The following is a 137909-nucleotide window of genomic DNA, read 5'->3' as shown; positions in this document are numbered from 1 at the left end:
CCCACAGCCCCTCAGCACAGCACGTTCCCTTCCTTTAACCAGCAACTCCAACTCGTCGTGTTCGTACCCTGCCACACTCCCTCTTTGTCACTGGAGAAATGACAAATATATTAAAAAGCAAGGGGCTGCTCTTGGGGAGTGCCTAGCTCTGGCTTCAAACCATCCACCTTGCTGATCAAAACTCAGCCTGTCTGTGTCTCTTCTCCCAAGGGAGCAGTGGATTACAGCGATCAGGAGTTGCTACCAGCAGCAGCCTGCCAGAGGGAGGCCAGGAGGGCTGCTTCAGACACAGCAGGAACACTTCCTTGCTTTGCTAAGGGCATTTTGTCGTGCTTTCAGCCAGGAAAGAGCTGTCTGGTTTGAATTTTGCAGAACCAGAAGCCACTTCCTGACTGGTTGATGGGTGGAGATGCACACAGAGGTAAATATCAGGACTGCCAAAGGAGCCAGGCTCCAGAGCTCATCTCACGCACGAGCCCCATGGAGATTTCACTCCAGATCGGCTGGACTCCCTGCCTGGAGGTGAATGCACCCTGAAAGCCACACAGGACACAACAGGAAAACTGTCTGTCCCCTCTCTGATTGCACCCTGGGTGCAGGTCCCATCCCTGTTTGCCTGAGCTTTACCCTTTGGGCACCCACAACGCAGCAAAAACAAACTCCTGGTGCTGAGACTCAGAAATGTAACAGCAAAACACTGCCAAGGTGAGGAGTTCAGGCCTCCTCAGCATCAACCCAGAGACATCTTTGCTTCAGACATAAGAAAGATCAATTTTCCCAGCAGGAATTTCCAGTTCCCAGCTGAGTGCACAGCCCTGGTGCTATAATTAAACATCTGCTGCTTTCTCCATCGTATTTGCCTGGTTCTAGTCCCCCTCACTACCTGCTGCTGTTTGCAAGGATCAGCCCTACCTGATCTGATTTCCAAGGTAACAATACAGTCCTTATCCCCACTCTGGCCTCTGAAGGCTCATTCAATTGTTTTCTAGGTCTACAACTATCAACCTTGCTTTGTACATTGATGGATGATCAGAAAAATAAAAGAAATGAAAAAAATCCACTGTTAAACACCTAGAACTTCCTGCTTTTTCTTAATTAAAGCTGAGGAGAAGTGGCTTGTTCCCACTCTGATGCTTCAGCTAAAGGAAGTAAATCTGTGAGTGGGGAGGGCAGGGCTTTTCCCAGTCTGGAAGGGATTTTTTCCAAAGATGTGGCACTGGCATCTCCCAGCCTGGAACAGGGAAAAGGAGGATAGAATGAGGCTGAGCTTGGCCTAAGGCTCAGCTCAGGGCCTCACTTAGAGAGCAAGAGTCTGCTGGATTCCAGCAAAAACACAGTTCAGGTGCTCACACACTTCTGGGAATGCCCAGGAAGATGAAGGCCAGCAGCTGGAAAGTCTAAGCCTAGAGAAGCAAAGCCAGGCTGGAAAAGCCCCCAGCCCATGCTGCAGACCCTGGAACAGCTCCTCCCTGGCTGCTGCACAGCTTGGGAGAAGCCACCAGGGACCAGAGTGAGGAGGAGGCAGAAGAAGAAGGCATCCATCAGCCCTACCCACAAGGTGTGAGTCACAGTGCACCTCCTGTAGCACAGCAAGGGAAAATACCCAGCTCAGCAGCTGCTGGAGAGCAGAGCCCAGCTCTGCCAGCTGATGCCCAGCAGAGACAGATCTGACTGCTGGAGCAGGCACAGGTATCAAGAGCTTGGGTTCATTCAAGCTCTTGCAGCATCCAGCCGAGTGTATCCAGCCAAAATGCATTTCAGAGGCTTGCTCGCTATCCCAACAGACTTTTGGGTCATTCTTCCAGCCAAGATGGTTTAGAAGGGGGGAAAAAATAGAATAAAACAAGCTAAGTGCTAGCATGATGAGCAGGTGTTACAGGGGCCTGGGGGCCTCTGATCCCATCGTAGTTGGGCCGTAAAGACCGAGCTCCACATCCAGCCTGGGTCATTCAGAGCAGCCTCACAGCAACACAGCCCCCCACCCCTACAGCAAGCCCCTGTCCCATGGCAGGATTGCTGCTGTGGTCACCAGCTCCATGCTGGAGAGGCAGCACAGGGAGGTGCTGGCAGCTGCGAAGGCACAAGGGGCCCAGGGGCTGCAGGAATCCCTCCCTGCAGCAGCTCAGGCACAGCGTGTGTCAGCCGGCAGCAAAGCGTGAGCACAGGCTTAAGCAATTAACAAAGCTTCTTTCTAGGATTTTAGCTCCTCATGGGTCTAAGCCTGTAAGGTGCTCGCTGGGTGCACGCTGAGCACACTCAGCTGCCACCATGGGCCACCAGGAATGGTGCCTGGTGTGTCCAGGCAGCTCCGAGGATGTGGCTGTCTGCACACAGACCACACTGCCATGGAACAGCTGAGGCTCCAAACACGGCTTCTCCAAGGTCTGGAAAAAACAGAGCAGGAATGAAAGTAGAGATAAGAGCCAAGGGCTTTCGCTGACCACCGGGAGCTTCCCTTCGCACTGCTGACAGGTCCTAGACTCACAAAGCACTGCAAGCGCTCAGCCCCCCCGGCTGCTCACAGTGTGAGTGGTGCACACTCTGTAACAGCCATTCCCTGTGTTTTGACTGATCTTCCCACCTGAGGAACTCAGAACACTTTGCAGAGACTGCTGCACTCCCACGGAGCAGCTGAAGCACAGCTGCAGGCGGCTGTTTTCTCAAAGCACGCAGCTTCTCCTCTGCACCCCCGTACGCAACTCCACCGAGTATTACTCAGTACAGATTTTGGCCTGGAGTATTTCCCTTGGCAGGTCTCCCCAGCCAAATTTACCGTGCAAGACATAGCACCAAAGAAAATACCCTCTTTACTTCCTCTGGTGTAGTAAGTACAGTGTATGTACTGCCAGGTTCATACCTCAGCATTGAATATCCTCAAATTCCCCTCCCTTTACCCCTGGAATCCTCCTTAGGTTGTGGGCGTTGAGGAAAACTAACTACAATTCGAACAGCAACTTGCTGCCTGTATTTGTCACTGGAAATTCAGTTAATTCCATTCAACAGGATAAGCCACACTCAGGAGAGGTGGGTGGGAGAAAAGCTAGCTTAACACTCTGCTTTTTAAAATCTGCAGATACCAGCTACACTACAACTGGCTATGCTTTGAATGAATGCTACAGAAAAAGCCTACCAAATGCTTTACGAAATTACACATTACACCCAAAAGCGTGGGCATACATCATCCCACTCCTTCTACTGCTTCTGGCCACAAATACACTCATTTCTGAAAAACTGGAAGGAGGTGGAGAACAGGCAGTTGACTGTAATACACCCTGTGAATGTGGACATCATCTGAAGGCACTGGGAGCATACACTGGACCGACTGGAGCAGGGCTACACTGGTGCTGCAAATGACGGGTTTTTCCCTGGGAATGGATGCAGCTTTGAGGGACTTTGAAGAAAAATAATGGAAGAGGGAGAAAACATGTCAGGGGAACAATTCGGCTAAGATAAGCTACAGATGATAAACAACATTACAGTCCTATTTTCTCCATCCCTCCAACCTGCCCCCTGAGCCACCTGGGATCCACAGCTCTCTGCAACAGGTCATGTCCCCAAACTCCCGGGGAGGAGCTGTCATCCCTCGGACCCCACACGGCCAGAGGTGCCCCGGGGAGCCGTGGCCGAGCAAGATGCTGTGCACACACATCACCCCAAGCTTCGCCAGCGCTGCCCTGGGCATCGCATCGCCCCGCCCGGCCCCGGCGTGCCCATAATGGTGCGGCTGTCCCCGGCGCTGCTGAGCCCTCACCTTTTTCAGGAAGGCCATCCTCGGGCGGTAGCGCTGGCCCTGGTCGAGCCGTGTGACGGTCATGGTGGCGGTGCACGGCGGAGCGGAGCGCGGCGGCGAAGCGGGCCCGGCCGGCCACAGGGGGCTGCGGACACCGACACCCGCCGGGGGCGGCGCCACCGCCGCGCGCCGCAGCCAATCAGCAGCCGCCGCCCCGAGCTCATTTGCATGAAGGCACGGGGCGGGCGCCTGGGGGCGCTGGTGGGAGCGCGCGGAGGGGATGGGAGGGGATGGGATGGGATGGGATGGGACGGGACGGGACGGGACGGGAAGGGATGGGATGGGATCCATGGGATGGGATGGGATGGGATGGGATCCATGGGATGGGATGGGATCCATGGGATGGGATGGGATGGGATGGGATCCATGGGATGGGATGGGATCCATGGGATGGGATGGGATGGGATGGGATGGGATGGGATGGGATGGGATGGGATGGGATGGGATGGGATGGGATGGGATGGGATGGGATGGGATGGGATGGGAGGGGATGGGATGGGAGGGGATGGGATGGGATGGGATGGGAGGGGATGGGATGGGATGGGATCCATGGGATGGGATGGGAGGGGATGGGATGGGATGGGATGGGATCCATGGGATGGGATGGGATCCATGGGATGGGATGGGATGGGATGGGATGGGATGGGATGGGATGGGATGGGATGGGATCCATGGGATGGGATGGGATGGAATGGAATGGAATGGAATGGAATGGAATGGAATGGAATGGAATGGAATGGAATGGAATGGAATGGAATGGAATGGAATGGAACGGGAGGGCCAGGGTTTTGGGCCGGGGTTTGGAGCAGGCACAGAAACCGATGGAGGCTGATTGTCCATGAAGGGTGATGCGGTGGCCGGGGCAACACTTCAGGGGGTGATCTGTGGTCACAGCATCCTGCTCGGCCACGGCTCTGCAGGGCATGCAGGGTCCAAGGAGTGGCAGCCCCATCCCCTAGAGTTTCGGGTCATGACCCCCTATTGCAGATCCCTGTAGATCCCAGCTCCAGGCTGGCTCCAGGGCTCAGGCTAGGGCGGCAGCATGTGCTGAAGTGGTGGAGAAAATAAGGGCATAAGACCATTCTGGAATTTGTGAAGTCATGTAAAGCAAGCTAAGGCCAATGTGCTGTGACTGAGGGCTGAGCAGTGCTTTGGCCATCTGCCCCTTGAATGCCACCAGCCTTGGACAGCTCAGCTGCAGATGCAAGAGTCAGGTGGGCAGTTTGGGGAGTTGGTGGCTTTTTCACACCGGGAAATTGTGATGAAGAGTGACCAGAAAAAGACCATGTGGTTAAAGTGCTTTGTCACAGTGGAACTGCCTCATGCCACGGGGCAGGGGGGGACAGTACCTGACTGGCAGCACTGGAAGCCAAGAGCTGCAGCAAGATTTTGCCTGGTTCCTCAGAAAGTGGCAGAGTTTCCTCTGCTGCCCCCAGCTCAGCTGCCAGCGCAGCTGGGCAGGGGGAGAGGCTGAGTCCTCACTCACACAGAATCTGACTGTGCCAGGGCTCGGATGATGCATCCACAGGAATTCTTGCCAGCCAGAAGGCACTGCCCTTTGTGTGAGTACCTTCCTACACACACAGGAGTGTGTGCTCACACCTGTGTGTGCCTGGGGTGTCACCTGTACACATTCTGAGCAGGCACTCACACCACTCTCTCCATGAGCTGGTCCCACCCAACACCGTTGGCATTCTCCCTGTGTGCCCAGGACACATGGGAACAGGTTGTGCAGCACATTTATACCCCCAGCCATGTGTACATCACACACTTCACATGTTGCCAACGTCCCGTGGGGAGCACCCACGCTCCCCATGCCTGTGCAGCTGTTTCTCAAGGCAGTGCCTTCCCCACCAGCGTGTTTGTGACTGCTCTGGATTTAGGATCTGTGGTTCTCACACTTGGAGGGGAGCAGGCTGGCTCTGAGCTGGGAGCAGAGCTTTCTCCATGAACAGAAATGCCCTGAAGGCACAGGCTGCTTTCCCAACTGCTTCGCTGCCCTCGTAGAAGTGTTTTATCTTTAGCTCTGCTCTTTCATAGCACCCAGAGAAGCCAGTGCTTTGGAAGGCCTTTCCCCTGTGTCTGCTCAGCCATTCCCATGTGGAATTCCCCTCTAAGTCACAGCAGCTGCTGGATCAGGCACTCTGCTCCACGCAGACGATGAGCAACCTGTCATTCCACACTGGTATCCAAGTTATCCTGCCTCATGCTTCAAGGCATCAGCTGACAGCCAAAAGGAGCGGGAGGAGAGTTCCTCACGTTTGCAGTATCTCATAATTCAGGGTCTGAGTTGCTGTTCGGTTCTGCCAAACCAAGCCCAGATCCTGGTGCCCCTCTGAAATGCCAGGGGTGACAAACTGCAGTAGCACAGATGGTCCTGGAGGCAAAAGGCGTGAGAAAGGGAGATCAGAGGGGAGTTAGGAAGCAACAGGAAAGACAGCAAAGGCTTGCAGGCATTTTGATGATGCTAGTGAATAAAAGTGCTTCCATCTCTGAGAGAGAAAGATAGTGGCAGGAGTACATGCAATGAATTCTTTAGGACATAATATCACAGTAAGGAGCACATAAAAATATGTAGCTCATTTTCTTGGTTTGGTAGGCAATAATCTACCATGGTGTCTCTGAATGCAGTTTAAAACCAAACAACTTGGTCTGTTTCACGAGGGGTGGTGAAAGGACTCAGAAATACTCCAGGTGTGGTGCTAACGCTGGCCTAAGTAAAGGATCAACTACCAACACTTTCCTGTGCCCCAAATACTTAAAGGAATAAAAATGGTCATTTCATCCCAAAATACTGACTTTAACAGTTCCACTGAGGAATATAGGTGCCTGATTCACAACAAATATTTTAAATCTGGGTCTTCAAGTGAGTTCAAAAGTAAAATGGTCTTGCAGGAGATCCAGGAGAAATAACTCTGAGAAGCTCATGCTGGGGTATGAGCTCTTCAGCCTCGCTGAGCTCCAAAGATTCTGGTAATTTTTAATCCTTCCGATCCCCCAAACACCCCCTCACAGGTCAGGTGTGGGTTATTTTTCTATTTCTAGTCTTCTCTGACAAGCTATGATGAAGCTTATGGATATTCCGCTATTATAAAGGTACTTTATGTATTTTCCACAAGATGTCCAAGGTAAATTCAGCTTTGTTAACATCTGTGAGTGACCCACAGCACCAAACACACAGTCAGAGATGAGCTGAGATTTCACCTGTACCCAGGTGAACCATCCCAGCAGTTAATGCTCTTGGGCAGATCTGCCACACGAAGCATGAGGCATTTAAATCAGATTATAGAGGCTTGTCTAGGGCAGACACTCCTGGGCCTCTAATCACGAAACCCACACTTGTGGAAAGCAAAGAATTCTGCAGTCCTGTGCACAGCCTGGCTGGCTGATGTGTGAATTTGTCAGTCAAGGAAACAAGGGACTTGAGCAGCAGGAAGAGTGGTGGAGAGTGCTGGAAGCAGCCGTGCAGGCTCCCTCCAGATTTCTGATTCCTCACATTCATCCTGGCCTTTCTGCCCCCCAGATAATGGAGAAAGACATTCTCTGGGGAGTCCCCTTTACCTCCTGTTTTGTATGGTAAATGCAGTGGTATTTATGTAGCTGCAAGTTTCCATGGGTGCTGTACTCCATGCAGGGGGGTAGATGATGCTAGAGTGGAAATACACTCGTGGTCACATCACAGGGCAATGGTGAGCGTCCATGGGCTCTCCAGAGCCCACAGATCCCTGCCAGCCTCTCACACAATGTGTCCAGGCTGGGGAAAGGTCTGCTGAAAGCTGGATTTTATCCCTCTGGTCTCCTTGTGAAGCCCCACAAGTTGTGATTGTTCTCAACAGACCCACTCTCAATTCTCCAGAGTTTCTCTTGTGGAAAGCAATGCTAAGGGAATCCCCCCCTTTTCTTTAAAAGGTCACATTTCCTACGTGGTTGCCCCTTCTTCAGACATCAGAAAGTTGACTCATCCAGCACAAAAGGCATGTGGTGAGTAAGCCACCTTTCTATGTAAGGAAGCTGGGGATGGCCCTGAGGGGAAGGAAGGAGTAACGTAAGTGAAGCAAGTGGCAAGTAGAGGCTCGGTTTCAGCACACAGTTCCTTCCAAGAAGATTTCAAAGCAGTTGCAGTTTACCCATAAATAAATAAGCAAATAAACAAACAAATAAATAATTGTGCAAACTGTGGCATAGAGAGAGGTGTGACTTAAGCTCAGGTCTGCCAGCAAGGCAATGGTTAAAGGAATATCTGCAGAGCCCATTGTCCTGCCTGGTGGGGCACAAGCACTCAAAATGAGAAGCTTCCTTAGCAGCCTCATGGGAAGAGCTGGAGCACAAGTGGGCAGCATTTGTTTCCCGTCATTTCTAGGCTTTCCAGGAAAGCTAAGGAAAGAAGTGGCAAAGAGGAAGGAAGAAAAACAAGCAGAGAAAGACCTTATGCACCCTGCCTTAGAGATGAAGCCTGGCTGCTGGGGTGGGAGGATGCAGCTGGCTTCACACCTGACCTGGATGATGCTGAGCCCTCTCCAGGGAGCTTCGTCATGCGGGGCAGGAGCAGCCCCTCCTGCAGTGCAGCACACAGAGAGCCAGGCTGCTGGGACAGGACATGGGGAATGGAGTACCCGGGGGCTTTGGAGAGCTCCCCACGTGAAGGGGACAGGAATGGGGACATCAAGGACTCCCCAACACTTAACTGACTCGATTGTGGAAACTCAGCAGTCCTCTGCAGCTAGGGGGGTGAGATGAGAGTTGATGTCTTAAATGTCTTAAAACTTGGTTTTAAAACTTAGAGTAGAGCTCAGGAATGACTGGCTTCCACATCTGTACCAAGAGCACCAGGACATGCTCCTTGTTTTAATTTTATACCACATCCTGTTCTCCTACAATAAATGCTTTTTTTTTTTTTTCTTTTTTGGTAAGGCCCTGTGAAATAATTCCCATGCAGTTTATCTCCATGTAGGACCAACCCAAGGTGAGAACACTGATACCCATTTCAGATTTTGAAGGTACTTCCAGCTGGGGTCAGGTGACATTTCCTTGTTCTAAACTCACCTCACAGTTTCCACATTTATTTCTTCCTTTTTCTAAGTTATGATTAATGTTGGGAAAGAAAGCAGAAAAAGATTTAGAGGAAAAGTCAGCAGACATCAAAGACTAGGAGATGTAGGGAGAGACAAATGTTTAATGCAATCTTTGCACTATGATGGTGTAACTGATGGTAGTTAACGATAATTTATTAAACAAATGACTAAAAGAACAGCTGTGCTTAGGGCTGGGTTGAATGAAGTGTGGGATTTTCAGTCCTTGGGATTTTCAGTCCTTGCAGATCCCTCAGCCTATGAGTCATTCTACCCCTCACATGAAGGGCTGCCATTGAAAATAATGTCTTTGCTTCTTTTAACTCAGTACCAGATGAAGAGTCCCACTCTCTTTTGCTCCTTGTACAGCCTTGTGAGAGGTCGGGCCCAGGGTGTTTGCTCAGTTTGCAGCCCTGCAGCACCGGGAAGCTCTTCTCAGCCAGGCAGAGAGGAAGGACGTGCCAATTTTTCAAAGTGTTTTAACAAAATGACTCTCTTTCTGCACTGAGAACAAAACCTGCTTAGCTGGCAAGCGCCATCCTGCCCCCCTGACCGAGGGCTGACCTCCCCGGGCCGCTTGCCCGGCAGCTTCCCTGCAGCCATGGGGTCGGCTGAGCCTGGGGCCTGTTTCCGGGGAATTCCAGAATCCCAGATTTGTTAAGGTTGGAAGGGACCTCCTGAGATCATCAGTCCAACCCCCCTGCCTAAGCAGGGTCATCCAGAGTAGGTGACACAGGAACAGGTCCAGGTGTGTTTGGAATGTCTCCAGAGAGGGAGGCTCCATAATCTCACTGGGCAGATGTTCCAGGGCTCTGCCCCTCCATGGAAAGTTCTTCCTCACACTGAGGTGGAACTTCTAGTGTTTTAGTTTATGGCCTTTGCTCCTCATCCTGTCACAGGGTACCACTGAAGAGTCTGGGACCATGCTCTTGGCACTAATCTTGGAGGTATTAAATGCAGTAATGAGATCTCTGTCTTCTCTACTAAACATACCCATGAGAAGCTGGGGACAGGGACAAGGACAGGGACAGGGACAGGAGTGGCTATGTCAATTCCTGTGTCCAGTTCTGAGCCCCTCAGTTCAGGAAGAATATTGAAGGGTTGGAGCATGTCTGGAGAAGGGAATGGAGCTGGGAAGGGGCTGGAGCACCAGGAGCCGCTGAGGAAACTCCGGGGGCTCAGCCTGGAGAAAAGAAGGTTCAGAGGGACCTTCTCACTCTATAACCCCTGACAGGAGGGTGCAGCCAGGTGGGGGTCAGGCTCTGCTCCCAGGGAACAAGGGACAGGACAAGAGGGAACAACCTCAAGCTGCTCCAGGGGAGGTTGGGGTTGGATATTATGGAAAAATTCTTCATAGAACGGGTAATTAGACATTAGATTGGACTGCCCAGAGATGTGGTGGAGACACAATTGAAGTGCTTAATGAAAGACTGGATGTGGCAATTGGTGCCATGGTCTGGTTGACAAGGAGGGGATCAGTCACAGATTGGGCTGGATGGTCTCAGAGATCTTTTCCAACCTAATTGATTCTGTGTTTCTATGATTTAGTCCCTTCTGCCATGCCTATAGTGAGAGGACCAGTGGATATGGCCTCAAGATGACACATGGGAGATTCAGATTAGATAAAAATCACTGTTAGGGTGGTCTGGCCTTGGCAGGGGCTGCCCAGGACGGTGGTGGAGTCACCATCCCTGAAGGTGTTTGAGAAACATCCAGACCTGGCGCTGATGTGGTTTTGTGGTTACAGGGGCAGCGCTGGGTGGATGGTTGGACTTGATCTTAAAGGTCTCTTCCAAACCTTAATGACTCCATAATGCCCATGAAGTCATTGTCCACCTTATTTTCCATTACAAAGCATGTTAAAATTATGATCATGTGCATCTATAAACCTTTAACTCCATTACACAGCAGCACCCTGTGCCTGAATGTTTTCACTGTGTTTCCTCGTGAGCGGCCTGGCACCTGCCAGCTTGGATCTCCTCCAGGAACGGTGCTGAAAAATCGCAATTTCAAGCTCAAATTCAAAGCGAGTCGGGGGATTTCTTGAGGAAAAGGGAGTTTTATAAGAGAATCGTCAGTCTGGTTAAAAGAAGCTCTGCGTGCCAGGACTCAAGGAGCGTTCGGAGAAGGCTCCGAGCATCCGCTGGGACAGCTGAGGTGCGCTGTGCAGGGCTGTGGCGGCTCCCGAGGCTCCCGCCGCTCCCGCCATTTCCTGTGAGGGGCCGGCAGAGGGCGGAGCCCGCGCTGTGGGCGGGGCACGCGCTCGTCACGCGCCGGGCGGGAGCGTGCGAGGCTGGGCGTGGCGGGGCGCGCAGGCGCGGTGCGGGGCGCGCGCGGCGCGGGCGGCGGGCGGGCGCTCCCCTCGCTGGCAGCGCTCGCTAAGATGGCGGATTTCCTGCCGTCCCGCTCCGCGCTGTCCGGTTGCTTCCCCGGCTGCCTCCTCACCAGCGGCGAGGCCGAGCAGCAGCGCAAGTCCAAGGAGATCGACAAGTGCCTCAACCGCGAGAAGACCTACGTGAAGCGCCTCGTCAAGATCCTGCTGCTGGGCGCGGGCGAGAGCGGCAAGTCCACCTTCCTCAAGCAGATGCGGATCATCCACGGGCAGGACTGGGACCGCGCGGCCCGCGAGGAGTTCCGCGCCACCATCTACAGCAACGTGATCAAGGGTGGGTGAGGGCGGCGGGGACGGGCCGCCCTGCGAGCGCCGGGCCCGGCCGGGGCGGGGAGAGGCGGCTCGGGCGGGTCCCGCGGGCCGGGGGAGCCGCGGGGCCGCCGCCGCCTCCTCCTCCCGCGCTGTCCCGGCGCCTCGTCCTTCCCCCGGGGCCGGCGCGCAGCCCCTCCGGGCCCGCGGGGTTGTCACCGCGCCGCCCGGGCGCGGCCCGCGGGGCGGCTCCGGCGCCCGGCCCCGGGAGCAGCGGTTTGAGCCCGGGAGGTGCCGGGCTTTGCCTCTTGGTGCTGCGCTGGAGCGAGGCCAGAGAAGGGCAGCAGAGCTGGGGAAGGGGCACAAGGGGCGGCTGAGGGAGCTGGGGGGGCTCAGCCTGAAGAACAGGACGCTCAGGGGTGATCTTATCACTTTCTATTAGCACTGAAGAAACGTAGCCAGGTGGGGGTCAGGCTCTGCTCCCAGGGAACCAGCGGTAGGATGAGGGCATAGTCTTAAGCTGTATCAGAGGAGTTATATGTTTGACATTAGGAAGAATTCCTTCACTTCCGACACGGGAATGGGTTGCCCAGGGAGGTGGTGGAGTCACTGTCGCTGGAGATGTTTAAGACTGGACGTGGCACTTGATGGCAAGTCTGGTTGACAGGGTGGTGTTCGGTCATAGGTTGGACTGAATGATCTCAGAGGTCTTTTCCAATCTAATTGATTCCGTGATTCTGTGATTTCCTGGTAATGCGAGTGCAGTAATGAGCGGTAATGGATGGGGGGAAGATGCACCTGGAAGTGCATGAGGAGGAGCCCAGCCCTGTGCTCTCAGCATTTCGCTGCAATGGAAGAATCGCTGCTGTTGTGTTGGAAACTGGGCTGACACATCAACTAACAGCAACCCGCAGGCAGAGCCTCTCTTCATAGATGCTTTGCCAAAACCTCCACACATGGTTTAGGGGAGTAGTGGACGCTTGATTTCACTGCTGTCATCCTGACTTCATTGGTCATCCTCATTTTCTCTCTTATCTAAATCACTTGTTGGATTTGCAGTTTGGACTCTAATAGTTGGACAAACTCTTAATGAAGTTTCTCAAATAGCAAAGTGTTGCCAGACTCAGATCCTGAAAATCCAGCAAATCTCAAAAGAGAATTGTTTTACAAGCCTGCTTATGAATCAAGCCTGGAAAAACTATTGATAGCAGTAGAAGGCAGTAGAAATCATGAGCATGTATGTCAACCAGGTTAAAGTTTATTAATAAAGCTACGGTGTACTCTGTGAAAATATACACGTAGGTGCTGCACATCTGGCTGGGAGGCTCTTTTCCTGCAGTCACAAATTTGACAGATACCTGCCTTTGACAGAGAGAAAAGCCATGGAAAGGGAGCAAACCTTAACAAAATACTTTTGCACTGAACGAGCATGTTACTGTACAGTCATTTGTTGCCACATCTTAATTTCCTTATATCTCTTCCCACGGCTTTACAGTTTCTTATTCTTTCTGGAATTTTCTATTTTCTCATCAGTAAATTTAGTACTGGAAATAATTTCCCTGCATTTACCTTGTCAATATGAGCACAGTGAGTTTATATCCTTCAGAAGGACTTTCTGAAGTCCTTGATTTTAAGAAGTTTAAAATACTCTTTTTTTTTTGCTAGATAATATTTACCAAAACAACCACAGAAGTGCAGGGAAGCCTTTAGGTGATACAATTCCTTCTGCACTTAAGCTATAGAAACATATTTTTAGCAAGTGCAATGATTTTAGGACATATCTCAGTGTCTCTGAAAATATTAAAGACAATGATGGAAATACTCTCAGTGATAGAGATTCTTTGTATAATTTGATATAACTGGATACCAAGTTCTAACACAAACTAGAGAACCTTAAAGCAAGACATCAGGTGATTTAACATATTTTGAAATAAACTTTTAAGCATACTTTGTCTTGTACACATGCCCAGTGAAAGAGTTTGGTAGCACAATTTGGATAAAATTAGTAATTAAAAATAACACTTTTTCAAAAGTGAAACTCACACTGTGCATATAATTTTGTTAATCGTGGTCATGTACTTGAGATGGGGTTTGATATTACCTGTAAATGTAGTGGTTTGAACCAGTTTTTTGGAGGCTTCCTGATTCCCTACGAGTGGATGTTCCTATTGAGCTTTGTGCAGAGTAGGTGCATTGTTTGCCTCTGTGCAGATCTTTGGGCTGGTGAAACAGTAGATGCTGAGAAACTGCTCACAGTGCTCTGCCTTGTCATTGCAGGTGTGCGAGTCCTCGTGGATGCCAGAGAGAAACTCCATATCCCTTGGGGAGATCCTGCCAACCAGAGCAACGGGGACAAGGTGATGGCTTTCGACACCCGCGCGGTCACCGTGGTGCAGGGCATGGTGGAGACCGGTGTTTTTTTGGACTACCTGCCGGCCATCCGAGCCCTGTGGGCAGACAGTGGCATCCAGCACGCGTACGACAGGCGCAGGGAGTTCCAGCTGGTAAGATTTGGCCTTCAGTGTCTTGAACTGCCCACGTGTGATTTTGTTCCTGTGTGAAACACCAACCGAGCCGCTTCCTTAAGCGTTTTTGAGTGGTTGACTGTTATTCTGTGGTGTTGCACACAGCTGCATTTAGCTACTTCCCCCCCTTTTTTTAATAATAAAAGAGATTCTGACGTAATGGTCCTCATTTCATATGTGGGAAAGCTGAGGGCTTTTAAGTCTTTTAACAAAGCTGGTACCTGCACAGTATTTTTACCATATGATTATTACCACCCTTTTATTAACTGGTGCATCAACTCAAAAGACTGAGCCAAACAAAAAAAAAAATTATTTACAATAAAGACAGGCTTAATAGTAATGTGATTTTTAAAGAAAAGATACGCATGGGTTAATGAGAAGAATTTAAAAACCACTCCCTTCTCTATTCCAGTTTGAGCAATCTAGCAAACATTCCCTCTGTATACTTCCTGTTTAATTTTGAATGTCTGTGTTAATACTCGTGTAATGAGATTTTTGTTACATTGAAGTTCTGAGCTGAAGATGGAATACACAATTTAATAGTGGAGTAGAGATGGAGTATACAGTTCAGTAGTGGGGTTGGAAAGGAAAAAGAAACCTCTTGATTCTTGAGCTGCAGCTCAAACTGTCTGTGACAGCTGAACTCCCTTTGCTCTATTCCCATGCAAAGACTGCAAAAATAAATGAAAAATTTGAGTTGAATTTGATTGTTGGTTCATAGACTTGTGTGTGCCATTAGCATAAGGTTTTGTGGGGGTATGGGTTGAGAACCTTAAAATAGATTGAATCTGTTCTTGTAGGTCTCTCAAACATAAGTGGCTTCGTGTTTTTATGTCTTAAAAATAACCTTTGTGTTAGTGTGAATCCAAACAATAGCTCATGATGTCTCCTGTTGAGCTATTATGAATGGTTGTGTAATCATGGCCTGACTTAAAGAGGTTGTGTAAATATTCTATAAATATATATTGCCCTGATCATGGAATGTCTTCTGGAGATTGCAGAATGGGCAGGTGCTGCAGTGGCCTATCACCTGGCCAGCCCTGGGCTGAGCTCTGTAAATAAGTTCCTAAGGAGACCTGTTGCTCCTTGAGTTTCACCTTCAAGTGATCATAAAAGAATAATTTCTCTTCTGTAGTCAAGATTCTGGTGCAGATGTGACTTCTAGTGGTGTAATTGCTGTGCTAGAGGGATCTGCTTTAAAATCTGTTCAATAAAACAGTTTTGTCTTCAATTAAATATGTTTAGTGACTTGAGGCTGTGTAGCAAAGGGAAGGGAGCAATTACTTGATGTTCTGTCATCTTGAGGCTCTGGGAAGTGGGTTCCTTCCATAACTGAAACATGTGCAGAGTTTCACTTTGAGTGGGTTGTGAAGAATTTGTTCTTCTGAGCCTTTCAGAAAAAAAGCTGTTGCTTTTTTCTGTAAATCCCTAAATCTGTGTAATTATCTGCAGAAATATATCTTTATCATGTTGTGCTTTAGGGCAGAACTCAAGAATATTTTTTTAGGTGCTCTTAATAGTCGGGTACCGTCCTAATAATTTCTGAAAGCAAGGTAACTGCTTTATTTATACTTATATTACTTTATTTCTTAAATCCTTTCAAGATCTCAGCTGGACATATTTATGCCAAGTTATAAACATGAAGAAGAAAAAAGGCAGCTGAATGATGTCATTATGTTGAGTGCAGGCAGTGTGATCTGTGCTGGCCAAGCATGAAGTCTCAGTTTTACTCCAGTAAACTTCAGCTTAAGTTCTGCCAGAGCTCCATGTGGGCAGCAGAACAGAGGGAAGCTCCTGGAGCAGTGTGGATTTTTGCTGTACCTGCTCCAGGCTTTGCAGGAGGGTGTTCAGAGTTCAGGTCTGTGCTGCGACAAGAAAGGAGGACACAAATGGTTAAGGAGGGAGTGACAGGCGTGTCCCAGTCAGGAGGTAGAGCAGGGGGAAGTTGGGAGAGACACAGACAGTTCAGGCGTGTCAAGTACTGACTCTTGAAGTGAAAGCTCCAGACTAAAAATTTTTAACACTGTAGAATGGGGAAAAAGAGGAAAATACTGTTCTGCTTCCAGTTTAGCTGCTTGTGGCAAAAAAAATATGAGAGATAGCAGCAATCACTAGATGAGTTGGAGAGAGGGAAAAGTGGCACAAAATAGGGTAAAGCGTTGGGACTGACATGGTAGAGGAGCATTATTGGACTGTTATCTGCTCTAACTTCTTTTCAAACTCTTGAGTTTAACTTTTCACTGGACTGAAAAACATGGCTCACACTAAGACAGCACAGGCAGAAACACTGGGGAAGTATTGGCCATGGGAATGGGACACTTTGGGACAGAGGTAGAGGTGAGCAAATGGAAAATGGAGCAGTGATGGGTAAGGAGTGAAAAATATCAGAATTTACATATAAATTCTGGGGGAAAGGCAGCAAGAATGTGTAGTGTAGGAAGTATAGAGGAAAAGAGTTTAAGATTGAAATTTCTGCAAGAATATGCTTAAAACTTCAATATAAATGCATAACATACATTGTGAGGTCTTGTTAAGCTGCTCTTGCTTGTTTGTTTTTCTCCAGTATCTTTTACTGATGAGAGTATCTTTTACTGTTGGGAGCCTAAGGAAACAATGTGTTCTTTTTATAGCAGCAAAAAAAAAAAACCCAAAAAAAAAAAACCAAAAAAACTTGGTTGTATTTTAATAGAATTCAGAATCAGCATTTCCATGTCTAGTTCACTGGAGTGTCCTTCCTCATTTTGTTAACTCAAGTGGTCATGGGATAGCCAATATGATTTATTTTCCTTGGTATAAAAATAGGGGCCTTCTGGCCACTAGCTGGAGCATTTATGAAAATTCATTAGGTCATGCTTGTGTAGTGCTTTAAAACTGGAAAGAGCTAATTAGAGCTCAGTGCAATATGTGCCACTTCAGTGCTTCCCAGGTGGTTAATGTTATAATCCCTCACATTTTATTACAAACCAAACTCATTCAGGTGATTGTTCTGCTAGCTCAGGCAACTGCAGGCTGGCCTGGCTCTGTAGCTGAGGCGTTTCCTGTAACTTACACTGGAGATTCTGGTCATCCTCAGGCTTCCTCTCCCTCAGCCACCAGGCTTGTTCCTCCTCTGGCCTCTCAGGTGGCTGACACGGATGAGTTACAGATTTAGTCTGAATCAGCCCAACACCTTCTGACACCTCATTAACATTTCACATTTCCCTTCACTGCTTGGTTTCTGGTAAAAATCTCCTGAAATGACTTGGATAAACACAGCCATTCTGTTAGTTCTCCAGCATGCAGACTGACTTATCTGGGCATTTCCTAGCTTTTCTCTTTGTGCTGGTGAGCTGTGCAGAGTGTGGCTGTGAGGGTTTGCTGTTCTCCTGGAGCTTTGCTCCGAGGCACTGGCAGCTGAGCAGCATTTGGTGCTGTGGAACACTGAGCAGGGCCCTTGTGAGTAAGAGCAGCCTTGGACTCCCCTCTTGTGTCAGTCATTTCTTGAACTTGCTGTGAGAGCTGTTGAGAGAAGCATTTTGAAGTATTCTCCAGGAGTCTCCTTGTTCTCTGAGAATGGAAGAGTGTGATGAGAGCCGAGTTGCTCAGATGCGTGATAAGCTTTGAATGTGTTCAGGGTTTGTTCTTGTTAAAGGTAACTTTTGGGTGGGTTTTGATCTTTGCTACCAGCAGTTGTTGGTTTTCAGACAGATAGTTTTTGCCCTACTTGCAAGTTATGCTGAATGTTGTTGGGTATTTTTAAGCCAGAAAACTGCAGAGGAAGAGATGACACTTTATTTTTGTCCATATTTGCGTAGAACTGCAGACACAGATGATACAGTAGGGATTATAGGATATGCACTCACCTCTGGATCACAACTTTTTTCTGTGACATGTCTGCAAGTGCTAGATCAGATTATAGAAGACAGGAAAAGGCGTGTTCTGCTTTAAGTTACAGTGATAGCTTTGTAGTAGCTTCCATGCAGCATTTTTCTGTTGCAGACGAGTATTTCTGGCAAGTACTGTTCCGTTTACTGGGAGATTGTATTGTAGTTTGTCTTATTCTGCTTGGGCTGTTCAGGATTTGGTCTGAATATTGGTGGAGCTGTTGTACACACAAGAACATTAATTAAGCTCTACTAAAAGGATGAGTCCTCAAATGGACACTGCTGAACATTAGGAAAGTTTATTCTTCTTTCAGGTGCACAGGCAACATCTTGAAATGTGTCTCATTATAGAGCACTGTCCTGCTGAGCTCAGTTGTGTGTGCAGCCAGGCTAAATTGCCACGGTCTTGCCCTTTTGGAGGGAGGATTCCCACCTTATGGGACAGCTGAGAGATCAGTGCACAAAGTCCCTCTGGAGTGTAGAGCCTGGAAAAAGAGTGTCTTACCTGTCATTCATTAAAGTGTCTCCATTGTGTTTGGGACAATGACTCTCAGAAACTTTTCAGCAGCTTCTACTGTGTGTTGATTTTCCTCCCAGTGTTCATCTCTTTAACCTCCCCACACCCCTACTTTGGGAAGTAGGCATGGATTTCTCTTTGGATGTCCTCTTGGGTCTGGGATTGGGTGTTCAGTTGTCCCACTCTGCTTGAAGGGTGCAGGAGTTGCTCCTATTGGGACATTACTACTGTTGGGAGAAGGTTTCAGAGACTGACAGGATAATCTTCATTACAGATGTGAGATCCAGTCACCCAACATTTCTCTAAACATTGACTATTTGGGCGTTTAATGACATAATTGAGAGTCGGTTTATTGAAATACAGTGTTGTAATTACACTAACTATTGCTTAAATTTCTGTGTGGAAACCCAGAAAGCTGCTGCTTTATATATGTTGAAGTATGAACAGTTTTTTTCCCCTTTCAATCAATCAATACTCTGCCAAACATCAGATCACAGGATGACTCCTTAAAACCCTTGGAAAGGGCAGCTTGCCATCTCTTGGTCTTAAGGTGAAAAGGATTTATCAAAGATTGTTGCTGTAACTGTGGAAAGAAAAGTGCTTTACAAATTTATACTTTAAAATGAGCCATTCAAATCTTCAAAAGAGACTTGGATTTCTTAAAGATTTGCTGTTTTTCCAGCCCCAATGACAAGATAATGCTGGTTTTGAGTTGGTATTAATAAGGCTTCTTATAGGGATTAACTGTAGAGTCCAGCAGTGGAGGGTTGAGTGTCCTTCCTCCAGGTTTGTGGCCAAAAACCCTTCAGTATGTGCCAGTACTTTGGTAGTGGGGATTCACGGTAATATTTCACTCAAGCTGAATGATCTTCAGGTGAATTATACTAACTTAACACAAATTGCCATTTTTTATTATTTTCCAAGTTGGGATTAGGATTTCTGTTTCAGCCTCTGAGAGCTGAAATGCTGTTTTTGGGTCTGCCCTTCTTCCCTTTCCACTGCTCTTCCTTTTCCGCCTGCTGACTTTCCTTGTTAGCAACAAAATATTGAAGTGTTTGGAGAGTGGCCTGGTCTTTATTGCCAGCTGGTGCTGGTCTGGTTTTACTGGAGAACATCTTTGCTGTATTTTTTTTTCAGAATGTTGCTATATTCATTTTTTTTATTTCTTTTTTTTTTATTATTTTTTGTTGCTATTAAGCACAAATGTGGTTCAGGAATTGAGAGGTCTTTCAGCAGGAGCTGTCTTGATGTAGATGTGTTGTGCCAAAGCAGGATGAGCTGTCTTCCAGCCAGGAATGATTTTGGAGTCCTGTGTGCTACGCTTGGCTTGTAAAAGCCTGTACTTTCTGCATGGTTTCAGTGCAATTTCTGAGGATGGAATTCTTAATTCAAACTCAATCCAGATATTGAGTGAACTGGTCTCGTGGGAGGGGTCCCTGCCCATGGCAGTGGGTTGGAACAAGGGGATCTTGAAGGTCCCTTCCAATACAAACCATTCTGGGAATATGTGATCTGTTTATGGGGAACCACCGCTTTTAAAAGGCAGAATTGCACAATGCAGTGTGGGAGCAGAGGGATGTGTTCTTATACATATTTTATCTCCTAACAAACTGTGTTGTGTTGATAGTCATGTGCCTTAGTTTCCTAAACATTTTGTTGCAGAAGACTAGAAGGTGACCTACTTCTTGCAAAAAATGGGAATTCTATAATCAAGCTGTGGTTAAGTAAATATAAAATACAAGTGCCCTTCTGAATATGAATATTCACATCTTGAGTGTGTGAACCTCTTCTCAGCAGGTTGATTTAAATCTCTGCAAATGTGTTAGAGGAGCTTTTGCTGCTTCTGCTGTGCAGTGTAACACGAGCCCTTGGTACAGACATTCATTCCGAGCTCATTTCTGTGCTCTCCACTCACCTGCAAGGTGTTACATGTTGGTACCTGCAGAGCTGTCTCCTTACAGCCTTTGGAATTCGAACAGCAGTGCCTGCACCATTCTGTGTCCGTTTAGAAATGGCTTCCTGAACACAAACCCTGCAGTCTCAGGGCTCGTAGCTGTCAGCAAATCTCCATCATTCTGGCAAAACATGTGGTACGAATGCAGTGTCATCTTCATGTCTGTGTTTTGCACCTGAGGCAAAGAGAGAAGCAGCTTTTTCATGTGTAAATATGGGATCCTTCAGGAGTACAGTGCCGTGCCAGAGGCACTGTTGAGTTGTGCTGCTATTCCCTAATTTGAGTTTACTGTAACAAGGCTTTGGCCTTAGAGGCTGGTGGAGTCTGCTCCTACCAAGCACATGTTATACCTAGGTTGTACTGGCTGACTGTTTTGGCTCTTTATCATCCCAGACTTCATTAATGGTGAATGCTTTGATATTTCTGGGTTCAGGCCATGCCTCTTACACAGAACTAGCAAAGGGGTAGGAAACTTCAGCTTGTAGTAACTAAGGAAGTTGCTTAAGAAAATGTGAGAAAACCCAAGTGCAGCTGACCTCACTATGTAAGAAAAGCAATAGAATAACTGTACTTGTGGGAAAAGCAAGATAATCTTTGTGCCAGCATTGTGTCTGCTGGCACTTTTCTTTGCTAAGCATCTGAATTATCAAATTCAGTGGAGAAGTTTAGAGGGTGCAGAACCTGCCCTTTTACAGAATAACAAGCTGTATACTCACAGTGCTGATGGAGGCAGCCTGATACCAAGTGGAATCTTGTATTACTCTGAGAATATGAAACTTTCATTTATATTTTAAAAGTGAATAAATGAGTCATAGAACAAGATATTAGTTAACTTGGCAGCCTCAAACTGTAAATAAAATGTATTTCATTCAAATAAAAATCTGAATAATCCCGGAGACTAACACTCATATTTTATCCCAGAGTTGCCTGATGGGTTGAATTTGAATAGTGATAAAGAAAATGTTTAAGAGTACATCAGCAGCTAAAGACGTCCTAAAATACTTCTAGTATCTTCTCTAATTGCATGTCTGCATTAACAAGAAACATCAGGTAATAGAGCTGGAAGAGTTGAGGAATTCTAAATACAGAAAACACTCTGAATTGTCATTACAATAACTGATAACAACTTATTCAGAAAAGAAAATTTTTGAATAGTAATAGGGAGTGAGCTGCCTTTTTCAGCACTCAGTTCACTGTACCATGTTGCACACCTCTCTATCATAGTCATTCCTGCTTTAAATTCCTTTTCCTTCAGAGTCTCCTCAGTTAATAAATGAGAGATGCTCCTCTTCAGAGACTTAACCAAGAAACTGAAAAGACCCCAAATTCTTTTTGTGGCTCAAGAGTAAAGGAATGTGTAATGAGTTTCTGTTTCTTTTTCCCTTTTTAAAGATGCTGGGGAAATTATTTTAAACAAAATGCTGGGATCTCTGCTGCCAGCCTGGGAGCACTTCTCTGTTTGGGCACAGGATGATATTTTATCACCCGCTGGTGACCAGATCAAGAGGATGCAGAATTTCCAGGGGTGGAAACAGTGTACTGGTACCATCTGTATTTCAAAATAGCTACACAAAATTGTGGGGGGGAAAAAAGTAATAAATAATTACTAAAATTTTACACGTGGGTGATATTGGGACCTTAATTGGTTTCAGTAGCAAAGTTACACAGCTGCTCTAGTAACTAATTCATATTTCTTTCTAGTTTTAATTAATTGATAGTATGCAATCTACAAGTGACATGAAATGTTTTCAGCCTCTTGCTGCTGTTTAGGGAGTCTTGTGTACTTTACTGTTACTTTGAGCTCTTTCAGACACAACTTTTAGTAATTTTTAAAAACACCAATGTTCAGCTAATGATACAGTTAGATCTTTCACTAGACCCAGTAAATTATCACAGGATCTTGTCAGATGGCTTGGAACAAGAGCTGGTTTATGAGTGCATCACTGGCTGCAAACAGAAATACCAGAACTTAATTGAAATGGATTCTTCTAATTGGGACAGAGGAAGGAACTAAAAAGCATTTGGTCATCTGGATTTCTCATGAGGCTGAAATAGGAACCAAATGTACTTTAAAACTGAATCCTAGAGAAATGCATTGGGATCCAGTTCAGAGCTCTGGTTTTGAAATGCTGTGATTTAGTGTAGAGTTTATGCAATAATGGACTTTTCAAGCATCTTCAAGTTCAGTATGGCCAGTTTTAGTGCTGATACATTTCCACATGCCAAATATTTGTCATGTTTTTGGGAGCCTTTGCTGGTCTTGTACAACTTGGAAGCAAGTAAAGCTCTAAATGATGGATGGTAGATTTGCAGACTCACCAGTGCTCCAGCGTTAGATTAAATGCAGTTGGAGTTGCAAACACATGAAGTCATGGAGCCAGTGGGTCAGTGCTCTGAAAGAGCAAATGTTTACAGTCTGGTTCCAGTCTGTTTTGTGTGCAAAACATCTGAGGTTTATAGAGATGCTGCCCAGAGTGTAAATAGTAACTGGGAGGTGGCAGTTTCTCCTTGGTCAGTGCATGTTTTCCTAGGATTTCTAGGCCTGTGTGGGGCTTGGAGGATTGGTTTCATCAATGAAATTTGAAAATCCTTTGCGAAGTATTGATATCTTTCCTAAAGTAAACTTTGTGGAAGAGGAGTTTGGACTGTAAATACTTAGGGAGGGAATAAAAAGACCTTTGAAGAAACAAAGTGCACCTGATCCTTGCTTTCATGGATTAATTTCTGTTCAGGTTCTGGCAAACAGCACGCTTTTGGTTGGATGCTCTGGGTCTGTGGTGTGTCCCATGTGGCAGTTCATCTGTTCCTCAACCTGGCTCTGATCTCCAGAAGGGGCTGAGTTTGTTTCCTATTTGAAAGCATGGTGATCCTAAGGAAAGTCATGGAATCACAGAATGGTTTGGGATGGAGGAACCTTAAAGCTCATCTTATTTCTCTCCCAAGCTTCCACTATCCCAGGGTGCTCCAAGCTCTGGCCTTGGACATTCCAGGGGTGGGCCAGCCACAGCTTCTCTGGACAACCTGTGCCAGGACCTCACAGGGAAGAATTTCTTCACTCCAGGATTAATGCTGTGGAGTCCGATGGCTTTTAATTGTTGGAAGGAGTCTCAGCTGTTTCTAGAACATGTCACATCCTGATTTCCAAGCAGTCTTTCAGAATTAGAAATATGATAGCAGAATGCCTAGTGTGGAGAAATTGTAGTTTTGTAGGCTTTAGTGGAATGCTGTTTCCTGCCTAAAAGCTGTAGTGAATTTGCATATTTTTTAGCAATTAAGAATCTGGCTATTAAATTCCACCAGGAGAGGGGAGGGATACCTTACCAGGAAAACTGAAATGGATTCTTCCCTCTTAGGAAAGTAATTGAAAACTGGGAGAGTTTGCTCTGTGGTATACTGGTATGCAAATTAACTTCTTTTTAGAGTTTAATCGTGTTTTAATTAATTTAATTGGAGTGGTATGGTATATGTGAAACCGTGTAAATGCTCTGCTGATGGGAGACAATCTGAGTGTGAGTTGTGTGAGTCTGGCACTTTGAAGGGAGAGAGCTGCTGAACTGGGTGCAAGAAGGAGCGACAGCTGATGCTGAAGCCTTGTTTGGAGTATTTAGTTCCAGGCTGGCTTGGTGACATCCTTCTGTCACTCTCAGGGTATGGCAGATGTCCCCAGCTTGCAGGTGCTGCCAGGATGTCCCAGTGCAGGCCCTCAGGTTGGCGTGCTCTGTCTCCTTCCATTTGTTATGCACATTTTGAGAATTATGGATTAATTGGATTACACGGTAAATAGGGGATAATAGATTAAAGGGATATTATTGGGTTAAACCCCTTCTTAAACCCCTTCACCTTTCTTTGTTAATACTGTTATGCAAGATAAAAATGTCAGTCATGAAATAAACTTGGTGTGACTCCTCTCTGCTTTTGGAGTTGAGCACCCTCCAGCCAAGGTGATCCAGGTGTTGCAAACAAATTCTGCTCAGCCACCAAAAGGTTTTACAAAAGATGGCTTCTATGAGTTGGGACTTGAACCTTTCCTGTTTTTAGGACAGATACTCAGTTTGTGTGACCAAACACGGGGCAGGTTTCACTTATACCCCGCATGACGCAGTTCTGATGGCTCTGAAAAAAGGCAAACACAGCTCGAGCCGCACGCAGAGGACGCTGAAAAGGGGAAATAGGTCTGTGCTCTCAGAGCTGTGACGCATTTGTGATGTGTATTGATGAGGACCAGCATTATTTTGTACTCCCGTATCAGCAGCTGTGTCTGAACGCTCCGTCCTTGCAAAGAAACAGGAATTAATGCCGATGTGCTGAATTTTATCTCTTGAAATGGGCAGATCAGGTTTAAATGGCTATTCAAATGGTTGAGCTGGAGAGAAAGAAGCTGGGAGACGTGAGATGTCTGGTCTTGACACACGCTATCTGTGCATCAGCCCTTTTAAGGCTGCTCCATTCATGCTTCCACAGGCAGCAGTGCCATTTTCCAGCAGTTTGCCCATTGGTTTTGGAAAGTTCAGGATTAGTTTTGCATGGAACTGTTGGCTGTTATGCACATGGCCACAGTAATGCTCATGTGGGCATAAATGGGGACTGCTGTGCTTTGGCCATAATTAACACTTAAAGGAAACCTCTCACTGGGAAATGTGTTTTGTGTTAGTGCACACTCGATATTTTTTGACCCCAATTTGCACTTTGGAAAGTGAATATATTACTGCTTACCTGGGCTTTTTTCCCCAAATACCTTCAGTACCATTATTAAAAGTTAGTTACTGTATATATTTATTCTAAACTTCCAGAATACTGCTATTACTGCTTAGAGGGTGAATGTTAAATCAAGTATTAGAGCTTGGAGTGGCAATTCAGAAATAAATTGTTTCCCCTCATGTTAGGAGATACCAATCAAGTTGCTGGATTGCTGCTATAAAACAGGGAAGGTATATTTTTAAAGTTTATTTCCTTGAACAAAGAGGGTATAGGTATGAATGTGGGGAAGTTTTGCCCTAGTCTATTGACTGGGCCATTTTTGAAAGAGAAATCCTCTTCAAAAAGCACTGGGAGGAGTGACTGGAAAGAGAAATTGTAGAAACCTGAAAGCTGTGGAGGAATCAAGATTGTTTCATTTAGCTCCAAGTCTGAGACCAGCAAAAGAGACCAAACCAGTTGAATGTCTCGACATGAGACTTGGTTAAACCTGCTGGTCTAACAATCAAGACAGTTGTGGATTTGAACTCATTAGTGTAATTAGGATACACATTCATAGCATAAATATATCATCTGGATCATCTCCCTCCTTTGTGTAATGCTGCGGATATTCCCTGTTTGGGTGGAGGAGGTTGTGCCCTCTAATCTCCCTTCCACTGAGAATCTGCATTGATTGATTTGACTGAAATGTTTCTCCATTCATTATCCCTCTGTTTATTACTGTCATTTCAGAAGACATCTGCTAAAACTTCAATGGCAGCAGTATTGATTTGTAGTCAGTGTTCTTTTAAATCAGCTTCGGGTGAGGTGGCAAGAAAAATAAAATGTTGTTAGAGATTCTTTCCTTTGCCAAAATCCTCGGATATGGATTTTCCTGGATTAAGCCCCTAACAGAAAAACACCCTGTACATAATGAAGTGTGTGCTATAAGCATTACTAGGTTGCTGCAAAATACAGAATTTTCAGACTCTGTTTATTTCTCCATCATCTTCCTTCAAGCTGATTCTCCAGTGTTATGGATGGTTTGGTTTGCATATTTAGGCACGTACACACCAGCCTAAAAACACTGCAGTTACCTGTTCTTATTCTAAGCTAGGCTTGTAAAGAAGCTTATTTATGGTGGTGTTTTTGTTTCTTGTGTTTTTGTGGGTTTTTAATTAAATAAAATAGGAAATATTTGTTTCTCTTTCTTGAGAAATTCAAGTAAAGTCAAGAAGAGAAAATGTTTGGTGGTTCTTAAAGTTGTAATACAGAGCTACTAAGTTATATCTCCTATTTTCTTAAAATATCTGATTTATTATTTCAAATACTTAATAAGCCTTGTCAGTTCAGTATGTTCCACTGAACTTGCAGCCAAACCTAGATGATTTGATAAATTGTTTCTTTCTTTAAGCCTTGTGATGACTAAATCTTTATTTGATGCTTTTTCTCGATCTCTTTTTTCTTTTTTAAGCAATTGCTAGTGGAAAAAATGCAGTGTCCCTGATCCCCTTGAAGAGCTAAAAAGCCATTTGGCTATGCTAAGGTTTCAACAAATCGTATTTAGATTGCTGATGTTGTTTTCATGGAAACCAAATAAATGGGTGCTTCCTGGGTTTAAAAGATGTGTTCATCTGGTGTGTATTTCGTGTAGGTTTTCTTCTTCTTCCCTCCTCAAAAAGTATTTTTGTGGTTACTTTAGGCAGTAACCAGACAGTGATCTTTGTGCTGTGTTTCGCTTATAAAAGGTATGTGCTCTCCTTTACTGCAGATAACCACACCAGCAGGTCTTGGTCTACAACTAAATGACCAATTCTGCTGTAACCAGAAAAAGTCTGTCTTTGAAAAAGAATGAATTATAAAACTGGAGATACTTTATTTACCAAGTAGTTAAATGTAAAGTTGTAGGGGAAGCTATTGTGGTAATGTCAGGCACCTTGATAGGAGTAAGATTTTGGTGTTTTCTTGTACATTCATGAAGTGCCTTGGCTCTCTCAGGGAGGATCACAAGGCTCCAGGAGACACAGGCTGGTTTGACTCAAACCTTTCTGAAAATGGAATAGCTGACAGTTATGAATAAAGTTACTTAACAGACAACTTCCTGTGGTTTACATGCATTTCTGAATCAGGAGGCTGAAGGGCCACAGCTGAGACGTGTATATTCCATCTGAACAAAAAAGGGCATCTTTCTCAAGCACTCAAAAGGGACTGCTTAAAAATCTGATATCTGGATATAATTCAATAAAGCTTAAAACAGCCAAAGCACCCTTCTGTAACACCAGAAAGTCTTTGAAGCTGATGTGTGGGTAGTTCATTCTGCTGTATTGGGGTGTGCTCAAGAAGTTTGCTTTATTGCAGTACCTCAGTGTTCATTTGAGATATGTGCCCAAGCCTGTGTTGGATTTTGTCTTTGTATCGGCATCTTTGGGCTGTACTTGAAGTGCAGGAGAGGGAAATGGGCAGGGCATGAGTTGGGCTCCAAGGTGTGGTGGTTCCTGCAGTGTCACTGCTGGCCTGCAGGATCTGCATTTCCAAACTGCTCAGCTCAAATTACATCAAAGGATTCGTCTGCACTTAAAAAAGGAGCTTCACCCGTGACTGGTTAAAGACTATCACATAGAACCACGGAATGGTTTGGAGGGACACCTATCCCAGATTGCTCCAAGCCCTGCCTTGAACATTCCCAGGGATGCAGCATCCACAGCTCTGGGCAACTTTTGCCAGTGCCACAAAATCCTCAATGTAAAGAATTTCTTCCTAATAACCAGTCTAAACCTACTTTCCATCAGTGTGAAGCCATTCCCCCTTGTGTTCTCACACCAGACCCTTGTAAATAGCTTTTCCATCTTTGCTGTATGCTCCCTTCAGGTACTGAAGGCCACAATTAGGTGTCCCCAAAATCTTCCCTTTTCCAGGCTGAACATTGCCAGTTGTCTCAGCCTTTCCTCGTAGGAGAGGTGCTCCGTCTCTGTAATCAACTTGGCCTCCTCTGGACTCCCTCCAACAGGTCAAGGTCCTTCCTGTGCCGGGGACATCGCTGTATTTTTAGCTAATCTTTAAATTTCCGTCCTATGTACTCACAGAATGTGGGTGTGAAGTCAGCAGGAGTGTAAAGGAGATCTGTGGGGGTTTTAATGGGGGTAGATCCTTCAGTTTCCCATTTCTGTCTAGATTTTGCTCTTGGTGTGGCTCCTTTGTGGCATGACACCACAGATTGATTGCTGAGCAGCCACGTGGCAGGGCTGGACATGGTGAGCCACACTGGCGTTAGTGGGACAGAGTGGGGAAACCCAGTTTCTTTTTTCTAGTCATTTTGGGTAAACCAGAGAGTTTAGTTTGTCAGAAGGGAAATTTTAGGTGTCAGCTGTTGAATACAGCTATTTATATATGGTCACTGTCATGGATTTACTGAGTGGGATCTGGTTCTCTATCTAAGAAAAAGCAGCCTTGCACAGAAGCTGTCTTTGAGGCTGTTGTTGTACAAAGTTGAATGGATCCTTTTTAAACTGATTTTTAAAAAGTGGTGGCATTAAGGCTTTCCTCAGTTGTTGTGTGCTGAGTTTTTCAGTGTGTTTCTCTTCATTACTGGATAAAATAAAAAACTTCTCTCTTTGGGAAGACATTGAAGCTTGGCTGCTTTGTAATGCTGCCTCTTTGAAGCTTGTTTAAATGGGTCAAAACTCTCTGGTTCTCCAGTAGTGCACTTTGATAGTGATCTTTTCAGAGGTAGTTTGCTGTTCAAGTGTCTGTAGTTAGCAGAGCTCAGCCTGCTGATAGCAGCATATCCAGGGCAGACAGAAAATCACCAGTGCTCAGGGCCCTGGGTGGTGGCTCTGTGATATGGATGGGGGGCTGGAGTGGGGTGGAAGAAGAGATAATGAGTTTGAAGCAGTTCTGAGTTTTTAATTGGTGTGCAGATTGGTAAAAAACGGTGAATGAACAGCTTTTATCCTTGGTTACAGGGCTGAGTCATGTCCACAGCACTTTCTGTCTGAACAGATTTTTATGAGGGGAGAACCCAAGCAGCCGAGCCCACGGTGTGGAGGAGGGAAGCTGGAATGTCTCTCCTTAATGAGCTGTGTGCTGTTGCAACTGATGGATTTAATAGTTCCATCTCCTGAGTTTCAGCACGGCCACCTTGATGTTTGTCTGCCATTGACTCTGAGAGGTGACAGCCCAGAAGTGGAGTTGGTGTCTCAGAGTTCCCTGGCAGTGACTTTGCTGTTGGATGTGTGGCTTTGGAGCGTTGCTGTCACTGCAGGCCTGTGTATTTTGCATTTGTGATTTCAGGAAATCCCCTCTTTTGGAAAGCTGCTTGTGGGGATGTTTTGTGACCTTTCCAGGCTGTGGTTTGCTTGTCTGCTCCAACTGCTCCATCCATTGCAGTAGCAAGCCCTGGGACTTAAAGGAGAGGTAGTAACTTCCACATTAACTGCAGAGTTAATGCTTCTTTAGGGAGTAGGTATTGCTGTAAGTCATATAAAAAAGCTGTCTAAGATTAAAATGCTTGTTTATATGCACACACACACAAATTCAGCCTCTGAGGCCCAGGTATTCCAGAATAAATACCTGCACTTACTAAGTCTGAAATCTGCCTGATTGGTTTGTAGCCAGCCCTGTGGGGAAGGGAAGGTTGCCAGCTCCTATTGGCACCTAAAAAAGAAATTAAATCTGACCTTAAATTATATTTTGCCTTAGTATTTGGCTACAGACAGTGGTTTTAGCACTTGGAAGACCAGAATTCTGATCCTGTTACTCCTTGGGAAGTTTGATGGATGCATGGATCAGGATTGCTTATTTTCTGTGAAATAGGAATGCTCTTCCCTGTACACCTTTCTTAGAGGATTGAGGCTAAAACGGATGCTCGAAAAGATACAGTACTGCTACCATTGCAAGCAGCTGCTGCTGTGTGCTACTAAAATGGTGTTCCTGCTGCAGTTTGTCACCCCAGAGAAAATCAGGACAGCTGAGCCAAACAGGAGGTAAAATAAGGTGCTGGAGGTGTGTCAAGCATGAGGCATGTTCCAACCAGAGCCCCAGTCTTGCCTCATTAAATGTTCAAATTGCACACTTAAAGGTGTGGTATCTAACTTGTATTATGTAACTTATTTTAGGAAAACTTGCAAGGTACATTGCTGAAGTGTCTGTCAGAAGCCTTTTTGGCCTGTTATTTACCCTACTCTGCTCAGGGCAGATGCTTAGATGACACAGTTGAATAGTGAGGTTTATATTCTGCCTAGATAAGTTTGCAGAGTTCACAGTGAAGCAGGGGAAGTCATTATCAGGGTGTAGCTCCTGTCCTAATTCACTTATCTGGATTAGGTGTAGTCACCCTGGCCTCGGATGCTGCTTGATTTTCTCAAGAAAGCTCAGTCACAATTCCTGCTCTTCCACCTGCAAAGTGAATGGACAGGTGGTTTCTTTTCTGCACTTACTGTAAAATGAATAAGTTACAGCTGGTAAGTAAGAGTTTCCAAAAGGAAGCAGATTTGTGCTTCTGTGAGGATGCTGAGAACCTTACAAAGGTGTTTTCCTCTGCAGTGAATTCCATCAGTAGATTCCTATTGAACTCAGGTGCAACAACATCCATGGAAGAATGCCTCCTTAATCCCAGCCCTCTGATGGAGTTCTGCAGGGTTGACTGTGGTTCAGGTTTACCATGAAAAAATCTTCAGTTCCACATTACTGGAGGGATTAAAAACTGCAGTTACCCTTTGCCAGGATAGGGATGACTTAAATCCAGAAGATAAACCTGTGTAGTAAATGTGATATCATGCACAGCAGCCTGGAGCTCTGCTCATCACTCAGAGTAAGGTGTTCTGATCCAACTTGGTGTCTGATGGGAAACTTGAGTAAAATGCTTTGCCTGTTGTGGTTTCTGATCCTTTGTACTGCTCATCACTCACTGTGCTCTGGGGAAGTACCTGTGGGAATGAGTCCTGTGGCACTGCAGTATAAATGAACTTTCTCTGGTGATTAATCCCTGTACCTGAATGGCTGTGTGAGCACACTCTGCAAAGCCTCACAGGAATTGAATGTTTCTTTTCATAACAAAGGTGTGGCTGCTTCATTGATGCTCCCTGTGGATAACACTTGGATTTATTTATCAAGTCTAAACTTGGAAAGAATGTGACTATTACAGATGTGCCTTTTATGCTTTTAAGCTTAAATATTAACTGGCCTAAGAATAAATCATCAGTTGTGTTCTTGGGATAGCTGCTTTTAAAAATGGCAGTGATTAAAGCTTACAGCATTTAAATGTAGGTTTTGATAAATTATCTGGACTTCAGAATGTAAACTATTGGGATCAAGGACTTGGCTTATTTAAATAACTGTTTGATTTGTTTTTAGGGGGAATCTGTAAAGTATTTCTTGGACAACTTGGATAAACTTGGAGAACAAGTAAGTCCTTTTTTCTTTTCAGTCTTGAGTTTTAAGTAGTCTTTGTGATCTCTGGGTTTTAAGTAGATGAAATGTAATTAGTGTCTACTCCAATAACTTTATCTTTAGTTAACTTGCACTGTTGCATTATCTCAGCAGTTCATCACTGACATGTCAGAAACACAGGGCAATGCAAGGGCCAGGAGACTTTCTGGAAATAAACCTTCTGTCAAAATTGAACAAAAAAAAACAAGTTACAAATGCTTGTCCAGGCAGGAGACTGTTAAAGTAGCTTTTCAACACAGGATGACATCCAAAACTGACTGGGTTTGGGGTTACATGTCCAGTTAGGAGCTCTGAGTTAAATCAGGTACAGGTCAGTGGTACCTTCCAGTAATACCTACTTTAACATAAACTCAGTAAAGAAAAAAGTCTGTTTTCTCGGGAGAAAAACCTGAAATTTCTGTACAATACTTTTTTATAGAACTGTTAATTAGCACTTGAATGATGAAGGTATTTGCTGATGCTCATCAATTGTGGATTGTAGAAATGACATGTGGAAAAACTGCCTTTAAAGCAGGAGTTTAATATGGTGCTTGAACTCTTTGGGAAGGCAGTTTCTCCATGGTCATTCCCAGCTGATGGTAACCAATGAAGGAATCCAAACCACTTCAGTGAAACCCTGTTACATCATGCTTAATTTCAATTTTCTTTTTAACAGATTAAATTTTAAGCCAGACTATTTTTCTGCTTTGAACTGTCATTTTTCTAGCTAAAGCACTGGTGGCCATTGTGCTTCCCAGATCTCTGGCTTGAGAACTCCAGCACTTGGTCTCTGAATTTGAATTTGGTCTCAAGTTATAAGGCTTGCACTTAGGAGGAGAACTGCACTTACTCTAATGAACTGCTGAACTATCTGTGGTGGATTTCTCATGGTCTTTGAATCCAGTGCCTTTGAGTTTCAAAGGGCTTGGATTTTTCCCAACAATACTGGATAGAGTTTTGCAGCTTCATTTCAAAGTTCTTCACAGAGAAACTCTGGTCCATTTTGATTAAAGTGTGAAACTTAGTCAGTAGTTGGGTTTTTTAATATTTTTATACATACACACACTTACTGCAGGTCTGATGTTGCTGTGGGAGTGCTGTGATTACAGCTTTTCTGGCTTTAAGTTGGACCAAATGGTGTTGAGAATCAGAGGGACTCATCAGGATCTGCTGTTGTAAGAAATGTTAAATATTTGAGGGAAAAAAGCACTAGCTAAGTTTTGTTAGTAAAAGATTTGATAGGTTCTTCTGATTTATTCTTATCTACATGCAAGATTGTCTGATGATTGTTTCCCCAAATTGTAAATAAAAGTATTTATTCTTATCTGATGCAACTGGGCTGACTTGCAACTAAATTGCTTATAAACACATAGATCTGCAATTCACATGCCTCTTGCCAAAAGGGAGCTGATAACAGCATGGAGGGCAAAGAACTTAGTGTTCAGATTTAATCAGATCAGCAAAATCAGAGTATCTGACGGGCAGACATGCGTGGGATCTCCTGGATTCCTTGCAACTGTGTGTTGCTATTTCAACTGCCAGTGCAGACTGTATGTATCCAAAATACCTCACAGAGAGACTTGGCTTTCCATCTTGTGATTGGATCTTAGTCATGCCTTAAGTTGTAATTTGAACTAGGCAAACAGTGATGTGATAGCCTAAAGAGCTACTGATAACCAAAGGAACCCCTTCAGAAGAAGCAGACTGAAGTGAATTTGAGGAAAAGAGATAGGAAAATCAGGAAGAAAGCACATGTTCCCAATCAGTATCAATGTGAGGATGCTTATGGGGAAAAATCCACTTACAGACAATGGCAAATATAGGAAGAACTTGGAAAATCAGTGCCAGCCAAGAAAAATACTCGCCTGATGCTGCAGTCTTCAGATGTGGACAAGGGGATCAGCACTGAGAAAGGAGCAAGCTGCTTGTATTCCAAGGATGTGGGCATGAGGGAGAAAACATAATTGTCCTTCAGAAAGATAACAAAACTGCTGGGAGAGTTGCTGGGAGTTGTTTGGTCTCCTGTAGCCCAGATGATGGCTGGATACCAGCACTGAACTGACAGAGCCCTCATTTGCTGCCTTTTGCATCAGAGTAGCCAATATCCAGGATAAAATATGGAATGGTTTGGGTTGGAGGGGACCCTGAAGACACCCAGTTCTGTGGTAGGACTTCTGTGCACGTAGAAGTGGAAAGCACTTGAAAGGATTCTCTTTGTGGCTGTAAGTCTGGAAGGAATTTTCAATGAGTAATAGTACTGGAGAGGGAATTTGTCAGGAATTCTGGGGATAAGCTCCTTGTTCTTGAAAGCTTTACTGAATAAACATTGCAGGCCAACTCCCAGGAGAGTTTGCTTTGTGCCCTTGTTTCAATATTGAAGGTGCCTGTGGCTTTGCCTATTACATTAGTTGGTTTTATTTATTTATGTAATTTAATAATTTCAGTCACTCCTGAGCTTTCCTAAGACTTTTTGGTTTTGTTCTGAGAAGTTGAGACTAACTTCCTGAAAAACAAAAGAATATACATTTCCATTTGGAAGCTGGAATGAGTGTTGAACCTGTGACACTCTTGCCTACATGTTGACAGTCAGCTTTGCTCAAAATCCCTTCACATTGTGCCCAGTGACATTTCATACAGGCCCTGCACTGTTTGTGCTGGTTGTTTTCCTCTCTATAATTTCAGTAGAAAAGACCCAAGATACATTTAACAAACGGAAAAGTCTTATCACCCTAAAGTTGTTCATTAATCAGGCAAGGGGGTGGCAGCACCTCATTTGGACAGTGTGGGGGGAACTTGATGTTGTTTTAGCAATTCTGCTCCAGATTTTGGTGCTGTGGGGTTTGGATATGTAACAGTGCTGTGGCAAAGGCTGCAGGGTGGGGAGCCTGTGCTTCAGAGCTGCTTTGTAATTCGTGCCACAATAAAAATCAGTGCCTTAGTCATGGGCAGCTCTGGAAAAGGAACCCAGAGTTCAGACAAAGCCCTCTCTACTTTCACTTCAGAACTTACTGGGTAAAGCAGAGTGATCCTTGAGTTTTTGGAATGTTGCACTCACTTTATGATTTTTAAATTTTATTTTTGTGGTTTGAACTTGCCCAGCTGCCTTAAACTTGGGATACAAGTGCTGAAATAGCCATGGTGCTGTGTGCCTGTTCCCCCACCCAGCTGACTGGCTGAATCAGACTTTCTGCACCATGGTCTTACACATCTTTATAAAAGCTCCAAGTGTGGGAATTGGAACTGTCAAAGGAAGATCATAGATCATTCACTTTTTAAGAAGAGACTGAAATTCCAAAACCTAAATTGCACTCTCTGAAATGGAAAAATGTGAGGAAGAATTTCCATAACAAGTGAACAACAAGGTTTTAAAGTCCAGCACAGGCAGCTGTGTGGTATTGATGCACTTTGGAGATAACAGAATGATTTGGACCATAGACAAAAGTGTAATTCTAGGAAAGGAGAAATCCCCAATCTGAGTGTTGAATTTCATGCTGTCAAAAGCTGACTAATAAGAATTTCTCTTCCTGTGGCATCTGCATCCATTGAAGATGTTTGTGTAACAATAATAAAAAAAAAAATAATCTCTTGAATGCCTCTTAAATTCTGGGGAGAGGTGCACTGGAGAACTTCAGGATACAGCTGTCTGTGTCCCCAGACTGCAAAGGCACTGCTGTCCCCAGCTCTCACTTTCTTCCCCTCTTCTACTCATTGCACAGTAAATTTTGGGCAAAGTCAGGCAGTGTGAGCTCACCAGTGGGCAGTGATACAGCAGGATACAAAGATGCATGGCACAAACACAGGAAGTTACTTAGATTTTAGTTTTCAGGCATAATTGATTGCTTTAAAGTTATTTAGTGGAGCAGCTGGTTTGTTTCTGGAAGCAGTCATGCACTTCGCAGGAGAACATGGGAGGAATGGAGAGCCCACAGCTGGCGTGGGATATCCTGTAGTTCTTGGTTTGAGAAAGCTGCTCTAGAACCCATTGCTGCTGTAGTGTTGGCATTGTGGGAAGAGAATGGAGGAAGCATGAAGTGATCCAGAATGAGGGAAACTGGCATGAGGAATTGTTGGTTCATCTCCGAGGTTGGTTATGGATCCTTGTCACGTGGCAAAGGGAAAGCTTAAGTTCTTTGGGGTACATGTTCTCATTTAATATTGGGTGTGGTTCCTGCTTTGGGCTCCGTCTCTTTCCCAAAATCTCCAAATGTCAGTGTGGAAATCCACATCCCTGTATTTTATTGAGAACCTCATCCTATTCCCATGCAAGCTGCTCTCTCTACTGCAGCTCAGCTGGGCCCATACCTATGATCATATCCTAATCAGAAAACTCTCCCTTTTTTTGTAGGATTACCTTCCCTCACAGCAAGACATCCTGCTGGCACGAAGGCCCACCAAAGGGATTCACGAGTACGACTTTGAAATCAAGAATGTCCCTTTCAAGATGGTCGATGTGGGTGGGCAGAGGTCGGAACGGAAGCGGTGGTTCGAGTGCTTTGACAGTGTCACATCCATATTGTTCCTCGTGTCCTCCAGCGAATTCGACCAAGTGCTGATGGAGGACCGGCAGACAAATCGCCTCACGGAGTCCCTGAACATTTTTGAAACGATAGTCAACAACCGTGTGTTCAGCAACGTCTCCATCATCCTCTTCTTGAACAAGACGGACTTGCTTGAGGAAAAAGTACAGAAAGTCAGCATCAAAGACTATTTCCCAGAGTTTGAAGGGGATCCCCACTGCCTAACAGATGTCCAAAAATTCCTGGTGGATTGTTTTCGCACAAAACGCCGGGACCAGCAGCAGAAGCCCCTGTACCATCACTTCACCACTGCTATTAACACAGAGAACATCCGGCTAGTTTTCCGTGATGTTAAGGATACCATCCTGCACGACAACCTCAAGCAGCTGATGTTACAGTGATGTGCAAAAAAAGACTGGTTTATTTCAGTAACTCTTGTGTGTTGTTTAACTAGAAGTTTACAGCAGGAGTAGAGAAATCCAGATCCTGTCAGACTTCTTGGTATGTGGCTAAAAGCTGCTGCTGAAAACATTATTGCCAATTTCTGCAGAAATTCAGGCTTAATCTCTTCCAGTGTAGCTTCAAGTTGACTCAAGTTGTAATTTTATAGCAGACCTATGTCTAAGTTACCTGTAAAGTGGTAAATTTGACCTTTTACAAACATGTATTATCCTAGAAAATCCAGAATTCCAAGTTGAAACTTCAATGAAATTGTTGCAATTATTATACTGTGGCAGTAGTTTAAAGTGGGCGGGGGGGAGAGAAACTTTTCACATCTAACTTCATTGTAAAGACTGTGATACCATAGCTGACTTATGATTTCTCAGGTCTATTTTTGGTTAGAAATCCCATCAAATCCCTTGCTGGAATCATCTCTTTGAAGCGTGGGTTCCTGGGTGTAACGTACTTCCTGTTTAAGTATAAATCATGGCATTGGGTTGGAATAGGAGATGCTTTAAAAACATAAAATCAGGAGTTTAAGACATATCTATCAGGAAGTGCTGAGTCCAGTGACGAGGGATTAGTGGTTGGCACAGTACATGGATTCACTCCGGAGGCGTCCGCACGTCCTGGAGCCATGGCACAGAGCACTCTGATCAATCCTCTCGGCATTCTGGTGTGGGATGGGGGGAGCAAGCCCAGCTGGTGTTTTTTATCTTCACTGACCAGATGTTTACTGGAAGCAGCAGATGTTACCTGTGGCTCGCCTGTTCTGGAAGCGCTTTAACTTAGCACTGGTTTATTTGAGCTCCCTGCCTCCTTCCCAGGTGCCTCCTCTGAGTCAGGAGCGTTTGGTGATGGAGAGAAGGACTTGCAAACCTAAGTGCCTCCTTTGTTCTGTTCTCCTCTGGCATTTTCAGTGGCCTTATGAATTCCCAGCAGAGGCCTTGTGTAGCTGACACCGTGCAGATGAATGTTTTCTTCAGAAAAAAAATTAGAGACAGTGTTCCAGCAGAATGTGCTTCGGCTGATGAGGTTCTTTCTGAGACTTTCCAGTTGGGTCTAAGCAATCCTAAGTGTACTTGAGCCAAATAGGTTGCACAGCATCTTCCAGAGTGCTGCTTGTAACTATTTTACCCAAAGTCCTTTTGCAGTTTTGTTTAATTTTCTTAAGGGGAGCATTGCCATGTGATTAAAAAAAGAAATTATAGTAATAATAATGAAAAATAATGAAAATAAAGCAATCCTGATGTACTCCACAGCACACTGCAAAAAGAAAATGAGATTGTGATACAAAAACCAGTGTCCTTGCCACGTTTCCCCCAGGCTGTAGTGTGGTGTGGGCAGCTCAGCTGCCGCTTTCCCCCATGGAATTGGCCAGTTCCTGTGGATCATGCTGGTGGCCAATCCTTGAATACATTTTTATTCTCATCCCACGAGCCGGGGGTGACATGGTGGTGCCACTGCTGGGAGCAGTGGCCCTGCCAGGACATAGGAAATCTGCCTGTCTCCTGAACTTAGTCTTTGCTTACTGTGATTGTAAGTTGTATTAACATCTCTGTACCTCATTCTCCTGGCAGTAGAAAGGGGAATAGTGTATTTTTATTTAGTTAGGTGCTTTGAAAGACCTCTATTTTTTTATATCATCCAGCAAATAGTCATAGGGTAGTCTGTGATTCTGGCCATCAGGCACTGTTTAGGGAGGAAAGAATTCTAAAAAGAGCTTGGGAGAAGTCACAGTGCAGAGTCTAAACACAATCCTCACGTCTGGATGCAGCACTGATGTCAGGAGGGTTAATAGAATCTTGGATGGGGATATTTAATGTAGATTTTGCCTCTACTGGACAAGGATTATTTCTGATTTGGTGTGTTCAGGTTATATGTGAGCAATTCAAGAAGGATGATGAATCAGAGACCTCAGGAAAGGCTGGTGAGGCTCTTTCAAGGACTGAACAACACACCTGTGATGGGAGCAGAAGTTCTCCTTTGGGCTATAAATGCTTCATGAGCAGACACAAACCTCTGGTGGCCTCCAAGTCCAGTCTTGGAAAGCAGAAAACAAATCCATGCCCTTGGTTGTCAACAGGAAGAAGAGTTGGGTTGGTTTTCCCTTTGCTGACAGTTGTCTGAACAAGTTCAAAACAGAGACTTAACTCTGATTAAAACAGTTGATTTGGAGAAGTCTGCAGAAGGTGCTTTGGAGGGTGTCAGACCAGATGATTGCAGAAAAGACTGAAGGTAGTGGATGATAGGGTGAGTACCAGGGCTTTGTCTAAACTAATTTATGTGAAGTGTTGATGAATTTTTTGTCAATTGAACCTGTTAATGTACTGAAGATCCTCAAAACTGATGTCAGTCTAAGGATGTAGCCAGGATCACTGGGCACTTGTGCCCTTAGCTAAAGTGGGGAAATCCTCAGCAGCTTCTCCCCAGAACCACCACAAAAATCCCTGTTTTGAATCCTTTGAGATCACTCTCCTGTGAACCCCAGGGCCTGGAATAGAGCGAGGGGGACCCCCATGCTGGGTCACTCATAGGCCTGGTAGATAAAGCACTATATGAATCTCAGGCAGAAATTAATTGTTTTAATGAAATAACTGAGTCAAATCACTCGGGTTTCCCACTCCCAGTTGGTGAGAGGGGTGAGGCAATGTACCTGGATGTTCCTGTTTACATGGTTCCTGTGTTACCCTACAGCCAAAAACCCCAAATCAACAGCCTTTTCCATCTTCAGGCTCACTCTTCATGAGCTCCCTGAACAGAGCAACCTTGGGCTATTGTATTACCTGTTAGATTTGTTCCTAAATATCATTTATTTGTAGCAGGACATAAATCTGGTACAAGAGCTGAAGGGTTGATGCTCTGAACAGGCTGAGTTTTGTCCTGAAACAACCAGAATTAGTTTGCTGGTGAGAGTGAAGCTTCCTCATGGAGACCAGTCTGTGGTACAAGGTTGGGATGTATTTCTAGTGAGGGTGGGAAAGCAGATAGAAAGTGAAGTGTCCCAGAAAATCAAGTTTCCTAAAGTTCCTTAGTTCTCTTTGCTGGATTGAGCTGTGTTCTAAAGATCACTGACCATATGGAGATAAACCACTGTCCTGTACAAGCTGTACTTGAAGGTGAAATTGTTCTTTTAGTGCTGCAGAGTGTTCAGCTGAGGCAATTGATACCTAAAAACTGTGGCTGTTCATCAGGGCTTTAAAAATATGACTGGGGTTTTTTTCTATATATTGTACGTGGGAGCATAAGCCATCAGTTTGTGTGAAACTTCAGCTTTCTTCTAGAATAACTGTTCTTAAAAAAAGAGTCCAGTTGATCTCAAAGGCTGTTTATGGGGCTTGTGTGTGAGTAGCTTGAAATTCAGCATTATCCAGCAGAGGGGTGGGGTGGGTGGGTGTTCCTGACCCAGGGGATGTTCCTGGTGGATCCCAGCTCCGAGCCCCCAGGCTGAGCTGTGGCCAGCAGAACACCCCCTGCAGTTCCTCTTGCAGTTCCTCTTGCAGAAGGTTCATTTTCCACTCCTGTTCCACACCCTCGGGAAGTCTCCTGCCGTGCAAATCGTTCACCAGTTCACTTTACAGGTCTTGTCTCTCTGATGGTACCATTAACGTAGTTTTTAATTACACAGCATTGCAATACAGTGCCATTTTGCAATTTCTTTGCGTTGTACTTGAAAATAAGTTGAATTGCAGACTATTTAAAACTGCTTTCCTGCGCTTACAGTAGCAGAGAGAGCTTACCTTATGTGAAGCCTTTATGTAAAAATATATTTTATAACAACCTCATAGATCTTTAACAAAACCAAGATTTGTATTAGCTTTGTATAAATGTTTGTGGCTTACAATTTTATATGTTTAACTTTTTATAAACTTTCCAGGGACTACTTTTTATTGTAAATTTTTTTTTCTCTCCTTGCTTTAGTTTAAGATTGGCAATAAATTATTTCTAAGGGAGGTCTTAGAAGAAAAAACATCACTTCTTTTTTGTAAAACGGTTAAATCAATTCATAGTTTCAAACCTCTTACACTCGCTTGTACATTGCTCTGTACATACTCTTCCAAAAGTGTTGCCTTTCAGCTATTAATATTTGCCTTGTGTACAAAAATTACTGACGATGAATAAACATATACAGCCTCATGTTGGTGTGATGAAATCATTTTTTCTGTTTAATAACGAGCCAGCAGACTCTTCTTTTGTTGGTTGGCAAAGCCCAGCTGGTTTGCTCCTGCAAACACATCTTGTGTTTCAAATAAAATATGTAACAGAGTCAAACAAACTCTGCTCCTCCAGGTCCTGCTCAGCCTGATGACTTTGTCCCCGGCAGGGAGGCACCACGAAATTGCTGACTTGCATTTGACAGCCAGTTTTTGTGCTTAATATTTAAAATATTGATGGCACTCGGGTGTGTTCTGCGACAAACCTCCATGAATTATGGATCTTGATACAGCAGAGTTGATTTTATTATTTTTTTTTAGCCCTTTTTGACTAAGCCAGCCTCTGCCTCCTGGAGAAGAGGCTCGCTGGCTGCAGTATGAAGCAGAATTTTGCAGCAAAACATTGATTTCTCATCAGTTTTTGTAGGCCTGAAATGCTTCATTTTCCACAAGAGCCCTTGGATTTGGCTGGCATGCCGTGGACACTAAATCCCCGGAAATACTCGGCCCAGGTCATCCTTGTTTATAGAGCTGGAGCTCAGCATTAGTGCTGGGACTGCTAACAGGAACACAGGCACTGCAGGAATTCTCTGTGCATGTTGTGGTGGGTGAGTTGGAGCCTGGATGCTCTCAGAGCCACCTCTGAGCACTGAAACTAGTTCAAAACCTGCCAGATGCCCTGGAACTGAGCTCAGCTCTGTGTGGTTTGGTTTCCAGGTCCTGCCTATCCATTTGTCACTCTGGAAAAGTCACACCAGCTGAGCACCGTGATGTTCCTCTGACCTTGAAATCCAGGGGTTTTTGAAGACTTTTTTTTCCTTTTTTCCATCCTATTTCCTGAGATGCCACCTGAGGAGTAAAACCAAACCCATCTAGAGCTCAGCTTAACAAGTCATGTTTGTTGTGTTTTATAATCCAAGTCTCCACAAGTGTAATTGCATCGCTTTCACCTGGGCTTCTGGTGAAGCTCTTGGGGACTCGAGCCTTGAGCAAACTGGTCTAGTGGAGGTGTCTCTGCCCATGGCAGGGGTTTGGAACTGGGTGAGCTTTTAAGGTCCCTTCTGACTCAGACCATTCCATGCTTCTATGATAATTCTATGGAATAATTAATGACATATAAATAACTAATAATTTCTTCTTAGGCATGGGTTAGTGGTGTTGGGCTGTCTTGGGTTATGATCACCTCACCACACTGATGTGCTGGGGGCTGAAGTGGTGGGAAGAGCAGAAGTGGAAAAAAGAGCACATCCCAGGATTTATTTCCAGGAGGAAATGAAGTTTCTTCACCTTTGCAACACTTTTGATTTACTGAAACACCTCGTTGCAGTGCTGAATGTAGGTTGGGTGTTCCAGCCTCTTCCTTCCTGTTCAAGTAACTCTGTGATTGCACAGTAACTGACAGGAGGGATTAAAAACGCAGTGGGGCTGTGCCCAAGGTGGCCCTGGCTGTCCCCTGGCAGCAGGAGCCGGGTTCAGAGCTGACCTTGGTCCCATTCCTTTGGGGAAGCAGAAGTGACCGTGGAGGGCAAAGTGCTGAGGAGAGATCCCATGGGGAATCAGGCTGGAAGTGGGACAGGAATCTGCTCTGGCACAGACCCTGCTGGGTTTGCCCTCTAAAACAGAGCAGATGATGGCAGGGAGGTACTTCTGACCCCTCCTGCTACACTGACCACTCCTGTTTTCCACACCTGCTGTTCTCAGTGTATGTGAAATGGGAATTACCTGATTAAATTGATTGCAAGGATCCAGATGGATGGAGTCCCACAAGGCTCTGCAGTAGTGTTTTATTTGTGCCCAACTTCAGACGCTCTTGGATTGCCTTTCTCTGCCTTCTTTGATGCTCATGAGGAGAAGCCCTTGGTTCCAGCTGGAGTGCAGCTCCCACAGAGAGCGCTTTTCTGGGCTCTGGGGCTCTTGCTCACCAGCACTGCTGAGAGCAGCTCCTGCAATTTCCAGCCCTGCTGCAGGCTGGGAGTGCTCTGTGGCAGGGCCTGGGCTCAGTGAAGCGACAGGAGATGAGGAATCCAAACATCCCCAGCGAGGGGAGATCATCCCTGCCCCTGCGTGCAGCTCTGAGCCTCTGCTCAGAGCCCAGAGTTCCATTAATGCTGAGCACTGGAGCTGACACACCTGGAGCTGGGGCTCTGCAGGGAATATCTAAAGGCTGAGCACTGCCAGGCTGTGAGCAGCAGGTTGTGTTTGCTGCTCCTCGGGCAGGGAGGGCTGGAACTGCAGGGGAAGGCAGGAACATGTTTGTCAGCAGATCCCAGAAAGGAATAAATCCCATTTCTCTGCCTGGATGGGTGGAAATGCAGTGACCCACTAAGATGATGCTGATCAGTGCAGACTGCTTTTTATTAATTTAGGACTTGCAGAGCAGGAGGAAGCACGAGATCCCATGCATCCAACAGTATCCAAAGTGAGTTTATCCCACTCCCAGTATTCCGTAGTGGATCTTGCCTTCCCAGGATGCCCTTCCCAGGATTCTGCCCATTGACAGGCAACATCTTAGAGCCCAAATCCCTGCCTGATGTCCAAATCCCTGTGGCTCTTAGCCAGGCTGCAGGCACTGCCCTGTGCTCTGCTGCTGCCTGCAGCTTGGAACACAGTCAACTTCTCTGACTAGCAAAAAGCCACCTCCATCAGATCCAGAGGAAAAGCAGGAGTGGAAAAAAAGGAGAACATCTAATGTAAGATCCCCATTCCCCCAGACAGCCTTTGCACTGCTTAGGGGCCGAGTGACTGTTTCCAAGCTGACCATATTCCCTGCCGGTGAAGGTTGGGGGGTGACAGCAGCCGTGAATAACTCACCTCCAGGGAGTGACCCCCTTCCTCCAGCACTCCATCACCACCCCCACGTGAGGTTCAACTCCTCTGTGCACCCCCAGTCTGTGCCTGGGGGCTGGTTGTTGTTTTCAGCTTTTATTGGAAGAAAAGCCAGCATCTATCAGTGATACAGAACTTTCTGGGGTTGCCTCGGCAGAACATTTTGCAATTTTTCTGTATGAGCTGATTCTCTTGTATTGATCCAGAGTCTAAGGGTGGGAGCAGCTGTGAATTGATGACTGTTTCTTGCTGTAGCCTCCATTTTCCCCGAAGAAAAGGGAAGCAAATGAAAGAACTTCAGTGAAATCAGCATTTTCAAAGTGTTATTAACATCAGGATTTGCAGGGGGGCAAGTTGAGCAAGGCTTCAGCAGCATCAGCCGTCTTACATCACGTCTGGCATTTGCTGAAAAATTGTCTAAAATTAAGGGGAAAACTTCCTCTTTTGTTCTTGCAGATGACCCACTCAGACTCTCCTTCCCTCTCTCTCCCATGCTCACTTAAAAACTTGAGGACAAAAAGGGGATAATTTCTCATTTTATCCTCTGCTGTGCTCCACAAGCTGCCTGGGGAAGGGACACCAGCCTGAGACTGCAGCAGAAACTGCTCCAGTCCCTCCCTGTCCATGGTATTGCATCTTCTCCCACAGCAGGAAACCCTTCTGCTGCTGCTCCTCTCACCTCTGCAGTACCCAAGGTGAAATATTATTAAACACTTTTGTAGATCCTCCTCTCGTTTCCAGTGAAAAGTTGGCTTTCACTGTGCTGAGATGAAGCAGTGCAGAGCCACCTCTGGTGTTCTCTGGGGATGTCACTGGGGAAAGGAACATTTTTGCATGTGCAGGAGCAGCAGGTGTGTGGCTGTCTCCTTGTTCAGCTGACTGGCACCACTGCAAGGATCTGATTGTGGTCCTCCAGTCCCTGGAGGGAGCCTGAAAGAGATGGACAAAGACTCTTTGCAAGGGCTTGAAGTGATGGGATAAGGAGGAATGGCTTCAAACTGACAGAGTTCAAGTTCAGATGGGATACTGAGAAGAAATCCTTCCCTGTGGGGTGATGGGGAGGCCCTGAGGGTGTCCAGAGAAGCTGTGGCTGCCCCTGGATCCCTGGAAGTGTCCCAGGCCAGGCTTGCAGCACCCTGGGACAGTGGGTGCCCATGGCAGGGGTGGCACTGGATGAGATTCAAGGTTTTGGGACTCCAACCCAACCCATTCCACAATTTCTCCCCTTAGAAAAGCAACCCCAGCTGGCTGAACTGGAAGGTTTGATATATATGGAGAGTATTTAGACATTTGTTATTCAAATGAATTGCCAGAGGGAGCTCCTCTCTGAAAGGCTAGCAAGGTAAAGTGTTGTTCTCCCCTCTCCACAGCAGCAGGGATGGAATATGAAAGGGCCTGGCAGCCATCCAGCCATTCCTCTGGAGCCAGGCTTCCCACTCCTCCTCTCCCTATCCCGTCTCCCCTGCTTGCCTCAGGATAAATGCCTGTGATGATGCCAAGGGAAGGAGAGCAGAGGAGGAAAGCACAGCCTGGCACGTTCCCTTCCTGCCGTGGCTTCCCTGGGTGGGAATCGCTGCCCACGTGGAGGGAATGAATGTTCCTGGGAGCTGGCAGCTTCCAGGGGCACCAGGAGGGAGAGAAAGGCACCTGCAGAGAGCAATCCTCAGCCTGAGGAGGTGTCCCAGGTCGGGGGGACCAGTCAGCCCCAGATGTGACCGGGCCAGCACTGCCAGTGAAGTGAAAGCACTGAGCCAGAGCCCCCCAGCTCTGAGCCCAGCTCCCTGCTAAAGGCAGGGGGGTGAAGGTGGGAGTGTGAGAGTGCAGAGAACTCGAGATCCTTGCAGGAAAGGTCCAGAATGGCTTCTTGCTGAGGAGGGGTTCAGGGCTGGGCTCCCCAAGGCCCGTTTGTGGCAGGATTTCACCTGTCCCATCTCCATTTTCACTTTTATAACACTCACAGACCTTTGCATTTAAGTAACTCCTTGTTATTTGTTTGCATTAAAATAACTCCTCCTTTAAACAGCCCTTGGCAGTGGTGTGGGACACAACCTCACATATTTACAGTTCCTGTAAAGCAAAAGAACAACTAAAACATCTGAAACAAAACTAAAAACTGAACATCATTTCCCATTTTTACAGCTCTTTAGATCTCACATTTCTTTAGCACAGGCTGATTTTTTCCCTGATCTTCTGGTCAAATGGGATTTCTGTTTATGGGATGTGAATGTCACCCCATCCTTATGTGCCAGGCTGTTTGGGAAGAGCTCCTAATGCAATGTTAGTGAAAAATACTTCAGAGCTGAATGTATTGGTAGGAGAAACAGATCTTTGCTTGACTGACATGGCCAGATTATTGTCTGCAGCCAGTTCTGTTTCAGCCCTGGCTCAGTTTGAAGCTGCAGACCAAACCACTGTGGAGGGGTAGAGGGAGGACCACGATCCATGTTCGTGGTCCTGTGCTGTGATGTGAGCACAGGATGGATTCCAGGAACATCAGAGCACTAAATAAAGCAGCTGTGCTTGCTGAGCAGCTTCGGGTCCAGCAGGTCTAAGGGGAGCTGTGAAATTCAGTCTCCATCACCACATTAGTAACACTTCCTGAGAATTCCAGGATCACTCTTTTCCCTGATTTATGTATCTTTGAAATGCTGGAGAAAGTAATGAAATTATTGTGGGGAAAAAATAGAACATTAATATATGTCTGTAGGAACCATGGGCTAAACTCCTCCTCAGTCTTCCAGCAAACCTCACCAGTGTTTGTAAAAGCTTCCAAACACAAAAAGCATCACATGAGTGTAAATGTTGGAGCTTTTATTTGTTTGGATTTAATAAAAACCCCAAAGAGCTGTTTGGTGTGTTGAGGAAATCCTGCTCCTGAGACACCTGTACAAACCAGTAAGCCCAGAATGCCTCTGGCTATAGAGGAAAATATAGGAAAAATGTTTCCTAGGAAAAATGCATGGAGGCAGGTAACTCCCCGAAGGGTTTCAGCTCAGGGTTGAGAGTGTGATCATGGTACATTCTCACTCAAGATGCTCTTTCCCCTCAATTTTGCAAATTCCACCCAAAATCTCCTCCAGAAAGCGTGTTGTCATTACCAAGACCTCAAAGTTCTCCTTCCCTTGCTGCTGCTTTCCTGCAGGTCTCTTAAAACTTTTAAATGAGCTGGATTAATAAAATATGCTCCATCTCTCTCATGCACACATTTTAAATTGATAATGGCAATCCTGCTGTCAATTCACGCTGGAACAAACCAGTCCAGCACACCCAGTCCTCGTGTCCCCATCCCATGTGTCCCTGTTCTGTGTGTCCCTGTGTCCCCGTCCCTGTCCCTGTGTGTCCCTGTTCTGTGTGTCCCTGTCCCTGTGTCCCTGTCCCTGTGTCCCTGTCCCTGTGTGTCCCTGTCCCTGTGTCCCTGTTCCGTGTGTCCCTGTCCGTGTGTCCCTGTCCCTGTGTCCCTGTCCCTGTGTCCCTGTCCGTGTGTCCCTGTCCCTGTGTCCCTGTTCTGTGTGTCCCTGTCCCTGTGTCCCTGTCCCTGTGTCCCTGTCCCTGTGTCCCTGTCCCTGTGTGTCCCTGTCCCTGTGTCCCTGTCCCTGTGTCCCTGTTCCGTGTGTCCCTGTCCCTGTCCGTGTGTCCCTGTCCCTGTGTCCCTGTCCCTGTGTCCCTGTTCCGTGTGTCCCTGTCCCTGTCCCTCTGTCCCTGTCCCTGTGTCCCTGTCCCTGTGTCCCTGTCCGTGTGTCCCTGTCCCTGTGTCCCTGTCCGTGTGTCCCTGTTCTGTGTGTCCCTGTCCCTGTCCCTCTGTCCCTGTCCCTGTGTCCCTGTCCCTGTGTCCCTGTCCCTGTGTCCCTGTCCGTGTGTCCCTGTCCCTGTGTCCCTGTCCGTGTGTCCCTGTGTCCCTGTCCCTGTCCGTGTGTCCCTGTCCCTGTGTCCCTGTCCCTGTCCGTGTGTCCCTGTCCCTGTCCCTGTGTCCCTGTCCGTGTGTCCCTGTCCCGCAATCCCTTGGGGCGCCAGCAGGGGGCGCGCGCGGGCCGCGCAGCCGGGGGCTGCTGGAGCGGGGGGACACGGAGGGGACACGAACAGGGGACACGGGGAGGGGACACGGGGAGGGGACACGGGGAGGGGACACGGAGGGGACACGGAGGGGACACGGGGAGGGGACACGGAGGGGACACAGGGAGGGGACACGGAGGGGACACAGGGAGGGGACACGGGAAGGGGACACGGGAAGGGGACACGGAGGGGACACGGAGGGGACACAGGGAGGGGACACGAACAGGGGACACGGGCAGGGGACACGGGCACCTTCCCCCCCCCTGCCCCGTCTGCACGGTCCCTCTGCTCCGGCCGCCTTTGGGTCGCCCCGGGCCGGGCCAGGCGCGGGTGAAGGGGCGGAGGGACAGGGACACGCGGGGGGCGATGGTTCCCCTAACGCCGGCTCTTCATCCGCTCCTGCCTCGGGAAACCGGGACTGGCTCTGGTCCTTGTCACGGGCAGGGAGTGCAAGCTGGGATTCGGGGCTCCAGCCACCTGTGGGAACGGGACTGGCATCATTGGACCCTGCCTGGAATGGAATAGAAAATTAGAATAGAAAATTAGAATAGAATAGAATAGAATAGAATAGAATAGAATAGAATAGAATAGAATAGAATAGAATAGAATAGAATAGAATAGAATAGAATAGAATAGAATAGAATAGAATAGAATAGAATAGAATAGAATAGAATAGAATAGAATAGAATAGATGGGAAGGGAACCACAAGGATCATTTAGATCCAGCACAGACACCAGCAATCCCACCCTGGCAGTGCTGTCCAAGCTCTCCTGGAGCTCTGGCAGCCTCAGGGCTGTGCCCATTCCCTGGGGAGCCTGGGCAATGCCAGCACCCTCTGGGGGAAGAACCTTTCCTGATATTCTGCCTGAACCTGTGCTGACACAACAAGCCTGAGGCTGCCACTGGTCCAACGTGACAGAACAGCCAGGGCAGGGAGCCTGGGCAGTCACAGCAGCTGCACCCAACCTCTTCCTTCCTCCCTTCCGCAGCGCTGGGGCCGTGCTGGTGGCACCCAGTGCAGAGCCAGCCCCTGCCCTGCAGAAACCAGGGCCAGCACATCTCAGAGCCCACGGCTTCACCATTCCCAAGGCCTGCTGAGGGTGTCCTGCAGCACAGGGGGATCAGCAGGACTCTCTGGGCAGCTTTTTGGCCACTCTGCTTCCCTGGAGCCTCGTGCCTGGCTGGATGTGTGCCTGTCTCAGAGCTGCTGGGCCCTGGGAGCAGTTCCCTGGCCCCTGCTGGTGTCACCTCTGCCTGGGAGCCATCCCCACACACCTGACACTGGATTTCACCCCCATCAGCCAGCCCTGGTTTCTGACTTCCTCGCAGGATGCATTTCACAACCCCTGCCTCAGTTTGTGTCTCTGTTGCTGTAGATACCACCAGCTTCTGCCTGTGTGTTTGCTTGTTTTTCTCATCTTTCTACAGCCTTACAGACACAAAAACTGTAGAAGCACATAAGTTCAGGTTTTCCAAAGGAAGCTGTGGTCTGAGACATGCAAAGAAATGTCAGTGGTGGAGAGTTACACTTGTGGTTAGTGACTGTTTATTTGTTTTGCTAAGTAGAAGCAGGTGTTAGGGAGGGTATTTGGGGAAAGAGGAGAAGGGTTTTGTTGCTCAGAGGTTTGAAAACCACCTCACCAGTGTTTACTATCACTTTCAGACACAACAAGCAGAATGCAGGTGAGAGAGAGAAGGATTTTGGTTTGTTTTTCAATATGTGGATTAAAATCCTTCAGCTTTCTCCTTTCATTTTCATTTTGTGTGTTACAACTTGAAAACCTTATTATCAAGGACTGCACAGAGATGATAGTGAAGCAGTGGCAGGAACTCCAAATGAGTTCACCAAAACCCCTACAAGTGTTCAAGGAGAACCACGAGAGGTTATTAAAATGCCTCCAGGTGCTGCTGCAGGATTGAAGTATAATATATCCAGAAAACTTTGTGTATTTAAAAGGGTTACTATCTGCCATCTACTATGGACTACTTTAAAATTTACTGTCTGACAAGGAACTACCAGTGCACTAAAAATTCTTCTCTGGAAAGCCAATGTTTGTATCTCTTGGCTGACACCGGTTGCTAACACGATGCTCAGTATTTGGTCTGTGCTGAAGCTGCCTGTATCCAGGAATGTTTGTCTTCATCACTCTTGAACGCTCCTAAATTGAGTCTGGGAGACTCCAGGGAGAGCAGGCAAGCCTGCTTGCATCTAAGATATTTCATGATGCTCAGGAGAAAATACCTTGAATTTAATCCAGGTTATTTACATAGTTTCTCTTTTTTTTTTATTTTTTTTATTTTTTTTTTTTAAATCAGGTTCATGTTTTTAATGGGTGCTTTGTGTGAGAGGTTTCATTTCCTGTGTCAGGATGTTATTTGTAATTACTGTAACCAGGATTTGGGCAGGTTTCCGTTCTTTACCTCTCCCAGGTAGGACACTTCCTGCTCAGTGCTGGCAAATTGACTCCCCTGTACCTGGGCCCCAAATCAGGCTGATGGGGCAGATTTCCCACTGTGCACAATTTTCAGGGCTAATTTTTGCTCTCAGCTTTACAGATCCGCTTTTGTTCTCCCTTCCTGCCCTCACATACTGTGAGCAATTAACTCCTCTAAAGCACGTGAATTTTGCTATTAAAAATCCACACCAGAGTGGGTCTGTAAGTGTTTTAAAAGTTAATCCTTTGAAATGCAGCCACTTATGCATTTTAATTTTTACTGCTGTTGTTTCCTTGGTCGACAGAATGGAATTTGACATGGATACAAGGTTTATGTCCAGTTCCCACTTCACACACGAGGCAGTTTGGCCTCTCTGCTGTGCTCAAGGGGTTTTAAAGAAGGAGAACTCCGTGGGTAGGTCAGGCTGCAGGGTCAGGGGCTCGTCCTTGAAGACAAACACTGAGGTTGGAATTCTTGACTCGCTCAAAGCCGTGCAAAGGAGGCTGAAGAGAAACCTTTGAGATGTGACGCTGCCCGTGGAGCTCTGGGGAGGACTGGGGCTGTCTCCATGAGAAATAAAGCTTGAGGGGGGTTGTGTTTAATTATTTGGGTGATGTGTTTGCAGCAGGGTTTGCTGTAAGTGCTGGTGGGGGAGTGGGTTCACCTGCTGGGCTCTTTGTGCTCTTGGCCAAAGCTGGGAAAGGCTCTGACCTCTGTCAGTGGAGGCAGGAGAAGGGCAGCAAACGGGAGAAGAAACAGAGAAATTCCCTTTGTGCCTGCAGACCCTTTGCAAGGCACAGATATTTGATATATTTTCCATTTGGGGGGGAATTGCTGAGTGCCCGAGAAGGGGGAGCTGTGCAGGGCCGTCCCTGGGGATGCAGGAGGGAGTTTCTGTACGGGCACAGCAAAGCCCTGGCTGGGCTGGGAGCAGAAAAGTGTTTGTCCCCACTGTCACCCATGGGAGGGGACAGCAGGGTCTGTGAGCCCCGATAGCCCCGGGGCAGGGCAGGGCTGTGCCTGCCCGGGCTGATAAGGCAGTGGCAGCAGCGCTGGGGTGAGGCTGGGCTGGCACAGGGAGAGTTTGGGGCTGTGGGATGGGGAGCTTGGGGCTCGCAGCATTGAGGAGGGGAAGGGAGTGATTTCAGGGCAGGCAGGGAGTCTGCAGCCCGTGGGAAGGAGCTGGCCCTTCTGGGGTTCCTCTCCAAGCCTTTGCTCCCTGTTTCCATTTCCCCAGCGTTGCAGTGCTTGGCAAAGGCTGCCTTGTCCCCTGCACTGCTTTTGTAGGAGCAGCAGAGACAAATCTCATCCTGCATCCCCAGGGATTCATCCTGTCCTGCATCCCCAGGGATTCATCCTGTCCTGCATCCCCGGGGATTCATCCTGTCCTGCATCCCCGGGGATTCACCCCATCCCACACCTCCAGGGATTCATCCCATCCCACATCCCCAGGGATTCACCCCATCCCATCCCATCCCACATCCCCAGGGATTCATCCTGTCCTGCATCCCCGGGGATTCACCCCATCCCACACCTCCAGGGATTCATCCCATCCCACATCCCCAGGGATTCACCCCATCCCATCCCATCCCACACCCCCAGGGATTCATCCTGTCCTGCATCCCCGGGGATTCATCCCATCCCACACCCCCAGGGCTGGTCCCATGGCACGGCAGGCCCAGCTCCCGGTGCCAGGCTGTGGAGGGCACCTTGCTCTGCTCTCCCCTCCTGTCTGTGCCCGCCAGGCCAGCTCTCACTGCTGGTCCCCAGGGTGGGAATGGTGCAGCAGCTGCTCCCTGTGCCCGCAGCACCCAGCAGGAGTGGCTGTGAGTGTCCCCAGGTGTCCCCAGCTGTCCCCTGGTGTCCCCTGGTGTCCCCAGGTGTCCCCTGGTGTCCCCTGGTGTCCCCAGCTGTCCCCTGGTGTCCCCTGGTGTCCCCAGCTGTCCCCAGCTGTCCCCTGGTGTCCCCTGGTGTCCCCTGGTGTCCTGGCACCGCTGCCAGGCCGGACACAGAGCTGTGGGACGGGCAGGCTTTGGGCAGCCACAGGAGAGAAGAGAAGGCTCCAGGTTTGTCCCAGGAGCGGTGTCAGAATTGGACCTTTCTGTGAATCTCCATCCACCACTGCATTATTTGGTCATTAATTTCCAGTTTATAGCCACTGAGGGAATTCCAGGCACAGAAAGCTCTCAAAATCTTGTAAATACAAGCTTAGATATAGACATGGACATGGGATTTTACTTGAGGCCTTGGAGAAAGCTTCCAGACTTAGAATCACAACTAAGAATGTGAATTTAGATAAAAAGACATTAAGTTACATTGTAGGCAGTTTTAAGGTTTTAAAGTTAAGGTATGGAAGTATTTATAAAGGTAATAAGAAGTTTAAAGTATAACAAGTAGCTTTGTGTATCATTGTATGATTGGTTAAGAAAATCCTCACTGCAGCAGAGACGTATAAAACAAAATAATTAACTATTGGTGTGAAAGTAGAAACATTCCTTTGTGGCATTAGTTAATTGGTTAATTAATCTTTAAAAGATCTTATAACCTGTGTAACCTCATGACCACCAAATCACTCAAGATTTCAAATCACCCAAGACCAAGAACAGCTGGTGAATAAAGTGAAGATGTGCTCACTTCTTCATGAGACCGTAGAAGAAAAATAATAAATAAAATATTTATAAAAATATTTAATAAAATAAAATAAATATAAAATAGATAAATATAATAAATATAAAATATTAATAAAATAAAAATAATAAATCAAAATAATAAATCATGCTTTGAAATGTCTTCAAGTGGTCCCATCTCTCTCACAAAATCCCAATATACAGCCCCTGGGGGAAACATCCTGGAGCTGCATCCAGGGGTCAGGGCACAGTGAGGGGAGCTGGGCTGCTCCCTCCAGCCCCAGGACAGGGCCTGGGAGGGTGCTCAGCACAATTTAGGAGTGTTCTCATCTCAGGCAGGTGTGGGAGCTGGAAAAACAGAAACTTCCACAAGGGTTTGGTTTGCAGCCTGGGAAGGAGCTTGGGTTAATGTAATGATAAAGGTACACAGACAATAAGTAGAAAAATTATAAACATATGTTCTTATAGTTGTAAGTAAGAATATGCTTTAAGTAAGTAAGAAACTAAATTGGTTAAGATAGTGAAAAGTTTTAAATTGTAATAGTGGGGTTTTATAGAGGAGACTAAGGATTTGGAAGTTATGATAGAAATGTGTGTGTGTGTGTACGTGACCTAACAATCTATTGGCTGAAAGACAGAGGCAGTGTGGCAGAACTTAACAAAAGTGATAAGTTAAAAGTCAAAACAAGCTCCGTGTCAGCTGTCTATTGGCCCAAAATGTTGTTATATATTGCTGTGTGAAGAAGAAACTCGTGACTACCTTGGAGCTGTGACTGACTTCAAACCTCACGCCTTCAAACTGAGATCTTATCTGAGAGGTTTCAGCAATAAATCAGATCAATAGCACCGATGGTCCCATCCCTTGTTATTATCTCGACAGGCAGGAGCATCCCCCCGAGCCTGTCCCCTGTGTGGGAATGGGAAACCCCCACCCCAGCACTGCTGGGACCCCCGTGCCCATCCCCTGCCACCCTCAACCCCAGCCATAACCTCACAAACAGCCTTTGCTCTTCATTGCAGAACTTGGGTCTCTGTCTCTTTTTGCAACACGTGAAAAATAAAAACAAAACCAAAAAACGCATCACAGCAAAAGGCAGAAACCCAGAAGGGCTTAAAATCCCCAACTGTGGCAACTTCCCGTAGCCCAAGGCCACCCTGGTGGGGATTGGGGTGCATCAGTGGGGCACAGAGGTGGAGGGGAGGTCCCAGCCCTGCAGCTGGCTGAAGCAGGAGCACAGGGTGATGCTCAGCACCCCGCTTTGCCCTCACCCCTCTCAGCCACCCCCTGCTCTTTGGGCTGGCTCTCCTGTGCCAGGCTGCCTGTGGCCAGCACCCGGCAGTGGATGAAGCAGAAAAAGCCTTCACAACATTAATGAAAGCTCTGACAAAGGGAGGCGAGGGGAGCTATTGTCTCCTTGGCCTTCTCCTCACAGCGTCTGCGTGTAATGAGACTTTTGGTTATGCTTGTGGCTTCTGTGACAAAGCTGTGATTTAAGGGCTGTCTGTTCCGAGGCAGAGCCGCTCACACGGGCCAAAGTGCTGGTGAGTAATATTTTACCACAAATTGTTGTAACTGGAGCTCAACAACTGCAGTAGGAAGGAGGAGGGGGATTGCATTTGATTTATTAGATGGCTTAGTGCAATTTGCAGAGTGAGCTTTGTGCTGGTGTGGCCGTGGGTTTGCAAATCCAGCAAGTAAAAGTGGATGGGAATGGGACTGGGGAGGGGAACACGCCGTGGTTTGCTGCTGCCACCATGTCCAGAGGAGGCCTGGATCTGCAGGAGGACCAGCAGCAGCTGGGGATGCCCAGGAGCCCTCCCCGTGTGTGCCAGTGTCCAGTGGGAACCATGGAATCACAGAATGGAGTCATTGAGGTTGGAAAAATATCCAAAATCCACTCCAACCTTTGATCAAACATCGGCTCATCAACTAAAGCAGAGCGCTGAGTGCCACGTCCTGGCGTTCCTCGGACACCTGCAGGGATGGGGACCCCAAACCTCCCAACTTCCCATGCCTGACCACCTTTTCCATGGAGAAATCCCTCCTGAATTTCCTCCTGAATGGTCCCACCTTTAGCAAGTCCACCACGTGTAAAACAGCCCCTCTGGGCAAGCAGCACTTGCTCCCTCACAGCCTTCACACAGAGCCAGAAGCTCGAGGGATGCTCTCCTAAACCCCAGGCTTCTCCCAAACCCAACCTGTGCAGCATCTCCAGGATGAGTTTGGAGGAGGGAGGAGGTGTGGAGGGCAGGCTGCTGCTGGGATTGCATCACTGTGAGAATTCAGGTCATGTTTACTACAGGCAGCTGGAACACGATGATCTCAGATGGTAACAAGTAACATCTGAGGGGACGTGTTAAAACATTCAAGCTGTTTTGTAAGCACCTACTTTGCTTTCTTTCCAAAGCCAGCTTGGCTATTTGTGAGGATTCATCTGTCCCCTGAAGAAGCTGGTGTCATTTTGTTGAAATAAGTGAAAAAGAACAAGAGGTTCCCCTTCCTCTTAATTTCAAATGGAAAAATTATTTTGTCCTTTTTGCTTGGTTGGTTTTGTGTTGTTTTGGGGGTTTTTTTTGGGTGGTTTTTGGTTTTTTGATTTTTTTTAAAGTCCCCAAAACAACAAACAAAACCCCACAGTCCAGCTTCCTTTCTGCTTCAGAAAGGACAGATACCTACAGTCTGAGCACTTCTGGCCTCTTGCAAGCTGACCTTGTGTAATTTCCTCTATTTACATTTGGCCAGCACTGGCCTCATTGACTACAAGAGTTTATACAACTCCTTTGGAGAGGAATACCAAGGATTGCTGAGGCACGTCCTGCCCCACATTGTCCTATTTACTGGGCTGCTGAATAGATGTACAGTGCTGCTGAGTAAATATGTCCTTATCCTATTTTGTTCTGCCTTTAATGCCTTTGTACCAGGATAACACAGAAGGTCACAGGCAATTAATTTAAACCAGGTGGGAAAAACAACTCTTAAAATCTTTGTGTGCAGGGAGGCATCTGATAGTGCTCCAGTAAAATGTGCTTTTATTTACGTGAGCAGGCTTTGCAATGCCTTTTCTGGGGGGTTGTTTTTGAGGAAACTGTTGCAAATAATGTTTGTAAACGAGCCAGAGTCAAATTTGGAGACAGATTATCTTCCCTGGACTTTGGTGTTGGCGTTCAAGCCTGCTCTGCTCGCATGCACGGCTCACCTCTGCTCTAGGACTTTTGCAACCAGAATGGAAACAGCTTGTGCTTAATACCCATCAGTGTGGTGATGATTCCCTCAGCAGGAACAGCATTTGCAAACCTAATGCAGACAGTGGTATTTGGGACGTGGCAGCACTCCTTGTAGGGTTTGGGGATGCTGGACAGGGAAGGGAATATCAAGAAATTAGGTTTGAGGGAGAGAAAATTGCTCTTTAACGTGACTAATCTGCTATTTAGTGGATGGGGGGGGGGGTGTTAAAAGATTTTTTTTTTTATGCACAAGTTGCTCAGCCTGGCACGGAGAAAGTACTCAGCAATTCAACAATGATAAAATAATTACACAATTGTGTTCTTCACGGAGACACGAGGGTAACGCTCCCCAGTGGCACCGGTTCAGGCACCACTCGCGAGGAGAAAAGGCTCCTTCTAATCAGGGCTGAGGGGTGAGGGTTTACAAGAGCACCCTTGAGGTCAGCACTAATCCACAGCTTGCAGGCAGCTCATTTGGAGAGCTGGGATTGCCCAACTTGCAGGGAAAGCCACTTCAGGCTGGAGGAGTGACATGTGACAGCTTCCCCCAGCAAACCCAGGGACAGCCCAGGGATGGAGAAGAGGGAGCGGAGGAGAAGTTTCTTCACTGTGTTTATTATTAAAAGAAGGAGGCAAGGGAGGAAAAAAAAAAAAAGAGAAAAACAAAAAAAAAAGAGAAAAAAAAAAAAAAAGAAAAAAAAGTTTATTGCAAATCTCAGTGTTTAAGAGTATTTCCAGAGTCCACTCGGTTACAAACAAATCAGTCAATCCTGCTTGTGCTGTGCCCTCTCACACACACACTCACCACTCGCTCCCCTGCTCGTGCCGCAGACAGGAACAGAAACGGACTGTGAGGTCAGTGACAAATGTAGTATTTGATCTGTACTGGAAACTTGGTACAAAATAAAAGGAAAAAAACCCCAAAGTAAATACAGTAGAACCTCGCAAATCTGCAGAACAGGGAGCTTCCACACACACGCAAAACCTGGAGGCCTTAAATCCACTTCCAAGCAGTTGTAATAGCAAAGTGCTGTAGTGAGGTCTCGTATCACAAAGACTTCAATAACCTTACAAGGATAGGCTACAGAACATTTACCAAAACGCTTGAAGTATCATAAATTAACAATAAATTAAAAGTACATTGTAATGCAACGTGGTTTTTTGTTCACTGATCACCGATTCACACAACTCTAGTTCTCTGTAAGGGATCTTCCAGTCCTGGGTGCACACAGCGAGGTTCTGCTGGCCGTGATAAAGTGCTGAGGCAGAGGAAGGACACGAGACCGCAGGTCCCGGGCAGTGAGGATGAATTGCTCCAGCCACTTGGTTGCAAGAATGCCTGTTTCTTTTTTTTTTTTTTTTTTTTTTCTCTCTTCTTTTTTAAAATTTTTTTTTTTTTTGGACATCTAAGACAGAAAAAAACAAATCAAGCACCTTCCCAAAAAGAGGTTGTTCTCTTTTTTTTTGTTTTTTTTTTCTTTTACAGATTGTCCCACATTTCTATGGCTGGTAAAACACAGACAGGTCAGTGTAGCAGTTAATGGATGATGCCACTTCCACTTAAGTACACAGAAATGGTAGTTTGGGGTATCTTTTCCCCTCAAACCAGAACAGACTTGTTTGATTTGTCCCCCTGAGTTGCCTAGAGGCGAGAAGATGCATATAGGTGGGGTAAGCAAGCTCGTGTCACTGTGAGCAGGAATCTCTCCCGTTAAGACTGAATGAACAGCTCAAATGTTGTCTTTTATCCTTCCCTTCATGCACAGGCTCCACTTCACTTCTCGCTGAAGTCAGCAGCATAAAATAAAAGCCCCTTGCTGCCTTTGGGGGTGCGCTGGGGAAGGGGTGCAGCTGAGCCCCAGCAGCTGTGGCTGGCAGGGCTGGGGAGCAGAGGGACAGGGGAAGGTCCTGGGGGGGCCACAGGCAGCTGGGGCTGCAGCAGAGATTTCCTTGTGCACCTGTGAGCCGAGGTTTCGGGTACATTAAGACATCCTGGGCCAAATCCTCCCTGTGGGATGGGCTGGTTCCGGCAGCCGTGCCAGGTCCGTGGGCACCAGCTGAGCCTTTTTCCATGGAAAGAGATGCTGGATCTGTAGGGGTTTTTTTTGTTGTTGTTGGTTTTTTCTTTCTAAATAACTGGGTTACTTAAGACTTATCTATTAAAAACAGCTACACTTTATGCTGTAAGAGTAATTTTCCCAACAATTTCACAAGCAATACAAGATAGGCATTGAAGAGATTGATGTAAAGACAGCTTTCCATTATGCAGAAGATCGTTTTTCCTCTCCAGTTATTTGAGCTAATCTCCTTTAACAATCTCAGAATAAATTAATAAATACTAGTTAAATTAGAAACAGTACATCAGGTCTGACTATCAACAGAAAACAGTTCTAAGGATCCCAGTTGGGAGAAGAAAAATGATCTTGTGAAATATGTGCAGTAATAACTGGCCATAAAGACACATGGAGCCTTTGATTTCCCAGCATTTGTGACATTCAAGTTAAGATCATTAGCAATGCTTTCTAATTGTCAGCTATCTAGCCTAGCCTCCTCCTCCAAGCTAAAAGGTGAGTCTGTATCCCTCCAGAAGAAGATTCAGTTGGCCACTGGTGGTGTATGAAATGCTCGTCTCCAGTTCATATTATTGGGTCTGTGTGGAATTTGTGGTAGGGGATGGGTGACAGTCAGAGGCTGAGCTGCTTCTGCTGTTGCTGTTGTCAGTATTTATGGGATCAGCTGGACCTTTACCTATGCTTGTTATCAGGAAAGCAAGTGTGCATCACATCTTCATGCTAGACAGAAGTTATTCTTATGTGGCTATCCGTATTTTCTATGGAGCTTTCCATTGTTGGTTAAAAAAGTTCTGTCTAATAGTTAAAAAAAAAGAAAATTGTTGGTAGCAACTGTTCACATTTAAAATTTCACATTCCCTTTAGAATGGAGTTTTAAAACGTGGAGCAGAGCTGACATTTCCCCCAGCCTTACACTGAGTACATTAGATGGAGAAGGAACAGGGTTTTTTATACCACGCTGTCAGAGCCTTTTCCTGAATTTTCTGCTTTTCCAATATCCATGTCTATAAAGTCATCTGGTAGTTCTGGTGGTGGCCCTGCTGTGCTCTCCTCCACCTGCTGCTGCTGCTGGTGGCAGAGCCCAGTCTTGCATGGCCTCACCAGGGCCAGAAACACGGCCCCCAGGACCATGCCAGCAGCACAGGAGTAGAAGGCTGAGCTGTAGTTCTTTGTCGTATCCACTAAGACACCTGGAAAAAACATTTACAGCAGTTAGCCACAGCCCTCTCCCCCCCCTGCCCTTCCCTGCCCTCCTGGAGGTTTTAATCTGCATTTCATCTGCAGCCAAAACTCGGAGACAATCGAGTTAAAAAATAAACCCATTGTGTTCTGGGGTACACAGTGTCACCCTGAGGCGAGTCTGCAGCCCCTGGGCACCGCAGGGATGCCGAGCCCGAGGTGCATCAGGCGTCTGTTTGTTCTGCCAGGCTTCACCTTCCTGCAGCGCGTGGCACAGGCACAGCGAGAGGGATTCGCCTCTGCCTGTGCCTGAAGTGATGCCAGGTTTGGGTTTCTGACAGGATCAGGGTAGCACTGCAGCATTTCCCTTCCCTCTGAGGTTCCTCAGTGCCTCATCCGTGGGACTCTGCAGAGCTGCATTGCAGTCTGCTGGCTCTGGGAGACTCCCGGCAGTGGTTGCTGGGTTTTTAGGGGAGTGCTGCGATTAGTGCTGCCAGAATGCCCTCTAGACAGAGATCAGCACCCAGTGTCAAACACCTCCAAAACAAAACCGAGACCAAAGTTTGCGTTACCTGCAAGGGGTGGTCCAGCCAACCCAGCTAAGCTTTGAATGAAGACGTAGACCCCAGCTGCAGAGGACATCTTCTCTATGCCAACCACGTCGTCCTCAGCCAGGAGGGGAATATGTGTGCCCGCTACCGTGCCGAGCATGAACCCAAAATAAACGCTACATATCATCAAGCCCCAGAATCCAGAGGCAAAAGGGAAGGCAACCAACGCTACCGACAGCAGGATGACGCAGATGAGCTCGATGTAGATCTTGCGGATCGGTTTCTTGTTGAGAACCCAGCCCGCAAAAATCCTCCCGAAGACCTCGGCGATGGCCATGGCTGACAGGATGTAGGCAGAGTGGTCTTTGCCGATGCCGAGGCTGCGGCTCAGGGGGATGATGTAGAGGGAGGGAGCGAAGAAGCCCAGGGTTGCAAACAGGCCAAAGAATGCATAACAGATAAAGCTATAGTCTCTCATCACAGAGAAGTCCAGTAGTTTGGTTTTTGGTTCTGGAGGGGTGCTGTTATTTTCAATGGGATTCTGTCCGTGTTGCTTTGGTTCTTCACTTTTCGGCTCTGCTTTGGTTTTTCCAGGCACATTGCTGGGTGAGGTAGTTATATCGACTCCTGAGTCTATGGACTCTATTGAGGTGCATGTTTGCTCGTTTTCAAGCATGTACTTTGTCTCCGTGGACTCCTCTGGAGGCTGTGCTTTCACTTCTTCCTGCTCTCTGATGACGATGGGGCGCAGCAGCGATCCGCAGGCGGTGATGCCGAGCTGCAGCACCCCGACAGAAAGCATGCTGTACCTCCAGCCAATCTGCTCCTTCAGGGCCGTGATTGCTGAGAGGAGAGGAAAAGTGTAACTGGGAAAGCCTGGAGTTACACCAAGGAATTGAATTTACAGCCGGGGAAGGGACTGCAGATTCGCTACTGGAGGGTTCTCTCGAAAAGGCTGAGCAGGGGTCTCTCCTCCCAGGGGTCTGCCACCCACCTTCCTCCCCTCTGCCGCAGCAGATAGAAGCTAAAAGCTGTGTTTATCACCTGGCTAGGCAGATGCCACCCTCTAGGTAGCCCCTTTTGAGGTCTCAGCAAGTTTGGGGACAAAGGAGGCGTTGTTTTTTAGCGAAGGACAGCAAACTCAACGCTTGAGTTTGCTCTCTCAGCTGCCCCCAGCCTAAAACCAGCTAGCAGAGGAAGTCTCTTAGCTCTGCTCAAAGGTGCACGTCACTGCTTAATTACCAGCCTTCATTTGCAGCCAAAGCAGCTTTGCAGGGGGTATTAGCCCAAGGCACACGAGCACAGCACACCACATAAACCTCCAAGGGCAGGCGGTGACAGGGCCGTGACGCCTGGGGACAGGTCCCCAAAAGGCTGCCGGAGCACTTTGGCAGCCCGTGCTGAGCACAAGCCCAGTAACCTTTAGGAGCAGCTCCGTGCACTGTGTGTGTTTTAAATAGCTAAAAGTTTCTGGGGCTTATTTTTAGCCTGCCAGATCTATATAGGGACACGGCATGTCCTGCGCTGGCACACGGCACCAGGGGGGTGGCACTCGGGCAGTGTCACAGCCGTCCCCAGCACTGCCTGGCACTGCACCATGGGCGTGTGAGTGACCACTCGTGGCCACTGCCTTGGGAAAGGGTGGCAGCAGCCTCTGGCCCTCCCAGCACATGGACACCGTACCTGGTGCGAAGGAGAAGACAGCGAAACATTCCCCTGTGGATGCCACCGCTGTGACCAGCGAGCGCCTTTTGTCAAAATACTGTGATAAAATGGTGACAGTCGGGAGGAAGGAGAGGCAGTATCCCAGGCCTGTGAATAAATGCCAAAAATTGCCATAACAACAAGTAAAGGAGGGGGAAACACCGATGCGAGAACACGTTAAGTCGGCTTTCCCGGTGGTCATTACAGTATCATTTCGGCCAACTCAGCAAGTCACCCTGGAAGAAAATCATTGGGGAAACCAGAATGTTATTCTTTTGTAAATTGGAGGGGGGAAAAGAAAAAACAAAGAGGAAAGGAAAGTGAAATCTCAAATCAAGAGACCCAGCCTCCCAAACCCGCTAGATAATGCCTTCTGCTCCCAAACAGCCAGCGGGGTCCACTTTGAGGACCTCATCTGCCTAAAGTACTTGAGCCTGTAGCAACTGTTCCCCTAAGCAAGGCAAGCTCCTGGCCATGGGTATGAACAGGACACCCAGGCCAGGCTGGAGAGGGGGAAAAGTATCAGGAGAAGAAACCAGAGACAGAGGGAGCATCAGAGGATTTGATCCCAGGCCCAGCTTTGGTCTCCCCAGCCATCAGAAGCGACTGGTGTGAGGGCAGGGCCGAGTCCAGGGGGTGCCCGGGGTGGGACAGGGCAGAAAGCCGAGCCTGGGGCCCATCCCCGCTGCGGGATCAGCTCGGGAGGGGCAGCAGCACCCAGCACACCCCGTGTGCGTGCGGAGCCAAAGCCCCTTGGCTTGCGGGAGGGGGCAGGCTGGGGACAGGATGGTGACTCACCGGAGACGATGCCGATGGTGACGTACATGTCCACCACGCTGCGGGCGAAGGACGCGATGACCATGCCGGTGCTGACCAGCAGCCCCCCGGCCATCACCACCAGGCGGTGGCCAAAGCGGTTGCTGAGGACCGTCGACAGAGGAGCTGGAGAGAGAGAGAGAGCCGTGGTCAGCACCCACCTCAGCAACTTCACAGCCACCATCTCCTGCACAGGCTCTTCCCAAACTCCTGCCCGGGTCCCCACGAGGTGCCACCTCCCTGCACAGCACAGCATCGCCCTGGAGCCACCCTCGGAGCCCTGCACAGCTCACAGCATTTAGGATGTGCTAAAAAATCACCAGAACAGACTTAAAGATGAGCACGTGGAAGCCTGGGACAAATCTCCAGCCAAATGCCCAGACACCACTGGATTTCAGCAAGGCTTAAGTTATTTCTAATCCTTTTCACTGCAGAGTTTGGTTTGAAAATTCTGGGTTTTGCCCCTTGCTAGTGAGACCTGAACAACTGGGTCAGGCTCAGTGACACGGACCATGTCCCTGCACCACCCACAGCCATGGACTGGGGCTCAAAGGGACTGCCAGGCTGAGACAGAATTTCTTGGCATTTGAAGAGCGGCCTCTGAGCTTTATAGCTGTGATTTAATTTACAATGGAACCATTAGAGGCACGAAAGTCACAGGTGCCAGGTCCTGGCATGCTGAGTCAGCAGCACCACTGCCCCTTGCACCTGCTCCTCTTACCTGTGAAGGTCTGTACAAACACACATATGGATATTATCCAGGATATCCTGCTGTTGGTTTCGTCAAAGCTTTCCATCAGGTCGTTAAAGAAGACTCCAAATGATTTTATGATACCGTATGTCAGGGCTTCCACAACAAAGAACGCAAAAGCGACTGTCCAGCCCCATCCTCCGTCAGGCACTTTAGTATAAACGTTTGCAGAGGTGCACGGCATCTTTACAGCTTTGACCGTCATTTTGGATCTGGAAAGAGAGGGGAGAGGGAGCCAGGCATCAGTTTAAGCTGAGTTTTGCTGGAAGAGGCAGAGCCTGGGAGCTGTAGCACCCCTGAAGCTCCGTGAGCCGGACCCCGAGCTGCCGAGGGATGAAGTGTGGGAGCTGGGCTGATGTTTCTGCCTCTGTCCCTCCGTGGGCTCCTTCCCGCTGCTGCCCTGTGAGCCCCGCAGCAGAAACTCTCGGCTCAGCAGCCGGGCGAGCTGTTCCCAGCAGCCAAACCCGGGAGCTGGGAGCTGTCATCTGTCTGTCGGTGCACGGGGGCGGATGGATGCAGTTCGTGAAAGATCCGCCGCGGAACCCGGCGCGGGCTGGGCTGCAGGAGCCGCACAACTCCCGGGGCATCCGTCCTCCCCAGCCTGGCTGTCCCCACAATGGCAGCTCAGAACGGGGGGTGGGCACATCCCCGCTTCCAGCAGCTCCCCTGCAGCCCTTGGCATCCCCCGGGGCAGGGGGGGCTGGATGGGATCACCCCAGAAGACACGGGATGTCCTCAGCCCTGCCCCGTGTCACTGTGGGTGTGCGGGGGTGCCTTTAGTCCCACACGGAGCTCCCATGGAACCCCAGCACTGCCACGGCTGCCCTGGGGGGACAGCGCCGGTGTCGGGGGGGGGGACTCTGTGCTGGGCTCACAGCCACACCCGCACTGGGGGGACAGTGCCGGGGTTACAGTCCTGGGCTCACAGCCACACCCGCACGGGGGGGACAGTGCCGGGGTTACAGTCCTGGGCTCACAGCCACACCCGCACGGGGGGGACAGTGCCGGGGTTACAGTCCTGGGCTCAGGGCCACACCCGCACGGGGTCCGCACCACACCTGTGCGGGTGGGACAGTGCCGGGGTCACTGTCACACGCGCACGGGGGGAGCACCGAGCCGAGGCCACTGCAGCACCGCACCTGCGCGGGGGGACGGTGACAGGATCACCTGCGCCGGCCGTCTGTGCTGGGCTCACTGCCACACCTGCGGGGGGCTCCGCTGTGCCACGGCCACCGGCACACCTGTGCGGGCGACAGCGCCGGGGTCACCGCCGCACGTGCGCTGGGTGGGGACAGTGCCGGGGTCACCGCCACACCCGCGCGGGGGGCGGCAGTGGCGGGGTCAGCTCCCCGCGGGGTCAGCCCGGAGGGCACCGGGCGGCCGCCGGGAGCAGCGGCCCCGTGCGCCGCCCCGTCCCGCCCGGACCTGCGGCTCCCCCCGCAGCCGGCCCCGGCAGCCACCAGGCATTTCCCTCCTCCATTTTAGACTCGGCTCCTCGGCAGCACGTTCCGGCCGCGGGGAGCCCGCCCGGCCCCAGCCCACCGGGGAACGCGGCACGGCGGAGCAGGCGAGTGCGCGGCACCGGCCCCGCGGCGGCCCGGCCGGGCTGCGAGCCCACGCCGGGGGTCCCCGAGCCGGGCAGGGGGGTCCCCACGCCCCGCAGCCCCTCCTGCGGTGCCGCATGGCGGGTGCGGGGCTCCCGGGGGATCCTCTCGGGCAGGGATGGAGCGAGGCGTGGGCTCCTGCATCCCTGCGGTGCCGCCCGCGCCCGGCTCTGCTGCAGCCGCGCAGGGCGAGGGGCACGGGCGGGACCCCCGAAGTTTGTGGGAAGTGCCTGGAGACCCCCCGAGAGAGGGGACGGGGCTGCCGTGAATTCCTGTGTCGCTGCACGGGGAATAGCGGGGGGAAAGCACATCAGGAGGAAGCACGCTTAGGGAACAGTGAAAAAAAAAAATAATAAGGAAAGAAAAAACAACCCAGCGAAACCGCAAACCCGGGCGTATGTTTTGTACATTTAAAGATTAAAAGGAATAATGATGGCGGGGAAATAAATTGAAAATGAAGAAGCCGGAGCGCAGGGGCCCGGCGTGGCCCCCCCTTCCCTGCATCACTTTCCCAACATTTCAGCCCTGATTCCTGCATCGCCGGGGCCGCGGGCTAAAAATACAGGGATGCAGGCGAGGGGAGGTGGGGAAGGAAAACGCTGGAAAAATAAAAAAATAATGTTAAAAAGCGCCCCAAAAGAGGAGAAAAAAATTAAAAAAGGGAAACAAAGCCCTCCCCCACCCGGCTCCCCCGGAATCCCCGGGCGGGAGCCCCACTCACCCGGTGCTGCGGCGGGGTCAGGGGCTGCCCATGGCCCGGGAGGGCGAGCGGGCGACCCTCGGCGAGGAGGCGGCCCCGCTGCCCGCCGGCCTCCGGCCGCTGCTGCTCCCGCTGCCCGCGGCGGCGGCTGCTGCTGCTCGGTGCTCGCTCGCAGCCCTTTTATACCGGCTGGAGCCGGTCTCCGCCGGCGGCTCCGCAGCGCCCATGTGCGCGGCGCCGGGCCCGGCTCGCCCAGCGGCGGCACCGCGTGTGCGGGAGGGGCGGTGCAGCGGCCGGAGCGGGGCGGCCCCGCGGGTTCCCGCAGCCCCCGGGATCAACCTGCCCCGCACCGGCTGCTCCGGCAGGTGCCGGGCCGCCCCCACCGGAGCGGGGTCCGGAGCGTCCCCGGGATGCGGTGCTGGAGCATCCCCGGGATGCGGGGTCTGGAGCATCCCCGGGATGCGGGGTCTGGAGCATCCCCGGGATGCGGTGCTGGAGCATCCCCGGGATGCGGGGTCTGGAGCATCCCCGGGATGCGGTGCTGGAGCATCCCCGGGATGCGGGGTCCGGGGCATCCCCGGGATGCGGTGATGGAGCATCCCCGGGATGCGGGGTCCGGGGCATCCCCGGGATTCGGTGATGGAGCATCCCCGGGATGCGGGGTCCGGGGCATCCCCGGGATGCGGTGATGGAGCATCCCCGGGCTGGGCTCGCAGGGGATGCGGGTGGGATGCGGGGAGCACACACCAGAGCCCTCCTCGGTGCTGGATCTGGGGGTGGCAAAGTCTGTTTGTCCCCTCCGAGCTTTGGGTGCTGCGCATGATGCGGTGTTAGAGGAAATATGCCTCTGACTTGTATTTTTCAGGACAAAACGTCTCCTTTAGTTGCATTTCTGGGGAAAAACATTGCTCTTGGTTGTATTTTTAGGGGGAACCACCTCCTTTAGTTGTATCTTTAGGGAAAACCATTTCCTTTTGTTGCAATTTTAGGGGGAAAAAATCTCCATTGGTTTCATTATTTTCATTTTTTTTTTAAACCCTAAACCCAAAAAAAACCCCATCCTTTAGTTGTATTTTTGCGGAAAACATCTCCTTTAGTTGTATTCCTAGGAAAAACATTTCCCTCAGTTAAATTTTTAGGGAGAATTGTCTCTGTCAGTTGTATTTTTGGGGAAAACATCTCCCTTGGCTGTATATTTTGGGGGGAAATAATCTCCTTTAGCTGGACTTTTAGGGAAAAATATGCCCTTTTGTTGCATTTTTAGGGAAAAAAAATCTCACTTTGTTGCATTTTTTTTTTTAGGGAAAAACATGTCCCTTGGTTGAATTCTAAGGGGAAAACATTTCCATTGGTTGCATTTCTAGGGCAAACCAACTCCCTTCATTGCATTTTTAAGGGAAAACATGTCCTTTATGTAGGAAGCTTAGAAAGTAGGGATTTGTGAGTCAAGCAGAGCAGGAGAGACCGGCTCACCACCTACAGGGATGGGGAGGGAGGGAGCAGGGGTTCAGTCATCCTAAAATCACAGAACATCCTGAGCTGGAAGGAATCATTGAGTCCAACCCCTGGCCCTGCACAGACACCCCCAAAATCCCACACTGTCCTTGAGAGTGTTGTCCAAACTCTCTTGGAGCTCTGGCAGCCTCAGCTCACTGCTGCTGCCACATCCTGCTCCTGTTCTCCGTGTGCTGGGCACGGATGGATGCTGCCAGGAGGATTTGGAGTCTTGCACCATTCCCTGTGACTTTTGGGCCAGTGACTTCTGCCTGCAGGGAACAGCAGAGGGGTCAGAGTGGGTAGGTGAGCACACCTCTCCTCACCTGCCCTCCTGGGATCTGCCCCCTGTGCCGACCCACAGTGTGCTGGGTTAATGTGGAACCTGCTGATCCTGGTTCATACCCCTGGAAAAAGCAGCCAGGTTAAAATGTTCCTTCACTGCAAGGGCTGCTGTGTTTGGTTTGGCCAGAGTCCCTTCTGCTGCTTTTCCCTTCCTTTGCCCCTGGGGGATTGCTAGTGGCACAACACAGCCAAAGGCAGCAGGTAGTTGGGGAAAAATTCTCAAGATTCCCCAAAATGAGGCAAATTGTTGCTTTTGCTCAGGGATTTTGGGAAAGCTGCTGCTGGTTTCTCTTGGCAATGCTGGCCCAACAGCCGCTGCCTCCAACAAGTGCTGGTGCTCTCAGGGAGGTTTCAGCAGCTTCACTCCTCACAGTCCCCTCCTGAACAAGATGAAATCCTTCTGAAATCCATCCAAAGTCAGCCATGGGAGCGCACCCAGAGTGTCCTTGAGAGCCTCTCCCTGTCCCACAGGAAAAGCCTTTCTCTGAGAGAACCTTTGAGGTGGCTGTCCTTTATCCCTGCCTCCCTTTCAGGGGTGCAGATAAAGGGTGGCCGCCCCTCTGGCCTTGCAGAGCCAATATCCCGTTATATGAGATTTTCCTTGGGAATGGGTCACCCTCCCCGTGCTGAAATTCTTCCTGGTAGCAACAGGGCAAGTGGTTGTGGGACAACAAAAGAGGTTTGTGCCTCCAGGGGAGAAATAAGAATGCAAATATCTTTGGCATGAAAAAAAAAACCCAAAAAATTTGCTCTTTGGTATTTCTTGTCAGTACTTTGCATCTGTCTCTGCCTCACCTTCCCATTCCTTTCCTTTGGGCTTTCCAAGAGCATTGAGGCTTTGGGGAGCGATGGGGGCAGCAGGGGCCCTGTGGGGGGAACAGGGATGGTGCCTGCAGCCTCTCCAACCCAGAGCTTCCCAGCCCCACTGTAAAACCCTTTTTTCTCCATATTGTTTGCCCACTTTGGGGAGATTTCCCTGCTGCTTGGCTTGGCTGTGCCTCACTGGGATCCTTTTCCCTGGCACATCCCTTGCGGGTCCGTCCCGTGCCTGGCAGCGCTTGCTCCGGGACGTGCCTCCTCATCATCCCGGGAACTCCAGCAGCCCGGGAGCATGGCTGGTGTTTGAGGGCTCTGTAATCCACAGGGGAGCAGAGCAAGTCATGTCTGTGGGCATAAATCAGGCAGGAGCTGGAAAACAGGGCGGGCTGGGAAGAGCAGGGGAGCGCGGGCCCCTGCGCCGAGCCGCCGGATGGCTCAGCGACTTCCAGTTCATTTATTCTGCTGGGGTTTGCCCAGCCCTGCTCGGCATGTGAAATGTTTTCTCTGAAAGACCCAGCAGTGAGATGGGTGAAAAACATTCTCCTGTCCCAGGAGCTGGCAGAAATCCTGGTAAATCTGCAGAAGTATGTTTTTGTCGGTGCTGCTTATTCTGTGAGGGGAACTAGTATAAACTATTCCAGTAGAAAACCTTTTCCTGGAATAAAGTCCTGACTGTGTTCAGAGCATTGTCAGGACGGTTGTGCTGGGAATGGAGCTTTGCTGGTAAACATGTCAGCTCTGGGGAGGCACGAGGGGGCACACACAGAGCTCCTGCCCCTCTGCCCCACGGGCACACCCCTCACCAGGTGCCTGCTCAAATCAAAATCCCTGCAATTTTAAATTGCAAACAAAACACAGATGTACTTTTCTGCCCTCTGAAAGCCCGTCTGCCCTGCCTTCCATCCCCTCCAGGCTGTGGCTGGACATCCCTCAGCGGGGTCAGCACCAAGAGCCTCACTTCTGCTTGCCTGCCTCAGTTTCCCTGACCCCAGCTGGCACAAGGGGTGACACTGGGAGCTCCTGGAGCGGCACAGCAGGTAACCACTCCGGTTTGAATTTTTATCCTTTGCTGTGCCCTTTTCTCCCCTCTCCTCCTGGCCAGGACGAGGATCCTGGTGGGACTTCCAGCAGGGCACTGGGTGGGTTTGGGTTTTTTGTCCCAGATCAGAGCTGGGACACCCTGGGAGGGTTGTGAGCCCCGGGAGCTGGCGGGGGGTAGCTCGCTGCAGCTGGGTGTGCTTCAAAGGGCAGCAGGTTTTTCTGGGCTCCAGCCACTGCTTTGCTCTCCAGGCAGGCGTGAAATGGGAAAGAATGTGAAAAATGTGAAAATGATCATGCTGGCCCCAAGATTTGTAAACTTTCTGGTCGATGTGTGATAAATACATGACAGATTCTTCCAGCACTGTGTGGGTGACCCCTCTGTAGTGGCACTGCCAGCAGTGACATCCCAGAGAGGCATCTCCCCTCCTCGACAGCGGGGCCAGCTCGGGGGTGTCCTGCTTGGAGAGGCTTTGGGGCTTTTCTGAACTGGTTTATCTGGTTTGGACTTCTCCAGGTTCCTGTGAGCCGCCTTGCCTGGCTTGCAAAAGACAGGTTATTTATTTGTTCAGTCCTCCCCGGTGCAAGGTGCGTGCTGTGACGCCCAGGTGTGCCGTGTCCAGCGGAGGAGCACGCTGCCAAGGCCCTGGATGCTGGGAGTGATTCCTCCCAGGCAGCTGATGCAGCTGCAGCCACCTGTGCAGCATTTCCTGCTCGGCACAAGGCGAGGTGCCGCAATGTTCCTGCCATAGGCAGCCTGGGGAATCTCTCCTGGGTCATTTTGATTTGTGCAAAAATAGCTGAAAGTTGCTCAGCTCTGGGTGGGTCTGGCTGCAGCAAAGCTGGAGGGGAACAGAGGTGCTGCAGGTCCTGGTGCAGGGTGAGCAGGGGCTGGGATTTATCCCAAGGAGGCTCCCACCTCCCAGGGGAATGTGCACAGCCCGGACTCACCCGGGAATTTGAGCTGAAAAGGGTCAGAGAGGGCTCAGAGTGCAGAGAAGCTGATGCCAAGGGATGGCCTCACACTCATGGATGTGGTCTGGATGTGGAACATCCACAGGCCGTGTTCTGCCTCGCCTTCAAACAGCCTCTGAGCATCAGGGATCAAGGTTTTGTCTGATGCTAATGCATGAATTGGAGCCCTGGAAGACTTTCCCTGTAATTTAGGGAGGAGAGAGTGTCCTTTGAAAATTGTTTGGATTGTTTTTGTTAGCTGTGTCATCCTGGCACCCCTCCCCGAAGTAAATGGAAGGGACAGAGGTTTGTGGGTTCGGCTGCTTTGAGGTGTGCTGGGTTTTTCCCTGTGGCTGCAGGTGCAGCTGGGGGGCCCTGGGGTGCTCTGTGGGAGCCCTCAGGAGCGGGACTGGGTCTGGGATGGTGCTGCTGGGAGGATGTTTGGAGAGCTGGGATTTGGCACAGAGACCACACAGCCTGTGAGGGGCCGGGAGCTGCTGGATGCCAGCGGAGGTGCCCGGGGGCAGGATTAGGTGCTGTGTGTCCCCAGGGAGCCTGAACACCACCTGCCTGAGGAGCTCAGCTCAACTTTGGTGCCTTATTTTCCCCCAAACCCCAATTCTAGCAGGGTGTGATATCCTGTTCCATTGTGGAGAGTCACAGACAGGGGCCTGGGATGGGGCTGGGATGAGGCTGGGATGGGGCTGGGATGGGGCTGGGATGGAGATGGGATGGGGCTGGGATGGAGATGGGATGGGGCTGGGATGGAGATGGGATGGGGCTGGGATGGAGATGGGATGGGGCTGGGATGGAGATGAGGTGGGGCTGGGATGGAGATGAGGTGGGGCTGGGATGGAGATGGGATGGGGCTGGGATGGAGATGAGGTGGGGCTGGGATGGAGATGGGATGCACTGAGGTCTCCCTGAGCACTGTGAATTTCGTGACTCAGTTCTGTGCTGTCCTTGGCCCAGCTGGGCTCGCCTCTGAGCAGGGGGTGTTGGACTCAAGCAGAGCTGCTCCTTTAAAGTCCCCAACCATGAAGAAATCCAAGGAAATTGCAAAGGAATTTTTGTTTTGAAAGTAAAGACAACTTGGCTGCCATCAAACATGTCTAGAGACCTGATCTTGATTGTTGGAGCTGTGGGGATGCAGGAGGGTGCAGGACAGGACCTGAGCTCTGGTGGGCTTTGTTGGGGCAGGGTTGAGCAGCCTCTCCCACAGCTGAGCCCCCCACCCAGCACATCCCACCCCCATTAGCTGATGTACCGAGAGCCTCCAGGCGTTATAAATTAACACTCTGGGCTATGAATTATGAATGGAGCCACATCTCTGATCACTGCAATGCTCTGCTGACAGCCCAGGAGCTGCTGATCCAAGTGACAGCCCAAAGCTTTTAAAGATGTGAACAGCAAAAGCTGGGAATAATTTACTTTGCAAGCTACAAACTGCTTGGCCTACAGATGGGGCTCATCGTATTCCCTCTCCTGCCTGCTCCTGTCCTGTTCTTCCCTTTTGTTTCCCAGCATTGCCTTCTCTACTCTCCCTCTCTGTCTTAATGGATGTTGTCCTGTGTTGACCATCCCTTGGGAGCTGCATCCCTCATGCCACGTTCCAGGGTTGCTGGTTCCAGCTGGGGACAGGTGGGGACAGCTGGGGACAGGTGGGGACAGCTGGGTCCTGGCCATCCCCAACCCAGCCTCAGATCCCCACAGCCAGTGCAGAGCTCCTGGTGCAGGACCCAGAGGGATTTTGGCAGATCTGCAGCTTCATCCCCCTTTGGCCATAACTTTGTATTCAATACATCGTATTCCACAGCTCCATCTGCTCCGTGGAGCTCTGCCACAGCTCTGTCTTTGCCACCGCTCTTTGGAGGGTTTGTCCTTGAACCTTTCCATCTCTGGAGGCCAAATCCTGCCCTAAACTGCTGGATGTGCTTAATCCTGGGTATTCCTGGGGTTTTTTGCCCTCTGGGCTTGTATGGATTGCTGTCTCCTGACCTCTGGGGCAGCTCCCTCTGGCAGCCGGGCTGTGCTCCCTGCTCTGGCAGCGGTGGGGCAGAGGGAGCAGAACTAAATTTAGACAATGAGCTTCAGACGCTTGTCAGTTGTCATAAACGAAGGCAGGGCCCTGTATGTCCCCCTCGTGGGGCTGTGCCCCCTGCAGCACTCGGGAGAAAGCCCTTGGCAAGCAGGAGGGAGCCCGGGATGGCAGGAGATGGGAAACCACCCCAGCCTGAGCAGTGGGTGCAGGACAGGGACACTCCGCGTTCCCAGTCCTTTCCAGGTGAGCCATTGTCAACCAGGCAGCAGAACAACTTCAAAGGGAAAGTGTCTGGAGAAGGTGTTTGTTCTGCCCCAGTGTCTGGAGAAGGTGTTTGTTCTGCCCCAGTGTCTGGAGAAGGTGTTTGTTTTGCCCCAGTGTCTGGAGAAGGTGTTTTGCCCCGGGCTGGGGTGCAGAGGCACTCCCCACCTCCTGACTGTTTTGTTTCCCTTGCACAGGGGATGCTGTAAGGATGGACTGACAGAGCCCCAGCAGTTTCTTCTCCACCCAAAGGCTGAGGGGCTCAGCCTGCAGGGAAGGAGCCGTTTTTGGACACAAATTTCCCTCTGGCTGCGGTGAGGGGAGAGGAGCTGCCGCGGCGGCGGATCGAACCCGCTCCTGGAGGGGAAAATACCGCTTTGGTTTGGTGTCTAATTAGATATTTACCAGGAAGGAAGGAAAGATATAAATAGAGTGACAGTGACTTCAAAGGGTGTTTTTTGACTTCTAAGAATAACACCTTTGCTGGCGCCGATTTCGGGAATATCGGCTGTGCCTGGGTGTGAAAGACGGAGGAGGTGTCGCAGCTCGGTCGGCAGCCAAGGGAGCAAACCCAGACCCCAGCCCCCGTCCGGCCCCACGGGACCAGCTGAGGAAGGGACAGAGCCCGTGGAAAGCTCAGCTGCATCCGCAGGAACACAGCAGGGGGAGTTTGGGGAACACCGCCGGTGCTGCAACACGGGCAGGAGGGGACGTGTGGTGCCATGGGGACCCCATCCCCATCCCCATGGGCGGTGCTGGTGCTCACCCTGGCTCTGGTGGGACTCTGGGCTCCCTGTGTGGTGAGCAGGCAGCCCAACTTCATCGTCATCCTGGCTGATGATGTGGGCTGGGGGGATCTGGGAGCCAACTGGGCGGAGACGAAGGAGACCCCGCATTTGGATCAGTTGGCTGCCGAAGGAACAAGGTAATGTCTGACCCCCTTCCCTGCCCTCACCCAGCATCCCGGACACTCTGTCCTGCAGCACAGGGGAATTCAGCCCTGAGGGACTGGCAGGTGAAGGGATTTCTTTGGTGTGGGTTTGGGTGCATGGGGAGGGCAGCCAAAGCCTGGGACCTTGGGGTGCAGGTCCATCTGTCCCCGCTGGAACCTGCATCTCCCACTGCCCGCCCTCATCCCCAGAGCACAGGGGGCAGGGAGGGGCAGTGTTAGAGCGCACAGGGTCTTGTGAGTTGAAGGCTCCTTTCATTCTGCAGGTTCGTGGATTTCCACTCCGCTGCATCCACGTGCTCCCCGTCCCGCGCCTCGCTGCTCACGGGGCGCCTGGGGGTGCGCAACGGGGTCACCCACAACTTCGCCATCAGCTCACTCGGGGGCCTCCCCCTCAATGAGACCACCCTGGCCGAGGTCCTGCGGGAGGCTGGCTACAGCACCGGGGCTATAGGTAATGCCCAGAGTGCCAGGGGCAGCCGGGGGAGCGGCGGGGGGTGACAAAGGTTCCCTTGCAGAGGAGGAGCTCTGGTGAAACGCTGGCAGTGAAAGGAAAATCTAAAGGATCACGTGTGAGAGAGATTTCACACATCCCCCTTGGACTTTGCGATGCCAAGCTTAAATTCTTCCTTCTCAACGGTGCTGCCGGAAATCCAGACTTCTCCATTTAATCTCTCATTGCTTTACCTCTCAGGGAATGTGCTGGGTGTTCCTTGGCAAACAGGGCTGTGCTCGGCGGCCCCGCCATCCTGCAGCCCACACCACGGGCAGTGCCGCTGCCCCGGGGCTTTGGGCACCCTCCTGTCACTGCTGGGTCCCCCTCAGCCTGCACAAGCCCTTTACACCTGCAGCTCCTGTTGTGCACGTCGTGCTGGCAGAAAACCCCTCCGTTTTCCCATCCCTCCCCAGTTTTTGCAGTTCTCCCTCCTGGATCGGCGCGTTCGGTGGGAGCAAGCGCGTGCTGGAGGTCAGAGGATGAAGCTGGCTGTTAGGGAGGGGTTGGGAAGCCGTCTGCTCAGAGCACAAGCACATGAAAGAGCCTTTTAAGGCTGGAAGCAGTCGCTTTGCACAGGCACGAGATACCTTATGCGTTTTTTCTGCGTTTTCTGCAAAAATAGACGGCATTCTGGAATCGCAGCCAGCACAAACAAGGAGCCTTTCTTGTAGCTTGATTAAAGCCCCCAGCGCTGCGGGCACCTCGTGGGTGAGGGCTGCTGGTGGCCAGAGCTCTGTCACCTCTGAAATGATGTTCTGTGGCTTCCACGCAGGCAAGTGGCACCTGGGGCACCACGGCCGCCATCACCCCAACTCCCGCGGTAAGGGCGGTGCCAGCGGGGACAGGCTGCGGGCCCTGTGGCCACCTTGACCCCGCTGACTCCCTCGCTTGCCTCTCAGGCTTCGACTACTACTTTGGGATCCCCTACAGCCACGACATGGGCTGCACCGACAGCCCTGGCTACAACCTGCCGCCCTGCCCGCCCTGCGCGCGGCACGGCACCGCCGCCAGGTACGGGGCACGGGGTGTTTGCAGCACTGTCCCCAGCCCTGGGGGTGCCCTTGGCTGTGGCCACCTCCCCTCACGCTCTGTGTTTCCCCTGCGGGGTGTGGGCTGGGAGCACCCCATGCCGTGGGGACACGGGCACCGCTCCCTCTGTTCTCCCTTCCTCGGCTTTCTGGAAGCCACGAGAACATCCAGGCTCGCTGCCTGCGCCGGTGACAAGCCCGGGGTGGCTCTTCCCAGCAGGGTGGCGAGGAAGGACTGCTACACAGAGGTTGCCCTGCCTCTCTTCGAGAACATCACCATCGTGCAGCAGCCCGTGGAGCTGGGCAGCCTGGCCAGGCGCTACACGGAGGAGGCGGTGCGGTTCATCCAGAGGGCCAGGTCAGGCCACCCCCTGTCCCCTGTCTGTCCCCTTAGCTAGGAGAGCTCCTGGGTCACTGCAGGGCTCCTTTGCATCGTGCTGGTGCAATGCCAGGGGAGATGGGTGATGCCCCGTGGTTCAGATTTGGGGTGTCCGTGGCTTGGCTTCCTGCTGGAGGAGGCACTGAGACTCTTCTGGTGTTTTCCAAAGGGGTCGTGTGTTTCTAAAACCATTTTTGAGCAAAGGCAAAGCCTTTGAGTGTGGCTGTGCCTCCTCCCTGGGGGGAATGTGCGTGATGTCAAGGCTGGTGAGGATGGGAAGGAAACAAACGCTGCCATCGGTCTGTCCTTCCCCATCCCTGTGGATGAGGTGGCAATGGGGTGATGAGTTGCCTCCGTGGGCGTGAAGTGCTGGCAGGGGCTGTAAACAGGCGCTGAATGGTGCTCAGGGTGGGACCAGAAGAGCACCCAGAGGTGTTTGAACACGCCCCGCGTGTGAGATTCGATCCATTTTGAGGATAAAGATCTCTGGGATTCAGGATGTGCCTCCCCCAGCCCCACGGCACAGGAGGTGCCCGGCTGTGTTTGTCCCCGAGGAGCGAAGTGGTTCGTCCGAATGACGCCCCCGAGCTCTGCTGACGGCTTGTGCAATTTTAATCCCCATTATTGGCGGATTACGAGCTGTGACTTTGCAAAACGCCTCCCTGCAGAGTGAGGAGAGGAAGCGCTGCCGGGCAGCCCTGTCTGAGCCCATCCCCTGCCTGCACCCCGGGATAACCGGGCCCGGGGAAGGCGGCTCCCTGGGGGAAGGTTTATGAAACAGAGGTGAATGAAGGGCTGGGCAGGGAGCAGCACATGGGGAAATGGCTCTTTGTAAACCTGGGAGATGTTTTGTTGCACAAGATCTGTAGTTAATCCCTTTGGGTGCCAAGGATGCTGAGGGTGCCCAGGCTCTGGGCTGTGGGACAGCAGAAGCCCCTTCTCCTGCCAGAGCCCCAGGCTACCAGGACGGTCTGTGGCTGTGAAACCAAGTGTGTAAGCTCCGGGTCAATAGGAAAAACCTTTAAACTCCCCAGAAGTGTTTTGGGGTTATCTGTGTTCATGGAGAACAGGATTAAGCAGGTGCCTGCTTTTTTTCCCCTCCTCTTTGATGGCTTATTCCAGTTTTCCCCTGCCTGACTCATTCATTACAGGGCAACAAAAGAACACCGGATTTGCCATCTCAGTGTTTTTTTTACCAGTCAAGGTTCAGCAATTTGTGACAGTGAGACATGACACTGCTCGAGCACAAGCGAGTGTGGGAGCAAAAGTCAGGGACTCCTGTCTCCAGTTATTGATTAAAGGTTTGCTCGATCTTCAGGACAATTCTGAGCTGTCCGTGTGGCAGATGGGAGGGATGCTCAGCTGAGCATCACAGCCACGGCTCCCTCTGGAGTGGTGCTCCCAGGGGAAGCAGCTTTCCCTGCTCCAGGGGCTCTGCCATCCCATGGGAAGAGGTCTCACAGTGGCCGTTTGCAAGGGGCACAGGAGCTCTCCTACCCCCTCACACCCCGCAGGGATGGGCAGGGTGCCGGGGGACACAGCCCTTCTCAGGGGGATGAAGCAGCTCCGGGCAGGACGGGGTTTACTCATTTTCCACCCCAGGTGGGTGACGGGCAGAGGAAGGAAGTGCCGAAACTCGCGTTGGAAGGGCCGGAGAGCTTCCAGGAGGCAGCGATGGGGCGGCCGGAGCCAGGCGCGTGTGCTGGCCGGGACACGTCCCCGGGATCCGGCCCCTCCCCACCGCTGGCCATCCCACCCTTCCCCTCCGAGCTCCCTGAGGAAGAGCAGGCCTGGTTGGAGCAGATAAATATAGCTGTAAACAAGCAAACAGGACGTGTCCCGGGATGATTTAGGAGCGAGCAGACGGCGGGGCAGCGAACGTGCCGCGCTCCCTGTGCGGGGCCGGGTGGCACTGCCACCAGTGCCCGGTGTGCTGTGGGTGGCCAGATGTGCCCCATCCTCTGCCCACAGCCCCAGCGAGCAGGGCACTTGCTGGGGAGGGGGCAAGGGGCCAAATAGGCTCCTTGTGAGAGGGGAGGGAAGTGCCTGGGGGCAGCAGCGTGGGGTGTTTGGCCACTGGAGATGGAGGATGGGGCAAATCCATCCCAAATGGGGCACGGTTGACAACGGGGGGACAGTGGGGAGAGGTGGCTCAGCTCAGCCAAGCTTCCTCGCTGTAAGGAGAGGAGTGCCTGGAGGGTGTGGGTGATGCACGTGGGGTGCTTTTCCCCCAGGGAGCTGCGGCAGAGGCAGGGGTGGAAGGACCACGGGTTTGTGTCCCCGGGCTCAGCAGTGCCACCACCCCAAGGACCTCCTGCCACCGCCTTGCCCTGGAGGCTGAGCGCTCTCCCTCTGTCCCCTGTGCAGTGACAGCGGCCGTCCCTTCTTCCTCTACCTGGCCCTGGCCCACATGCACGTCCCGCTGACCCCCCCGCTGCCCCCCGCTCCGGGCAGGAGCATCTACGGAGCCTCCCTGAGCGAGATGGATGCGCTGGTGGGACGGATAAAGGAGGTCGCTGACAGCCTCGGGAAGGGCAGCACACTCCTGTGGTTCACAGGTACAGCAGGAAAACGGGCTGGGGGTGACCCTGGGACTGCACCTGGAGGGGGGGCAGGACCTGTGTTTGTCCCCTGCCCTCGATGTCCCCTCCCTCGATGGTCCCGGCGCTCTGAGGATGGGGAGTGGTCCCAGCGTGGGCACGGGGGTCCCAGGCTGCTGTGGCCACTCAGCTGGGTGCCCACCCTGCCACCCCCTCCGGCTGCGGGGCTGAAGTGGTGGGGCCGTGACTAATTAAACCGCAAATCCTCGTTCGTTAAGAAGCCCAAATCCGCTCTCTGTCGCTGAGCAGCCTCCCTAATGAGGATGTCTTGCTCCTGATGACAGGAACCGCTCGGCCGCTCATTAACACCCAAAGCTGGTGGCACCGTGCCCCCCCTGCCCTGCCCTGGCTGCGCTCCAGACCCTGCAAACAAACTGCTAAAAACCAAAATCCATCCACCGGCTGCTCTCGCTCGTGTGGGGCGGCACCGCAGGGGTGGCAAAGAGGGATGGAAGGGTCACTTGTCCTTGCCGACCCCCCCACCCTGGAGGTGTCCCCTGCCGTCCTGCTGTCTCTCATGGGGACATTTCTTTCCCTTGCAGGTGACAATGGCCCCTGGGCTCAGAAGTGTGAGCTGGCGGGACGCCTGGGGCCGTTCGTGGGTGCCTGGCAGAGGCAGCGAGGTAACCTGGCAGCGTGTGCCCGGGGGCACAGCGGGGGCTGCTCCACAAAGCCCTTCAGTGCCCATGGAGGGGACACGGGCAGCATTCCACCTTCCCTGCCATCCTCCTTCGGGAGGCTGCTCAGCTGGGGCAGTGCCCTGGGCTTGAGCACACCCCAGCGCTGGTTTTTTCTTTCAAACAGTCAAGTTTCCTCCAAAACTGCTGCGGGGGGTGGGCTGGGGTCCTCATTATCCCGGAGCTCGGGGTGAGTGTGCTGCTTTGGAGGTGGGATGTTGTTATCTGCCCCATCAGGGTCTCACAGCCCCCAGCCCCATCCCACCCACCACCCTTCCCGCACACTGGGACTTCACTTTTTCTTCTCTCTCCACCGTTTTTTGTTTTGTTTTGTTTTGTTTTGTTTTGTTTTTTTTCTGGAGGGTTTTCATTTGGGGTTTTTATTTTTTGTTTATTTTTTGGTTTTTTTTCACTCCTCCTTTTCCGGCCAAGCCATCTGTTTGGTGGGTTTATTTCGGCCGGGGCAGCCAGAAACATTCATGAGTCAGGCGTTTCCCACTTCTGCTTGTATTACGCGGTGTTAAGGTGCCAGGCTCGGCTCCCCCAGCCCGGGGTCAGCAGTGGGGGGCTTCCTTCTCCTCTTCCCGACACTTCCCTGGGCAAACTGCGCTGCCTCCGTCCCATTCCCTGAACCCTTCCTTCTCCCGGCCCCGGGATGGAATCGTAACCTTAATTTTCTAGTAAACAAACCCCGCCGACGGCCCCGGGTTGTTGCTCTTGAGCAACCCAGGGTCACAAGCCCGAGCAGCTGGTACAGAAACTGCGGCGTTCGGGAACAGGGCGAGCAAAACACGGCCCCTTTCCAGCCGCTCTCTGCCCTGCGGAACAGCCGGAGCCCGCCTGCGGTGGAGCCCGGGGGGAGCCCGGGCTGGCAGAGCGCTCCGAGCTGCCTGGGAACGCTGCCGGCGGGGCTGACTTCGGAAATCCCTCGGCTGGTGGCCGCACGGATGTTTGGAAAGCAACGCTGCCGGCTGGGCTGGCACTGCCCGGGACTGGGATGCTCGGCCCTCCCAGCCCGGGGGCATCGCTCCCTGCCAGGGAACAGCCCCGAGGAGCGGGGAAAGACACACTGCTCCCAGCCCTGCTCGTTTCCATATGTTTCCATATGTTTCTACATGTTCCTATACGTTCCTCCACGGTCCTATATGTTCCTATAAGTTTCTACATGTTCATATATGTCCCTATATGTTCCTATAAGTTTCTACATGTTCATATATGTCCCTATATGTTCCTATAAGTTTCTACATGTTCATATATGTCCCTATATGTTCCTATAAGTTTCTACATGTTCATATATGTCCCTATATGTTCCTATAAGTTTCTACATGTTCATATATGTCCCTATATGTTCCTATAAGCTTCTACATGTTCCTGTATGTCTCTATATGTTCCTATATGTTTCTATACATTTCTACATGTTCATATATGTTCCTACATGTTTCTATGTTTCTGCATGTTTATATATGTTCCTACATGTTTCTATAAGTTTCTACATGTTTATATATGTCCCTATACATTCCTATATATGCCTCTACATTCCTATACATTCCTATACATTTCTATATGTTCCTATATGTTTCTATAAGTTTCTACATGTTTCTAACATGTTTTTATATGTTTCTATATGTTTCCAACATGTTTCTATATGTTTATATATATTACTGTATGTTTCTAACAAGTTTCTATATGTTTATTTATATTTCTATATGTTTCTAACAAGTTTCTGTATGTTTCTAACATGTCTCCTGCAGCTCCATCTTTTGTTTTAGGGTCCAACCCTAAGCCCCAGGGATGTTTCCACTGATTTCAGGTGGCGTTGGGAGAGAGCAGCATATCCGTGTGTGCTGCCCCTTCCCTGTGCCTCCCACAGCCCCCAGCCCACCCCAAAAACTCATCTCCCACCTCGGGGTCAAGAGTCCAGCAAGGCGGGGGATACTGGGAGAGAAACATTTTGGGGATGTGATGCTGGGCATGTTTTGAGGGGAAATTCCAGACCTGGTGTCCCTGTGCTGAGGACCTGCTGTGCGTGTGGTGGGACCAAGGTTTTCATCCCACCATGGGAATGCACAGTTCAGCTTTCCTGGAAAGCCTGGAAAGTCCCCACAGCAGCAGGGCTGCATCATCCCCAGTCTGGAGAAAATTCCCTGGTTGGGTTTGGGTGTTTCAGCCCTGTTTACTTCCCAAAGTGTTAATGTGACCTCATTCCCAGGCTGCTCTGACCTGAGCAGCCAGAGCTGCTGGGGTGGCTTGGTCAGGAAATATCCCTCTGATGTCCTTCCAGAGACCCCTGACCATGCATGGAAAAACCCTGGAAATGCATCCAGGAGGATGAGTGTTTTAATATATGTGCAGAGATGGGGATTGATATTAATCGCTGTAATTGCTGGGATTTCCTGGGGTGTCTGAGGGCAGGGGGGAAACACCAAAACTGTGGGAGAGACTGGGGATGTGCTCGGTCCGTGCCAGGGTCAGAAATCTTTTCCCTGGGCTATTCCTTGTGCCGTCCGTGTCCTTGCGGGCACGGCAGCGCTGTTTGGGGCTGGATCAGCCCGAGGTGTGGGGCGGTGGCTCTGGAGAGGCCGGGCCGGGCTGGGGATGCTGCAGGGACTCTCTTGGCTGTGCCCCGAGGAAATGGCTCGGGGCGAGTGCCGTTGCCATGTGCACACTGAAAGGCAGCGCACAAAGGCAGCTCCTGGGAAGTTTGCTCGGTGAATCGGGTTGGGATTTTCTCTTTGCCCCATTCCCAGCCCCTTCCCCCTCCAGCTGCCTGGGGCCCTCTGGGCTGCAGCCAAGGCAGAGGCTCTCCAGCACCCTTCCAGCCCTTTGGATGCGTGGTGATCCCATTTTGGGGCTCAACACCCCGATTTTGGTGCTCAGCACCCCAGCCCCAGTGCTCAGCGCTCCAGGAGCTGGAGGGACTGGGCAGCTTCCCTGTGCATCTCCAGTCCAAGGGCAGAGCAGGCTTGCTGTCAGGGAAAGGATGGATCAGGTTCATTAACTGGCAGCAGGGTTATTAGCAGGATGGTATTTTTAATGAGGCAGGTTTCCAGCAGGTTGAGGGGGAGGGGGAGCTGTTGGTGCTGGGCCCTGCAGAGGACAGAAGCCCCTGGAATAAATTCCTGCATTTCCTGCCTGCTCCATTCTCTCACCTGGCATCAGAAGTGGATGGAAACGCAGTGGCTCTGGCAGCTGCTGCATTTCTCATCACTCACTGGAGCAGAGAAACACAGACCAGTGCCCAGCTGAGACACCTTTCTTTTCCCTTTCCCTTTGAAAAACACCCGTAGTTCTTCTCCCTTCCCTGGCCCGGTGGAACCATCCTCCTTCGGGGTAATTTACACCATCTCTGCCTCTGAGCAGCTCCTTTCCCAGGGAAACTCCGGGCTCAGGAGGTTTTCCAGCAGCAGCAGATGCTGAGCGCTGCCCTGTTCTCCTGCAGGTGGGAGCTCAGCCAAGCAAACGACCTGGGAAGGAGGGCACAGGGTGCCAGCCCTGGTGTACTGGCCCGGCCGTGTCCCTGCCGGGAGGACGAGCCACGCTCTGCTCAGGTGAGAGCCCTCGGGGACCCAGCTCATCACCTGGATATTGGCAACAGCAGCCGCCTGCGCTGGTTATTCCCTGCCCTGTGCCAGGCTGCACTTTTGTCCTCTCCCAAGACTTAGTGCTTCAGCTGAGAGGAGCTGAAAGGGCTTTTTGTGAGGCTGGAGGGCTGGCGCTCGCAGCCACCGGGCTCCGCGTGCTCCCGGCCGCCGTGGCCAAGGGCCTCCCGATAATTAAAAGATGACGATGTTCTCTCTCCCCACCAAGGAGCAGGCTCAGGCTTTGTGGTCGGTGGAAGGCTTTATGTGGGGGAGGGTGCGGTTGTGGGGAGAGATGGCGCTGGCAATCCCTGCAGGATGCGGCCGGGCCGGGATCCGGCGGCAGCGAGGGCGAGGGCTGCTCCCCACACCTCTGCTCGCTGGGGAGGGCACAGGGAGGGCCCGGGCTGCCCCTCTCGCTGCAGCATTAGAGCCCTTCATGTGGGACCTGCACCTCTCCTTGCAGCCCTCCTTGGCAGCAGATGTGGGGCAGAGCCTGGGGCAGTGTGGGGGGAATGTCCCTGTTCATCCCTGGGGGATCCCCACGGTGCTGGGGGTCAGGCTGCTGGGGTTTGGGGTCCCTGTTCATCCCTGGGGGATCCCCACGGTGCTGGGGGTCAGGCTGCTGGGGTTTGGGGTCCCTGTTCATCCCTGGGGGATCCCCACGGTGCTGGGGGTCAGGCTGCTGGGGTTTGGGGTCCCTGTTCATCCCTGGGGGATCCCCACGGTGCTGGGGGTCAGGCTGCTGGGGTTTGGGGTTCCTGGGCATTGGGATGTCCTGTCCCCTTTCATCCTTGAAGCACACAGGGTGGGGGTCTGGGGTGGGGCTGAGTGTTGGGAAAGAATGTCCCAGCTGCTGGAAGCAGGTCCTGACTGGTGGGCCCTGGGGCAGTGCTGGGTGTTCCTCAGGTCCTGAGCTAAGCTGGAGACACTCACTCATTCCAGGGCCCCAGGGCAGCTCTGGGAGCTGGAGTTCTGCAGGCAAGGGAAGGTTTGAGCCATAAGCTGAGTCACTGGTGTCTGGTGGAGGGGATGGGGAGCCCGTAGCCCCCCATGGTTTCACCTCCAAATCCTTGTCCTCCTCGGGCCATGGGGCAGAGCTGCCAGCCCCTGCATTTCAGGGTCACCATCCCACCCCCCTGTCCCTGCCTCCAAGCCCAGGAATTCTCATTATCTCCTCAGAGACCTTATCTCCTGCATTTCCCAGCTCCAGTCTGACAGGTTGGACAGCTGGAAATCTGGAAATCCAGCAGAGGCTCGTGCAGCACTGCAGGTGCTCCCAAAGTGTCTCTGTAGCTGCCCAGGAGTGGCAGTGCAGCTGGTGTCCCCTGCAGCAGAGCCTGGCAGTGCCATGGGGCCGTGCCCAGCTGGGCAGGGTCCTGCTCTGGCATCACCCCCTCCTTGGGAGGCAGCACAGAGCCAGCCTGGGGGCATCACCTCAGGAGTGTCACCACTGTGGGCCCAGCCGTGGCCTGAGGTGGGACAGGGGACGTGGAGGGACACAGAGGGAGGTGGAGGTGCTCACAGGACAGGTGGCTGTTCTCTGTGCCTCTGTCACCCTTGGGGACAGCCCCCAGAGATGAGCATGTGCAGCAGGGACATTGAAATCCCCCCAGCTGTTGGGGAGGAATGAAATATGAGTGCAGGAGATCAGTGTGTGTGCAGGAGATCAGTGTGTGTGCAGAACATGAGTGTGTGTGCAGGAGATGAATGTGTGTGCAGGAGATCAGTGTGTGTGCAGGAGATGAGTGTGTGTGCAGGAGATGAGTGTGTGTACAGGAGATCAGTGTGTGTACAGAACATGAGTGTGTGTGCAGGAGATGAATGTGTGTGCAGGAGATGAGTGTGTGTGCAGGAGATGAGTGTGTGTGCAGATCAGTGTGTGTGCAGGAGATCAGTGTGTGTGCAGAACATGAGTGTGTGTGCAGGAGATCAGTGTGTGTGCAGAACATGAGTGTGTGTGCAGGAGATCAGTGTGTGTACAGGAGATCAGTGTGTGTACAGGAGATCAGTGTGTGTGCAGGAGATCAGTGTGTGTGCAGAACATGAGTGTGTGTGCAGGAGATGAATGTGTGTGCAGGAGATCAGTGTGTGTACAGGAGATCAGTGTGTGTGCAGGAGATCAGTGTGTGTGCAGGAGATCAGTGTGTGTACAGGAGATCAGTGTGTGTGCAGGAGATCAGTGTGTGTGCAGGAGATCAGTGTGTGTACAGGAGATGAATGTGTGTGCAGGAGATCAGTGTGTGTGCAGGAGATCAGTGTGTGTACAGGAGATCAGTGTGTGTGCAGGAGATCAGTGTGTGTACAGGAGATCAGTGTGTGTACAGGAGATGAATGTGTGTGCAGGAGATCAGTGTGTGTGCAGGAGATCAGTGTGTGTGCAGATCAGTGTGTGTGCAGGAGATGAATGTGTGTGCAGGAGATCAGTGTGTGTGCAGGAGATCAGTGTGTGTACAGGAGATCAGTGTGTGTACAGAACATGAGTGTGTGTGCAGGAGATGAATGTGTGTGCAGATCAGTGTGTGTGCAGGAGATGAGTGTGTGTACAGAACATGAGTGTGTGTGCAGGAGATGAGTGTGTGTGCAGATCAGTGTGTGTGCAGGAGATGAGTGTGTGTGCAGATCAGTGTGTGTACAGGAGATCAGTGTGTGTGCAGGAGATCAGTGTGTGTTCACTTCCAGAGAACCTCAGCACAGTGGCATCCCCAGGAAGAGTCAGGCTGGGCAGGGGAAAGCCTTTTCCACCTGCACGAATCTCCTCTGCCCCTGGGGTTGTGGAAATGCCTAGCTGGGGCACAGAGGCTGCTGGAACTGCTCAGGACCTCGTGGCTCCGTGTCCTGGGCAGGGATGAGCGAGGGTGAGCGTGCCCAGGGAGCTGGGGCTGGCACAGGAACGCTGATGCCTCACCACAGACCAGCACCTGCACGCTGGGCTCTGCACAAAACTGCCTTGTCTGCTGTTCTTAATTATGTTTAATTGTCAGAACCACCCACTGTGCTTCTGCCCTTCCCTGCCCCAACCCGAAGTAGGGCATGGAAGAAGTAGGTCAGCAGGGTGGTGAAGGAGGAGATTGCACCATCCTGGCAGCGTGGGGCTGGGCAGGTTGGCTGAGCTGTGGGGTGTGGGGAGAGCTGCTGCAGCTGCCTGCAGCCTGCCAGAGCACAGAGCTCTGGGGTGCTCAGCACCATGGCCGGGCAGTGCCAGGGGAAGGGATACCCACTGTCCCACGGGCAGGGAGCTGCTGTCCCTGGGCACTGCCAGGCCCTTTTCCCTGGTGTTCAGGCAGCAGCAGGATGCTGGAGTGGCTTTATGTGTTCAATCTGTCTTGGCCAGGGCAGGGGTTGGCAGTGTGGCTTTCCCCTTCCCTCAGGCACGGCTCCCAGGATGTGCCTGCTGGTAGGGCCTTTGATACCATCTTCGAGCAAAAATCCTGTTTTTAATGCCTTTTCCCATGGGTTACACCTTGCCATGGCTGGGGAAATCTTCAACCAGCTCTGCCCTCGATCATGTTGTTCTCCCAGCCCGGTGTTCCCCTCCAGAGGTCCCATCCATGGGCCAATGCCCTGAGTTGGGAGCTGGGCACCCGTGGGGCCAGGGGCAGGTGAGCTGCTGCTTTGGGGGACCTGCTCTGCCCCCAGCAAGGTGCCTGCAGGGATTGCAGTGCAGAGCCAGGATTTTTTTGGGCGCCTCCCGGCCGGCCTGGCCATGGGGGCCGTCTCGGTGAGCGCCGGCCGGGGCTCGCAGCAGTGTTTGTTCTTATTTGTTCTCTCTGTCTCTTAGCAGCTAAATTAAAACTCGTTCAGTGGGAGAACTGGGGGCTGTTAAGCCCAGGGCTTTCCTCTCTCTGCTCACGCAGCTCCCATCGCGCTCTGGGCAGGAGACAGCAGGGGCAGGACACACCAGGATCACGCTGGTGGCAGAACCGTGGTGACAAGGCCACGGTGGCAGCACCCTGGTGACCCCAATTCCTGGTGCTTTTGCCTCCTGAACCAATCTCCTTGCCCCAGCCAAGCCCTGACTGAATCCCAGCAGCTGCCTGGGGGCAGGAGGGGTGTGAAATCGGGGCTTCCCAGAGCTGGGTTCAATTTTTTCCTGTTTTCTGGGAGCAATTGTTTGCTGGGAACAATGGTTTTCTAGGAGTAAAGGTTTACAGGGAATGAAGTTTCCCTGGGAGCAGTGATTTGCTGGGAATGCTGGTTTTCTGGGAGCAATGGTTCTAGGAGCAATGGTTTGCTGGGAATGGTTTTCTAGGATCAGTGATTTTCTGGGAATGAGGTTTTCCTTTTCAGCTGCCAGGAGCTCTCCTGTGAGGGATGTGGGGTTCAGGTGAGGCTGGGGAGACCCTCCAGGGATCCTCACTCCTTGCTCTGATGACTGTCCCCTCTTTCCCCAGCATCCTGGACATCTTCCCCACGCTGGTGGCCCTGGCTGGGGCAGCGCTGCCCCCGAGCAGGCGCTTCGATGGCTTGGACGTGTCCCCAGCTCTCTTTGGCTGGTTGGATGTGGGGCACAAGGTAAGGCAGGGCCACCCCCGGTGCCACAGCTAAAACTGGGCTAAAACTGGGCTAAAACTGGGCTAAAACTGGGCTAAAACTGGTACTGGCTCAGCCTGGGGATGTGCAGATCCATGGGAGTGCCAGCCTGGAAGAGGAGGACAGCTGGAGATGGCTGGGTGCTGTACCAGGCTGGGTTTGGGATATCAGGGTAAAAGGGTTCTGGGTTAATGAAGATTGTTTTGTGCTCTGTTCGCAAATCTGGGATTAGAGGTGGAAATGCCCGTTCCTGCAGCTTGGCACCTTCCTGTGTGCCTCAGAGCTGTGTCTGTGATCCCAGGGACACCAGCCAAGGGTGTGGCAGCCTGCAGTGCCCAGCATCTTTCTGATCCTAAAAGGTGCATCAGTGTGGGGAAGGGAAGCTCCCAGGGGTTCAAACCTGGTTATACCAATTTATTTATCTCACCAGATGGAGACATAACAAACCCCTCCTTCTCCCAGCTCCAGGGTTCCATCAGGACAGCCCACCCCACATCCCGAGCTCTGTCCAAGCTGGCAGCATCTTTCACCCCAAAACCCACAGTTTTCAGGACAAGCAGACATGTTTGTCTCAGAGTTGCACGAGATTTTTGCAGAACCAATAAAAAAAAAAAAGGAAAAGTGTCTTTAATAGCTGTCCCATGGATAAATCCTGATTTTGCTTTTAAAGTACACCCTCCTGCAAGCACCACGAGCCAGCTCCCAGCGGGATCTTGGATTGGCTTTCCGTGTCCATCAGGGGTTTGGTATTTGCTTTGTATTTATGGAACCCTCTGCTGAACTGGGAGATGGAGCAGGGAAGGGGATGGGATGTGGCCAGCACACTCCACTCTGCTCCTCGGGATTAACCCTGCTCGGCACGGGCAGTGCTGGGAGCAGGGCACTGATGGTTTGCTGGGAATGAGATTTCCCTGGGAGCAAAGGTTTTTTTGGGAATGATGGTTTTCTGGGAGCAATGGTTTTCTGGGAATGCTGGTTTTCTGGGAGCAAAGGTTTTTTGGGAATGCTGGTTTTCTGGGAGCAAAGGTTTTTTGGGAATGATGGTTTTCTGGGAGCAAAGGTTTTTTGGGAATGATGGTTTTCTGGGAGCAAAGGTTTTTTGGGAATGCTGGTTTTCTGGGAGCAATGGTTTGCTGGGAATGCTGGTTTTCTGGGAGCAATGGTTTGCTGGGAATGCTGGTTTGCAGGCAGCAGTGGTTTCTTGGGAATGAAGTTTCTCTGGGAGCAATGTTTTTTTGGGAATGATGGTTTGCTGGGAGCGATGGTTTGCTGGGTGTCAGGGTGCAGCCATTCCTGTGTGGAATTCCCCCAAGACTTGGGATGGCACTGCCATGGGATGGGGTGACCTCGGAGGGGACCCCCAGCCCCTGGGGTGATGGGAGCAGCCCTGTCCCCGCTCCCTCCCCTCCTGGCTCCCCGCCTGTCACCCCCCGCCTGCCAGCGGCCGATAGTGACCCCCGTGCAGGCTTTCCCTGGACACAAATCCTCCTGAAAGCAGCTCCCTCACTCACTCCACTGCCCAATTTCCACACTTCCCTAATTGGGGTCGCTGCAGCTCCCAGTGTGAGCTGCCTGGTGACACTGTCCCAGTGTCCCTGCTTGGCACTGGCACAGGTTGGGGTGACACCGAGGTCCTGCTGAGAGCGAGGGCTGCTGGCAGGAAAAATAAATCACACCCACCAAGGAGCACCAAGGGTACCAGGAGCAGTAAATCCCTCTGTGCATCAGCTGAATGTGAATAGCCTGGAGCACCAAGTTCAAGCAATGAATTTTCAGGGGAGAAAAGGCTTTTCCCCCCCCTGCCTTCTCTATTTTTTATGTATTAAAATAATAGCCATGGATTAATGGAAGAGTTCCAGATCTGGGAATGTTTCTTGAATCAAAACAAACTCCTTAATTATGCAGTAAATTATAACAGATTTTCTAAGTGTGGGGTTTTAAGAGGTTTAGGAACATGGTTGTTGGTAGGAAGGGAGGTTTGAGTGCCCTTGGCAGCATCCCAGCTGTGCTGTTAAAGGTGTAAGCAAAGCTTTAAGGCTGGAGACAGATGAATTGGTTCAGTTCCTGGTCCCTTGGCTTCACAGGCCTTGAATATTTGCTGATTCCTGCTTTGGAGCTCTTTGATCCTGCCCAAGGAGTGTCAGCAGAAGGGGACTCTGCAGCAGAGTTTTTCCTTGCACCAGGCTCACACTGCACCACCTCTTCCACTTTACACCTTTCCTATTTTTCCCCAAAAACATAAAGATCCAACCAAATTCCAAATGTGATTTTTAAACAAATTATCTTACAATGGAGGGCAATAACAGAAAGTGAGAACATTTGGAAATCAGTCCCTACCCTGAATTCTGGCATTTCTTGGATGAGGTTCCAACCAGTCCCATGAGACAGTGGCTACATCCAGACCAGGCAGCATGGGATGGACACCTCTGGCTGCCTGGGATCCCTGGAATTCTCTGCCAGGCAGTGTGGGATGGACATCTCGGGGTGCCCAGGGTGCCTGGAATGTTCCCTGAGGGGCAGGGCTCCGTGCCGGGCACCTGCTCAGGCACTGCTGCACTCATCAGCTGTGAGTGCTGTTACTAAACTTGGCACTGCAGCTGCCTACAAACTCCAGCAGATGTTTCTAATTTTTAGCACAGTGGAAATTTCTTGAATCACTTTTAAACTCAAATCCCAGGGAGGAAACCTCAAGTGACTCATCCCTCAGTGAAGGCACTGGCTCCGCGGCAGATGTTATCGGAGAGAGGAGCCGCTGGAGTGTCCAGCTCACTTGTCTCCTCACTCCCCAGTGCCAGAGCAGCCATCCTGTGTGGATCAAGTGTCCTAAATACCAAAAGGGAGAGATTCGGCCCACCCTTCCCTCCTTCCCCTGCTGCTCACCCCGTTCCCTGGCTGTTGTCAGGGAGGGGAGCCCTGCACAGCGGGGTGAGTCACACGGACGGGAGGGATGTGGGAGGGATGTTCCAGCACCTCACCTTCCCCTGGTGCCTCGCATGAGCTCACCCTCAGCTCGTGGCTGGCTGGGGCTCCAGCCTGGGGCTCAGCTCCCTTGGATGTCCCCACTGCTGGCTGAGCTGTGAACACCCAGGGAGGTGCTCAGAGCACCTGAGACCACCCTGGCTCCCAAATATTACACGGGCATCTAGTGATAGGACAAGGGGGAATGGTGTTAGAGTAAAAGATGGGAGATTTAGAGTGGATGTTAGGAAGAAATTCTTAATTTTAAGGGTGGGGAGGCCCTGGCACAGGTTATCCCAAGAAGCTGTGGCTGCCCCATCCCTGGCAGTGTCCAAGGCCAGGTTGGATGGGGCTTGGAGCAACCTGGGACAGGGGAAAATGTCCCTGCCCATGGCAGGGGCTTGGACTGGATGGTCTTTGAGGTCCCTGGTCCAACCCAAACCATTCTGTGATTTTATGATAATCTGTTGAAAGCCCCAGAGCCTTTGTGATCCCTTTCTTGCCACAGAACTGGGAGATAAATTCAGAGGCTCCTGCAGGGCCAGGAAAGGCCAAGGGAGTTGTTGGTGTTTCCTGGGGCCCTTCTGCCACCTCCCCACCCTTCAGCAATCACAGCTCTGCTGGCTGCTCTGAGTCCAGGGCCTGAATGCCATCTGTGAATGTGTTCAGGGGTGGGATCATCTGGGGAGGGAGTGGATTTCATGGAGCAGGTTTTCCCTGCCATGGGATGACAGGAATTATTCTGTCCTTCCTGCAGGTTCTGCTGCACCCCAACAGCGGCGCAGCCGGGAAGGTCGGCGGGATCGAGGCGCTGCGGCTGGCTCAGTACAAGGCGTTTTACACCACAGGTACTGTGTCCCTACCAGAGGTTGTGAAGTCTAAGAAGAGACTTCTGGAATTCTTAGATCTCTGCAGATGCAGGAGAAAACCAACTCAGGTTAATTCAACCAAGAGCAGACCCGAGGATGTGCCGAGCTGTGTGTGCAGGATGGTGCTGCAGCCTGGGGCGGGTCTCAGCAACCTCTTGGAACAAGAGCTGGGATGGGAATGGGCCATCCTGGGTGGGTGAGGAATACAGAGGTGACCCCTGGACCTCTGTGACTCCAGGGTTTCTCTCCCATTTCCTCCCTAGGAGGGGCCATGGCCTGTGATGGCAGCATGGGGCCGGCGGAGCGGCACCAACCACCCCTCATTTTCAACCTGGACCGTGACCTCCAGGAGCAGGAGCCTCTGGATGTGGCATCCAGGGAGTACCAGGCAGTGCTGCCTGCCATCAGCAGGGCTTATGCCCAAGCTCTGCAGGACATTGCAGCAGACAATGTCTCGGTTGCAGATTATTCCCAGGATCCAGCTGCAATTCCCTGCTGCAACGTGCAGCTCGTGGGCTGCCGGTGCCACGGGGCTCACGGAGCCATGCAGGATCCCCACGTGGAAGAGAAAACACCACGGCTTTGTCTTTAAGCAATAATTGCTCAGGCTGCTCCTTTCCCAATTGTGGTGTCTGTGGACTCCAGGCTGGAGGTGGCCATGGAGAGGGATGGAGGCTGTGGTTCCCTTTGCTCCACGCTGGGAGGAGGGAGGCGAGTTGGGTATGGGTCTGGGGGAGCACACAGAGGATCCCCTTTGGACCCTGGGCATGTGGAAGGCTTTTTGTGGGGCTCTTTATCTGGAAAATAGACAGCTCTTGGATTAAAACTAACTTCTGTGAGAGCTGGCTTTGGGAGAGGACTCCTCTGGGAAATTGGCTTGGTTTTCCTCTAAAAAGAAACTTTACAGGAGCAGCTGTGGGAGCACAAGGCAGGGGAGGATGGGGCTCACAGCCTCTGGGCTATCTGGTGCAGAGACCCTGGAAGTTTGGTGGCTGCAGAGAGAAAACTCCTGGCTGGCAGCAGGGGAGTGCTCTGGGAATGCAGCACCTGCCCCACCAGCTGCCTGCTGCTGTGACATCCAAGGGTTTGGGAAAGGCTGTTCCCTGAAGGTGGCAGGGAGAGACCTGGGGCTGCTCCCCACCATCTCTGCAGGAAAGGGAGAGGTGGGGTTTGGGGAGGTCAGGGAGAGGTCCCTGCCCTGCGCTTTCCCAGCAGATCAGGGCTCCAGGCAGAGGAGCTGCTCCTGCCCAGCCCAGTGCAGGCACAGATGGAGTGAAACAGCTCCTGTGGGGCCAAAGGCCTGGGGAGCTGCACAGGCAGAAATGAAGGTGCAACTGAAACCTGAGAAACCACTGGGATTTCTCAGCAGCTGAGTGAGGGTGTTCTGAAACCATTCTGGATTCTGATTTACACACCCAGATCTTTCTTTAGCCATAGGAGGACTTGTGTGGACTCACCAGGTGTGCTGCCCTCGCCCCAGCCCCCAAAACCCCTGCCCAAACTTAATCCAGGCTGATTTAGGGCCCCAAAAAGTACAGCAGGAGCTGCCAGGGACAGACTGTGACTTTATTCTGTCTTTCAGCATAGCAAATGGCATCTTCTCTAATATCACTGCAAAAATACTTTGCCTGGGTTAAAGTAGTCTGTATATACTGTACAAAGACATAAGTTTAATATCTCTTCCTATAAGTACATTTATACACATGAAACAGCATAAATTAGAAAAGGGACAAATGGGTATATAAAATTCTGGTTACATACAAATCTGATTAAATTAGCATTTACACTGTGGTTCTAACATAGAGTTTGTTAAATAGAGCCATGTGCATACAGTACATTGACACCCCACCCAGACACAAATTAAAACAGGGGCTAAAAGGGCCAGGTGTTCATTTACACAGAGGAAAAAGTGTGGCCCACCTTAATTTATATTTTTTTTCTCATCTTGGGGACTCACAGATCTGTTCTTCGAAACTCCTGGCTTTTCCAAAGCACCTCCCAGCAGCTGTCCTAAGCGTGGATGTTTTGCTTCTCCTCATGACCTCTTCGCCTTGCCTGGCTGACCTCCACGGCACAAGATTATCTACCAAAATCAAAACAGAAGGGCCTTACTTTTCCCAGCACCAGGGAGCGTTTCCAGTTGGTTTTACGCACACGGGAGGAGCAGGGGGAGGGATGTCCCGCAGTGTTTTACTTTCCATTCAAAGGCAAATTGGTGAGAGGTTTATTTATTTGCTCTCCCCCTCCCCAAATTTACAGTCCTGGGAACAGGAACCATCTGGCTCAGTGATAAGCGTGTCTGGCCTCTGGCTGGCACTGGGCAGAGCAGAGCCAGGCTTTGGGCAGTGCAGTTCCTGGGGGTGAAGTGCATTTGCCTCACCAAGTGCTCCCAAAAAGCTCAGCTCTGGCGTGGCTGGAGGGAAGGGTTTGTGCTGGGTATCCCTGCGTCACTCTGGGGTCTCCAGATGGATCCCAGAGTTAAACTCCAACAGGTTAGACAGGATTAGGGGAGGGAAAGCCCAGCCTAAACAGCAGCAAAGCCAGGAAAGTGAAAGAGGAGGCAGGAGCAGAGAGGAACAGACAGCAGCAGGACCCTGATTCACCTCCCACCTCAGACCCTGGGGAAATTGTGCCCCTGCTCCTGAGTGAGGCAGGGGCAGCCCTGGCATAGATCTGCCCCAGCTCCAGCCTTGCCAGACCTGGAAGGGATGTGAACCCCACAGCTCCTGGTCTCTGCCAGCTCCTCCTCCCAGCTCTGTCTCTCCAGGAGCTGCAGGACCATCACTGGCCAGGTTTCCAGGCACAAGCACTGACACTGGATGGCACAATTCCCAAGGGACCTCAGATAATGTACTGATAAGCTGAGCTTAATCCTGCAAGCCCCAGCTGCCCAAAATGCCAGTCTGAGCTATAAGGGCAGGAGCCAGGTTCTGCCAAACTCCCTCATCCCCTGTGAACCATAATTACAAGTAGAGCCTCACTGGTAAATCTGTGGCCTTCCCTCTGCTACCAGCCAGCTGTTAAAAAATAATCACTTAAAATAATTAAGTGTCCATATCCATGCAACAGAATGAGGGAAAGACCATCCAGCAAACAGCCAGGAGGAATCTGGGCCAATGCTGCTTCCAGAGATGTATCTGCAACCTGGTTTCTTGTATCAACATCTGTGGTCTGGAGCAGCTGAGGGGTGTGTGGACCCCATGATAGGGTACTGATTTCTTCCCTCTTGTAGATCTCCCCGGATTTTTTCCCTCCTACAGGCAGCAGCATCCTTTGGCAGCACAGGAAGCTGCCCAAAATGTTTTGGAGCTGCCAAAAACTGATGGGAAAGAGATGGTTTTTAAGAGTGATGGAGTATCAGTGAGGGGAAGCTGCCTTTGAAGAGCTGATTACAGTCTCACTTGACTTAATGAAATATCTCTCCTGATAAAACCTTCACCTCTGGGTCCTGCAGCCAAATGCAGGATGGATCACCTATGCCTGGAAAGCACTGACCAATCTGCTGGAAGAAATCATCCCTCCTGTTGAATCCCAGAAGTTCTGGGGAGATCCCCTGGATGCACTCCCCAGCTGCACACAGGCCGTGCTGTTTGCAGAATCCTGTAGGATTTCTTCTGCCAAACCTCACAGCACTACCCCAAAACTGCAGTGCCCTGCCTGGCCCAAAACAACACACTCACTCCCTGCTACACCCGCAGAACAGGGGTGGCTGCTCAGGCAGGTGACCAGAAACAGCCCAAACTGCCACAATTCTGCAGCCACAGCTGGGTTTGCTCTCCCTACCCTGTAAAATCTGATCCTGCAGGGTGAGGGCTCTGCAGCCTCCTCCCTGCACATCCAGCACGGCACCCATGGCTTCAGCCCCCTCAGTAACACCTGAGTCCTTCCTGCTCAAGATCAGCAGTGACTTGGAGTGCTCAATCCACCCCATCCATGCAGGAATTGTCACTGAACTGGTTTAACCTCCTTCTGCAATCCTGGCACCAGCAGCAGCAACATCCACGCTCCCTATTCTGAGGCCACTTTTTACGAGTCCTCCTTGGGCTCCTCATCTCCTCTCTGTCCCTCCTTCCACTTAATGAACAGGCAGTGTTTGACAGATTTTATGTCAGGCTGAAGCTGGTTTTCCTCAGTCTTTAACAGCTGAGCCTCTGAAGTCTTGCTTGAGGTCAAGGGAAGACAAGAGGTTTCAAAATGGGGAGAAACTGTGGGGTTTAAGCACTGCTGTTTCTCCAGAACCATGTCTGAGTTCAAAGCCATACCATGGGCTGCGGGTGAATATTCCATTTTGTCACAAGTTTTGAGGTTTTTAAAAGTCTTTTTGTTGCACACTGGAAAACAAACAAAACCCTTCCCATGTTTCCGCAAAGCTGAACGCTGTCAAAACATTTTTGTTGGATAAGGTCAGGTTTTCTCTCCCTCCTTCTCTGCACAGGAGTGACCTGAAACCCCCTTCACTGAGACTGGAGACCTCAAGTGCTGAGAAAACAGCCAAGTTCAGTGAAATCCAGAGCATCCAAACATCCTGAGTGCTCCCACTGCGAGAGGCAAACCCCAAACCCAGGAGCGGGGGCTTTATCTGGGAGCTCCATTTGCTCAGCCTCCTTTATCAGGGAGTATTTTTGGAAAGCACCTTCCCTTCCCACACCACCTCCTCCCTAACAATACACATGTCACTGCTCTGTCAGGATAATGACAGGATTTGGAGGGATCAAAGTTCATTTCATAAAGCACCTGCTGTGGTGCAGCAGGGGTTTGGGGCTGCTTTCATCCAGCACAGTCCCAGCAGGAAGCCTCATTCAGGAGCAGCGTGATTCCTGCATGCTGGCATTTGCTTGTCCCCAAACCACGAGTTCAAGAGCAGGTTTAGCAGAAGGCAACAAAGGATTTCTCTCTGTCCCTGCTGCTCCTTCCAGGGGCCTGGGCCATCACCTTCTCGGTGGGCACACAGAGGGAGACATTTTAAATATCCTTCTTGAGTAATGGAGTTGGACAGCTGGGAAATTCCTGCTCCCAGTTTGCAGCAGGGAATGTTGCAGGTAAGGAGAGAAATAATCTGAGGTTGTGGGAGTTGAGCTGGGTTTAGGTGGTGCTGGCTCAAAGGGAGTCATGAGCCAGCCTCCTTTTATCTAAGTAAGACTTTGCCTCAGCTCAGAGGAAGGTGCCTCACAGAGGTCAGCTCAGCACATGGAACAAATCCTGGGATAAGGTTTGTACTTCCTCCTTTTCAGGCAAAACTCCAACAGCAGGATATGTAAAAATGAAGTAAGGAATTCCAAAAGCCTGCCAAGGCTGCAACCTGAAATCCATTACAATATTCTGCTGCATTACTGCTATGAAGACACCACTGATTACAACCAGATCATAGCACAGACCAACATTTGTCCAATTAGGGGTTAGGTACTTAATTAATGAGTGCAGAACAGGAAAAGGAGCTGGAATGACACTGCCAGGCTGAAGTTAAGATTGAAAAATCCACTAGCTCCTTCCAATGGTAACTGAGAAAGTGCCACATAAAAATCATAAAATGGCTTAGAACTCTGCTATTCCTTTCATCTCTGTACTTGGAAAAGGAGTTTCCTTCTCAGTTACCTTGGAAATGAAGAGACTGGTGAGGTTCAGGTATGTTCCAGCTGCATTCCATGAACTAACACAACTGACTGAAAATGCAACAGGGTATTAAGTTTTTATTTCTAAATTGTTCCAGTTAAAACTATTCCTGGTAATATTAGGAATCTGCTCAAGGCACAAAGGTTAGGTCTGGATCTGAACACCATTCAGCAAGTTTGTTCAGATCTATCTCTGCCTAGGTTTGATTGTTTTTGCCCCATCCCCAGCTGCTGTTTAGTGGAGGTGTCATTTTCCTGGCACTGTCCCTAGAACCCATTCAGTTATTTTAGGTTTCCCAGTGAGCTGGGACAAGGAGGGGGGCAATGGAATCTCTTCTGGGAGAGATTCTGCCTTCTTAGCATGAGGGCTGCACTGCAGGTTTAGGGGTCCCGAATGCTCACAGGAGGAAACTCATTCTCGTCGTCCAGACAGACTGGTCCAGTTGCAAACTCGTGCTCTGGGATAACCTCCCCACGCAGGGCTCCACCGTCCTCCGAGTAACCTGGCCAGGGGAAAACACAAGGAGTTACTGCAGGAAGGGGAAGGTGTCTCCATGGGCACTATGGATTATGGATGAGCTGCATGGTCAGCTCCCGTGGCAGCAGCTTTCCTCCTCCTGCCATGAACCTAAGCACCAATTTCAGAGTAAGATCTGCATTTGGATTTGGATGTTACACTTGGGAATATGATGAGATAGTCACCCAGTGTTTTCCTGCAGCAGTTTAGTGCAAGGTGTACCGGCTTCAGAGACTCTGAGGCCATCTCACCACAAAAACAGTGAGCCCTGACTTCTACACCCATGGTTCCAACTCCTGGAAACCACCTGGCAGCAGCTGCTGTCTGCCAAAGAGTTGTTCCTGCTCTGCCTTGGGCCTGTCTGTGGCACAGCTCGGCACAGGGAGCAGAGCTGGCACGGGAAGCAGAGCAGAAAACTCGTGCCCTGTTTTTTGTGGCAGGGGATGAACCAGGTGAGCTCCAAAGTCCTGCTGCCCCAGTGTGCAGTGCACTTGTGCTAATCCTGGACGAAACCTTGAATGTGGGATGCTTTCCACTTTGTCCCAGACGATTTTGTGGCTTCTGCCTGAGGAAGGGCAGATGTGGTGCTTACCTGGCATGGTCGAAGTTGAAGGCACTGTACTTTGTCTGGCTACAGTTGCTGCATAAGATTGAGGTACTGGAGGCTGAAGGTCGTTTTCTTTGTTCTCCTCCATCTTTCCTGAGCCAAGCAGACTAATTGTACAGACCAAGAGAGGGGAGAAGTGTTAGTTCTGATCCTGGCTGTTCCTCCCCAGCTCCAGCTAAGACAAGCCCATGCATCCACATCTCCTCGAAGCACATCACCCATCCCCATCCCTGCGTGCAGCAGCCCCAGCAGTGCTGTGGACAGGGGAGCATTGTGCTCCACAAGGAAAGCAGGGGGTGAAGAAGGAGATAGGGAAAGCACCACTTCAGCTGGAGGACAATGCTGGCATGGGAACAGAAGGGAACAGATTGACCACAAAAGCTTTAGGTTACAAAGGCAAACAGTGTTTCTAATCACAGAGGGGGCTCCGAAGGGCTTCCAACAGGAGCAGACTAGATGGGAAAAGCAGCCCTGGCTAGTTTAGGATGGAGTTTGAGCAGAGATATCGTATGATGTAATGTAACTCATGACCCAAGGGCCCTTTTCAGCCCTCTGATGCTCAGAGGAGCCCACATGACAAGGCTGGGGGCTGCGGGCGGCGCGCGCTGGACAGCGCAACTTTGAAGTGCTTTTGTTTTGTGGCTTTTCCAAAAGCTGCTGGCACTTTCCTGGCTGGCAGCCACCTCCCGGCCTGGAGCACATGTTACATCTCACCCCACCCCAAAGGCTTCACATCTGGAGCCAAGCAGCCCAGATGTGTGCGGGGGGGTTACGTGCTTAATGGGATTTGCATATGGACTGAACAGCGGTGGGGGAGGCTCTGTTTTCACAGAATCCCAGAATGATTTTGGTTGGAAAAGACCTCTAAGATCATCGAGCCCAACCTTTGACTGATCACCACCAGCTTGTCACCCAGACCAGAGCACTGAGGGTCACATCCAGTCATTCCTTGAACAACTCCAAGGACCCCACCACCTCCCTGGGCAGCCCCTTCCAATGCTTAACCACCCCTTCCAAGAAGAAATTCCTCTGCTTTGGCACTGGGCTGTTGTCACAGTGTCACTTCACACCATCCTACCCCCAGTCAGCTCTCCAGCACCCTCTCCAATCTGGAGAAGGTGCTCTGCTCTCCTGACACCACAATGGTCAGAGCTCTGCTGCTGGGGGCATCTCCTAAAGCACAGCCTGCCCAGTCCAAGCTGCCATGGCATCTGAGATGTCTCTGGTTTCTCCTGCACCAAGTCCTGTGTCCCTGCCTGCTGATGAGCTTCCCATCCACATCTGTCAGATCAGATAGCTCAAATAACAAACTCAGCTCTAACTTTCTTGCTCCTACAGCTCCATTTCGTGCTGCCAGGTGAGATTTCCCTTCATTTTTCAAAAGATCAGCCTCTGTATGAGGTGGGAGTGGAGGCAGAATTACCTGTGATTTTTAATTAAGACACACTCCCCTCCATCCTGCGGGTCCAGGTTATAGATGTAGAGATGTCCATCCGACGTCGTCACCAACAGCCGAGGCAGCTTCTGAATCCTGATGGGAAAAGCATCCTGAGGCCAAAAACCTCACACACACAGACACAGCAGCACCCACAGCACGTGCTCTGCAGGCAGGGGACGAGATAAGGCTGGCCTGGCCCGGGTCAGTAGGGTCAGTACGTACGTGGAGAGGGCACAGATGTTCCTCTGTCCGGAGATGTTCAGCCGGACGGTGGCAAAGGCTCGGTCCTGGCTCATCATGCCCGACACCTGGGCAGGGAGGTAGTTGGTAGCAGCCTGGAACATCTTTCCCATGTAACCACTCCAAGTTGGAGGCTCCTCTGGGCGGCTGAGGGGTCACAAAGCAGCGTCAGTGGGGTTGCCATGATCAGCGTGACAAAACATCAGGAACAGACCTGATCTCGCATGGGCAAAGGGTGTTTTGGAGCACCTGTACATTGTGCACCAGCTTGGCTGGAGTGGACAGAGAACAGCGGCACCTAATAAAGCCAGAGAGGCCTGGAGAGCCTGATAGCAAGGGTGCAGTGTGTGGCTTTTCCAAGGAATGAGTCCCTCAGGACACAGCTTGCAGCTGGTATTGCTCATGGAGAGAACGTGGTGAGAACACGGAGAGCAGCTGTGTAAACACAGACCTCTGAAGCAGAGACAGCCCTGGGGCAGGCAGGTTCAGCCAGGCTAATCCCTCACCTGTCTGTAAGGTGCTCCAGTTTGAAGATGTGCACGGTCTCTGTGTTGCTGGAGGCACAGAGGAACTGGGAGTCCATGCTGAACACCAGGGAGCTGATGTTCACATACCTAGAGCCAAGCAAGGACAGGACTGGTCACTCCACAGTGATCATTCAAGGGGAACTGCTGGGCTTGGCTCACAGAGGAGCGGATGGGCAGGAAGGAGACCCATCCATGGTGAGGATCACCCTGTACAGCTGCTGCTGAGCCTGTGGCCTCACTGAGCAATTCCCTAATCCCTTTGCTCAGCAGGCCTGGGAGCAGCCTCAAGCTAGTGACAAACAGCTAGAGAGGTGGAAATGTCCTTGCTTACAGAGCTGCCTGTGGAGGGACATCTGTGCCAGCCTCACTGCAGCTTCTGGTGCTGCAGAGACCAGGGAGGATATCCAAAGTGCTGAACAGTGGGATACAAACAGCATCTCCTGCACAGGTTCAGCAGGAATGAGGTCTCTGACAATTCCGGGGACTTCATTATTTCAAATAAGAAAAAAGGAAGGACAGAGTAAACGGAGTGACTCCATGTCTGTTCCCTGCCATCACCCTGTTCTGTGACACACTGAAGGGAATCAATGAGCTGGGCACAGCCTGGCACAGTGACATTTCCAGCCCATACATTTACTCATGTTTTCCTTCTGCTAAAGATGCCAAAGCCACCAGGATCTGACGTTGCCCTGTGTCCTTGTGTTTACATTTTGGCTCTGGGAGCCCTCTGTGTACTTGCCACTGGCAGAAGAATGAACTGACCTTTTCATCCCTCGCCGGAATTCATAGAGTTTTTGCCCCCCAGGAATGGAAAATACACGAATGACTGTGCCCTGCAAAAAATGCAAATGGAAATATCATGTAGGAGCAGGCCAAGGAGCCCGAGCCCTTTCCCTGACACACCCAGGAAACTCAGGACATGCAAAGGCTCCTCCTGTTTGCCAGCTGGGCTCAATCTGATCCCAATGCACTGACCAGTCATGGCCCTTCTGTGCTGGCTGTGTTTAAGAAGCGGCAGCTCAGGGGTGCTGATGCAGCCCTGGGCAGAGGGAAGGTATGCACAGCCACACTCACTTTTTCAGAAGCACTGGCCAACTTGGAGCCGGTGGAGTTGAAGGCGAGAGCGGCCAGAGGCCCATCGTGGGCAGGAATGGTGCAGGATGTTTTCTGTAAGGCACAAGGGAATGTGAGTGCAAAGGGACACACTGATCCTTGGACTGTGTGAGGGCAGAGTGTTCCTGCCTTGTACCCTGTCCACACCTGCTGATATGGATCCACAGGATCGTGTGCTACTGATGGTATCCCTTCAACATCCTCAGCAGTTTATCTCTGCCCTGCCTGGAGTTCATTCCCCACCTATTATGGTCACTGTGATTACAGGAAGCTCACCTCAGGGGCAGAGAACCTCAGCTCCCTGCCTCTCCAGGGTTCAGGATTGTGTCTGCACCCTCTGCAAAGCCTGGTCCTTCTCTGTCAGGATAAGAGCTGGCTTCCCTGCAATTCTCAGTGCTGCACAGCAGGTCCTGCTGCAGTGACACCACCCTGGTACCTGCAGGGAGCCCCAGCCCTCGCAGCACCTCTTGCAGCAGCAGCCTTTTGCAGAGCCCTGTGCTCTGCTCCTCCCCTGCTGCAGATCCTCAGCTCTCGCTGCACGTACGGAGCCACCAGCCTTATGTAACCCAAAGCCCTGGCATCAACAGCAGATAATCATGACCCTGCATCCAGCCAGGGAGAGATTTCCTAAGGGGACTTTGGACACTTTGCCCTCCTTGTGACTTTGGGTTCGGCATCCCTTCCAGCCCAGTGTGGCAAAGCGGCTGCTCCAGGTCCTGCGCTGTGCCTGGAGCAGCCCCAGCCCCCCTGACCCCCACTGGTCACATCATTCCCGTGGGATGGGCTGCTGATGCTCCCACAGCAACCCCCGTGTCAGCCTGGCAGCGGCCCTGGGGCTGCAGGGCAGTGGGTCACGTTTCCCTGAATATCATCCTGTGCTGGGAGATGCACGTCCTGATCTCAGAGCTGTCTGCTCCGAGCAAGGGGATACATCCAGATGTGCCTCGCAGGCAATTCCCTCGCACTCCAGCTCGGTGGAGTGTATTTATTCATCCTTCCCAAGGGCCCCGTTGGCTTTGCTGTGGCTCTGTTTGTTTTCAGCCCCTGCCGGTATCCAAAGGCCGAGCTTCGCACTTACCAAAGTATTTCCGTCGTAAAGCACGATCTCTCCGCTGGTCGCGCTGCCGGGATAAGCCAAGTAGGAGTTGGCGTGGTTGATGGAGAGAGCACACAGACCTGGCAGGGGGACAGGGACACGGCTGAGGCTGCGAGTGGGGGGAGGAGAGCACAGGGCACGGAGGGGACGTTCGGGCTCTGGCTCGTTCTGGGACTGCTCGGCCCCGGAGCGCTGGGAACAGCTCGGCCGTGGGGACATCTGCTGGTATGGGACAGAACGGCGGCTGTGCCCTGCCACCCTCCCTGAGCACAGGGAACCCAGATCCGGCTTTCCAGCATGCTCTGGGCTTTCCCTCTGCATTACCTCCCCGGGGAAGGCAGGAATAGGGGCACTGAACAGCGAAGGACATGTGGCTCTGAGGGCTGACAGCACTCCCGTCCAGCCACATCTGGACACGTCCAGATGTGCACAGGGTGTCGGTGCCGGGCTGGAAGCTCAGAGGAGCAGCCCAGCGTAGGTGCAGCCCCGTTGCAGCCTGGCTGAAGGCAGTGCCATTTCCTTCTGCTCTGAATGGAAAAGGGAAGCAGAGAAAGACAAAGGAAATACGCCAGATGTGCAGGGAGTTTCCGGCTGACAAGGAACTCGAACGTAGCGAAATTTGAAGCACAGGGGGAGTTCTTCCCCCCTAAGAGCCATCTGGTTTTGTGCCAACACGAGCACAAAGGTTCCCAAACGCTCCTTTCAAAGCGGGCAGGAATTACAGGATGAGACAGGGATGGATGGATACGTGTGTGGGTACATCCATCCGCTTGTCCCCCAGGTGACCTCGGAAAAGAGCATCTCTTCCTGCCTCTCGTTCAGCCCGGTGAATCCTGTCACATACGAAGCATACCTCGCTCGCTTCCTGCCGCACATCCGCGGGCTCACAGCCCTCCCAAACCCGCCTCAAGGCTCCAGCACGACCTGAGCGAGCTTCCTGAGCCGCGGCGGGGCTCGCACCTAACCCCACGTGCGGAGGAAGCGGCGGGGTTAAAGGCAGCAGCACAGCCACACACCGCACGTAGCCGCAGGACGGGTCGTGCCGTGCTAGCCCCGTGTCAGGACACGGCCCTGGCCCCCGCCCAGCAGCAGCGGGGAAGGATCGGCCGGAGCTCTCGTTTTAGGTCATTGTTTATAACCAAACAAAGAGACCGCAGCCGAGCCAGGAGCTGCAGGATCAGCCAGAGGCCCCGGGGATCCGCTCCCCGTCCGTCCAGAGGCGTGCACATCGTGCCAGGGATGGCGCACCGGGAGAGGCACGAGGAGCACGGCAGCAGCAAAGCGCGGACAATTAAAAGGCAATTAAAGAGGGAGGGATAGGAGGAAGGCAAAGATAGCCCAGAGACTGCTCCTGTGATGAGCATCCTGCTTTCTCCATCCCGCCCAGGCAGCACGGGGGGATCAGCGCAGCCCTTTCAGAGAGGATCAGGGAAGGCTGGAGCTAAACAAAGCGAGCTCTGAGCGCCGGGGTGAGTCAGCCGCTCCCTCTGCTCCTCTGGCCGGGAAAGCAGGCCAGGGGAAAACACACATGTGAGTGTACTGGGCTGACCTCAGGGACACACAAGGAACAAGGGTGACAGGGCCACAGGCAGCCTTTGAAGATGCTCCTCTCCCTGGTGCTTGCAGCGGTGGGCTCAGGGGGGAGGAGACAGGCTGGCACTGCTCAGATGGCACCTCTGGGAGTGCCACGTCACAGGCGGCTTCCTCAAGCACCATGGAAAAATGCTACAGTGTCTAGGAAGCCTGGCCTTGCCCTCCGGCCAGCAGGTCCAGGCACATCCAGGGCTTGGCAGGAGACACGTGAGGTGGTTCCCAAAGCTGCAGTCATTCCCAAGATGTGTCCCCACTGCACACACGTCACCCAAAGCACTGTGACCTCCTTGGTTCAAATGCTGCCCCTGACGTGAATCATATGAAAAATAACTGTGTCTTGGACACCGTGGGCATTTTCCTCTCCTACGTGGAGGAGGCTGGATCATGAGCCAGGTGCTGGCCAGGAACAGCCAGAGGTCTCACTGTGACTGGCCAGTGTGGCTGCAGCAAACCCTGGTCCTGCCTGTGCTCGTGTCACGGTGCCCAGGACACACACCTTAGGAGCTGGCACATTTTCCATGCTCTCCTACATCCCCACTCCTAAGCAAGTAGCACAAAGAGCAGTGAGGCTGGACTGCCCTGACCTACTGGACACACTGCCCTTGGGGTCAAACTTGGGACCAAAGCAGATGGCCCAGGGACAACAGGGGCACTGCACTTGTCACTCAGCTCATTTCAATGACAGCTGCTACACAGTAAAAAGGGTTTAAAACACTAAGCCCATATGAAGCCTGTGATCTGCAGCATCCCAGTCCTGCCCTGGCTGATTGCTGCTGCTCTTAAACCGTGACCTGATCCTCCAGCCCCTCTGCAGAACAGCTCCAGCCCTGGGTATCCCTGCCCATCCTGCTGCCGGGCCTTCTCAGGAAGGTTTTAAACTTTAATTATATTTGCAGCATTTAGCATGTTTAATCCACACAGAGAGCCCATCTGGAGTGACCTGAAGTAGGTCAGGGGAGCTGCTGGAAAGAGTATCCCTTGAAAGCCCCGAGGCCAAACGTGAGCACATCAGCAGCTTCCCAAGCACCCAGCCATGAAAGGATGCTGCAGCCCAAGCAGGACAGCGCAGCAACGCGGGCACCCGGCCAAGCTTCCCTCTCTGCTGCTAAAAATAGCTCCTCTCCCAGCAGCAGGAAAGCCGGATTCACCCTGTGCCACACACACAGGATCTGTGCTGCAGCCACCTGCCCTGCCCCTCGGGTTTGCAGCCTGCATGGAATAATAGCAGGGTGCAGCTCCTGGGAACTCCCTGGCAGGGACTGGTGCTGTGCCTGGCTGTGTGTTCCATCCCTGGTGATTACTTTGGGAGCTGATCCCAGGGTGAAGTCAGACCCTTCTGCCCATCTCTGCTCTCCTTTGATGCATCTGCTCTGGACGGAGCAGGGGTTTGCTCCAGGCAGGGCAGGGTTTTGCTCAGGACAGAGCTGGGTCACAGCACCAGGCCTGACAGAGCTCAAGGAGAGTCTGGACAATACTCTGGGCACAGGGTGGGATTGCTGGGATGGTGCTGTGCAGGGGAAGGAGCTGGATTCTGTCATCCTTGTGGGTGCCTTCCAACTCGGCTTATCCTGTGATTCTCCCAAGCCTGCCTGACAGCCTCCGTGCATTTCTGACTTCTGGATTAGGAAGCCCAGGCCACAGGCTGGTTTAAATTCTAACACAATGCTGTGGCTCTACAAAGCTCCCTTTCACACAGCTCTCCCATGCTCACCTGTTGTGTTGGGAGGTGTGTCCAGAATAGTCTTCAAAAGCTTCATGTCCTTGATGTTATGGATGTAAATTGACTCTTCCAGGCAGACCACCAGCCTCTGCAAGGACACAGGGGACATGCATAGAACCCCACTAGCACTGCCCCTGGCTGCTGCTCCCACACTTCCCAAACCCAAACCTTTGCTGTCAGACAAACTCAACAGGAATTTTCCACACACTGAAATGTAACAGAAACGGGATCTCTTCTGCTTCTCCATCCCCTCTCACATTTGGGTTTGTACAACTCTTGTTTTGAGTTTTTGCATCTGGTCTTGCTTTAGAGAGAAGACAAAACTTCATGACTTCTCTGCTCCTCCACATCTTCCACATCCCCAGGAACAGGAAGACCCATAGTGGTAACACCCCACCACAGGCCTTGATTGCCATCTATTCCTACCCCAACTTTTCTTTGCAGTTCTTAACAAATTACTTTTTTATCACAAAGTCCTGGCAGCAGAGAGGCTGCAATCCTGCTTGTCAGTGTGGCTCCAGATGGGAATACAGGCCCTTTGCCCTGACTTCTTCCTGATTTGGGAGACAACATGGAGGTGCTGGGTCCACCACTGCTGCTAAACTTAATGCATCTGTCCAGCACATTAATGCTTATTTTCCCATTTGGTGTTAGCAGAGAAGAAAGACTCTGCTTTATGTGCCCTGCAGAACTGCATAAACACAGAGCTGAGACTCATTTGTTCAGGGACAGTCACCCTTGTACCATCTTGGCTGAAAGGCTGGGATTAACCAAGTTTAGGTGTTTGTACCTCTCCTGCTGACCCTGCCAGGAACACCCATCCAGCCATGGGGAAGCCCTGGGCCACCACCTCTGTGGCCACTCAGCTTTGTGTCTCAGCTTGCTCCAGATCCCTGCGTGTCACCACGGAGGCTTTTTCAGAGAGGCTTTTTTTGGGACCAGGCTTTGGGTCTGGCTGAAGGGCTGAGCTTTGTAAGTCCAGCAAGTGCACAGCTTCACCTCCCTTAGTGCCAAGAGTCCGGAAGCACTAAAAACATCCCAATAAAAGCCTAAGCCCAGACCCCATCCATCCTGAAGTTGGAGCACCCAAATCCATGTCCAGGAAGCCTCCACCTCTTCAGAAATGAGGCCACTTATTTAGTATCTAAATGTGGAGCTTAGTCACTAACTTGAAACACCCACATTAAAAATCTCTGCCTTGCTCCACCATTACTCTCAGATCAAACTCTTTCCCACTTCTATTCCTGCTAACCACAGCATCTGGGGCTGTGTCAGAGCCATTTTGCATTTCCAGGAAGACTTTGCCTTTTCTACAGTAAGAGCCATCCACTTGCAAGCAGAGGAATATTTATACAGCTGATTTGGGCAAAGCCACCATGTGCTTTCCCAGAACGGGCTGCTCTTGATGTCCAGGTGAAGGGAGCTTTCCAGATGATGGCAAAACAGCAGCCAGAAAGGCTGGCACCCACAGGGACAAAATCCAGGAAAGTTTGGGAGGTGAAGAGGCAGAAGAGGCCTGGACAAGCTCAGCAGGATCTGGAGAGAGCTGGTTCACCCCTCCTGGCCTCCATGCAGCCCTGTGGCCATGTGGGGGTCACTGGGATGAGGTTTATCCTCACTGTGCACACAGACAGAGCCTCAGAGAAGGTGAGGTGAGGTGTGATTGCTACACAGGGTCAAGGCACTGCTAATTGTCCAAAATGTTACTTCCCACCAGCTTGTTCTGTAGTTTGACTGGATCAGGTCAGACAACTGAGCTGTATCTGGGGCTGAAATGGGTTTGGACACAGCCAGATAAACACCTCAAACATCTGCAAAGAGCTTAGCAGGGTTTCAGCAGTGAGGGAAAACCCAGGAGCCTCCCAGCAGTCCCAGAGCACAGCCTGATTCCTCCCTTTGAGACAAATCAGGATTTACCTTCACACACTTCAGAGTTATCATGGAGCTTGGAACTAAGAATTCCCACAACAACAACTGAGGGATTTGCTTGTTTGCACAATGAGGACTTTTTCGGAGAGGGAACAGACTGAAACATGCACCTTTTGTTTGAGACCTGCTCCTGGTTAATTTGTCACCATTTTCCTGACTTAATGCCTTGTCTGGGATTTGTCCTTCTGTGAACTTCCAATGGAGTGCAGCTTCCCTGCAGAAGCTCAGGTAAGAGTTTGTCACATGCAGAATCTGATGGCCACCAGTTTAAGTCCTGGATGCAAACTGAAATAATGATTTCTCTTCAACCTACCCAAATTGAGAAGGTTTAGATGGGACTTGAGGAAAAAGTTCTTCATGGAAAGGGCTATTAAGCATTGAACAAGCTGTTCAGGGCAGTGGTGGGGTCACCAACCCTGGAGGGATTAAAAAACTGTGTGGAAGTGGCACTTGGAACAGGGCTTAGTGGTGGCCTTGGCAGTGCTGGGGAATGGTTGGACTTGACGGTCTTATTGATATTTTCCAACCTAAATGACTCCATGATTCTGTGTTTCTAAACATCTGTAGCATCTTCAAATCCCTCCTGGTGCGTCTGTGGCACAGCCAGAGGATGAGCTCAGCCCAGGATTTGATCCCCAGCTCATAATGCAGCCAAGAAATGTGGATGCACAGCTGGTTCTGTGCATCACCTTCAGGCAGCTCCAGAGCAGCACACAGGGAGCAGCCTGAACTTATTTTATTCACACCAATCTCCTAGAGCTGCTCAGCAGAACCTCCCAGTTTATTTTTACACACACACACATCTATCTGCAATTCAAAGGAAGTCTCTTGTTTGCCAGTTTCACTGTAAGCTTAAGCGAAAAAAATCAATTTAGGACAGATTTAATTGTAGTACAGGAACTCCTGGTCAAAGACAGCTTTACTGGAAGCTCAGCCCAGAGAGCCTCACTGCAGGTCTCACTGTTGCTAACTGAGGAGAGGCTGATTATATACAATTACCCAGACTGCTTATTTCTTCATTGTAAAATGTCCTCTGCTTCTTAGGGCATATACTTGGAAAATAATTATGGATAAAAAGATGACTTAAAATCCTCCAAAAGAGCTCAGGGCAGCATGAGGCTGTGTCACATCACAAAGTAACACTCTGAAAGCCTCACTGTAAGTGGCCTGAATGGGTTTTATACCTTTAAAACTAAAACAAGGCTGCTAGCAGTACTTGGAAAGCAGCTTTTTGCCTTATCCATAGAATTCCAGATACTCCTGGGTTTTTGTAACCAACTTTGAAGGTCTCGAGATGGCAGAGGTGGGCCTGAAGTCAGAACGTGGAATCCAAGGGAGGGAGCAACATGAAAAGGTGTTTATTTGGCAGAGCTCTGTCCTGAACACACAAGAAGGCAGATGACAAAAAGCCTTTGTGCAACTGCCACCAAAACAAGGCCTTGGCCTCCTTTTCCTGAAGGAAACAGCGGTGGCAGATGATACCACAGCCCTGCAACTCCTGTCAGAGGCCTCTCAAGTGGGGCTGGGAGGAGAGCACAGCCACCCACCCTTCCAATCCCCCTCACAGCCTCCCTGCAAACCTCCCCAGGCTGCTCCCAGCTGGAAAGGCAAAAGCAGCAAAGAGCCAGAGTGGGATAACTCTGGATAACCCCTCTCACCTGCCGGTTCAGCCGGATGGACAGGATTTTACTGGAATAGCTGTAGTTGCAGATCTCTGTCCCTTTCTTGAAGTGGTAGACATTCATTTGCTGTGGCTTGGCATGGCTGACCACAACCACAAGGCTGCTGGAGAACAGACGCTCCACAATGTAAACATCTGGGATTTCATCTGGGCACACAAGGAGAGCAAGGCAGAGCCTTCAGCTTGGCTCGACTGCAGCAACAAGAGTCAGCTCAAGAGGGGATTGGGTTGGAAAGCTCTGTGCTAAGGTGTCCAACATCATTTTTGTGAAAATTTTCTCATGCCTGGCACAAAGCAATTAGGTCAGAGCAGGAAGGGGTTAAAGAACCTTTCCCTGAAGGCAGAAATGAAGTTCTATTTGACAGTGCTGCTGTGCCTCTCTCTCCTGGGCAGGGCCCAGCTGAAGATAATCCTCAGGCACTCCAGCTGCACTAGATCCTTGGGAAGGGAATATAAAGGGGAGAGCTCCCTGCCTGTGGTCAGGGACTTTTCTGGGGTGTGTGAGGGTTTGTTAAGGTAAGGCAGGACCTGGTTGTGGCTTGGTGTTTCTCCCAGCCTCCCTGGGGAAGCAAACAGTGCTGGTGTTTGGGATGACTCCTGCTGTGTGGAGAAGGCACCAGTGCAATGCTGCTGGTGGCTCTGTACCTAAATCCCTGGAGACTGCAATTTCCAGTGTGCCCAGCCCTGAGTGATGCTCAGTTTGGGCTGGGCTGCGTTGGATGAACAAAGGCTGCCCCACAACTGTCATGTGGGACTGGTTGTGCCTCAGCCCATCAACCTGAGTGTGTCACCAGCAGGGACCTGTTTCCCCTTGCCTGACTCTGGGAAAGGAGCCTGGACCCTGCCCCAGATGAGGCAGCTGTGTCTGACTGCTGAGGCTCCTTCTGCAGCCACTGGAGAACATATTCACTGGCTGAACACATCCAGCTGGGAAGTGTTATCCTCAGTGCATCTCAGCTGAAGCATTTCTGGCCTGAAGCAGCCTGGAGTCCCTGCTCCATGAGGCCAGGCTTGTTTTGGGCTGTTCAGTGTGTGTTGCATGCTGCTGTGAGCACAGCTAAGAGCTGCAGGCCTGCTGGGAATGACCTTCTTTACATGGAAAACCTGTTAAAAACATCTTGGTTGTAAATACCACACTGGATTAAAAGCCTGGGAGTTATCCAGCAGCTGTGCTGGAAGCCTGTGGGCTGCTGCCCGTGTACCTGAAACATTCCAGTGGGAAATTGCCTCTGGATGCTGCGCTGCAGCAGAAGCTGCTGCTGTCACAATGACAGCAGTGGAAAAGAAGTGGGGCTCTAACAAAGGACTCCCATGGATTTCAAGTACTGCTGGTCAATATTCCTCCCCAGGGAAACAGGAGACTTACTGCTTTCATGGACCTGGTCCAGTTGCTCCACAGAACTTAAGGAGAAAAGTCTGTATCCAGTTGTGGTTCCAATTGCCAGGGAGCTGCAAAGACAAAGCAAAAACCTGCTGGTTCAGGGCTGGAGCTCTCCAGGTGACAGCAAGAGTCCCTGCAGGGATGGTGTACTGGTTTCCACTGGGATGAGGATTTTTTGTCATATTAGCTTGTATGAAGCTGTGTTTTGGCTTTGTCCTGAACACAGGGTTGGTAACCTGGGGATGTTTTTGTTGTTGCTGAGCTGTGCTTGCACAGTCAAGGCTTTTTCTGCTCCTCACGCCTCCAGTGACGAGGCTGGGAGGGCACAAGGAGTTGGGAAGGGACACAGCCAGGCCAGCTGACCCCAGGGACATCCCAGGCCCTCCAAGCTCAGGAGATAAAGAGGGAGAAATAAGGAGGAAGGGGAGGACATTTGGAGTGATGGCCTTTGTCCTCGCTGTTGTGTGTGATGCAGCCCTGCTGTCCCAGGGATGGCTGAGCCCCTGCCTGCCACGGGAAGTGTGGAATGAATTCCTTGTTCTGCTTTGCTTGCATGTGTGGCTTTTGCTTTAATTATTAATCTGTCTTTTCTCAGCCTGTGAGTTTTCTCACTTTTACTCTTTTGGTTCTCTTTCCACCTCACTGAGTGAGGAGTTGGCTGGGGTTAAACCCTGACATTGGGGGAATGAGCAGTTCCTGGCACAGTGGTCTGTGAAGGCACAATTTCAGGTTCCAACCTAAATAATACAGAGTACCAAACTCAGAAATCCAGTTTTCCATCTGAGGCTGTTGCAACCTACAGAAGGCAAGTATCTCTCTGAGAGAGAAAACTCATCTCTTCCTACAGCCCTGTGGCTGCTGGAGGAGCAAACAGGTACAGATCTACCTGGGAGGGTGCAGGCAGGACCCATGGGTCACAGAAGGGGCTGTTTCCTCAGCCAGGGGCTGATCCACCTGTACTGCCACAGCGACTTATCCCGCCTGTGGAAGCTTTGTTCTCACTGCTAAGCCCAGTGGGCAGAGTCTTGTCAAGCGCTGTCTCTGCCCAGTTCCAGATGTAGTAAGCAGCAAGATCTAGGTCTTGAGCTAGCGTCCAGCCCATAATAGCAGCGTGCAGCGTTTGTAGTGGTGGCAGCGACCAGCAGCTTCACGTCAGCAGAGCATCCACATCCCTCAAAGCAGCCTTTGTTCGGGCCCACTAATGCAAAGGAAACGGCGTTTCCAGGTGTGAATGAGGCTCATATCTCTGATTCTTATCTCGTTCCCCACGGTCTGGGCCGATCCGGCTGCCACATCCGTGTGTGGCTCGCTGCTTCGGGAGGTTTTTGCTGTCCCGGTTGGGAACGGTGAGCGCAGGTCAGCGGGGCTGGGGCTGCCCGGAACGCGGCTGTTCCCCCGAGCTGGGCCGGGCTCCGGCACGGGCCGCTCGCCGAGAGCCTCCGGGGGGGTTTTGGTGGCCCTGGGCAACCCGCCACCTCACAAGTGGCCACACACCCTCTCAGCAGACAAAGCCCTGGGGGAACGCCGCTGCCCTGAGCATCCCAAGCGCTTCCCGAGCTGCGGGGGAGGCAAAGCCCAGCGACCGCTCCCAATTCCGCCTCCCCGGGCTCGCCGAGCCCCAGCCGGGCCCTCGGTGGGTGCTGCGGCCGGAGGGGCTCCGGTTGGGATGGAGCACCACGGCCCGTGTGTGTGCGGCCAAGGGGGGGTTCCGCGGGGCCGTCCCTGTGGGGACCTGTCGCGCCACGGGGGCGCTGGCACCCGCCCCGCTCCGGGCCGCGGGGCCGGACCAACCCCGCCCGGCGCGGCCCGGCCGCCGTCGCCCCCCGCCCCGCGGCGCCCGCCCCGCTTACGTGCAGTCCTGGTTGTAGGAGAAGCAGCTGAGCGCCGCGGGCGCCCCCGGGGCCTCGGCCGCGGCCTCCATGGAGCGGGCGCGGCGCCTCGGCCGCTGCGGCCCCCGCGCCCGCCCCGGCCCCGCTCCGCCGCCGCACGGGCGGTGCCGCCACCCATTGGCTCGCTCGCCGCTGATGGACGCGCGGAGCGACCTATCGAATGAGGAGCAGGCGGGGAGGGCCCGCCCCCCGGAGTGGCGGAACCGCCTCCCATTGGCTGGCGGCGCGGAGCAGCCGCGCGGGGCCACGTGGTGATGTTGTGGTTGCATCAGACGGGAACGGCGACAGCGGGGGGACACGGCGACAACGGGCTGCTGCAGCGGCCCGAGGTGGCCTCAAGGAAGGCTTGGGCGGGGGAAAGTGATGGTGACGCCGTGGTGACACCGCTGAGCGGAAAACAAGTCAGTCCGCCTCTCCACATCCTCGGCTAAACGGTGCTTTGGAGAGTTGTTTTCACCTCTTTACAGCACTGACATCCTAAAGCTAACGGCGTTTGTGCATCGTTCCTGTGCTTAACACCGCTGCTGTCGTGGCAGGGGCAAATCTACCGGGGGAAACACAAATGAAAACAAACCTCCGAGCCAGTCACTAAATGACAAATATTCCAGGAGTCAGTGCAATGACATTAGCAGTGCACAGAAACGCCGGGGCAGAGCCTGCAAACCCCCTAATTAGATGAGTAATCCTCATGTGAGTGCTGAAGTCATTGGCCCCAGATCACTTGATGTGCACCACAGGACTTCTGGAAAAAGAGCCACATGCAATACCATCTCCGTGAGGCAGAGTCCATGTGGACACATATATCTGCCTGGATTAATCCCCCTCTGCAGCATGGGGGCCTTGGAGTGCCCGTAATATTCCCCTGTGAGCGAGTTTGAAGGCTGCAGCAGTGAAGATGATTGATTTTGGGGAGGAAGTAGGAAAACACAAATCTTCAAAACACCATTTTGGAGGGAGGTGGATGGTGGATCATCCCTGGGACTCAAAGCACATGAGTGACACTGCAGGAGAATTTAAAGACATCATGTTTGGGGGGGAAAATGTCTTCTTTTCCAAGGGGCCTAGTGGGAAGTTCTAATAAAACCCAAATATGAAATAAAAAAAGCTGGTTTTTGCATGTTCTAAAGCTGTCCCTGTGGGTCAGCATAGTTTGATTTTGAAACAGGGACGTCAGACAGGAAGTGGGGTTGTGGAGCAGGAAAAAATTTAAAAACAAAACAAAGCCCTCCAACAAACAAAACCAGGGAGACAGTGTCTTGTGTTTCAAAAAAAACCCAACCAGTTTCTGAGCAACAACAGCTGGATGTTTGCTGCTTGGGAAATCACCATGGTTTTAAAATGAAACCTTGATAAAGCACCCGAGACTTGGGTAACACAATTAATTTTGCAGCTTGACTGATGCAACCGTGTTGGTCAATCCTCCTTTGAGCTCACTGCCTGCAATGGGTGTTTGATCAGCAGAGGTGGGAGAAGCAGGGAGTTCTCTGCTGGAGTGTGGAAAGTGTTGGTGGCCACTGGGAGCAGCCATGTCACCAGGATGGATGTAAAGTCAGGGCAAGCTGCTCCTCGGGCTGGAAAAGCCCTTGGAAATCTCAGGATCTGTGCTCTGGAACATTGGAGCAGTTGGGTTCTGGGTGTGAAATTGAAGCTGGGGTGCTCTGTGTGGAAAATGTGAGTCTTTCTGGTAAAGAGATGAGGTGTCCCTGGTGTCTGAAACATAAAGAAATAGCTGAAGTGATTCTTCAGGAATACAGCTTTGGAGGGAGGTGGTAATTAGGGTAGTAGTTAAATCCCAAGATATTTCTTGGGTTCTGAGTGTATGTCACACCTGGGGAAAATGGTCTGGCAAGGCCAGCAGAGAGCCCTGCCAGCCACCAGAAAGACAGTCCTTGTGCTGATGCATGTGTTTGCTGGGAAGAATATATCAGGAATTGGCTTCCTTTTCCTGACAATCCTGTGACTGAAGTAACTATTGACAGTAACAACCTCAACTCAGTCATTAACTCCAAACCCAGTCCAGAGTGTGACCATTTGATCTGAAATGTTTTCCAGTGCAGAAAACGTGGTGTGAGGGATGTTGGTTTGTGATCTCCACCCTGGGTGTTTGTACTGAAACCTGAAAGAGGAAACAGAGGTGAGGAAGCTGGGAAACCATTGCAGTGCCCAGAAGGGCCTCTCCCAGCCACGGCATCCTGCGTGCTCCCATTCCATGTGGGAATGGTTTGGTAGTTTTTGAGAGCTTTTAGGCTTTTCCCTAGCTCAGAGTTTAAATTCCAGCTAAGTTCTTCCCTCTCAGATAAAGCCTGCTCCCACTGATAAGTCTGGTATTTTAAATCTGCTACAGGAAAATAAAAAGGTTTTGGCAGAGCTAGATCAGTTAAATATCTTTATATCCTTCACTGGATTTCCTGATAACCAGAAGGCTGTTCAGGGACCACAGCCTTGCAGGGTAAAAATAGGCAAAAGGTGAACATGTAATAAAGAGAACAAGTGTTTCTAAGAGCAAGGAAACCACTTTTTCCTGTGGAAGGAGTGGGAAGAGGTGGCACAGACATTGCTGTGCTCTTTTTTGTCACCCGTCCCGAGTGTATGGAGCAGGTGGAGGAAGAAGAAGGGGCTGCACCCCGACCTTTAGGAGCTTTAACACATGAAGTGTCAGTGCTGGCTGGTTTAGGATTCAGAGAGACAATAAATGCTGCCATCTGGTGCCCCGAGCATCACATCACAGATCATCACACATCATCACACATCACACATCACATCACACCAGGCTCGTTCAGTCCTGCTCTTTGGATTATCCAACGTTTCCTGCTCCTCCACCAGCAGGAACAAGACATCAGAGACTCGAGCAGCGCTGCTAATGGAATGCTAGAGAAGGGAAAGTGGAATTTATTCGGAATTTATACCTGCACTCTCGTGCTTTGGTGAGTTACTTGTTGTTTCTGTCAGGGCAGGTAGGGAGATTTTTCCTCTTATGCAATGGAAGTGTCAAGAAAGCAGAGAGCTGGATTAATTGTCAGAGGCCATTCTGAGTTTGGAAGAATCCTGATGACAAGGTGGAGGTACCACAGAAGTCATCACTTCAAAGCTTTCATTTTTTTATATCACGAGTCCTGTATTAAATATAAAAATGTGGGGAAGTAAAAAACAGTGGGCAGAACACATTTGTGAGAGTCACCAGCAAGATTGGCTTGTCTTGCTAAATTGTCTGGACAGGTTCTAACATGGCATGGGGAGAGGAAGTGGGACACAGGGGAGATGTGTGTGCCACGTGCACAGGGAAGTGTCATTGCCCTCTGTTTAAGGTACAGAAATTGGGAAGGGTTCATGGAGACATGTGCTGGCACTGGCAACAGCCAGGGTGAGGGAGGAACAGGAGCAGTCATGGCAGAGTCCACAGCCAGTCTGGATGTCACCAAGGCTTTGTGAGCTTTGCTCTTGGCACTTGTTCCTCTTCTGTTTCAGCTGATGACCCTGTCCCAGGTCCTGCCAGGGAGGGAAGGTCCTGCTGCTGTGCTTGGGAGCAGCCCTTGCAAACGTGCTTGATGAGGTCAGGGGAGAGCTCACAACTGGATGTTGCATTTCCTTGTAAGTTGGATTAATGCTCCTTATCTTGTCCTGGCTCTGGCAAATGCTCCATTTCCCTAAGTAGCATTAGGACATCACATTTGCCCCAGTCATGGATTGTCTCACTGGGGGCCTGACACTGCTCACAGAAGTGACAAGGGTGGCTCATCCTCCTGGCTCTTTGGGGTGCACGCCGGACTCTTTAAAGTCTTGGAGTGTTTTCAGCTGAGAATCGTAAGAGCTGTACCACAGAGAGCAAAGGGGTTAAAACTGGAAGGGGGAGAGAGAAACTTTTGCCTTCCCTTTAACTTTTGGATACAGCACTAATTGTAATTCCTCTGTAATTATCTAAAGATCAAAAAATGTTCTGACGTGAGAGATCAGAATAAGTTGCATTATGAGAGGGAGACTGGGAACACACAGAGGTCCTGACAGCCAGAGGAACGTCGGGTTCCCACACAGCCTGGTGTGACCAGAGCAGGGAGCAGCTGGGAGGGAGGACCTTGGGAGAGGCAGGCTCACTGCCCGAGGTCTTAGCACAGATTTATCACCTGGGGGACTTTCTCCCCTTCCATGCTAGTGAAGACAAGGAGGGGTTTGGAGGAGAAGTGGCACAAAATGTTGGTGTAATAAATGCACTAATAGCAGAGTTCAAACAGAGAGTGCAGGGCAGCATCTGCAGTGCCCACAGAGCCAAGGGAGCCTCCATCCCTGTGGATGCCATGTCCTGACTTCTTTTGCCAGCCACACTGGATCAGTTCTGGATTGAAGCTTGTTGAAGTAGTTCAATTACAGATCCCCATTACTGGAGCATGCAAACCTCTCATGAGCTTGGATTCATGCTCAGCCCAGAAAGTGCTTTTATCCTCATTGTGCTGGAGATGGAGAGAGGCTAAATGACTTCCACAGGAGAGGCTGGAAATCAGTAGGAGAGCCGGAATCTAGAGGTGCATCTCTTAATCATCTTGCTGCTTCAGATGTGTTACAGCTGGAGAATGAAAAAAGGCTCTATCATTTTCCTCTGGGCACACAGCGCGGGCCGAGCGAGCCTGAGCTGACATTTCAAAGACCTTTTGTTTTTCAAGTGGGTTCCTTCCATCTGGGAAAATGCTCTATTATCTTAGGGGGAGGGAGGGTAGCAACTTGCCTCAGAAATGGCTCGATTCTGTAGCCAGTTTGTTAGATGTCGGGCCAGACATTGTTTGGATGTCAGTCCAGACCAAGGAGAGTGGATCTGACCAATGTGTTTACTTTGCCACCTGCTTTCAGAGAAAAGCACATAAGCAAATTAAAATGTTTTGAATGCTTTTATTCGTGCATTTATCTTGCAGGAGAACTGTGTCCCAGATGATACTCGGAGAGGGAGCTCTCACCAGACTGTGTTAAAAGCACAAGAACTGAGGATTCTTTTCAATGGGGGTATTTACATTCTGTTACAAAAGAAACACTGGGAGTATTTCACAGGCATTCCCGGAAAAGAAGTCGGCAGTAGCTGCACACTATCTCAGTGCTCTTTAATTTGGTTTGTGTCAGATCTCAAAGTCAAGAATCACATTTGCAGATGCTTGGGCAGTTCATGAACTGCTGAGGCTGCCCAGAGGTTGTATAAAGTTAATGATGCAGAACAAAGCCTGTTCATATCCAAACTGCAGGAGGCACAGACCTGCTGCTCTCTCATCTCCTTCCTTCTCTCTGGAGGCATGAGCTTTGTAGGGGCTTTTCTGCCCCACTTCAGGGGCTGTTTTCTGTCTCCCAGTTCTTGTGGGGCAGCCTAACCCTGTCCTGGAACTTTTTCCCACTGCATTAATGCCTGTCCTCCTCTGGAGCTGAGGAGAGTCCTTGAAGTGCAGAGACACCTGAGCAAAGAGTTCCCAATAAATACTCTCAGGAGGGTGCTTAGAGACTTCTTGCCCTGCTGCTGAGGTGGAGGCTCATCACTGATCTAGGACAGAACTAGGCTAGAAAAGAGAACTCTCAGTTCAAGTTCAACCCGGCTGGGTGGCAGGAAGGGCACCATTATCAGTATCAGAATTTAAGCAGGGTATCCTGGCTTTTTCAAAATGCTGTGGAGCCTGTGGTTCAGCCAGCACAGGAGAGCCGTGTGACATAGCTCTGATAATCACAGCCTCCCTCACACTGAGCTCGTCAGCACTGACTCAGGAGGGAAAATGTTCCCAGTGCTGCCCCTTGGGTGTTGGGAGCTTTCCAGCTGGGAACCATGCTGGGAATCTGAAAGGCTGTGCTGCAGCAGGCACGTCTGGCAGATGGAGATGGATTCCCCGACTGGTCTATCTCTTAGATCTGGCCACTTCAGGGCATTTTTCTCTTGGCACCAGTTTTGTCTGTTTTGAGTCTTACCAGTCATTTTCTTCTTCAAAGTAACATATGGAAATGGTTTGGGATCTGCCCATAGCAAACTGGTTCTGCACTGGGGACTGTTTCACACAGCTGACGTCAGCCAGACCAAAGCCTCCACACGCCCCCTCTCAGGGTCCACAGGGGGTCTGAGCCCCTGACTCATGCTGAGGTTAGAGCAGGAAGTTCAAGCACTGTCTTTTGAGCTCTTTTTGGATCGTATCAATTCCTTGCTCTGGTTCTTTATCACCTTTCATGTGGCAAAATGACAGATTTGACACTGTAAAGTTCATCCAGAGGCTCAGACTCCCTGGCAAACACTGCACTGCTGAGGGACAAGTGTCCTGTCCCTGCATGCAGGTCCTCTGAACTGTCACACTGAAAGCTGTCAAGACACAGAGTTTGACCTGGAACCGAAACATCCTCAAACAATCTATTCTTACAAGAGAATATATTTTTGTGTGTTTTGGTTTCTAATCTATGGATCTTCCTATGAATAACTGTGTGATGCTGTGAGCCAGGGTGTGCAGCAGTAAGGGAGGGTTATTTTCAGTGCTAGTTAAAGCTTAAACAAAATACAAGGAGCCATGCCCAAAGGATCCAGTGTGAGCTCTACCTCTGGCACGTCGTGGTCCACAGTGAGCTCACAAGTTTTAATTCCACTGATTTTCTGATGTAGATTTCAGGGCTCTTTGGGATGATGTCAGCTTCAGTTTGTGGATGGAACCTTTCTGTACCACTAAAACTTCCTTCCCCATTCACTCCACCCCGAGACAGCCCACATGCTCCAGTCACTCTGATCAGGAGCATTCCAGGTTGTGCTCTGCCCCTCTGAAACTCCATTTGTTCCTCAAGGGTGATGGGCATGCGTGATTTAACACCTAAAACTGTGATAAAACCATTGGCTGCTTCAATCTGCCACCCGTTTGATTCATTTGGTTTCAACCCCAGAGGCTGCTCCAGGAGTGTGGCACCTCACAGAACATGGGGTCCTAAGTGGGATGGGACCTTCAGCAGAAGCCCGTGGCACTCCAGCTCCTGTGCAGCACCCCAGCAAATTAACAGGCACTGTTAATTTGGCTGTCACTGACCTTTCGAGCAGCTCTTTCTGTTCCACACACACAGCAGGCATGGATGACGTCTGTGCTCTTATTTCCCACCTTGGCTCACACTCTGTTTCCCCTGAGCTCTCCTCTGCTCTCCAGCAGCCACAGCCCTGGGCAGCAGATTGCTCCATGAGAAACCGATGCATAAAGTTGTTTGAAATGAAAGTTGTGGGAATAGCGCTGACGGTAATGCGAGTTAGTTACTCAGGAACATTTAATTAGATGGTTTAGAGCAGGATCTGACTGTAATTCAGACCAGACCGAATGGAACGGGGCTTTGTTTGCTTTTAATTTCCCTTACGTCTTTGGTGGTGTGAGAATTAACACGTGGGGATGCAGCAGCATCGGATTATGGAAGTGTGATTTGAGAGATCCACCAGTGCTCACTGGGGGAAGGTGTGTCCACCTGGGCTGGCTTCTCCTGAGAGCTGGTTCTGTTCCCCTCCTCGCTCTCCTGCCTCCAGGACTCCAGCAGGGATTGCATCAAGTACAACGGAATACTTGTTTCCCTACAAAAGAGGATGTTGCAGAACAGGTTTTACACACAGAGCTTTGTTCCAGATGGGATCTATCCCAAAACATCACCAGGACTTGTCCAAACAAGGAGTCAGAGGTGACACTAGCAGGCAGCTTGTGAAGAAAAAAGGGGAGGTAAAAAGCCAAAAAACAAATGTGTAGGTGGGAATGCAGACGACTTTTCATGGTGCTCAGAAACTTCCAGTAGTTTTGAGTTACAGGACTGTTCTATAACCAGGTGAACAAGTAATTTGGTATTTTGACGCTGCCTTCTGACAGTGTTTCACAAATATTAATTACTCTTATTTATATTTTTCACAAAAGTACCAGCTTTGAGCTTAATGTCAGACAATCCTGGACCCTGATTTCTAATTAACTGGGATCAGACAGAAGTTATCAAAATTTGGGGAATGTGACCTCAGGGACTGGACTGGGTCTGTCAGAATTGCAGGTCCAAGATCTACACCCAAGTTATTACTCTTTATTTCTTTAACATAAGAGCTAATAAACAAGAAACCCCACAGCAGGTAGCTCCTGGTGGCTTGTGTGTCACTGCACAAACACTACTATCTTCTTATATCAAAATATACATTGAACTGTTGCTATTGTGAGTAATTCTCACTGTACATTACGCGATTCTCCCACATGGGTTAAGCACAAGTGAGTGTTGGCTGAAATGATGTAACACTACAGTAAAAAGCAGAGTTACGATCTGTGTTGCAAGATCAGCAAATGCATAATTCAGGGTTCATTTTAGGGATAATTTTTCCTTCCCAAGCCTAGAGATGGGCTCTGTCCGTGCCAGCACAGCCCGGATATTCAGTGACTTCTTACTTTAAATGATTTCTTACAGCTTGGAGTAGACAAAGCGAACAGAGTCAAAGGGCTCATCTCAGCTATAAAGACGCATGAAATAATTTCCCACGCAGATTTACGTCGATTATAGTGAAATCTTTGCCAAACTTAAATAGCGTTTATTTTCCTCCCCCTGTAACAATCTGTGATCTTTAAACCGGGTCCTTTCCAGGCCAGGGGTCGCCAGAACCCGCGGCCGAGTCAAACTGATGTAGAATTGATGTCCCGGAGGGTCCTGCTCCCCTCAGGGGATCCTTCTCCTCCCGGCCATTCCCACTCTCCTCAGGGTTTCCCATTTTCTTCAGGGTACCCCACTGTCCCCAGGAGATCCCGCTCCCCTCAGGGGATCCCGCTCCTCTCGCCATTCCCGCTCCCCTCAAAGGATCCCGCTCCTCTCGCCATTCCCGCTCCCCTCAGGGGATCCCGCTCCTCTCGCCATTCCCGCTCCCCTCAGGGGATCCCGCTCCTCTCGCCATTCCCGCTCCCGCCAGCCCCGCGCGCCTTAAAGCCGCAGGCTCCTCCCGCGCTGCTCCCCCGCCCGCGCCCGCGCCGCGCCCACCGTTGCCCCTTTAAGGTTACCGCGGCGACGGGCCCGGGCGAGAGCGAGGCGCATTGACGTCACGGCGGGCGGGGCCCGTCCGGCCGGTCGGTTTCCGGTGCCGCCGCTGCAGCGAGGCCGCGGCCGGGCCGGGACGGGCGGGGGGTCCCGGCGGGGCCGCCGCAGGTGAGCGGGGCGGGGGCAGCGGCCGGGCGGCCCCGGGGCGGCGGCGGGGCCGGGAGCGACGAGAACAGGGCGGGACGGGCGCGGAGCGGGAGGCTGCGGCCTTGGGGCGGGGCCGGCCCGGCCCGGCTGAGGGAGCGGGACCGGGGCCGCGGCTCCGGGGCTGCTGCGGGGACAGCGGCGCCTTCTCGGGCCAGTGTCCGAGGGGGCACCACGGGCTGTGCGGCCGCGCCCGGCGGCGCTTCCGGGCCTTTGGGCCGGTTGAGCCCCCGCGGCTCCGTGTCCCCCGCTCCGGGGGTACCCGGTCGGTGCCTCCCCGGTGGCCCCGGCTCTGAAGCGGCCGCAGCCCCGCGCTGCGTGAGGGCTGGGCTGGGCGGGGCTGGGCGGGGCAGCCACGCCTTGGGGAGCTCGGGAGCGCTTTGGGAACGTACAGAAAAAACCGGCTTGAAGAAATACCGGAGTTTTCATTTTTCCCGTGATACCGCATTTCCTGCACCGGTCTTGCCCTTCTCCCGTGCCCGTGTCCGCTAACGGGGCGTAATTTGCGGGCGGTCACGGAGCCGCCGGCGTTCTCCGGCGCTGGTTAATTAGCGCTGACCTTCACCGTAAGGACTGGCAAAACAAAAGGAGTAACTGGAGAACTTCTCGGCGCTTTCTCAGCCCGTGGGAAGGCCACGCTTTGTGTTTATGCAACGCACAATACACGTGTGTATGTGTGTGTGTCCTTGAGCAGGGATTAAGTGTGACAAGAACGAAACCTTGTTAAAGTGTTGGTAATTCCATATTAACTCGAAGCCTTCTGTAATCTCCAGCAGCAGAAATCGGAGGGGCACGTTGTTGTGTTGCCTCTGGGCTCTGGGTTTTCCTGCTGCTGCCTCAGCAGGATAAAACCCATGATGTGACTTCAGTGACTTGTCATTTCTCAAAATTATTGTGACTGAATCCCTTTTTTCCCTTTCAAAAGCTGATCCCGGGATCAACATATCTTACTGCATATAAATAAGCTGTTGCCACACTCCCTGTACCAGGTAACTTTCTTTATATTTCATCCAAAAATGCCCTGAGAAAGTCTTTCCTGTTTAACTCTCTCAATGTTTATTTTTCTTATGAAAAAAAATGACATTAAATGTGTGTCTATATACATGTGTATGTAAAAAAATGTATTTTAAAATGGTTTTATAACCTTGTGGTGGGCTAAGCCAGGCTAGATGCTAAGCACCCACCAAAACTGCTCCATCACTGCCCTCCTCAACTCAACAACAGAAGGAAAATATAAGGAAAGGCTCCTGGACTGAGATAAGGGAGAGATCACTCACCACTTGCCATCATGGGCAAAACAGACTCCATTTGTGGAAACTGGTAATAAATTGAGCTAATTAAATTTGAGTAGGATAATGAGAAATAAAGCCAAATCTTACAAGCATCTTCCTGGCCCTCTCCCTTCTTTCCAGCATTAACTTTACTCCTGATTTTCTCTACATCCCCTCACCCCAGAGGATGGGGATTGCAGTCAGTTCGTTACACGCTGTTGCAGCTGCTCCATCCTGCTCAGGGCAAGACTCCTCACACTTTCCCCATGGGAGACAGTCCTCCATGGACTTCTCCAGTGTGAGTCCTTCCTGCAGGCTGCTCTCCAGCCTGATTTCCCTGCCATGGTCACAACTCCTGCCAGGAAACCACTCCAGCATGGGATTCCCATGGGGTCACACTGTGCATTCCCCTGCTGCAGTGTGGGATCCTCCACAGGCTGTAGGTGGATCTCCAGGGGCTGCAGGCGGATCTCTGCATCCCCTATGGATCCCCAGGGGCTGCAGGTGGATCTCTGCTCCCCCATGGACCCCCAGGAGCTGTGGGTGGATCTCTGCTCCTCTATGGACCTCCAGGGGCTGTGGGTGGATCTCTGCTCCCCCGTGGACCCCCAGGGGCTGCAGGGCACATCTGCCTCACCGTGGGTGAGGCTGCCAGGGAATCCATGCTCCAGGGTCTGGAGCACCTCCTGCACCGACCCTGGGGCTGCAGAGCTGTTTTTCCCAGATATTCCCACTCCTCTGTCTGGCTGAAGCAGCCATTTCTCCTCTCTCCTTGAATACATCGTCCCAAAGGCTCTGCCACTGTTACCTCGGCCAGTGGCAGTTTCATGTTGGAGCTGTCTGGCATTGGCTCTGTTGGGTATGGAGGAAGCAGCCAGCAGCTTCCCACAGAATCCCCTGTACCCCCTGCTACCAAAATCTGGAAGTGGAAACCCAGTACAAATTTGAAAGGGGGGAAAAATCTGCTTAGGAACATTTTTGAAAGTGGCATAGCTGAAGTATTTTGAAAACCTGGCATCATAACAGATGTTTAAAGCTGTACTCTTCATTATTTACAGTTGAAGAGGTATTTTTGGGATTGCAGTGTATCCATGAAATAAGTGATGAGGTATGAAGAGGTTTAAATTACACAGGAGCTTTTTAGGAGCGATGCCTGTAATCCATAACTTCCGTTAGCAGACTCTGCCTTGACATTCTGGCTTTGGCTTCAACCTGAACATGTTTCACTTCCGAATACTGGTCATGCTTGGCCTCTCACATTTCCAGCTTCCACCCACCTCTCTCCTGGCCATCATCCATCCTCATGACCCCACACAGACCACGCAGCCTCCAGTCCTACAAAATCCTCAGTTGAACAGCAGGAGGTTCAGGTGGAATCTTCCCTGACTCGGAGCACTCACAGGGCTTGAGCTGTTGAAGCTTCTTCAGTTCAACCAAATGCTTTTTCTTTTCTGTCTGTGGCTGTAGAGCCCCCAGAGTTTTGATTTCTGGTTTCTTTTCAGGTGCTAAATAAGTTCACGGCGTTTTCTTTAGCTTAGTTACTGCTCTGGTAGGTAAAGGTGGTTTTTGCTGTGGTATCAGTAAGATAATGCAGCATAACTTTGTTTTAGGCAGCAGCATCTTTGTTTCCAGTAGTTAGTTATTATTTAACCTCCTTCTCTTCCCTTCAGCAATGGCAGCTTCCAGCAGCAGCAGCAGCGAGGAGGAGCGGAGCCTCCGGGAATGTGAACTTTACATCCAAAAACACAACATCCAGCAACTGCTGAAGGATTGCATTGTACAGTTATGCACAGTGAGACCTGAAAGACCCATGGGATTCATCAGAGAGTACTTTGAGAGATTGGAGAAGGTAAAAATACAGAATGGCAGGGAAGGAGGGTGCAACAACTTATATTTGAATGCATTTTTGTCACTTAGGGACTGAGCTGCAGATTTGACCAGTTGTGTTGACTGTTTGAAATGGTGCTTTTGGAAAGCAGATCCTGTTTTCCAGTAGTTTGTGCACCTCTGTCATCCCAAAGGCTGTAGGACAGAACATAAAGTGACGAGGAGACTTATCCAGCTGGGATACAGGTGTGATCCCTGTTCAGTGCTTGCTCATGGGAGCTGATACACATAGCATAGATGGTGTGTCTGGAGCTGGAGAGCTCTGGAGTTTGACCTTGCTGGATGCTGGTGAGGGCATTTGGATTCTTATATCGATTTCCAGTAATGTGGGTAGAGCACAGAAGTGGTGCCAGTGGTATTATCCAGGCCTAGCTGACGTCAAATGGAAGTATTTGCATTTTAGATCTGTGAAAGAGCAAGCCTGTTTCTGCCTTCTCTTGGGAGTTCAGTGTTGGTGTCTCTCTTGTGTTTGTCCCGAGGCGCCTTTGGTGTTTCTGTTGTTGTTGTAAGCATTCTGGGATCTTGGGAAAGGAAAGCATTCAGAATTGAAACAGCGATTTCACACTCTTCTGACCTGTTTATTTTGTATGTTGATATCTAAGCAGATAGGAAAAGGAGCTGCAGTGGAAATGGGAATATTAAAGGCTTGTGCAGAGGAAAGGTTGGATTCAACTGTACTCAGAACATGGAATTAGTAAATAATGGAGTTGTGACCTTGTGCAGCGCTTATTTGCAGGTGCTGCTCTCAGTACTTGTAGTTAGATATTTATCTTTATTTCTTTGTTCTAGTGAGTTACTAATTGCTGATATAAAGAAGAGGGAAATTAACACTGAAGATCATAAATATGTCTGGTGGGAATTGTATTTTAATGGAAGTGTTCAGGATAAATAGTAGAAAATGACCAAGGGATGCAGACTACCTGCTATAACTCATCATTTATTTGGGGAACATTTTGCTTATGAAATGAAGGGCTCTGACTTTTTTTTTTAGTGTTTATCAGCAACAAACCAATGACTAATTAGGTTCTTAAAAACCCTTGTCCCTGCCTGTTACAATGACTCCTTCCCCTCCTTGGATTCTTGAATTTTGAAGTACTGCTAGCTTGGGAATTTTAAAACATCACCACAAGTATCTATAGACAAAATTTTACCAAGTAAACTGCATTACTGTGCTTAGAATAAATCCTAAACCAATCCATATGTGAGGATGTAAAATGGGATTATTTGGGTGCTTTTGTGCAGTGGATTTGTGGTCAACGAGCAGTATTTAGGAACTTAATTTGTTTTTTAAGATAACAAGTCCAGCTCTGAATTTAATGACATGAATATTGGAATTAAATAAGTTGATGATTTTATTCTGGTGCACATTGGTTCTCTGTGTACTCGGTCAGCCTACACTGAAGCTGAAAATAAAACCGGTTAGGTAATGTTTTTTTTTCCCTTAAATTGCTGTCACAATTTTGGTCAGGGTCTTTTTCTCCTGGGTTCCAAGTGCCCTCTAGTGCAGCTGTAGCTACAAGTGAAGCTGGAGCATTTTTTTCTTGCCTCCTAGGATTCAAAACTTGCTGCAGCTTCTTCTGGGTGGTTTCCCTACTCAGCCTGGGCTGAGTTTAGCCAGGTAGTGTGGTACCTCCACAGCTCTGAGATAACAGAGCAGTGAACATCCTGTGCTGGGCAGGAAACTCCTGACATCCATGTCTGGAGAGCACAAATGTTCAGTAATGTTATTAACCAGTTCCAACCCAGTCCTCAGCTCTGCTACAGCAAAAATGCCTGAAACTCACTCTGCTTCACCTCCCAAAATCATGTATTTTACATCTGTAATAAAGCAAAGCAACTTTTCAACTTGCTTTCTAAATTTTCCTCTCTCTGCCTGTATCTCTTCCTCAGTTTTTTTTATAAGATGGATTTTTGAAGGAGCACCATTGAAAACCGAAGTGAGGTTGCTATTTTCTCATTCTCTTGACAAGTCATCTCTTCCACTGCACACAAACAGAGCTGATTCACTGGCATGTTATTAAAATATGTTGAAGAAATTTAAACATGCTTTAGAATTTCTGTTCAGAAACATCAAAATTGCTGCCTCTGAGATGGTAACAGCTACTATAGGAATTCAAATGTCCTTTTCTGGGTTATGAAAGCTGTTAGATGAATCTAATTACTACTCACTGATTGTATAAATGCTTTTATTTTATCTGTTTATGGTGTGCTAAGGCCTCTGTTCTGTTTGCTGTGCAAACATGTCTGGTAATACCAATACCTGCTAAAAGCTCTGATAGCTCTCCAGTGCTTTGCTGGGCTGAGTAATGCAGCTTGAGCTATGGAAATTTAATGTAGGGATCATTATTGCAGCCTGCCGGATGAATCCTGGCTGTTGGACATGGCTGTCCTCTGGAATAAGTGCATGCTTGAAATATTGTGTGTGATGCAGTTATGTGCACATCAGGCTTTATAGAAAGCTGGAATTTGGAAGTGTGATGGACATGTAGTTACTGTCCCTGTTCCCCACCACCTGCCCTGATATCTGAATGTTTTCCCATTTTACTAAATTTTAAATTAAAAAAATGTTTCTTTTGCAAAACAAGCTAGTTTAGGAGGATATATATAGTTTACGGCAGAACTTTTTTTAAAATGCTTTCATAGCTTCTGAATGTTTGGGTTTTTAAAAATATGATATAAATTAAATACTAATTAACCAGAAGAAGTTGAGACTGTCTGGTGCAATGACAATTAGCAGGTTGTACAGCGTGCAGCATCATTCTGAAATTTTGAATGTCTTCTTCAGTAGCTTGATAGACTTAAATCTGAGTATGTGAAGTGTCATCACTTCAGTATTACTTGTAATAATTGAAATGGACTTAATAAACTTTTATTTGTCAGGAAAAATAAGGCTTGCAGTTCGTGACTGACACTGAAAACTGTGAACTGCTTCATCAGCTGAAGGACCAGGATCAACACTTGGATGTAATAAATAGATGAACTTTATTCCTAAATCTTCCTCAAATCCTGGGAATGTTTATACTGATGAGTACAGAGCAAACTGAGTGTCTTTATCCATTATATGTTTAATGTGAGGAACTTCTAGGCTTGAGCAAACACTTTTTCCTCATAAACACTGGCTAAATCCAAAGGTATCTGAGAAGAACAAATGCCACACTTTCTTTAGATCCTGCTGTAATTTTTCTCTGATCTATTGGTTTAATAAATGGGGTTTAATGTCAGAAATTGTAAAAGGTGTCTATTAAAAAGATGAAAACTGAGATTATAGGATGTCATGGCACAGGGTTGTCTGGCAGTGTGTAATATGAATAGCTGGAGATTTATGGTTTAGTTGACGTAGCGATGTTTGGAGCTCATGATCTTGGGGGTCTTTTTTAACCTCATTCTATGGTTCTGTTCTGTGATTTGTCCCAGGGAGAATCTTGGTGAGTCTGTGTATGAACTATTTAGAATAACTGGTGTATTTTAAATTAATACAATATTTTACCCACCTGCATCTTGTTTCTGTGTCCATCCCCTATCTTACTATACTAAAAAAATAAATGTTAATATTATATTTTGGGTCAGACAGAAGTTACCAGTTATATTTTTTTGTGTTAATGCAGCTTCCTTCTCCCTGAGTGGGGCATTACCCTGAGGAGTCTCTTGAAGAGTGTTTTGATAACAACTCCCTCACTAAATGCTGCTGAAGTGCTTCAATCTCTGATCACAATATTTAATATTTTATATGATGCTGGAAAAACCCAGCAGCTGGTGTTCACTTATTTAAAAAGTGTCTTTTTTAACAGGCTAAGTATTTTGTATGTGAACAAACATGTTCTGTGGTTGATGGTGAGGCAGTTTACAGCAAACACTTATTACTGCTCAGGCTATTTTTAATTTCATCTCTGTTGAAACTTGTTCCTCTAAAATCAGAGGACAGAAACGAGTTTTAAATACATTTTGCTCCCATGGCTGGGAAATGTGGCACCATTTTATCAGTGGGCAAAGAGCAGGAAGTGAAACGTGAGGCGGTGGAGCTGCTTGGCTCTGGGAGAGGGGGAATGGAAACTCCCAGGAATGGTTATCCCATGGCCCTTCCCTCGGGCTGGTGATGTTATCCAGAGCCTCGCTGCCCAGCTGGGATCAAGGACACTGGGACAAACCCAGCTTTTACAAGGGCTGGAGCTCTGGGAGAACAGATGAGTCCTTGTTCTTTTACAGAATGTCCCAAACCCCTGTTTCCTAACGCTGGGAAAGTCATTTGAGCTGTTACGATGTCAGTGCTCTGACTCCAGGGTTGGCTGTTTTGTTTTTAATCTGATTTTAGTTGATTGAAGAATCAAATTTCTGTGTGTCAAGTTAATTAGAATTTGTGTTATTGTAAGTACCCTGGTTTTCTACAGTATCACTACAACACAGTAAATAACTGAAGGAAATAAGGAAAACAAGTAACCTTGTGGAAGGTTTGCATGTGGTTTGCATAAAAAAATCCCCCTTTGGCCTCCAGCATTTGGCCTCCAGCATCCTTCCTCCAGCTCTTTTGAAAGCAGTGTTCATGTTTCTTTCTCCTAAAATAAATGTTGGTTAACGAGTATCAAGTTGGTCCATGACTCAACCTCTTTCAAAAGCTTCTCATGTAACATGGATTTCTGAGGAATTGCTCCTCTGTCTTTCAACTCCATAAAGGCTTTAACACCTCGCAGCTGAGGGGAGGAACTGGGGGTTTGCAGCTGGGGAAGTGCCTTCAGCCTTTGAGGAATGTCCTCATCACCTGTTGAGTACACTGGCAGAAAGTAAAATCAACTTGTTCACACTAATAGCTTAATAAATGAAGGATAACTCAATAAAATAAGCACAAATAAGCACCATTGTGATGTGACTGGTAGGAATGAAAGGCACATCTACCACGTGTTTTGAAAGGCCTTTGATCTCTGATGCTGCAGTCTCCTGTTTGTCTTAATGTGGGAATAATGGTACACAGGAAGCTCCCTGGTGTTGGCAGGCTGGGCTGGAACATGATACACGACTGCTTTTATTTTTTCCCTTTGGATTATGTGACACAACCATGTCTTCCTTCCTGTTTAGGAGGAAACAAAGCAGTTGTTGAATCAGCTGAAGTCTGGTTCTCGCTCTGACTCGCGGGAGGATGAGATCTCCCCTCCTCCTCCCCTCAACCCTGTGGTTAAATATCGATCACGACGTGGGGCCATCAGTGCAGAAGTCTACACAGAAGAGGATGCTGCATCTTATGTTAGAAAGGTGCTCTGACTCTTAAACCTTGCTCAAAACTACATCCACAATCCAAAAGTTTATCTGAACCCACCTTCTATCCAGGGTATTAAACAACACCAAGCTCCTGGAGCCTCTTATGTCAAAATTGCTGTAAAAAAAGCAGACCTGTGTGTGTGGCTGTTTAACTGAGGACAGAATAACCTGTCATGCAATTAAACCATTCATGTATTACGTAGACCTGTTCCCTTTGAAGTCATGTATATTTAGATGTGCATATATTTAGATATATATAATGTGCTTCCAGTTATTTGGCAGCTGAAACAACATTTGGCCTAATGGCAGAGCAGGCTTGCTGCTGTTCCCAGGAAAACACAGGTTGAACAGATATTTGTCCTCTTGCAAAAGAACTTACAAACTGAGCATGGAATTATGCTTTTCAGTTGCATAAAATAATACAAGATTATATTTTCCTTGTGGTCAAACTATCTGTAAACATTGACTATATTTGGGGTTGTATTTATAGTACTTGAAAGAAAATGGAAAAACTCAGCCAGTGTTTTGTAGCAAATTAAGTTGTTTATTTACCATGGGAAATGCAGAAATTTCTTATGAGAAAAATTAACCATTTGCTTTCTCTGATTGTCTCCTAGGTTATTCCAAAGGATTACAAAACCATGGCTGCTTTGGCAAAAGCAATTGAGAAGAATGTGCTGTTTACCCATCTTGATGATAATGAGAGGAGGTAGGAGGAAATCTTTGTGGGGTTAAGATTTGTGGAAGTGCAGAGTTGAGAAGAACTAAATGTGTCACAAATCTGCAGTGGTCAGTGGAACCACAGAGCTCCAGGAGCAGCACTGATGGGTTGGGGGCACAGATGTGGGGAGTTGTGCAGGCTTTTGTCTGATTTTGGCGTCCTCTCCTTCAGTGACATCTTTGATGCGATGTTCCCTGTCACTTACATCGCAGGAGAGACTGTCATCCAGCAAGGCAAGTGACACTGTTTGCTCTGGGGATGGGGAACTGGCTCTGCTATAGCACTCTTAGTTTGTGTTTATTTTTTAATATAAAAGCAGGGTCACTGGAGCCACACAATTTCTTGTTGTGTTCCCTGAAGCACTTCATACTGAAGTGAGGTGTAGGAGCCACTGGAGGAGGATGTGGCTTCCTTGAGGAGATTATCTGTTGGGAATATTGTCCTTTGATGACTCTGTAGAAACGTTATGTCAATTTATGCATCTGCTTCGCCTTTCCAGTAATCCTGGAATTGCTGCTGGTCTCCTGGGTACCAGTAGATGTCCCCTTTCACGGGGCTGAGAGGAGTGTGAAATCAGCAAAACGTGATGTTCCACCCTGCAAACTGCAAAAATTTGTCAGCCTTGTTGGAGTCTAAACATCAAAGTTGGCAGAGATGCCAGTTCTTTCTTAGTATATTCAATTTAGTGTATATTCAACTTTTTTTCTCTTCTTTAGGTGATGAAGGTGATAACTTCTATGTTGTTGATCAAGGAGAAATGGATGTAAGCATTCCTGGTAGTTTATTAATGATATGTTCATTCCTGGCAGGAGAATATTCTGATATTTGTAGGCCTCTTTTACAGACCCTGCCTTTAGCAGCTTTTCTCATTTTAAGTTCTTACTTACAGAAGTTTGTTTTGCTCTTTAACAGCTCAGTCTGGCTGCACAGACTGAGTTTCAAAACAAATTATTTGGACACAATGCAGACATTTTAGGCATTCAGGGTAGAGCTGAGGTGTGGGGCAGGCTTTTAGAACAACCAGACTTTTTATTTTCCAACCCAGCTCATTCATAGCTCTTTATGACACAGACCTTGTTGAAATGTTATTTCTCAGGAGTCTGTGCATGAGATGTAGAAGAGAATCCCTTTGTCAATGAAAGTACAAACTGTGCTGGGGTTGGAAGCGTTGATAAAACCCTGAAATGTTCTCCCTCAGTACAGATGTGAGAAGTTCCTTTTAGTCCCAAGGGAACAGAGGGCTGCAGGAAGCTGAGTCGTGTCTGACCATGCTCTGCCTTCCAGGTTTACGTGAACAGTGAGTGGGCCACCAGTGTGGGTGAGGGTGGGAGCTTTGGAGAGCTCGCTCTCATCTACGGCACCCCCCGAGCTGCCACCGTCAAAGCCAAGACCAACGTCAAGTTGTGGGGCATTGACAGGGACAGCTACAGAAGGATCCTGATGGCAAGTATCCCTCAAAACCTGGATTTATGCTTTGGGGGTTGTGTATCCTGGATATCTGTCCTTCTGCCTGTCCTTTGCTGGAGTTATTTATTCCAAATCCTGCTGTCTCTTCAGTAATCAGAAAGCTGATTACTCAACATGCATCTCTCAGGCACAGGGCAAGGGGGAATCTTGCATTAGTGAGCAAAACAATGCCAATATTAAACAGAGCCCAGAGTGTAATTAGGCTGCAATAAATGCTGAGTACTTTAGAAATGTTGCTCAACTGGAATATTACTGAGAGAACTCAATTTCAAAACATTTCATCTTGTGGGTTTGGGGTCTGTGAGACAGAACACCGTGTGTCTGGTTAAATTTGTTTGTGTCTGGAGTTTTATTTAGAGTAGAAAGAAAAATTACTTTGTGTTCTTTCCTTCTTTTAATAGGGAAATACTTTGAGAAAGAGAAATATGTATGAGAAGTTCCTTAGTAAAGTATCTATATTGGGTAAGTGAGAAGATTTTTGTTCTGGAGTGGAATCAATTGCCACATTGTAATGAAGCTATTATCCAGCATTATGATGATTACAGGCTGTTGTGGTAATTCATCACAACTGCTTCTCTGCATCAATCCAAAAGAACTCTAATTCAAGTCTTGATCACTGATGCATAAATGCAGCCAGAAATACACTGACCTCTGTATAAATACAGAGCAAAAGGTGTAATTTGTGCCTTGAGAAGACACTCCAGTAATGAGCTCTTAACTCTATAGAATCTCTGGACAAGTGGGAGCGTCTGACTGTGGCTGATGCCTTGGAACCGGTACAGTTTGAGGATGGGCAGAAGATTGTGGTCCAGGGAGAGCCAGGAGATGAGTTCTTCATTATCTTGGAGGTAAGCAAGCTCAAAATGAAATGCTCAGGACTTGACTGTTTTTATTGTGTCCCTAAACAAGCACTTGGAGAAGAACAAAACTTAAGAATGTACTTCTGGAAAGTCACTAAAGAAACATCATCTTGCTGGACATGCAGTAACCTGGATTAGTTTTGTTGTTTTCACAAATGATAATTCCAGGAAAAAAATAACAAGTTTCTGACTAAAAGCAGTTTATCTTTTTGAGAGTGGAGACCTGTTCTAGTGTTGTCATTGTCTTCTGTCTGGTGGTTTGTGTTTTTTCTGGGATTTTTGCTACTTATACTATAATGTTTGTATTGTCATGAGGAAAATCAGGAGGAAGTCACTGCTGTGGATATGTAAATGTCCAAGATGTTTTATGCTTAGAGAGGAGCAGTTAGGTGAACTGTGCAAGGACTGTGAAGTGATTGTTTAGCTGAGGCATTGTAACAGTTACTTCAGCAAAGCAAAGCTGATTCTGTGTGAAATTCAGCGTTTGGAGTGATGCTGGAAATTGCAGTTGTTTGACTGCTGTCGTTTATTGAAGGGCACAGCTGCAGTGTTACAGCGCCGGTCAGAAAATGAGGAATTTGTTGAAGTGGGCAGACTGGGACCTTCTGATTACTTTGGTGAGTTATGCTGTGATAACTGTGGCTACAGACACCACTGTCACCATTTTGTCTGTGCTGTGTCGATGGTAGAGATAAGATGGATTTGCTTAATTACTGTTTTGGACTCCAGTGGTTGCTGTCAGTGTTGGGTGAGTATCAGAGTCACTTGGCACTCAGGTGTGCACTCAGGTGTGATTGTTCCACACTGCTTTACTTTAAAAGATGATTTGGCCTGACCTCCCTGCCCTGAGCAGAGTTAAATTTGAAATGACATTGTATGCCTCAGTGCTGTGTCCAGTTGAGTTTCCAGTGTCTCCAGGGATGGAGATCTGACAGTCTCTGTGGGCAATTTCTTTCTCTGTCTAACCAGCCTTGTTGTGGAGAGGTTTCTTCCTTCATGCCTGACAAGAATTTCCTGTTCTGCAGCCTGTTGCTATCTCTGTCTATCCCTGTGCAGCCTGGGTTTGTCTTTGTAGTCACTCATTACACAGCTGAAGGCAGCAGTAAGATTAGAAAATTCCTTCCTTGGCCTTCTGTTCTCCAGGTCAGAAAGGAACCTGGTCAGAACCTGCTGTTTAATGCTTAAATACAGCCCTCTCCCTCTCAAAGCCCCTAACATTCTTCTCTCTTTCCTCTTGCTAAAACCTTTTGGTTGTCCATATTTTCAGCTCTGTAGATGATGTAAGCAGCAAATCCTCTGTTGCAAGGCCTGAGTTGGGATGGACTCGAGTGCATGGGCTCTGCCCAAAGCTTGGCTCAGATCTAGGACTAGACTTCATTCTGTGTTATTTCATATTTTCTGATATTTCCCTCTGTGTTCTCTTGAGTTTCCCACTCTAAATATTATCACAGTCATTGTGTTCAGGTGCTTCAGACCTTTCCCTCAGGGGTTTAATTCTCCCTTAGAACATCTTTATTCTTTAGCAAGCCTCTCTTTGAGGCTGCCAGGTTTCAGGAGTTTTAATTGGGCACAGAGGAAAAGTTTTCCTCATTTCTTTTGAGCATCCCTTCTGATAATGCAGGCAAAAGTGTTTTCCAAGGAACACCGAGTTCTTTCCTCAGTCCTGAGCGTGGAAGGAGCTCAAATCCAAAACCCCAGAGTTGCTGCTGTTGTTGCTTCTGTGCTTGTTGTAGGAATGTTGGGGGTTGTTTCTGTTGCTGATAACAGGGGCTTGTTGAGACCTTGTTTTCCAAATATGTTGTTCAGCAGTTGGAACAAAGCTTTTGGCATGTTTGTGCAAAACTTAAGAAATGGGTATCTGGTGGGACTTGAAAATTCTCCTTTTCCACGGCCCCATGACAAAGTCAGAGTCTTGATTCTGGCCAGCAATGGGTCAAAGGCTTCTGTCTGGTGCCTGAATGTTTTATTTGTTTGTTTACTTCAAAACCATGCTCTTGTTGCCCTGAGTTTCCTAGAAACACCAGAATTGAGCAGTTCTATTAGAAAAATAACTACTTGTTGGCTAGGAAAATTACATGGTAAATTGAAACATGACCTTTCCTCAAACAGCCATAGTATTGAAAATTGTTTAGGCTTTTTTTCCAGAGAGACTTGAATGTGGTCAGACTTTTTAATAACAAAATCATCAGGTAGGTTTGTTTTTTTTTTTAACTGCCTTCACAAACTGCTTTTCATGTAATTACTGGCTACTTGTTCTGAGTAGTGCTAAAGCCCGAATTACCTTCTCTGCAATTTAAAGCAGAGAAGGGTCATTTCTTTGCCTCTTTCTCCCATTGATTGGTAACTCAGTTCCCTGTTTCTGCTGTCCCAGGTGAGATTGCTCTGCTGATGAACCGTCCTCGTGCTGCCACCGTCGTGGCTCGTGGCCCCTTGAAATGTGTGAAGCTGGACCGGCCCCGGTTCGAGCGTGTGCTGGGTCCCTGCTCGGATATCCTCAAGAGGAACATCCAGCAGTACAACAGTTTTGTATCACTGTCTGTCTGAAACCTTCCTCCCTGTCCAAGCCATGCTTCACGAATGCAGACTGCTTTCTTCCCCTTGTGCAGAGCCACTGGCATTTGCAGCTTCCTGTCCTGTTAAAAAAAAAAAAGAAAAAAAAAGAAAAAAAAAAAAGGAAAAAAATAAGAAAAAAAAAAGGAAAAAAAATAATAAACTGCTTATCATGGCACTGTCATTAATTTAGAGCATATTATTTCTGTGCTCTCTGTCCCATTAAATTAATAGAAAAAGTTCAGTGGAGACGTTTGCTTCTCTCTGTGTCCAACTCAGGCCAGTGCAGCCTTGCTTCAGCGAGGGAGAGACCTCCTGGCACCACGCCATTGCCATAAAGTGAGGAGGTGACAGTAAAAGAGAGGGGAAAAAAGGTTCTTTTAAAGGCGTTTCTCAAATTATTGGACAGATTTTAAGGCTGTGGTCATCACCTGCTGTATTTCTTTTCACATGAGAGCTACCCTTGTAATTGAGCTTGGGGCTTGGGGTTTTCTGGGTTTCATTTTCATTTTCTGGGTACTGTAATCCTGGGTTCAATCGTGAGGCATCAGCTGCTAAGAAAGCCACAGTTGGAATTTACCAGTACAATTGTTCCTGTGTCTGCTGGTTTAAGATTGCTTAGTTCTGTTCTTGTCAAGTGTAAATCAAAAGCTTTCCAGGTTAATAGTTCTGGTGAACTACTGCAGTTGTTGATTCATTTGCTGACTTGCTGCAACTGATCTTTTTCACTGGTTCTTTCTCCAGCCATAGATTTGCCATTTAAAACTCTTTCTGTTCCAAGTGGCAAGTACCAAATGCTCCATGAAATGCCTGACTTTGGTCTCTAGTACATAGATTGGTGTAAGAATGGTGCAGCTGTCCAGCTGTTAGTACTGTTTGAGTGCTTAGATTGGTGTAGCAGTCAAAAGCAAACATTTGATTTTCCCTGTGACTTGTTTTGTTAATCCTCAGTTGACTTTTAAAAAATCACCACCAGTTCAAGTGACCCTTTGTTACCAGGGGAAATAAATGCTGAGTGTTTTGGCCAGTATCAGTTGCAGGTGACAAGATTGCTGGTCTGTAAATCTCCATTATTCATGATAGAGAATGTGAGGCAGAAAAAATGAATGTTTGAACTTTCCTGCAACACTCAGTTGTTTTAAGTTTTTAGAGCTGTCAGTTCATCATTTTAAAAATTCACTATAAATCTAGTTCAAAGCCAAAAGGTGCATTCTCTTTTCTTGCTTATGGAATTTCCACCACACTCATTTAATCATTTTTTTTTTTTTACCAAGTTCAATCTGTTGCGGAGTCTTAAATGTATTTCAGTATTTCCCAGCTTTGTGTTCCATTACTCTGTGCTCACCAAGACTTCCCAAAAGTTTTTACTGAATTCCACGGTTCAATAAGTGTAGGCAATTTTTAAGGTTTCCTTTAAACTGTAATTTATATCAAGTAGCATAGGTTTGTATTTGGGAGTGACAGCAAGCAGTTTGGCATTTGTTGTGCAACTACTTTAACGATGGAGCCCTCATTTTATTTCCTTTCTGAGGTGGAGTGGATGCAAATCCAACGTTTTCCCACGTATGGAGAGAATCAGGAAGAGTCTGCTAATTGATGCAGAATAATACTGAAGGTATCAAGCCTTTACAAAAGGTTTCAGGCTATTTCTGAAACTGAAATCCCAAGTAGGGGATTGAAATGCTTGTGGTTTGAGTTCTCTATTCAAGAGATGCTGAATAGAGGATTTCTGCCAGAGTCCTTAAGGAATAAGCAAATGCTACCTTTTTTTTTTGTTCTTTTGTTTTGGGGTTTTTTTTTTGGTAAAACTCTTTTTCTTAAGTTTTGACTCTGCAGGTTTTTTTTCTTCATATGTGTTCTTTGTGTTACATTAAAGCACCAAAAACTGTGTAAACCAGTTAGAGCTCCACAAAAAAATGCACATTTTTTTAATATAAGGCTTTCTAATCAAGTTTCACTACTGCATCTTTTTAGCTTGCTGTTTACTCCCTTTTGTAGTTTTACCTACAAGATTTTAAGATAAATCAGCTAAGTCTGAGTTAAATATTAAACACAGTTATAGCTTTACCTTTGTGTGCAATTTCAATATGTTTGAAACCACAATTGGCATAGTTTTGCCTTAGCTAACATTCAGGGCTTTAGAAGTAATTTTTTGCTAGTCTATCTTCAGCAAATTGATGAAGTCTATTGCCCTAGGAAGCTATAGTCAACCAGAGGACCATTTTTGTATTGTTACCTGACTCTATAAGTCTGATTTACTGTATGTGCTAATATATTATATTATATTCCTTTTGTTATAGATTGTCCTAATGGCAGGTAAAGCAATAAAATGATTTAAATTCTTAAATGCAATCAGCCTCTTTTATTTTATTCCTTGCCCCTACATCATGTTTTCCTTTGGCTTTAGAGGATGAGTTATGAATGAGGCAGCAGAAAATAAGCAGCTTAATGGATTAGCTTGGTGTAAACTCCAGAGGGGTGAGTTCAGGTCCTGGCTTCCCCCTGGAGCCTGGGGAGAGCTTGGTTTCCACCTGCCAGCCTGGGAATTCCTCTGCAGTTGTACCTGTGTCCTGTTTGGCTCCTGGCAGCTTGTGCTGCTTTCATCTCTCTCAAAGTGTTAATTCCCAGCCCAGCCACGACTTTTGGAGCTCAGGAGTTTGTGTTTGTTGGCTGCTCCCATCTCTGCAACCCCTCAATGAGCATGTGATGGATAATGGTGAATAATCTGTGGGAAGAGGAGGATTTTCAGCTGGGATGAAGTAGGAAAAAAATTTTAAGAGTGACCTGAAGCAGCTCAGACTTGGATGTGTTTTACACCCAGCTCCAAGAAAGCTGAATCACCCAGCTTTGAAGGTCCTGTAAAAACGTATCTATCATGTAAAAGAGAATAAAAGTAAGAGCTCTGTTAGTCTACCAGCCATTTAAATATCCATGAGTTAGTTTCCTTAGCCCTGCCTTCCCTTTCCCAATCCCCTCCACTGAAAAAAACAGGCTGAAAACAGAACTTTGATTACCTAAAGTGAAACTTCAAACCCTCCACTTCCAGCCTTATAACGATAAATACATACTCTATAGCAACAACTTTAAATTAAGCTTGTCTTCTGTTGCCATGTGCTTCCTGTTGAAGCAACAGTCACCATTCCTTGACAAACGATGGAATTAATTCTGGGTTTGGGCTGTGTGGGGAGAGCACAAGAAGTCACCGGTAGAGGGAGATAAAACTTTGGGAATTCATTGTCCTGGACAGAAATAACCAACGGAGCAAAGATGCTGAG

The 137909-nt window shown here is 49.7% G+C and overlaps 6 protein-coding genes across 14 annotated transcripts in view; 3 read left to right on the top strand and 3 right to left on the bottom strand.

The window, feature by feature from the left end:
- The window catches only part of RGS9 (regulator of G protein signaling 9), a 27915-nt gene extending 24040 nt beyond the window's left edge, over positions 1-3875 (bottom strand). For all 3 annotated transcript variants that reach the window (XM_014255771.2, XM_014255772.2, XM_014255773.2), the window contains exon 1: positions 3752-3875. In XM_014255771.2, the coding sequence (XP_014111246.1) occupies positions 3752-3814 (63 nt within the window). In that variant the 5' untranslated portion in view covers positions 3815-3875. The remainder of the gene's footprint in view (positions 1-3751) is intronic.
- A 7317-nt stretch (positions 3876-11192) lies between these two features.
- Positions 11193-40554, top strand: GNA13 (G protein subunit alpha 13). Its single transcript, XM_005526656.3, has 4 exons — positions 11193-11525; positions 13778-14004; positions 31385-31435; positions 35805-40554. The coding sequence occupies exons 1-4, from the start codon at positions 11243-11245 to the stop codon at positions 36375-36377; spliced, it is 1134 nt and encodes a 377-aa protein (XP_005526713.1). The 5' UTR covers positions 11193-11242; the 3' UTR covers positions 36378-40554.
- Positions 40555-56413: 15859 nt separating this feature from the next.
- SLC16A6 (solute carrier family 16 member 6) lies at positions 56414-65258 on the bottom strand. Of its 2 annotated transcripts, XM_005526655.3 has the most exons (6): positions 65135-65258; positions 62780-63021; positions 62041-62184; positions 61222-61350; positions 59560-60381; positions 56414-58998 (listed from the first exon to the last, which is right to left on the bottom strand). In XM_005526655.3, exons 2-6 carry the CDS (start codon positions 63012-63014, stop codon positions 58757-58759), a joined length of 1572 nt encoding a protein of 523 aa, XP_005526712.1. In that variant the 5' UTR covers positions 63015-63021; positions 65135-65258; the 3' UTR covers positions 56414-58756. The 2 variants fall into 2 exon arrangements, with proteins under 2 accessions (XP_005526712.1, XP_014111372.1); XM_014255897.2 differs by lacking the exons at positions 62780-63021; positions 65135-65258 and having other exon boundaries at positions 61222-61478; positions 62041-62172.
- ARSG (arylsulfatase G) lies at positions 64241-90973 on the top strand. Of its 3 annotated transcripts, none has more exons than XM_088065454.1 (13): positions 64241-64376; positions 68684-68808; positions 72263-72990; positions 73281-73468; positions 74283-74330; positions 74410-74521; positions 74756-74896; positions 77285-77475; positions 78060-78140; positions 81634-81742; positions 86167-86287; positions 90021-90111; positions 90396-90973. In XM_088065454.1, the coding sequence occupies exons 3-13, from the start codon at positions 72788-72790 to the stop codon at positions 90722-90724; spliced, it is 1614 nt and encodes a 537-aa protein (XP_087921580.1). In that variant the 5' UTR covers positions 64241-64376; positions 68684-68808; positions 72263-72787; the 3' UTR covers positions 90725-90973. The 3 variants fall into 3 exon arrangements, with proteins under 3 accessions (XP_087921580.1, XP_014111370.2, XP_087921581.1); XM_014255895.2 differs by having other exon boundaries at positions 64243-64376; positions 74759-74896; XM_088065455.1 differs by lacking the exons at positions 64241-64376; positions 68684-68808 and adding an exon at positions 71942-72047.
- A 704-nt stretch (positions 90974-91677) lies between these two features.
- Positions 91678-111563, bottom strand: WIPI1 (WD repeat domain, phosphoinositide interacting 1). Of its 2 annotated transcripts, none has more exons than XM_005526653.2 (13): positions 111434-111563; positions 109569-109651; positions 108180-108349; positions 104584-104680; positions 101262-101359; positions 100145-100237; positions 99833-99903; positions 99050-99157; positions 98526-98690; positions 98289-98396; positions 96851-96972; positions 96144-96244; positions 91678-92215 (listed from the first exon to the last, which is right to left on the bottom strand). In XM_005526653.2, exons 1-13 carry the CDS (start codon positions 111502-111504, stop codon positions 92168-92170), a joined length of 1335 nt encoding a protein of 444 aa, XP_005526710.1. In that variant the 5' UTR covers positions 111505-111563; the 3' UTR covers positions 91678-92167. The 2 variants fall into 2 exon arrangements, with proteins under 2 accessions (XP_005526710.1, XP_014111352.1); XM_014255877.2 differs by lacking the exon at positions 111434-111563 and adding an exon at positions 110470-111239.
- Positions 111564-120477: 8914 nt separating this feature from the next.
- Positions 120478-136986, top strand: PRKAR1A (protein kinase cAMP-dependent type I regulatory subunit alpha). 3 transcript variants are annotated; one of them, XM_005526651.3, is made up of 12 exons: positions 120478-120595; positions 121557-121620; positions 123573-123751; positions 128857-129030; positions 129654-129745; positions 129929-129990; positions 130474-130520; positions 131042-131200; positions 131626-131686; positions 131951-132072; positions 132620-132701; positions 134456-136986. In XM_005526651.3, the coding sequence occupies exons 3-12, from the start codon at positions 123575-123577 to the stop codon at positions 134626-134628; spliced, it is 1149 nt and encodes a 382-aa protein (XP_005526708.1). In that variant the 5' UTR covers positions 120478-120595; positions 121557-121620; positions 123573-123574; the 3' UTR covers positions 134629-136986. The 3 variants fall into 3 exon arrangements, with proteins under 3 accessions (XP_005526708.1, XP_005526709.1, XP_014111332.1); XM_005526652.3 differs by lacking the exon at positions 121557-121620 and having other exon boundaries at positions 120484-120595; XM_014255857.2 differs by lacking the exons at positions 120478-120595; positions 121557-121620 and adding an exon at positions 123364-123451.
- Positions 136987-137909: the final 923 nt, after the last annotated feature.

The sequence above is a fragment of the Pseudopodoces humilis genome, chromosome 21 (assembly GCF_049639895.1).
Source record: "Pseudopodoces humilis isolate 2021_Gansu_Grassland_sample_001 chromosome 21, ASM4963989v1, whole genome shotgun sequence".
NCBI classification, from domain to species: Eukaryota; Metazoa; Chordata; class Aves; order Passeriformes; family Paridae; genus Pseudopodoces; species Pseudopodoces humilis.
The sequence above is the reverse complement of the archived record's forward strand: the minus strand, read 5'-3'. Positions and strand labels throughout refer to the sequence as shown.

What these genes read in the sequence shown, in the direction of transcription:
- ARSG (XM_088065454.1), top strand. Translation starts at nt 72,788, where the DNA reads ATGGGGACCCCATCCCCATCCCCATGGGCGGTGCTGGTGCTCACCCTG. An exon ending in TGCCTGGCAGAGGCAGCGAG is followed by an intron (nt 78,141 to 81,633) that starts GTAACCTGGCAG and finishes GTTCTCCTGCAG; the next exon opens with GTGGGAGCTCAGCCAAGCAA. An exon ending in CAAGGCGTTTTACACCACAG is followed by an intron (nt 90,112 to 90,395) that starts GTACTGTGTCCC and finishes TTTCCTCCCTAG; the next exon opens with GAGGGGCCATGGCCTGTGAT.
- GNA13 (XM_005526656.3), top strand. Translation starts at nt 11,243, where the DNA reads ATGGCGGATTTCCTGCCGTCCCGCTCCGCGCTGTCCGGTTGCTTCCCC. An exon ending in GGCGCAGGGAGTTCCAGCTG is followed by an intron (nt 14,005 to 31,384) that starts GTAAGATTTGGC and finishes ATTTGTTTTTAG; the next exon opens with GGGGAATCTGTAAAGTATTT. An exon ending in TGGATAAACTTGGAGAACAA is followed by an intron (nt 31,436 to 35,804) that starts GTAAGTCCTTTT and finishes CTTTTTTTGTAG; the next exon opens with GATTACCTTCCCTCACAGCA.
- PRKAR1A (XM_005526651.3), top strand. Translation starts at nt 123,575, where the DNA reads ATGGCAGCTTCCAGCAGCAGCAGCAGCGAGGAGGAGCGGAGCCTCCGG. An exon ending in CTTGATGATAATGAGAGGAG is followed by an intron (nt 129,746 to 129,928) that starts GTAGGAGGAAAT and finishes CCTCTCCTTCAG; the next exon opens with TGACATCTTTGATGCGATGT. An exon ending in TTGATCAAGGAGAAATGGAT is followed by an intron (nt 130,521 to 131,041) that starts GTAAGCATTCCT and finishes TCTGCCTTCCAG; the next exon opens with GTTTACGTGAACAGTGAGTG.
- SLC16A6 (XM_005526655.3), bottom strand. Translation starts at nt 63,014, where the DNA reads ATGACGGTCAAAGCTGTAAAGATGCCGTGCACCTCTGCAAACGTTTAT. An exon ending in TGTCTTCTCCTTCGCACCAG is followed by an intron (nt 60,382 to 61,221) that starts GTACGGTGTCCA and finishes CTCTCCTCTCAG; the next exon opens with CAATCACGGCCCTGAAGGAG. An exon ending in GGCTGGACCACCCCTTGCAG is followed by an intron (nt 58,999 to 59,559) that starts GTAACGCAAACT and finishes TGTTTTTTCCAG; the next exon opens with GTGTCTTAGTGGATACGACA.
- WIPI1 (XM_005526653.2), bottom strand. Translation starts at nt 111,504, where the DNA reads ATGGAGGCCGCGGCCGAGGCCCCGGGGGCGCCCGCGGCGCTCAGCTGC. An exon ending in TCCTACAACCAGGACTGCAC is followed by an intron (nt 109,652 to 111,433) that starts GTAAGCGGGGCG and finishes TTGTCTTTGCAG; the next exon opens with CTCCCTGGCAATTGGAACCA. An exon ending in CCATCCGGCTGAACCGGCAG is followed by an intron (nt 104,681 to 108,179) that starts GTGAGAGGGGTT and finishes GTGTCCTTGCAG; the next exon opens with AGGCTGGTGGTCTGCCTGGA.